Genomic DNA, 144,179 nt, shown 5'->3' with positions numbered 1-144,179 from the left:
TGTTCTCAAACTTTCTGCAGCTTCCAGCTGTGCGGTGTGAAGAACACACTGACTCTTGCCCCCATCAGCAGGCTAGTTGGACCAGTTGCACCACCTTCTACCCACACCTTCCCTACTTTGGAGCCGCTCCAGACCCAAACTCAAACACAGCTGTGTGCTAGCAGGGTCTCACTGCCTGACCCCAGAGCTTCCAGTTTGATCTCAGTGCTAAGGCCCCGGTTGGGGAAGTGACTGGCCCGGGGACATCAGGATTAGAATTCCAGCCTCCGGACTTCCAGATAGGGGCTTTTTCTTGCCTGTGATAGCGCGGGTTTCTGTCTTTGACAGCTGGTGGAAACTACCAGAGTGGTCTGCCTATCTTTTTATGCTTATCTGGATTTGATGATACCGCCCTTTGCAGATGGTGTGCCCTTCTTTATCTACATTTCTTAAGTTCCTTGTATTGACCAGCCCTGTGCTAAGGGTAGGAGATGAAATAGGAGCCTCTTTCTGCTCTGGAGGATCTTTACTCACCAATCAGTGTGGTTACTACTCACTCACTGGTTGGCCTGTCCCTTTGCTCGTCCATTCAAGAGTCTGAGGTCTTGGGGGCTGGAGCGATAGCACAGCAGGTAGGGCATTTGCCTTGCATGTGGCCAACCCAGGTTCAAATCCCAACATCCCATATGGTCCTCTGCACCGCCAGGAGTAATTCCTGAGTGCAGAGCCAGGAGTAACCCCTGTGCATTGCCGGGTGTGACCCAAAAAAAGCAAAAAAAAAAAAAAAAAGTCTGGGGTCTCTATGTTGTGTTAAGGATGCCCTGGATGCCGAGAATCCAGCATTGATAGAGCTTCTGACTTTGTGGCCTGTCTTTGTAGCTCAGTGCCTTTGATGAGTTCAATCTCTGGTGCTGAGCTCAGTCCTGGCAGCTCTGCTGGCTGGGATCCACGGCACAGCAAGTGAGTTTCAGCCACTCCACAGCCAGGGAGATCCACGAAAAGGTGTGACTGCTTCCCATTCCTACCCACCAGTGAGAACCCAAGCTACAAGGTGTGCCAGCGCTATGCTTGGAGGTAAGACACCACTGAATGTGTGTGAACATTATGGCAACACCCGGTAAGCACCATAAGGAAATTGTGTGTGAGCTCCACAACCAAAGTATACGAACCTTAGGAAGCACCACAACTGATGGGGATCAATTCTGGGTGAGTGCAATCACCACTAAAAACATGTATGAGCACCACAACCAGGCATGTGTATGGAAAATGAAAGGAAGGGAGGATTGAAACATGAAGCCTTCCAACGTAGTTTATTTTTGGTGGGATGGGGGCTTCTAAGCAATGCTCAGGGGACCTGAGGACTGGTTGTGTCGTCCAGGTGAGTCAGTGATGGACCTGAGCTCTGTTGTGCTGTGCTGGTCCAGCCGTGCCAGAGCCACAGCCACAGGGCCACACTGGGCAGTGATTGTGGGTCAAACATGAGGTCCCAGTATACCAGCCATGTTCTCCAGCCTTTTAAGCCATCTCTCTGGCCCCAGTGTTGAAAAAAAATGCCCGGGGCCTAAAAGATAGTACAAAAGTTAAGGCAGTTACATTGCATGTCGCCAAGCCTGGTTTCATCCCCGATACCCTATATGGTCCCGTGAGTACCACCAGGTATGACCCTAAACCCTCCAAACACAGTTTCTGCCTTGGTGGAAGTTATATTTTGGTTGGGGGGGAATGCACGGTAAATGGAGGTACCCTGACAGATACAATAGCTTTCCTAGGAAAACAAATTTTTTTGACTTTTAGACTTTTAGCATTTGGTGATTTTCTTGGTGTGGATACTCCCTCACTGGCTAATTTCAAACTGTCCCCAAAGAATCGCTGCATAGTCACATGAGAGAGACATGCACAAAAACTCTTGCAAGCTGGAGAGAGCAGAGGCAGCTGGGACCTGCATAAGCCCATGCAGGCAGCAAGGCCAGAGAGGGAAGGAGCAGGGCCAGGGGAGAGTGGGCGAGTGACAGAGGGGCTCCCATCTCAGCAGCCTGCTCAGGGGACAGTTTCTTAAGGAGGCAAGGTGTGAATGGAGACGTGGAGGAAGCCATTAAACCACTTACCAAGAGATACATGGAATGGCATCTAAGGGGCATCCAAGGCTGAGAACCAGCCGGTGTCCCAGCCCTGAGTTGGAAAGTTGAGAACATGCTTGAAGACCTTGCTTTGGTGAGCACAGGATTTGGGGGCATGCAGAGAAGGGGGACTTTCAGTTGATCAAAATAAGCCACAGCTCTTGGTGCATGGATGGATCCTCCCTGCTTCTCCCTTAATCTCCTGCATTGAGCCCTTCCCAGGCATGCCCAAATAGAAGAGAAGAGTTGGGGCTAGAGCGATAGCACAGCAGCACAGCGGGGAGGGCGTTTGCCTTGCACATGGCTGACCTGGGTTCAATTTCCAGCATCCCATATGGTCCCCTGAACACCGCCAGGAGTAATTCCTGAGTGCTGAGCCAGGAGTAAGCCCTGTGCATTGCCAAGTGTGACCCAAAAAACAAAAAGAGAGAGAGAGAGAGAGAGAGAGAGAGAGAGAGAGAGAGAGAGAGAGAGAGAGAGAGAGAGAGAGAGAGAGAGAGAGGAGTTGGTCAGGGTTTCCGGTGAAGATGATGTTTGAAAGGAATCTTAAAACATGGGTCACTACAATAAAGGTGTTGAGTGGCCACTGTGCTCAGTCTCTAGCCCACATTCAGCCCGCAACACCCTTCCCCCGCATGGCCTTCGACTACATTATAGTTGGTGATCCCTTCTCTGAGTTGCCCTTTCCCCAGAATGTGAGGCCAGCCTCCAAACCATGAAGTCAACCTCCTGGTACTTATTTCTACAATTCTTGGGTGTTAGTCTCCCACTCTGTTATTCTATATACCACAGATGAGAGCAATCTTTCTATGTCTGTCTCTCTTTCTGACTCATTTCACTCAGCATGAAGCTTTCCATGCTGATCCACTTATATGCAAAATTCATGATCTCCTTTTTTCTAACAGCTGCATAGTATTCCATTGTATAGATGTACCAAAGTTTCTTCAACCAGTCATCCGTTCTAGGGCATTTGGGTTTTTTCCAGATTCTGGCTATTGTAAACAGTGGCAGGGTGGGGTGGAAGGAGATGGGATTGGGGAGAGTGGGAGGGATGCTGGGTTTACTGGTGGTGGAGAATGGGCACTGGTGAAGGGATGGGTTCCCAAACTTTGTATGAGGGAAACATGACCACAGAAGTGTACAAATCTGTAACTGTACCCTCACGGTGATTCACTAATTAAAAATAAATAAATTAAAAAAAATATAAAGAAACTTTGGTACATCTAAAAAAATAAAAATAAATAAAAAAAAACCTGGGTCACTACAAAAGTGGGGGTCTGAAGATTGGTGGAGAGAGGAGGCTGCTGTGAAAGCCTCAGGTGGGCAAGGACACTGAAGGACTGAGAGTGGAACAGGTCCAGTCCACTCTGGGCTTCCCACACTCCTGATCTGGGTGGGTCATCCCCCCTCCCTACCCCCTAGAGTATCCACATTCCCCTTAGAATTTGTATCTTCCCTCAATACAACCACTTTACTTCAAAAAAAGGAAAGAAAGAGAGGGTGGGACAGAGCAATATGGCGGAGGTGTCAGAAGTACGGGCCAGTCAGAGCCGTGCAGGTGAGAGTTGCCTCAGGAAAGGTCTGAAGCACTAATGACCATTTTCTGCTAGCAGGTGTTTTTGCTTTAGAGATCGCTGAGGTAGACATTTGTGAAGGACCCGTTTGGTGGGGAGCAGGAGTCAGGTGACTGGAGGCTCCTGACTGAGGGCAGAGAGGAAGGCATGAACTTGGACCGGGAACCTCTTGTCTTCCAGTGATTCACTCTGAGACTCTCACACACACCTTCCCTCCTCTTCACAGCAGCCTGGTGAAAGCACAGGAGAGATGTGGCTGGTGGGTTAAAGATGGCCGCCAGTCCTGGCTCCTCCTCCCGCCTCATCCCCTTGACTCTGGGCAAGCCATGGGGCTCACTTACAACTAGTAGAACGCTGTGGAGGGACACAGAGGGTCTTCAGGGGTGAGGTGGTAAGTGACTTTTTTTCATTCTTGCCTTGGTCCCTTGACTGCTTGCTGGGAGAAGTTCCAAGACCGTTAGCCTACCTGGTGGGGAGAAGTCCAGGCAAGTGGTGTGGAGAAACCTTGTGACAAGATGGTGCTGACCAGCCCTTCCAGCCAGTGACAAACATGGGAGTAGAGTGTAAACGGTTTTCTTGTACCTCCAGCTCAGCTGAACCCTCAGGTGACTCTTCCCACCATCTGACTGCTCCCATGGCACCTCAGGAAGGCCCCACCCAGCTGAACGCCCTAAGAGGTGGACACAGTGTTTGTCTTGCTTTGACAGATAACTGAAGAGGTGATCTTATTCTTATCCTGGATTGGAGGTTGAGGCTCCAAGTGTTCATCCAAAATCACATGACTGATGAGGCAGAACCAGAATGGATCCTGCATGCTGACCTTGAAAATTGCCATTTGAGCTCCTTCCTGCTCTGTCATTACTTTTCCCTCCCACACATGAGGAGGGCCAAGCAAGGGGGCCTCCAGCCTCTCGAGTCTTCTTGCCTAACACAGAGATGGCGTTGATCACAGCCCTGTTCCTCGGGGAGTCAAAGAGTAGTCCCCTTCGAGCCTGATGCCCTTCTTGGCATTTAAGCTCTCCATTCGTTCAAACTCTGCACTCTTCCCAGAGAGTGAAAACATGCAGAGTGAATGGATTTCAACTGGCTGAGTTAGTGGTTCCACACAGGGATAGAAAACCTATCAGAAAAGTGGTCACTGCGGGGCTGGAGTGATAGCATAGCGGGTAGGGCGTTTGCCTTGCACGCGGCCGACCCGGGTTCAAATCCCAGCATCCCATATGGTCCCCTGAGCACCGCCAGGAGTAATTCCTGAGTGCAGAGCCAGGAGTAACCCCTGTGCATCACCAGGTGTGACCGCAAAAACCAAAAAAAAAAAAAAAAGAAAAGTGGTCACTGGTGGGCACCTATAGGGACTGTGGGAACCCAAGGCTCAGAAAGGGGCAGGACCTTGCCTAGACTCACACTGCAAATGAGTTTCAGAGGCTGAATTTCAACCCAGTTCTGTCTGTATTTTTGGACCGGGAAGTGGGGTGAGTGAACGGGAATGAGGGGTAGCCATGAAGTTTGGGAAATCACTTCTGCAGGCATGCCAGGACAGTGTCTGATACATCCCAAGTGCTTCCTAAATTCTAATTCATCCCTCTCCACCCCAAATCTATCCCAGAGAAATCTGTGACCTACCAAATTAGTGGATCCTTGAGTAGAGGCCTAAGACTCTATGTATCGAGCTCTCCTTGGAGTATGGTTGTGGATTATCTAAATTGCCTACTTATTTATATTTAGTTATTTAATTTTCATTTTGGGGTCCCGTCCTGCAGTGCTCAGGGACTATTCCTGGCTCTGTGCTTGGGGATCATTATCTATAGTGATCAGAGGAGCATGTGATGTTGGGGATGGAACCAGTGCCTTCCAAATGTAAAGTATCTGCTCAGCCCATTGAATTCTCTCTCTCTCACTCAGATAATCTAATTTAATCCTCAGCAATGAAGCAAGAATCAAAGACTGTAATTCAATGTACTTTATTTTCTTTTTCTTTTCATTTTTTCTTTTTTTTTTTCAATGCAACTTTAGAGGTGACGAAATCACAGCTCAGTCAGATGACAGCTTGCTCTAGACCTACTCCAGAATTCAGTCCTGGTCTATGTGACCCCGAAGTTCATGCTCTTACACAGGCTGAGTACTTGCCTGCAGGCTGCCTGATGGGGCAGGATCAGGCAGTTGCTTAATGAGGGGATCGACCTGGGCAAGGAATGAGGTCACATTCCAGGAGGCTGAAGCAAGTTAATCCACGCATCACTTCAAAGACTCGGAAAAACACCAGCAAGGGTGGATACCAGTGCCAACTGTAAAATGGCATGCATGTAGGGGGTATTAGGGCTCACCACTCTTTAAAGGGGATTGTGCACACCCAGGACCCCATGAAACTGGACCCCAGGAAGATGCATGGACGTGGCTTTCCAAAGACCAGGTTATTCCTGTCCTTTCCCATGGCTACCTGGCATTAAGAACCAACCAGCCTTTCCTTCAGAATTTTCCCCTCTCTGTGTGTGACTTCCATTCTTATATTGTAATTAGTTCCTTTGCCCACTGATTGCCAAACACTGTGTTAGTGTTTGGCAAGTAGCCTCTTGCCTCCCTGGACCTTGTCATCCAGTGAGAAAGTAAGGAATTAAACCCCAGTGAATATTATGATAAGGGAAGCCAGGAGCACTGTGGAATAAACCCCTTCACTCCTCCTTCCCCGAGCCAGAGTTACTGGTAGAGTGTTTGCCTTGCATGCGTGATGTTCTGGGTTTGATCCCCAGCACCACAAAAGACACATACATAAATAGATGAAATGAAACACTAATTTCTCCTGTCCTTCCTTCTGTCTCAGTCTTTCTCCAGGCCTTCCACAAAGACATCTTATATACCTGGGCCAGGTTTGCTAGTGGTGCTAGGGACCCAGCCGTGAAGGAGAGAGATTCGCTTCCAGCCTCTGGGACCTTACATTCCAGGGGGACCTGGGGATGGGACAGAAGGCAGGGACACTTGTAAACAACATGTGCGCTGAACTAGATAGAGAGTTTGAGTTTAAAGAAAACTTAATGCTTTAGGTGAAAGGAGGGTCTGAGTAGATTGTGTTTCTGAAAGATCACAGTGGAAGACAATAAAGTGGCTCTTTGGAGGTGTGGTGAGGTTGGTGTAAAGAAGCGGAAAAGGCCCTGCTTGAAAATGTGGGAGAGACGCAGTGGTGACCGAGCCATGAAGGGACGAGGGTAAGGAAGGGTCTCATATACGGGGGCCAGCCAGGGATATTGCCATCCTGCACAATGTCACAAAGCGCCAACTTTCCAAGCTTCTGTGCTGTTGTTTTGGAGCCACACCTGGTATGGCTCAGAACTTACTCCTGACTCTGCACTTAGGGATCACTTTTGGTTTTTTTTTTTTTTTTGGTTGTTGTTGTTGTCATTTAATTTTTTAAATTTTATTGAATCACAGTGATATAGTTATAAGATTTTGTTTGGGTTACAATCTCACAATGATCAAACACCCATCCCTCCACCAGTGCACATTCCCCACCACCAATATCCCAGGTATACCCCCCCTTTCCCACCCTCCCCCGGCCTCTAAGGCAGACAATATTCCCCATACTCTCTCTCTACTTTTGGGTATTATAGCTTGCAATACAGACACTGAGAGGTCATCATGTTTGGTCCATTATCTGCTTTTGGCACGCATCTCCCATCCCGACTGGTTCCTCCAGCCATCAGGGATCACTTTTGGCAATGCTCAGGAGACCATATGGGGTCCCAGGGATTAAATCCAGACAAGTGTCCTACCTGCTACCTCTCCAGTCTCAAACTTCCATTTTAAAGAAACAAATCCAACTATTTTGTACGCCTGGAGAGAAACAAAGTACCTATTATCCAAAATTGCCTTTCTATTTTTTCCATGTTTCTTCCATGTACCACAGATAACATGCCAACGCATTTGGAACCATCTAGTACTTTATATAATGTAATGAGGATTCACTTGCTGCATAGCAAGCTGAGCCACCATATGTGAGGTACCGCCACTGCTATAGACACAACCTCTAGGGCACGGGCGGTGTCTGGGGTTCAGCCATCACAGGAGTAGCACCAACAGTGCCCATCTGCCTGTTATATTCAGAGTGCCAATACTATACATGCCGCTATACTTGGACCCTCAAGCCAACCTTGCTGGCAGCTGACTACCACTAAATGACCCAGTGAAAGTCACATCTGCCCTCCAAATTAGTGTCTTGCCTGAATTCATGAGCCATGCATTGTGGGATCGGATGATTTATCTGCAAATCTTTAAGTTTGCGGTTGTATGTTGCATAGTAAGTGCTAAAGAGAATCCTGTGAGTTGACACCCATAGTCCTGTAAGCTCCAGCATCATCTGAAAGCCTCATCATAGGATTCCTGCAGAGATTACAATGGCTCATGTCTAAATTCATTCCACGCTTGTGACCAATCCAGGAAAGCCATATTGATTATGAAGATGTCCCTGAATCCTGAGGAGAGGGTCCTGGAGACATCAGTGAGGACTCAGTCATGGGTATCTTGCCTCTTTCCCCTTCACTGACTGGGAAAGAAGACACATGTGTCCTTATCACTTTTGGTACCCACCACATGAACACAGTGGAGCCAGACTCAGATGCAGCAGAGAAGAGCGAGAGAAGGAAAGAACCCGGGGACAAAATGGCATTATCAAATCATAAAATCGACCAACCCCAAAGCCCACCCAACTGCCAGACATCTGCTTTGTGAACTGGTTCCTTTGTTTCTAGACTAAGCCAGTTCATGAAGAATTGTTTCCTGGCTGCTGGAGACAACCCAATTAACACCATAGCTCCCTTCTCTGGGATAGGGTCATCTGCTCAATCAACTCAGTTTGGTTCTAGCTTCCTGGTTCCATGTAGGCCCTCTTGCTGTATTTCAGGCTCCAGAATATAGGCTGGTAGAGCACTAGGTTAATTTTCTAACAACACACAATAGCAAGTGGTAGAATTTAAACTAAAAAGGTGTGACTTAGAGCTCTTTCTGTTAACAACGATTCTAACCAAGGAGGTTGTATCAAAGTAGTAGCAGTGGAAAAAGAATTTCCTGGATCTGTTCACAAAGAAAGAAGAGTCATGAGTGGGGTGAATTGTAAATGCAAGCAAATGTATCAGTCATGACATCAAATGGGACAGGTGGATCCTCAACATTCTACATGCCAGTTTCCACTGTTTATTGATGTTTTATACATAGCTCTGCTACATATTTGCACATATATGTTCATGAACATGCACACTTTTACATATTATACATTTCTTGTTAATACTTCTCCCCTGAGTGACTTTGAAATTTCAAGCTTTAGTTTTGCTGTCCATGGAAGTGTATCTTGGAGGAAGTGTGTGCAGAGAGGCTATACTGAACGTAATGTGCTAACAATTTCCGTGACAAAGCCAGCTCTGAACTAAAAAATTTGTGAGCTCTTTTTTGTTTGAGCTAAGATTTGGTCCAGTCAGGGGTCAGAGAGATATAAAATAAGAAAGGTACTTGTCTTGCCTGAAGCTGACCCAGGTTCAATTTCTGGTACTGCTTATGGTCTGCTGAGCCCCGCCAGGAGTGATTCCTGAGTGCAGAGCCAGGAGTAAGCCTTGAGCACTGTCAGATGTCAGATGTGTCCCAAAAGCCATACTCACATACACAGTATTGCAAACCCCAGTGTCTAAAAGGAAAAAAAAAGGTAAAATAAGATAGATATATAGATATATATAGCTATATATCTCTATTTTTTTAATTTTTTTGCATTTTGGGTCACACCCGGCAATGCACAGGGGTTACTCCTGGCTCATGCACTCAGGAATTACTCCTGGCAGTTCTCGGGGGACCATATGGGATGCTGGGAATCGAACCCAGGTCGGCCGCATGCAAGGCAAACACCTTCCCTGCTGTGCTATTGCTCCAGCCCCTATATCTCTATCTTAATATATGTATTGAAAGAGAGAGAAGATAAGTGTCTACTATAGAGGCAGGCTGCAGGGCTGGTAAGGGGTGGACGTGGAGGGAACCTGAGGACATTGGCGGTGAGAAATGTGCACTGGTGAAGGGACGGGTGTTGAAACATTGTATGCCTCAGACTCAATCATGAACAACTTCATTACCGTGTCTGTCACAGTGATTCAATTAATAAAAAAGACACATGCAGATTTGGTCCATGCAATGTCACTGGTTCCTCTTTTTAGAGGAAAGAGCTTCCAAAAGACTGATTCTGTGCCAGAGCCCGTGTGCAAACACTTATCTGCCATTTGAGCTTTTTCTCCAGACACTAATATTTTCAGTGTCACAGCGGGGCTTCCACTCAGTCCAGAACCCACAGGACACACACATCCTGGATGAAATCCTTGGAGAAGTAAGTCTATCTATTCAAAACAGCCTCATTCAAAAATTTGATGGGAATTGTTTCCTCTCTGAAAATCTGAGGACTGGGCAATCAGAATTTTCTCCTGCATCCATCAGATCCTCCAGCAACCCTTTTCCCTCCAGTCTCTTCCAAGGCAAGTCCCGCAGGGGTCTGGACTTATTGGAGGTGGGAAATGCAATTGTCTAAGGACTGTGCTCCAATCAAGACTACTGAAGAAAATCGTCCCAACATTCCTAGCCCCCTCCACCTCTGTGCATTCATTTACTCATTCATTTGGTAGAGTTTATATAAAGAGACCGGAATATGCCATCCTCTGGGCAAGCTACTGAGCATCAGTGGTGAAGAAGGTAGTTCGGACCTCAGCTGGAAGACAGACAAGTCCCTGTAACGTGGTGGATGCATCATTAGCAGTGGAAAATCACGGAGTGACATGCGTGTTTCAACAAGGGGTATGGAGGAGCTCTGACTCCCAAATAGACATGGGGCCCGGAGATGCCTTCCTTAGCAGGTGGTCTCTCATCTCAGACCTGAAGGATGAGGGGAAAGGAGGAAGAAAGGAGCAGGGGAAAGGAGCCTAGTGTTTAGGTTATGGCAGAAAAGCTGCATGGTGCTCAGTCTTTTCCAACCTCCCAGCAGCGTGTGTGACAGGAAGGCTGAAAGTGCACTTTGCAGGTCCTAGGACCAGGTATGTAGGAGCTAGAGGATGGAGGTGATGAAGCTCCTACTTTACTATAGTCACTTCTTCAGGGAAGTGAGTGGGCGGTGTGTGTGGGGGGAGCGGCAACCACAAAAACCACAAAAAAGTGGGTTTTGTGACCACTTCTCATGGGCGGCGGCTTCCTGATCATTTTAGCTTCCACATTCTGGCTGTTTGCAGACCTTGTGGGTGTTTTCCAGGTCCTGGCAGACAGCTTCCCGATTTGGCCACCAATTCTGTGAGGACAAAGAGGCAGAAATTCCTCTGGTGGCCTGCTGGGTGGAGACTGTCCCCTCGGAGACTGTCCCTTGAGTGGAAGCACTGGGGCCTATTGTGCCCGTCCTAGATCTAAGATGGACTTGAGTTTTTTAATTTAAACTTTTTTATTGAGTCTTTTTTTCTTAATTTTTAAAAAAATTGAATCACAGTGAGATACACAGTTACCAAGTTGTTCATGATTGGGTTTTAGTCACATAATGTTCCAACACCCATCCCTTCACCAGTGTACATTTCCCACCATCATTGTCCCCAGTTTCCCTCCCACACACCCGCTCCCCCACTGCCTCTGTGGCAGGCACTATTCCTCTCTCTCTCTCTCTCTCTCTCTCTCTCTCTCTCTCTCTCTGTATGTGTGTGTGTGCCTCTCTCTCATCCCTCTCCTCCCCTGCTTTATGGTTTGCAGTCCAGATACTGAAAGGTTATCAGGTATATTCCTTTACCTATTTTCAACTATCAGTTCCTGTCCAAAGTAATCATTTCCAACTATTATTGTCCTGCTGGTCTCTTCTCTATCCTAACTGCCCTTCCCCATCCCCACCACCACACACACACTTGTGGTAAGTTTCCAACCAGAAGAATCTCTTTATTAAATTCCCCTCAAATCACCTCATTTATGCCGGATATCTGTTTCCTGTGGGGATTCTCATGATTACACAGTATGTTTGGGCTTGAAAAAGTGTCCTCCATTTGGGGTTCGGCTGCAATTACCAAGTGAGACCAGCCCATCTCTCCTGTCAACGGGCAGCAAGACCTGCAGGCCAGGTGATATTCGGAGTCCAAGGCATTCTCATTTGCTTTTGTTCTGTTTTGCAGGACACAGAAGCAGCATCCTTAAGATTTATCTTCTGCCTGAGCGATCCATCTTTTATCACCCCCAAGTTTTTGCAGCCTTGGTGTTTGTAGCGCTGGTTCCTGGCTCCAGTGGGAAGTTGCAGAGAGGGGGATTATACTGCCCCTCCTTCTGCATTTGTTAATGGACTTTCTGCAGTGGAATCCTCCTCTGGGAGAGCCAGAACATCCCTCAATCTCATGGACTGGCATTTCCAGAGCAAGTGTTCAAAGAAAACTTTCTATTTACTGCAGCATTTCTCAACCAGAGGTCATATGGTCCCCTCCAGGCCCCAAGAATATTCTAAGGTCGGCCCTGGTTACAATAAAGTAAACGGAAGGCCACAGCATGAGACCACGGGGCCAGGGTGTACAAGAAGAAAGCAAGAAATGGGTCATGATGGGAAAAAGGTTGTTTACCATGTTTGGACATCAGCTGGTCCCTAGTACCTCTGTCTCAGACACCAGCTAACCTCCCTGACTTTGCCATTCTTTCAGCAGACTTATACTAAGTGTACAGAACACAACCAAGCTTTACAATGAGGCATCTCTCTCTCTCACACACACATACATACATACACCATCCACACACAGCACATAATAGTATGGTGTTGTTCAATCAGTAGCTCAAAAATGTTAGGACCACGAGTCCCATGATTTTCCCAATACCTCTCTCTGAGGTACTACTGGAGAGTGGACTTCTCCAGCCACGATCTCCATCTCTGACAAGGAGCCAAAGGAGGAAGAGAGGAAGCAGCAGTACGTGTTTCGTGTGGGGACAGTTGCACACAGTGTAAATGTAAAATTACACTGACTTGTACACTTCAAAATGATTAAGATGGTATTTGAAGACAGAGCACAGGAGTTTAGGCACTTGCCTTGTATGTGGTTGACTCTAAGTTCCCATTCTTGCACAGTTGGTCTCCAGAACACCTCCGGGGCTCACTCCTGAGCATAGAAACTGAAAGAGACTCTGAGCACTACAGTGTGACCCAGTTCCCACCACTCCTCAGAGAAAGTAATGGGTAAATGAAGGTACTTTCAAAAAACCAAAAACGGTTAAAATGGCAACTTTTATGTTGTAAGTATTTTATTATTATTATTGGTGAAGCATGAAAGTTTTTGTTGAAACTTATTTTGAAAGATGTGAAGGAGAGAAAGAGAGATGTCTTGAGAGAGAATATAGGTTTCTCCAGAGTTAAAATAGGCAAGCGTAAAAACAGAGACAAGAAAGTGAGATGAGAACATGGGCTTGAAGAGCAAGTCTATAGTATAAATATTTTAAGTTGCACAAGTATGGAATAGGACAGTGGGTAGGGCATTTGCCTTGCATTCGGCTGACCCAGGTTCGATTCCTCCGTCCCTCTCAGAGAGTATCTCTCCCACACAGCAAAGCCTTGCAAGCTACCCATGGTGTATTCGATATGCCAAAACCAGTAACAACAAGTCTCACAATGGAGACATTACTGGTGCCCGCTTGAGCAAATTGATGAGCAATGGGATGACGGTGACAGTGATACACAAGTATGCATGTATGTGGGCACACATGTGTGTGCACACACACGTGTGCACTCCAGCAACCAAAACTGTCAACATGGCCAAAACTGTCAGGTGCCAAGACAGAAAGAGGGATGTGTTTCTGGGGGCACTGAATCATCTCCGGTATCAGACCTGGGCACTGGCTTTGTCCTGTGTCATTGGACCTACATGGATGCAGAAGAAGCTTCTAGATGGTGAAGCATGTTGATGGAGTGCCTATTAAGCCAAAGGCAAGCGTCAGAGGAGAGAGTTCACTGATGAACCTCACTTTGAAGGTGGGCACGTGCCAAGAAGGTCTATAGCAGACCAGGAAGAATGAGCATTTTGAGGGTGTTGGCTCACTCATGACATCCTTGCAGCTCGGGGTTTTGTCTCAAAAATGGACCAGTGGTACCACCCCAGTCAGGATCTGCTACAAGCACTGCCAGCTCTGTGCTCTTGTGGCATTTGTGACTTCTGCAACTCAGTTTTCTCTCTTGCAGATTAAGTATAATAATAATAGAACCTCACCTGGTTGTTGGGACAATTAGATGAGCTAATTAATGAATAATGCTGAGGATAGTGTCCGGTGGGCATCAGGTGCTCGTTAAGTGCTGGCGATGGTTATCATCAATATTGACATACTAAAAGAGCATGCACGTGATAAAATTAGTGCAAAACAAGGATCACAAAGGAAATACAACAGTCTCAGAAGCCCTTGTCTTCTGTGAACTACACTGGGTTGTTTCCTGCATCCCCTTTGATTTCTGGTCTGAACGAGGGTTGTCGTAAAGGTAGTGGCAGGGCATTGAGTAAAAGGTAAACAGACTCAGATGCATGTAAAAGTTTGCATGGGGGCATGAAGATGGAATACAGGCAGTAAGGCGCTTGCCCTGCATCTACCCAGTCATGTTTGAAATCCCCAGCACCTGTGCACACTCACCCAGGGGTGGCCTCACCCTCTCAAAAAAGCCAAAAATATGATGGAGGTTTAGGACTTACTAGCAATGGGGTGGGCAAGGGAGGGAGAGAGGAGTCCAGAGTGCTCTCCGGTTTGGGGCTTGATGTGATGTAGGTATGGGGCTGTCCTTCAGGAGCGGGAGAGGGGCCCATGCAGACACAGATGTTGGTGTAAACAGGGGCCGTATCTGTGAGGTTGGAGAAAAACCACAGTGGTAGCTGGGCAAGAAGCGCACATCGATGTGAGGCCCGGGCTGGAGACGTGTTTGGGGGGGAGTGTCTAGGTGGGTACTATGCTCCTGCAGAAGGATACGCTCACTTGGTGGAGGGCAGCAGCGTACCAGGCTCTTCTGCATTCCCCAAATGCTTCTGAGCTTTGGACTGACCTCAGTGCCTTGGGCTCCAGTCTCCTTTGAGTCCAGTTTTATTGCTCCACTAGGTCCTCCACTCTCTCCTGGATGACTACCCCAGCCTCCATGGCTGCTTTTTTTAAAGGAGAAGTGGGGGAGGGTTTCAAGCAACGCCCAGGAGGCCCCAGGGTTATTCCCGGTGACACTTGGCTCACCAAACCAGTTGTTCGATGCAAGGGTCCAAGCATGTGGTGCTGCTCTGGCTGTGCAGCACCGCGGACCCCAGGATCACCTACATCAGTGTTTGAGGAGCGGTGCAGTGCCAGGGGTCAAAGCCGGGACAGCACACACAAAGTCTGTGACCTAATCACTATGCTATCTTTTTCATTCCCCTTTTTTCTCTTTTATTTTACCCCTGTTATAATTAATTCTCAAAAATGCTTTCTAATTATAGTTCTGGAAATGATTATGTCTATTCAGCTCTTCCCTTGCAGTGAAGATAAAGCCCAACTCTTTTGCTGGAACTGGACTAGTTTTTCATCTGGTCTTTCATGTTTGGCCTCTAGCTTCTCTCTCTCTCTCTCTCTCTCTCTCTCTCTCTCTCTCTCTCTCTCTCTCTCTCTCCTCTCTCTCTCTCTCCATCTTTCTCCTTTATGATTCCTAGAGGGTGCCACAGTCTGTCATAATAAGTTGTTTATAAATCTTCCTATGTTTCCCAGTGTCTCATGATTTGAAACCTCCATAACTTTCTCTCACATTCAGAACAAAACCCACACACTGTCTGAGCCGGTACTGGATACGTTCCAATCTAATCTCCTTCCTCTCTTTCCCTCCCTCTCTGCTCTAGTGGATCTATTTGCTGTGTCTTGAGCCTGTCGAGAAAATATCAGACTCAGCATTTTCACATATATCAACTTATGATATTTTATGTTGTGCGTATTCTGTTCAGTTTTGGGAGAGCTAAGGGGTTTGAATCATACCCAATAGTGCTCTAGGCAGCATGCAAAGCAAGCACATTCACCCCTGTTCTATCTCTCTGCCCTTCTGTCCTTTTAAAACTATCTCCTCCTGGGGAAAGAGCAATAGTACGATGGGTTAAATACTTGCCTTGCACATGGCTGACCTGGATTCGATATCGGGCATCCTATATAGACCCCAAAGCACCAGTAGAAATAATTCCTGCATGCAAAGCCCTGAACATCAGCTGGTGTGACCGAAAAACAAACGAACAAAACCAAAAATTATCTCCTCCCACTAGAATATAAATTCTTCAAAGGCAATGGGCTTGCTGATTCCATCCACTGCTAGATCCCCATTGCTCAATCAGTTTCCTAACTTAGTGACCATTCAATATACATTAGCTAAATGAAATGAACGGTCACAGGATTAAAAGTTCATTCCACCACTACAGCCCATCCTGCGTCTGATGAACTCCTACTCATCCTAAGGACTTGGTCAGATACCAAGTCCTTTACCAAGTTTTCCCTGATGTGTTGTTCGAGTCAGGCTGTGTCCCATGCTCTCCCTCTTAACTGTTACCTATGACAACACTTGTTACTGGCACTGAAATCTGGGAAGCTCTTTTTACTCCAATCTCTAACCATGAGGGCAGGAAAACCTCTTTTCAGTGACCACTAAGTAAATTATCTGTACACATTTGTGGCATGATAGAAGAAATGCATAAAATAATTACAGTTAAAAATAAACAATTGGGGGGCTGGAGCGATAGCACAGCGAGTAGGGAATTTGCCTTGCACATGGCTGACCCAGGTACAATTTCCAGCATCCCATATAGTCCCCTGAACACTGCCAGGAGTAATTCCTGAGTGAAGAACCAGGAGTAACCCCTGTGCATCATTGGGTGTGACCCAAAAAGCCAAAAAAATAAAAAATACTAAAAAATAAACAACTTTTACCCAACACTGGTGTGCAAACTAACCTCATTTTCTTTGGCAATAACCTGATGTCTTTGCTCTTGCATGCCCATTGCTTCTGATGGTGAAACATTACCTTTAAGCTTGCCAACAAAAAGAAATTAAGTTCTTTTGGATCCTGTGGACTCTTCCTGAAATCCCGTCTTATTGGGCTTGATAGTTCACTTAAACTCAAGCCCCTGATCAATACTGCTTCTTTCCTCTTTCAAAGAGCCGCTCCTTTCCTTGGTCACTGAGATGGTATTATTATGAAGTCATGCATACCCAGAGGCATGGCAGTGACAAGGAAGAGAAGGGGGATGAGCCAATACCCTACTCCAAGAGCTACTATCTCTCACGGAACTCCAGAGAATGTGAGGATGGGCAGGTTTCCTGTGGTTCCTGAGAATTGAATGAATGTCATTTGAAGAGTTCATGATATTCATGGTCTTCCAGTTGTCATCCATCCATCCATCCATCCATCCATCCATCCACCCATCCAAAGTTCCTGATGTTGGATATTTTGTCTCTCCTTTTCCCAATCGTAACAAGGAACCTGATTTCTGAAACTTCCAAATCCTGATCCAATCCCTGGGTCTGCTAGATTGCTCAGATCCTCTGCCTGACTAACCCCAGGCCCGTGGGCAGCCCCTGAGCCATGCTCTTAGACACCGCCTTAGCTCTGACTGGTGTTGTGAACATGGTATCATGCTGACCCTGAGTCTTAGATTTCCTGAACCCCAAGAAGCAAACTATTCTGCACTGTTATCCTCCTAGCTCCCTCCCCAGACAGTTCCTGCTCAATGACTTCAGTCCTCAGGTTGGACCTTCTTCTCCCTCTCTGTCCACTGCCCCAAATCTGGATGGCAACAGAACTCGTCTCTCCTGGACAGATGTCCCTTTATTTCGTACCTTCTTTCTATTTTTCTTTCTAACCTTCTAGGTTCCAGGTGATTTCCTCTCCTCTTACTGCTGTCAGGCAGTACAGCCCAGCCATCTGGTGCAAGATGTGGGCGATTCCAGAGAAAGGAAACAATCGCCCAGATATGCCACTCAGATGAGGGACAGATGGATGAATGACAGACTCATCATCCGGTACTTACAGAGTATCCAGGGCTCCCATCAGACCTTCTGACCACGCTTTCCATTGTGTCATTTGAATTGAAAATCCAGTCTCCCAACTTCCCAACCTGCCCCAGTGCCATGCAACCTGGCACGCTTTCTCAGGGTAATTATGTGCCTCAGGAATTTCAGATGCAACAATATCCTTTACCAGGTGTGCAGGGCAGTAATTGTCCTGTGGGTTTCCCAGAGCCCAGTGGTCTGTAGAGTCGGTTCATTAAAAGCCATAGTGCAATTACAGAAAATAACAAGGCTGCGGTGTGATGTGATTTTCTCCACAGAACTCCCTGGTGCTCCCTCAGCGTCCACCCAAAGGCCAGCTTCTATACATGCGTTCCCTCACCCCTGACGTCCTCAGATGTGACTCCAAGGGCTCAATTGACCCTTACCTGTCTACTCGGCTTTTCAAATTTCATCTTTCCCACACAAACTCCTGACGCCCAGTTCCACCCATGCTCCTTTCCTGATCTTCTCCAATAAACAATTTTTTTTTTTTGCTTTTTGGGTCACACCCAGCGATGCTCAGGGGTTACTCCTGGCTTTGCACTCAGGAATTGCTCTTGGCAGTGCTTGGGGGACCATATGGGATGCCGGGGATCGAACCCAGGTCGGCCGCGTGCAAGGCAAACACCCTACCCACTGTGCTATCGCTCCGGCCCCAACATTTTCTTTCTTTCCATTCACTCATTCACTCATTCCTGACTCTGCTCTTCCTCTCACACCTCACATTCATTCACCACCAGCACTTCTATCTTTGCTGTCTCTCTGGAACCAAGCTTCACATCACTTCTGAAGCTACTGCCTTTCCCTTAACCACCATCAGCGTTGCCTTTTAGCTGGTCTCCCTGTTCCTGCCCACGATGTTGGCGAATGGCATCGATTCTGTGTCTCCAACAGAGACGCTAATAAACAGTGGCATGAGCCGGAGAGCGGTTTGTTTCTTCCATACCTAGCAACCTGGGCCTTGCAGCTCAGGACTTGTGCAGTGGCCCCGGAGTGCCAAGCTCCTGGGTTTTGCAACCACACCCCTCGAGAGGGTATTTCCTGGCCTCACCTGACCCAACCTTGCTCCCTGTCTGTCTGCATTCTGCCCAGTGGGAAGAAGAAATGGAAAAGGAGAGGGCACACCCCTTTCCTTTAACTGTGTGGCCCACAAATTATGCCACTGCTTTCCATCAATACACGTTGGTCAGAAGAGAGTCCAACAACCACACCCAGGGATGGAGGGCTGGAGACGAAGCCTTTGTTCTGGGAACTGGGACTGGCATACAAATGCAGCTCTATGCTCGGAAAGAAGGGCGAGAGGATGTGGGGTTTCCTGATACACACTCGCCCATAAGCAAATGGGCATTGTACAGATAGCCACCAGGCCAAGCTCCTCAGTCAATGACGTGCTGGCACTCAGTAAATATTTGATTATTATGTCTCTCAATCAATCCCAAGGCATGAGGATCAGCCCGGAAACCTGGAGTCCCCTCAATCCCTCCGAGTGCTCTCTGGTCGCTTTATCCTCACCCGGCTTCTCTGCAAAGCAGTGAGAACATTGGCCATCCAGGGTGGGTGGAGAGGATTAAATTAGGGATCCAGTGTTCTGGGAAGCTCCTAGACCCCATCCTCTAGCACCCTAGAGTCTTGGCCCCGCCCAGCTTCTATCTCAGGATTCCAGGGTCCTCTCCCCAATAGAAGGACCCCAGACATTTCTCTGGTCCCAGACAGAGGCAAGACTCCCATGGGGCAGCCTTACTGGGCTAAAACATCCCCCTAGAGAGAGACCAGCACCCTCTGCTACAAGATGAACCTACAGGCTGCTTCCTCTGGTCCCACCTAGGAGTCACAGGTTACTGGCTCCTGTCCCGTGTGCAGTCTGGTCAGCAGGGAAGCACCTGCGTTTTCCCCTTTAGACATCTTTGTGCTGGGGGCTCATTGTCGGCCTTCGGCAGGCAAAGCAACTGAGCAACTGAGACTGAGGTTCAGAATCACACAGGTAACGAGAACCCTGAACCTTGGAAATACAGTTCTCTCTCTCTCTCTCTCTCTGATGTTTTTTTGGCCTACACCCTGCGATGCTCAGGGCTCCTCCTGGCTCTGCACTCAGGGATTACTCCCGGTGATGCTCAGGAGACCATTTGGGGTGCTGGGGATCAAATCTGCTGCATACAAGTGCCTTACCACTGTACTATTGCTCTGATCCCTTATAATATATTTTTAAAATGAGCTTTCAGCCCTAGAGAATCCAATAGATCTTATGGTTTGGGGTAACTTTTCTTTAGCATATTTATAGGAGAGTCTGGAGGGAAACAAAAGTTCTGGAGGACAGACCCTGGCTTGGGGCTCAGCCCCGAGCAGATAATCTTGGCCCACATGACCTCATAGGCCAAATGGACTCAAAACCCAAACCTCCTTCCCGAGGTTGTTGGGAGGATTAGATGTGTTAATATCCTTATCCCATAATAAGCACCTAAATCCCTTTCAAGCCCAATTATTAATAATACAATTGAACCTGGGCCCCACCACTTCCTCAATTTGCGATCTCAGATAAGTATCTGGGCCATTTTGAACCTTAGCTTCCTCTTCTGTAAAATGGGCATGATAAGCTACCACAGTCTGCTTTGAAAGGGACTGAATCGTCCAGGGCATATACTTGATGTGGTACAGTTGATCATGGGGAGCGGGGAGCATTTCTGTTTCCTACTTGGGACAGAGACAAATCAGGGTAATTCTGAGACGAGGAGCCACTTGCCCTCTTTTGACTGGCTCTAGCTTCTGGGGAGGTGGGTAATTTCACTTGTGGCCTGGGGACTGGCTATAACTGGGTTCACTCTACTCAGTGCTGCTATCTCCCTCACGCCAACAGGAAGCATAGGCTCTTTCTTTTTCAATCTTTGGGGCACCCCTCGGGTGCTCAGGGCTTACTCCTGACTCTGTGCTCAGAAATCACTCCTGAGAGTACTCAGGTGGACCGTATGGGGTGCCAGGCATAGAACCTAGGCTGGCCGCATGCAAGGCAAGTGTCTAACCCGCTGTACCATTGCTCCAGCTCCTCATACACTCTTTTCACTGTAGGGCGCCCTCAACCTTTCCCACGACTCCTTTCCCACATAAATTGTAGAGTTCTGAGGGGCAGGTATAAATCTCACTTCTTTTATTTATTTATTTATTTATTTATTTATTTATTTATTTATTTATTTATTTATTTATTTTTATGCTTTTTGGGTCACACCTGGCGATGCACAGGGGTTACTCCTGGCTTTGCACTCAGGAATTACCCCTGGCCGTGCTCAGGGGACCATATGGGATGCTGGGATTTGAACCCGGGTCGGCCGCGTGCAAGGCAAACGCCCTACCCGCTGTGCTATCTCTCCAGCCCCTCACTTCTTTCTTTTAAATTGAATCAATGTGAAACACACAGTTACAGTGTTGTTCATGGGTTTCAGTCAAACAATGTTCCAACACCAGTGGCTCCAGTTTCCCTCCTGCCCCCACCAGCCTGCCTCTATGGCAAACACTTTTCCTCTTCCTCCTCTCCCCTCTCTCTCTCTCTCTCTCTCTCTCTCTCTCTCTCTCTCTCTCTCCTTTTAGGCACAGTAGTTTACAATACTTTTACTGAAAGGTTGTCATGTATACAACTTTACCCCCTTTCAGCACTCAGTTCTTGTCCAGAGTGACCACTTCCAATGACCACTGTCATAGTTCCTTCTCTGTCCTAACTGTTTTCCCCCACAATTTGTGGCAAGCTTCCTACATTAGACCAGTCCTTCTGACCCTTGTTTCTACTGTCTTTGGGTATTATTCTCGTACTATTTTTGTAATATCACACTAATGAACATGATTATTCTATGTCGTCCCTCTCCCCCTGAATCACTCAGTATAATAATTTCCATACCCATCCATGCATATGCAGATGTTATGACCCTATTTTCCCAATATCGTATTCCATTGTGTAGATGTTTCATAGTTTCTTTATCCAGTCGTCTGTTCTTGAGCACTTGGGTTGTTTCCAGATTCTGGCAACCGTGATTAGAGCAAGGAGCATGGGAGTGCAGATGGCTCTTCTGCAGTTTATTTTTGGGCCCTCTACCTTATTTCATTTTCTTTTATTATTTTTAAATTTTTTTTAATTCTTTTTTTTTCTGTTTTTTTTTTTTGTTTGTTTGTTTGTTTTGCTTTTTGGGTCACACCTGGCAATGCACAGGGGTTACTCCTGGCTCTGCACTCAGGAATTACTCCTGGCGGTGCTCAGGGGACCATATGGGATGCTGGAATTTGAACCTGGGTCGGCCGCGTGCAAGGCAAATGCCCTACCCGCTGTGCTATCACTCCAGCCCCATCTACCTTATTTCTTAATCTCTAGCTCAGTTTTTGGCATATGATAGATTTAGAAATGCTAAATACATTTTTTGTATTAGGTTTTTCCAATGAAAGGCTTACTTAATAACACTTTCAAACAATTTGAAAAATAAGTTCCGGGCAAAGACAAGGCAAATATCTTTTTATTATTTTTTTTGGGGGGGTCATACCTGGAGATTCACAGGGGTTACTCCTGGCTCTGCACTCAGGAATTACTCCTGGAGGGGCTCAGGGGACCATATGGGATGCTGGGGATCAAACCTAGGTCGGCCGAGTGCAAGGCAAACGCCCTACCTGCTGTGCTATCGCTCCAGCCCCAACAAGGCAAATATCTTTTTGATGACAGGTGTTCTCAGAAATTTAAAGTCATGAGAGAAAGAGGCATTGTACCACTCCAGTGTAGTATCACTATGCACTTCATGTCGTATGTTTTCCCTCCTGGACTGTTAGTCCCATCAAGGTAGAAACATGTACACCCAGAGATCGCTTTGAGCCTGGCCCAACCCACAATCAACATTCAATCAATACCATTTGAATAAATTATTTAATCAATAAATACACAAGATAAAAGGAAACAAAAAATTGGGATCAATAGAGCAGGGAAGGAGAACTGGAGAACTGTGTGTGTGTGTGTGTGTGTGTGTGTGTGTGTGTGTGTGTGTTGGAAAGTGTAAAGATATTCACCACCAAGTCCCCAATTGTAGAAATAATGCCTAGCACATATGATGGGAGTATGGGTGGGTAGGTATATACATGTATAAGTGGATTGATGGATGAATGAATGGATGGATGGGTGGATAAATAAATGAATAGCTAGATGAGTGGATGGATGGAGAATAGGCAGGTAAAATGGTATATGGCCAGAGATGATGGATATATTTGCTGGATAAATCAATTAATGAAAGGAGGGGGACCTGTTAGGAGCTGGTGATATAACTGAAGTAACAAACAATGAGGGGCTGAATCAGACCAGTATAATAAAAAGTGGAAGAGAAGTGGGAGAAAACAGGAGCAGTTGCCTAAGTACTTGATGGAACTACAGCAAAGGTATCTTGCAATTGGTTGGACTCACTGATGCATTCATCTAGTCTGAACATGTGTTTTCCATACAAAGTACCTGAGAGGTTTGTCCCAGACTCACACAAGTAGTTAGAATTTGATAGTTCATTAACTTTTTCCATTAAACTTTGGCTAGGAAATCCAGTTTTATTGATTTTTTTATTTCCCCAAATAGACTAAAGCATTCAGCACGAGTGTCAGTTAAATTCCACAAAGTTAACCCCATTTCTGGTTATGGCCTTTCCTTGACATTTCCCAGAGACTCAACCTGGGAAGATAATTTTCATCCTTATGAAAGTGAGGCCGGGTTTTCTAACTCCAGGCTCTGTCTCTGCCATCTGAGTTCAGTTTCTTCCCCCGCGGCCCGTGGGTGTGCTGTGATGTGTATCTAAATAATGATGGCCCAGAACTTTAGAAAAGCAAAAGGGTCTGTGAATTATTATTATTAGCTCTTCTTCAGAAGTATGAGAAAAAAGGATCCTATCTCTTTGGAGGAGTGTGGGCTGAGCCAGATTGAGTTCAGAGATGCTGAGACCACATCTACATAGTGAAGATGCTTTTCATGTAAAAATTCACACATCTCTTTTCCTATGCAGTTTACAAGGTGTTTTTTCTCAGGTTAGCTGGTTTTTGCCTTTCGGATCACACCCTGTAGTGCTCAGTGGCTACTTTCAGCTCTGTTGCCAGGGGTCACTCCCAGAATAGTTTGGGGGACCATGATGTAGTGAAAAGCCTCTACTCAGTCTGTTGGACTACTTCCTTAGTCCCCTTTAGTGTTTTTCTGCTATATTTTATTTTTTTATTTCCTAAATTTACTTTAATTTAACTTAAAAAAAATTGACTCAGGTTCTGTGATTTATAATCTGGTTGTTGGTAATTCCAACACCTCACTCCTGGTATAGTTTTAAATAAAATGTACACAGGAATCTTATAACTTTGTGTAGAAGTAGAAGCTGTTGTTTTTACTATCCACAATTACAGAAAAAAAAAAGAAACTGAAGATCAGCATATTGAATGATGTGCCTCAATGCTATGTCCAGTAATTAAAAACAGAATTCAGGACTGGAGTGAGAGGACAGCAGGGAGGGCATTTGCCTTACATGCAGCCAACCCAGATTTGATCTTGAGTGCCACAGGAGTAATTTCCGAGTGCAGAGCCAGAAATAACCCTTGAGCATCACCAGGCTTGCAAACCTCCCCCAGAATAAGACAAAATAAAGCAATCCAGTGGAGAGATAGTTCAATAGAGTGGGCACATACTTTGCAGGCAGAAAGTCCATGTTTAAACCCTGGCACCTCATGGTCACTATCCAGAGTGACCCATGAGTCTTGAACCAGAGCAGCCCTTGAGTCCCACTGGGAGTGACTCAAAACAGATAAATAAAATGATATAACAACACATAAAAACAGAATCAAAGACAAAGTCTTTTGATTTCTCATCTTGTGCACTTTTCTCCGGACTAGCAGATTCTGAGCATCAGAACCAGACTGTCTAAACAGGCTTGCACGTAAATCCTATTTGTTAAAAACACAGACTTCTGGGCTCTACCCCCAAAGGTTCTGATCAATAAACTTCTGAGGCTCCCAAATAGAATATTTATAAAACAGCCTTCTTAGTTATCTTGGGCTTCCATAGAAAATTATCATTGATGAAGTAGCCTGAACCCCAGACATTTACTTTCACACCTCTGGAGCCTAGGAAATCTAAGGCGAAGGTGCTAGCAGAGTAAGGCCCTGGTGAGCACATCTGCTGCTTGCACAGGTGACCTGCTCCCGAATGCACACTGAAACAGACCACTTCGTGTTTCCTCATCTTACTGGGGCATTCATGTCAGCAGAAGGTTTTCATCTCCAGATCTCACCCAAACCCAAGGACCTCCCAATGGCCCACCTCCAAATACCATCTTACTACAGGGCGTTAGGGTTTCAACATAAGACTTTGAGGGGCACGTAAATATTCAAATCTTTACAGATGCCATGTAAAATATGTGCAGCCATGTACCTAGCTAAGCTTCATGCTTTGAGAAATGATGCTGTGAATAAACACTATAACAGGGACAAAAGAGGGAACAAAACTGACATTGTTGCTATCCTAAATGCACTTGTAGTACTTAGGTGAGATAAAAAAAAATACCCCCAAATCTGGAGGGTAGTTAAGATAGAGAAGGGTCCATTATGACAACATTAGTTGGAAATGACCACTCTGGACAAGAACTGAGTGTTGAAAGTAAGTAAAGGGATATACGTGATAACCTTTCAGCATCTGTATTGCAAACCATAACACCCAAAGATGAGAGAGTGAAAGAGATGGGGGGGGGGGGGAAGAAGAGAGGTGCCCACCATAGAAGCAGGTGGGAGGGTGGGAGGGGGTGGCTGGAGGGGGAGCACTGGGGACATTGGGGCTGGGAAATTACACTAGTGGAGGGATGGGTGTTGGAACATTGTATGTCTGAAACCCAATCATGAACAGCTTGGTAATGCTTTATCTCACGTTAATTCAATAAAATAAAAAATTAATATTAGAAAATACCCCCAAATCACAAAAGCAAATTGACATTTTTAAATGGATAAGCCTAAGGAAGGAATCAAAAGGAACTATTAGTAAAAAAATTCCTGATTTTTCAGATGGGAGATCTAGAAAAATTAAAATCACATTTCAAAGAGACCCCAAAAGAATCAGATGAGGTAGGCCTATGGAGATGAAGGGGCTACGTGCAGCAGAGAAGACAGCATGTACTCAGGGCCCAAATTAGCAAGAACCCAGGGAACAGTGTTATGGAAAATGAAACAAGAGCAGCAGCATTGGAAGCTGTTGAACAAAGATGAGGAGAGGGGAGAATTATAGTGGATGGAGGCCAGGTCACTGCAGGTCACAAAGATCGAAGGAAGAAGCTTTGTTTTAAAGACAAAGAGAGGGGGCTGGAGCAATAGCACAGCGGGTAGGGCGTTTGCCTTGCGCGAGGCCAACCCGGGTTCGATTCCCAGCATCCCATATGGTCCCCCGAGCCCCGCCAGGAGTAACTCCTGAGTGCATGAGCCAGGAGTAACCCCTGTGCATCGCCGGGTGTGACCCAAAAACCAAATAAATAAATAAATAAATAAAATAAAGACAAAGAGAGTAAATGAAAGATTTCATACAGGAAAAGCCAATCAACCTCTCTCATCTCAGCGGGCCCACCTCCACATCTAGGATCCTCTGCTTGCTGCTCCAGCCTTCCGGGTGAGGTTAACCTCCCAGCTGTCTTCTTGGGGAGTTTTGGAGCTGGAGGCAGATTTCTCTCCCTTCCGGCTAGGTCCTGACAGCCTCCAGACCTGACCACCATCTCGGCAGGCCCGCCTGGACATCTCCTGAACCATGTGGCTGAAAATGAACGGAGACAGGTTTGCTCATCATCACACCTCACTCTGACCAGTCCTATCACCTGTCACAGGAGGACACCTAGGGAAGGAAAAAAGCGACATCCAGCTTAACCCCTCTGAGACTCCCATGGAGCTAATGAGAAAGATTCACCCTCAGCACAGCAGGAGCACAGGACACACAGTAGGGGAGATGTGTAGATGTCCACCAAGCTCTGTGGGTGAAAATAATAACACAGAAGGCTTTACTGGTATCAACCAGCTCTGTAAACTTTCAGAAAATGACATCAGTGACACCATGTTGAGTGTGTTTGATGAACTGAAACAAACCAAACAAACAAAATGATGGCATAGGTAGTCAACAAAATAAAAGGAAGTATGAGATTTCTAAATAAATTATAAGCAGAAGTGATTAGATAGATAAGATAGATCTGTCACTGTCACTGTCACTGTCATCCCATTGCTCATAGATTTGCTCAAGCAGGCACCAGTAACATCTCCATCATGAGACTTGTTGTTACTGTTTTTGGCATATCGGATACGCCATGGGGAGCTTGCCAGGCTCTGCCGTGGGGGCGAGATACTCCCTGTAGCTTGCCGGGCTCTCCGGGAGGGGCAGAGGAATCGAACCCAGGCCGGCCTCGTGCAAGGCAAATGCCCAGCCCACTGTGCTATCGATAGATGGATAGATTAAACTCATTGGAAGCTCTGAGCAGCAGAATATCAGCAGCTGCAGAAAAGATCCAAGAAGCTACAAGATGAGATGCAGGAAACCTCTAGAAAACAAAGTAAGATGGAAAAAAGCATGAAAATAAATGAACAGCACACAAGAGAATGATAGGATGAGTTCAAGAGGAACTATTCAAAAATCATCAAACTCTTGGAAGAGAATGAAGGCAAATTGATTCTTTGACCAATAGTTTTAAAAAAAAGTCATAGAGGGGCTGGAGCGATAGCACAGTGGGTAGGGGGTTTGCCTTGCACGAGGCCCACCCAGGTTCGATTCCCAGCATCCCATATGGTCCCCTGAGCACCGCCAGGAGTAATCCCTGAGTGCAGAGCCAGAAGTAACCCCTGTGCATCGCTAGGTGTGACCCAAAAAGCAAAAAAAAAAGTCATAGATAAGAATTTCCCAGTGTTGAGGAGTATAGACTGAGATCCAAGAGGCCTGAATAAACTTAAATAGAAAAATTCCATTACAGTGTATCTATAAAATAATTGGAATTATAAAAGCCAAAGAGCATTAAAAGTAGCAAGATCAACAAGGAACTTACAAAAGAAAGCCCACAATATTCACAGCAGATCTATCAAAAGTTAAGTTTGTGAGCCAGGAGAGAGTGGAGGGATAGAATAAAACAACTCAATGAAATGAACTCTTCACCAAGAATACTCATTCAGCTAGATTATCATTGACATTTGAAGGAACAATTCAGAGCATCATGGACAGGCAACAGTTTTGGGACTAATCTCCTTGAAACCTGTTTTTTTTTCCCAATAAATGTGAAGGGCGCTTCTTTAAAAAAGACAAACATCTCAGTACTTTGCCATGAAGCATGGCATTTACTCCTGGCATTTATGATTGCCCTCTATTACATCAAAAACTCCTAGCTTGCCAAGAGATACTTTATACATTTTCAACATTGAATTAACTTTTCATTTATATTGAGCGTTCTATGTCTATTCTGGTGATATTTTTATATCCATAAAGATTTTTATTGCAACATTTTACTTATTAATGCAGATACTTAAGCATTATCTATAATGTAATATTTTCAAACATAAAGCCAACATTACCTATTTAAGATAAAACCCACTTTAATACTTTTATAAGCCTATTTATATTTTCCCCTTAAAATTCTCTTAATTCTCCTCACTCTAACTAAATTGAACTTTTTAGGATTTATCTCATTAATGTAATTTTTAATGTATAAGCATAGAATTATTCATACCATTGATATTTTAATATTTACATACCTGTGAAAAAATACCCATTAAAATTCAAAGATGGAACAAACTTTACTAAAATTAGTAGCACTGTAGCACTGTCATCCAGTTGTTCATTGATTTGCTCGAGCAGGCACCAGTAACGTCTCCATTGTGAGACTTATTGTTACTGTTTTTGGCATATTCAATATGCCACGGGTAGCTTGCCAGGCTCAATAGCACAGCGGGTAGGGTGTTTGCCTTGCACGCGGTTGACCTGGGTTTGATTCCTCAGAGAGCGTGGCCAGCTACACCCGCACAGCAAAGCCTGGCAAGCTACATGTGAAAAAATATACAATTTAAAACATTTTTCATCAAGAATTTATTGACCTAAACTTTTGTAGAGTTTCAGGAGTTTAGCTTTGTCACCACCTCCACAATAACTTTTTTTAAAAAGATCACTCTCAAGGGAAGGAAGACAGAGAGGGAGAGAAGAAAAATGACCGCCATAAAAGTAGATAATGGACCAAACATGATGACCTCTAAGTGTCTGTATTGCAAGCCATAATGCCCAAAAGTAGAGAGAGAGTATGGGGAATATTGTCTGCCATGGAAGCAGGGGGAGGGTGGGAAAGTGGGGGGTATACCAGGGATATTGGTGGTGGGGAATGTGCACTGGATGGGTGTTTGATCATTGTGAGATTGTAACCCAAACATGAAATCTTGAAACTATCTCACAGTGATTCAATAAAATTAAAACAAACAAAAAAGATTGAGCCGTAGAGGCAGGCTGGGGGATGGGGCATGGTGAGAGGGAAATGGGGTCATTGGAGGTGAGCAGTGGACACTGGTGGAGGGATGCGAATTGGATCATTGTATGACTGAAACTCAATCATGAATAGTTTTGTAACTGTGTATCTTACAGTGACTCAATTAAAAAAAAGAAACAAAAAAACCCAAACAAACAAACAAACAAACAAACCAGAAAATCAACCAAAATTAATAACCTACCTGGAAAAAAATTTCTCTCATATCTGGGATTTAAAGAAACATAATAAGGGAACAACAAACAGTTAAAGTCAGCAGAGGGGGAGGGGTGCGAGGGGCCTTTGGGACTCTGGTGCAGAGAAGCAGATATCTGGTGGTGGGTGTTGTTAAAACAATGTATGCATCAATGGATAATAACGGTATTGTAAATCCTGGTACCTTAGTAAAAATGATTAGAAGAAAATCAGATGGGGAAAAAACAAGTTGAACAAAACTGCATTTTATTTTACTATGGAGGAGCGATAGCACAGCTGTTGGGCATTCGCCTTTCACGCAGCCGACCCGAGTTTGATTCCTCTGCCCCTCTCGGAGAGCCCGGTAAGCTACCGAGAGTATGGAGCCCGCGCAGCAGAGCCTGGCAAGCTACCCAGGCATATTTGATATGCCAAAAACAGTAACAATAAGTCTCTCAATGAGAGACGTTACTGGTGCCCGCTCGAACAAATCGTTGAGCAACGGGATGACAGTGACAGTGATTACTTTTGACAGTCAATAGTTGTTAAATATTAAAATACATACTAAGGGGTATGTATAAGCATACGCATGTATAATGTATAATGTATATGTAGATATAAGTGGCATCTACAACATATAAGTAATATACCATATAAATATATAATTTACACATTGGTTATATAATGTGTACTGTAGGTGCAAATTATTAATATACTTATGTACAAAGTGAAAAACACGCAAAGGGAATATATGTTAATGCTTTCTCTATCAGATTTGTTCACCAACTATTATTCTTTATTTCTGCTATACTTTCAATTAATTTTTATATTATTATTATTATTATTTTGGGGGGTTTGGGACCAAACCAGCAGTGCTCAGGAATTACTTCTGACTCGGTGCTCAGGGATCACTATCACTGGTGCTTGAGGGACCATATGTGGTATTGGGGATTGAGCTAGGGTTAGTCACTTGCAAGGCCAACACCTTAACCCCTCTACCATCTCTCAGGCCCCAATTGCTTACGTACTTTTGAAATTTTAATTTATTGTTGAGCTAACATTTATTTAACGGTTGTAAATTGTGATGTTTTGGGGGTACAATGTTTCCACATCATGCTTAGCACCCGAGGGCAAATAACCTCCAAGTCAGTCTATTGGACCCTTCCCGCTCCGCACCTCACCCCCCACCTCCAGTAACCTCAGCTCTATAGACAGAATCTGAGTTTGTTTCAAAGTTTCACTTTAAAAAGAGATATGCCCAGAGAACGAAGGAGGAAGAAGGATGAGATGGGATTCAGAGAGAGCAGACGTTCATGTGAGACCATCACAGTTTAAACCTTGTGCTTAAAGGAGAGGTGGAAGGAAGCAGACAGACTTGTTTGTATCCGAGAGGGGCCCTGCGTGAGCCGGAAGAAGGGGACCATTATCAGGAGTGGTCCTGAGGTTTCCCCAGGCATAACTGGAGTTGACCTGGGCCACTGAGAAGGAGTGTTTTAAGAGACACAGAAAAAATGAAGATAGTCTAGTGGTTGACACAGTCGATTTGAGATGCCTATCAGATATTCAGATGGACAGGACGGGTCCCGGTTTGAGATGAAGTGTCTGGAGTTGTCAGGCTGGCAGTGATGGCATTCGTGGCCATAGAAGTTGGGTAGGCGACGTGGTGAGGACAGGAGAGGGGTGACAAGCTTGCACTAGGGAACCAGGTGCCTGTCGCTAAGGGTGGAGGCTGATGGGGGTTCCTCCCCCGAGAGCTGCCACTGTCTGTCTGCAAAAGGCTGAAGCACAGAGGACAGCAATGGCATTTGTCACTGTGTGGATATCTGTTTATTTGTCTAAATTTCCCAATGGACGGTAAGTTCTTTAAAGATGAAGAATGAACCTCATTTTACAGAAGAGGGTACTTGAGCTCAGGGAATTTTAATTATTTGCTCAGTTCACATTGCTAATAAATGAAAAGACCATGTTTAGACTCAAAATATAAAGTATAAGACTCAAACATAAACTTCGAAGTCCCCTGGAAGAGACAGTCTCAGCCATCCTCGGGTAAGGATATTGTGCTGGGCAGAAATTCTGCGCTCAGAAGGTAAATGCATCCATCTGTACGCGGTGACTTACGTTCTAGCTAAGCAATCTTTTCCAGTCCAATATCACAAGGCTATTCTTTTCTATTGTCTTCAAGAGTTTTGAATGTTTTTCTATTTTTGGTTCATTAGGAATTAATTTTCATAAATGAGGCAAAACAAAGGATACATTTTATTACATTCTCTGTTAATAGAAAACTGTTCCAGGAAGATTCTTTTGAAAGGTCCCACTTTCTTGACGGATTCATGCCACATCTTACATTCATTCAACTATATACTAAGATTCTATTATAATTAGCCACTGTTCAAGCGTAACTGGGAAAACGTTGAGAGCCGGAAGACTAAGGAGGTTTAGACATGGTTGCAGAACCTGGAGGGATTATAGTTTATAAGAACAAGTATAAGCATTTTGAAAAAAAAATGTTGGATCCAATTTTAGCTATGTTATACATAAACAATTAATACGCATTCTCATTTTTAGGCTCAATTTCAACAGGCCTAACTTTCAAAGCCTTCTAAAAGATCTTCAATGAGGGGACTGACTGGGTTATATCCTTGGAGTGGAGGTGCTCTTTTGGCATCAAATGAAATTTGTAATATAATATTGATTGCATTGTGCCATTGCCTGTTTACCTGTTTTCACCCCCGCAAAAAAAAAAAAATTCTTGGAAGGCAGAACGGCCGCCTTACCGATTTTAATGCTCGCACCGGGAACTTGATTCTAGTCCATATTTTCGATCAATTTGGACTTCAATGCTTTGATTATTCCTTCTCCTCCTTTTTTCCCTCCCTCTCTCCCCTCGCCCCCAGTTCCTGCCTTTCCCTCCCCTTCCTGAGATGGACTCTTGGCTTCCACGTGTCTTTTCACGTGTAGACTGATATATTGCTTCAAAATAGTTACATTTATTCTCTCTCTCTCTCTCTCTCTCTCTCTCTCTTTATTTATTTATTTTTTGCTTTTGCTTTTTGGGTCACACCTGGCGACGCACAGGGGTTAGTCCTGGCTCATGCACTCAGGAATCTCTCCTCTCGGTGCTTGGGGGGACCACATGGGATGCTGGGAATAGAATCCAGGTCGGCTGCGTGCAAGGCAAATGCTCCAGCCCTATGTTTATTCTTTAAACAAGTTTCCCTAAACATTCTCTCCTTACCTTTTTAAAAAATAATGTTTACCAGTATCTGATATAAGTAATTCATTTGTTTACCTTCCTCTGTCCCCAGAATATATGCTTTCTGAAAATATTTTCCTTCTCTGTACTATATTTCCAGCACCTAAAACAGTATCCAGCACTATTTAACAATAAAAAAAAAAAAAGATCCTGGGGCTGGAGCGATAGCACAGCGGGTAGGGTGTTTGCCTTGCACATGGCCGACCGGGGTTCGATTCCCAGCATCCCATGTGGTCCTCTGAGCACTGCCAGGGGTAATTCCTGAGTGCAGAGCCAGGAGTAACCCCTGTGCATCCCTGGGTGTGATCCAAAAAGCAAAAAAAAAAAAAAAATCCTTACAATGAATTGAATAAATGAGTCCTTTGAGCACTGTGGAGGCAGCATGGAGATGTGCATTCAGTGGTGGCAGACAGACTGTTCTAGTTCAACCCAGTCAACTCACCCCTCTCCCCTGGTCTCATTCTGCTCCATTCGCCACTGTACATGGGGCCTCCCACCTTCCCTTAGCTATTCTTAGTTTATTCAGAGGTGCCAAGTCTCAAGGCTCCATTTCGAGTCACTTGTCATTCTTTCTGCCTTCAATTTTGTTCCTGCCCTTCCCATCTGATTGCCATGGCATCAGCTTCACCAAATTTCACCTGGCTTTCTTGGTCCCCCCCTCGGGCTTGAGCCCACAACGTGCTTGCCTTAATCCCTTAACTCATTTTTCCATGTGAAATGTTTGTGTTTTCTCTTTGCCACGTAAGAGTCGTGGATCTGGGGTCTCCTGGTACTAAGTACTTAACTAAACGCTGCATGTTGAGTGATTGGACGGATGGATAAGTCCCATTTGGGGGGTATGGCCCGCAGCTGAAATGTCAGTGACTTAAATTCAAACCTTCTTTGTGTACTTTACATTGTTATTGACTATTCTTAAAACCTGTTCGCCAGCTTCCAAAGTTTCCCAAATTACACCTGCCACTGCCAACGATGATGATCTATCCTGAAATATCCAGTGGCTCAGAGGAAGGGCTCTGTGCCCAGTGAGTACAAGGCAGTAATTTGTCCAAGGGTTTTTTTGTTTTGTTTTGTTTTTTTGATCCTGGACTGAATGTTGTAGAACCAGCTAATGAAATCTACATTGTAATTAGGGAAAATATTCCTGCAGCAGGTTGGAGAGATAATTACTGCCTAATTGTATTTTCCCCCCCAGTATTTTAACCCAGTGGTCTAGAAAAATAATTTAGGATTGTGATTTTTATAATTACCTTTTTTGAGGAGTCTGTTTGGAATTACAATTATCATCAAACAGGCTTGATAGTTAACTTTGGATTAGGCAATATTCCAAAGCCTTTTAAAGTATTACCTCATTTGGTTATCTAAAACACACACACACACACTCACACACACACACACATGCACACCACACACTTGTGAAGTAGTTCATTATTTGATGGATGAGGAAACGAAGACTAAGATGGTTTAAGAACCTGTTCTAGGGGGCCAGAGACACAGTGCAACAGGCAGGGCACTTGCCTTGCATGCTGCCAGCCCAGATTCGATCTCCGCACCCCAGTTTGGAGGTTGATATAGAAGATCTGGAAGGTAGGGGGAACCATTTTTCTTTTTTTTTTAATAATTTATTTATTTTTTAATTAGTGAGTCACAGTGAGGGTACAGTTACAGATTCACACATTTTTGTGCTTGTTTTTCCCTCATGCAATGTTCGAGAGCCCATCCCTCCACCATGTCCATTCTCCACCACTTATGAACCCAGTATCTCTCCCACCCTCCTATCCCATCCCCCCGACCCCGCTCCGTCTCTGTGGCCGAGCATTCCAATTTGTTCTCTCTCTCTCCTTTTGGATGTTGTGGTTTGCAATAGGGGTATTGAGTGGCCATCATGTTCAGTCCCTAGTCTACTTTCAGCATGCATCTCCCTCCCCACTCGGTATTTCCAATCACATTTTACTTGGTGTTCCCTTCTCTATCTGGGATGACTTTCCCCCAGCGTGTGAGGCCAGCTTCCAAGCCATGGAGCCAATCTCCTGGTATTATATATTACTATTCTTGGGTATTAGTTTCCTACTCTGCCATTTTATATTCCACAATATGAGTGCAATCTTTCTATGTCTGTTCCTCTCTTTCTGTCGGGAATCATCTTTCTGTCCCATCCAGGGTGCTTGTGCTGCAAGGAGGATTGGGGACATGAATGGGACGGGGTCCATCCACTGATGAGCAGGCTGACTGGCCCCCACCTTGGGTGCTCACTGCAACCATGTCACAGTGCTCAGTGGCAGCAGGGACGCTGGGGTCACTGCAGTAGAAGTGGATGCTTCATGCCAGCAGGCTCTGTTGGTGGCCTCAGCGGCCCTCACGCCCTTGGCAGCCCAGTAAGCTTCACATGATGGCCATTCCTGGAGACCTTGAGTGCGAAGCATACGTCTATCTAGCCACTGCCCTCTGCCCCTCTCCGGAGGGTATCCCCTCTGTGGGTATCTCATTTCCTGTGTTAAGCCTCCTCCTGCACGGAACACCTCCTTTAGTGTGGTTTCTGCCTCCCACATGGAAACTTTACTAGCCTGGTGTGTACGCAGCCACTCCAAGCTATGGTAATGACAGTGATAAGATCAATCAGGATAATGGCTAACATTTATTGAGTGCCGGCCCCATTCCAGGCACTCAGTGTTTCCGAGATATTAACTCAATGACATTCCTGCAACAATCGTCAAGTTCAAGGGTATTTAACCCCAGTTTAAACCGGAAGAAACCAAGGCCAGAAACCAAGGCCACGATCGCCCAAGGTCCTGCACCCAGTGGATTGGGGGAAAGGCAGACGCCAACCTGCTTTTATTATTGATCTCAAGACCCGTCATTACTGATCCCCAGAGCCCTGCAGGTGGCTTTCTGAGGTGCTTGCTTCTTCCACCTGAACCCCCTTCTCTCTGACCCCTTAGGAGGCTTTTCTGGAAAAAAGTTGTGAAGCTTCCAAAAGCAGTCCATTTTAGATACTAGTTGGGCCCCAGGATAAACAGATGCGAGGAAGCGCAATTCCTTTCTCGAGTCTCATACCTAGCTGATCTCTCCTCCCAAGACGTACAGTAAAACCTGCCCAGCCAGCTCCAGGCACGGTCCTTCCCTACACCAGGTCTAAATCCAGCAACAGGAAGTTGTGTCTGTTGACAATGGGAAGAAGCCATCCAGGTTCAAAGTCTCGGAAGCTCCCGGCCACACATGCTGCACCCCAGGGGGTGCTTCCCAGCTGCCAGGCAGGCCTCTCCTCCCTTCTCTCTAACAGGGAACTCTTCTCAACTCCAAGCCCAACGCTCCTCCTGCATGGACCGTATGCTGCGAAGTCTAAAGAAACTGCAGCTCCGGGCCCCAGGGGGCTGGGGACAGGCCTCCAGCCCTAGAAACACTATTTTGTTGCTTTTTTTTTTTTTGGTTCCCCCTTGTTGGCATTTTTGTTGTGTTTTGGTGTCACCCTTGGAAGTGCTGAGGAGCAATCCCTGTGGCCGTTGGGCCAGTTGCCCCTGGTACTGAAGGAATGGAACATTCTAGAACGCCCCCTCCCCCCCCCCAGTCCACAAAGCCTGTGCTGAGCTCCCTGCTGGTCTGCTTTGCCTCTCTTTGTGCTGCTGTTGCTGTTCTTCCTGTTACCCGGGGCGACAGTGACAGTGTCCAGGCCACACTCAGGGCTTCTGCTACCCCCCAGGTACAGGGAGGACCCAGGGCCTCTTTCTGAGACAGACTAGACAAACTGGGCTTGGCTGGCCCCTGAGCTGGCTCTGAGCACTGTGTGCATGCTGCCTCCGGCGGCCCCACCCCCACCCCCACCCCTCCCAGGCTCACCACTCACTGAGAGCCCAGAGGTCTTTCCAAGGCCGCCTCCAGGGCCTTTGTCCTCTGGGAACCACTTCTGGTTCCCACTCCTGTTGTTTTCTCCATTGCAAAGCGGGTGGAGAAGAACCGGAGAGAAGATGGGCTGGGGGGGGTCCCCCCTCCTCTGCTGGCCAGGATAAAAATACTCAGTGTGTAAAGCAGTTCCGCTACAGGGGCTTCATAATTACCCACATTCTATTGCGCTTTTGATTAGAAAATGCAATTATGTTTATAGTGTTATCATCTCACCTGCCTTTGTGTTGGGGAGGAAACTGCAAGAGAAATGCACCTCGCAGAACAAGCTGCCCTGGCTAATCAGTTGATTCATGGCTCCAGAAACGATGCTCCCTCTTAGACGGCTGGAGAGAGACTTTACTCTGAGGCCCCCAGTGCCCACCCAGACACGGAGTTCCTTTTTTTCCTTTTTCCTTTTCCCCAGAACTGAATCCTTTATTCTTTCTTAGAGGGTAAGAAAATCTGACACCCAAGTGTGACCAATCGGGTGCCCTCCAAGTATCTGTCCTTTTCTTTCATTTTGTTTCCTTTGATTCCATCATTTACTCCTCCATCAAACTGCTATGAAATGCCTTCTTTATTTTTTTTCTTTTTGGGTCACACCCGGCGATGCACAGGGGTTACTCCTGGCTCATGCACTCAGGAATCACTCCTGGCAGTGCTCAGGGGACCATATGGGATGCTGGGAATCGAACCCGGGTCGGCCGCATGCAAGGCAAATGCCCTACCCACTGTGCTATCACTCCAGCCCTGAAATGCCTTCTCGAGCTAAGTTAGATGAGGCATGCAAGTTTGAAAAGGGTGGCTGGTCCCAGGGGTGTAGAGCAAGGAGTAGCTCTTGAGCACTGCTGGGTATGGCTCAACCATATCCAACCCTCAACATCCACCCCTACAAAAGGCAGAGTCCACATCCTTGGGAAGGGCAGGGCACCCTGAGACAGTGGGTAGGGGATGCTGATATTCGGTGATAGGTGTGGTGAAGGAACATATTGCTGAAGTGTCAACATCAACAGTATTATAAATCACGGTGCCTAAATAAAAAGCAAAGTCAAGTTTAAAAATAAAGAAGACACAAAGGGCTGGAAAGATAGCACAGTGGGTAGGGCGTTTGCCTTGCATGTGGCTGACCCGGGTTCAATTCCCAGCATCCCATATGGTCCCCTGAGCACCACCAGGGGTAATTCCTGAGTGCAGAGCCAGGAGTGACCCCTGTGCATCACCAGGTGTGACCCAAAAAGCCAAAAAAAAGAAAAAAAAGACACAAAAATCAGAATGACTGTGCCCATGCTAGACAGAAGGGATGATTACTGAGGCGCTCAGGTAAAGGGTTTTATCCCATCTCGAATGGAGAGTCAAAGAAGGAAATGCAAGATCATGGAAACAGGCATGTACGGGCCCGAAGTGGTGGAACTACAGAGTTTGGACTTGCCAGATAATTTAGCCATGCGTGTGTGTGTGTGTGTGTGTGTGTGTGTGTGTGTGTGGTGTTGGTAAGAGGTGAGTCCACAGGATGGACTGGGGTCTGTCTTACGGTCATCTAAGCGTCCACGCTGGGCTTGGCTGAGAAAGCTTGATGTGCCCTTGGAGGGTGGTAAACAGAGATAAAGTATGTTCAGGTTTGTGCTTCATGAAAAGAGGACAGGAGAGGTCCTACTGACGACAACTCAGTAAAGATGCAACGTCCCTGTGAATTTGCTTCCTCCTGGGTTCTCCATCAAGGAAAAGCAGAGAACCACATGCAGCACAAGTTCTGGTGATAAGCTTCATTGACAACAGTCATACCATCTGTGTTGGGGTATGTCAGGGTGCAAGAACTCCAGGTGCAGAATTTTTCCCCCCCATTGCCCCGAGGAGGCAGAGGTGTGATTCAGGAGCAACGGCAAAGGTAATGTCTTGGATTCCCTAGTCTGACCTTCACTGGGTCTTCAGCTGGGATCGGTTGCTTCTCATCACTGGGTGTTAGTTCTCCCAGCCCTAAATTAGGACACCGAATTAAATGCTTCCTTCTAGCTCACAACATGATGTGGGTTTAGAACCTCAATTTGAATCGTGGCGTGTCTGGCTGCCTGGCCTTGGAGAAGTGGCTTAGACACTTTGAAACTCGGTTTAAAATGGGGATAATAAAACCCTCCTTGCCAGGCTGCTGTGGGGGTTAAATGTGAGACTGTACATAGAGCAGTCAGCACATCACCCGAGACGGACACTTACGATAAATACCTTAAACATGAAAATGATTCATTCAGGAGTCTACAAAACAAGGAACCCACTCCCAGATCACACAGTGAAGAGCTAAACGACTGACTGGTTCACTGTCCTTCCACATCCAGCCTTACATGCAATTATTTTGGGCTATTCAGCCACCTGCCACAGCCGTGGTCTCGCCACTCAGCAGTGGCAGGGCGCCATCTAGTGTTCGAGAACAAACGAATTTTGTGGCTTGATAAAAGGAAAAGATTTTAAGTTTTTTTTTTTTTTTTTTTTTTTTTTAGCTTTAGCTAAAGTTGATAAAGTTCATCTTGTATATTTGTCACTATCATCCCACTGTTCATCGATTTGCTCGAGCGGGCACCAGTAATGTCTCCACTGTGAGACTTGTTGTTAACCAGTTTTGGCATATCAAATATGCCACGGGGAGCTTGCCAGGCTCTTATATCACTTCTTTTTTTCTTTTTAAATTTTATTGACTCACTGCGAGATAGGTACAAGCTTTCAAGCTTGGGTTACAATTACACGATGATCAAACACCCACCCCTCCACCAGTGTACCTTGTATCACTTCTAATGTGATTTCTTAATCAGGTTTTCCACAGAAGACCACATTCTGGGCCTTTATTAGATCTCATCATTCTAAAAGACATTGGCCTTCCTTTCCACTCTCTTTTGTTGCTTTTAGATGATGGAGGGTGATGCGGGAATAAGCACATATGGCTTTAATGCAGGGGGCAACCTGGGGGCCTGGAGGCGCACTCATTTAGTAGTGGTGCTCGCATGTGTTCTGATGAAGTGCTCCCCGGGGTAGTTCTGCTGCTTACACACATGCTCTCTGGGGCAACAACACACCTGGCTGCCAGTGTTTGTGCACCCTTAGCGGTGGTGCTCACCAGGCTTGCGCACTCTGGCTGCGGTGCTTAAAGGAGCCAGGCTGCAGTGGCAGGAGATGGAACATTGTTGAGGCAGGATCAGGGGAGGAACCCAGCTTAGCCTACGAGGGTGGCACCAGGGTTGGAACTGATGGCCTCAACCTTTCAAGAAAGACGCCATTTGTCCCTGAGAAACACCCCTCCTGGGATGTCCCCCAAATTACATTTTAAGTTATCACCAGTTTTGGGCTCCACCCAGCTCTGCTATTGGGGTCTCTCTTGGTGCTGCCCAGATGATCAGGCTATATTGGGGATCAATCTCGAAGCTCCCATATACAAAGCATGGGCCGAAGACCTTCTAGCTCTCTCTCGACTATATGTAAGAAGCCATAAACCATATGGTATATTTCTATGTACAACCAGTGCAGTTCTTTAGGACGTGAACATAATTCGGGATTGTTTAGAAGGATTGAGTAAGCAGAACCCGGTCTTTCTAGAATTTTGCTACAACTTTAGACCGGCAACTCTGGCAACTCGCTTCATTTCTGTAGGCCTCAATTTCCTCATTTAGAATAGAAGATCAACCCGAATGTTTCCAAAGACTTCTGCAGCTCTAACAGTCTTTGATTTGAGGAGGGATATATTTTATTTTTGGGGGCGGGGGTACACCCAGCTGTGCTCAGGACTTACTCCTGGTTCTGCACTTAGGGATCACTCCCAAGTGGGCTCAGGGGACCATAAGGGGTACCATGGATTGAACTTGGTCGGCTGCTCGTAAGCAGACACCTTACTCACTGTACTATCTCTCTGGCAACGGGTATTTTCTTTTAATATTAGGAGTCTGGCTTAAAAAAAAATCACTGTCTCACTGTCATCCCGTTGTTCGTCGATTTACTCGACTGGGCACCAGTAACATCTCTATTACACTCAGCCCTGAGATTTTAGCAGCCTCTCCTTAGCTGTCTTTCCCAACGACTGGAGGCTCTTTCAGAGTCAGGGGAATGAGACCTATTGTTACTGTTTTTGGCATATTGAATATGCCACGGGTAGCTTGCCAGGCTCTGCCGTGTGGATGGGATACTCTCAGTAGCTTGCAGGGCTCTCTGAGAGGTATATATCTATCTTTTACTGTATTTGGGATATGAATATGCCATAGGGAGCTTGCAAGGACCTCGCAAGTGGGCAACAGACCCTTGGTAGCTTGTCAGGTTCTCCAAAGAGGGAGAACAAGGCTATTAGATGTAGCACGGCTGCAAAAGCTTGGTCTTAGTCTCTGGATGTTGGCCGTTGGTGGGATTACATGGTGCCGGGGTCAGTTTGTGGGTGTGGCTGCCAAACTACTGGAAAATGGGGGGTCTGGGTGAAGGCCCAGTCCCAACACGAGCAGGCTTGGAGATCTCAGCCCCGGGTCCCACATACCTGGGTTCCTCTGCCGGTCCCTTCATAAAAAACAAAACAAAAAACCCCTAACATGTTGACAGACATCTTTATGAACCTGGGATTTTAAGCACAGTATGAGGGAAGACACAGGACTTCAAAAGTTTTAGTATTTCTTAGTCTGAAGATATTATGGACTTTCATAAAATCAAAACCCTAGGAGTTTATAACAGATACCAAGTGGTCGAGGAGGATTCAAGGTCTCCTTCCAAAGATTAGAACTTGTGGAGAAATTATGGCCCAACCAGAACACACTCAGTGGGACCATCTGCTTACAGGTAGCCTGTGACTAGCTAATGAGCAAGATGCATGTATGTTCCAGTCATGATCAGTCAGTTAAGAGGTGTGTGGAGTCTTTCACGTTGTCCTCAATTTGCACTTGAGAGGGGAAGATAATGGCAGAGCCACCTGTGAAAGAACCCTGGGCCCCTGATAACAAGGTGGAGGCCCGGTGCCTTGCAGTCATTCCGTCACCAACACCTGCATGTGGATGGGGTGCCTGTGAGAAACAAGCCCTTGTGTGTAGCACTGCAAATCTGGGTGGTTTGTTTTAGCAGCCGGCTTTAGTCCTCCTGGCACTCTCCAGCCCCATGGCCCTGGGGTCCTGGAGAAGTATTGCAGAAAAGCTGAGCTCGTGGTGGTGAGGTCTAAGGTGGAGGAGTTGGTGGGGGAGGGAGAGAAATTTGTGCAATTGTGGTTGCTGTTACACGCAGCTGACCTGGATTCGATTCCTCTGCCCTTCTCGGAGAGCCTGGCAAGCTACCGAGAGTATCTTGCCTGCACGGCAGAGCCTGACAAGCTACCCATGGTGTATTTGATATGCCAAAAACAGTAACAAGTCTCAGGATGGAGAAGTTACTGGTGCCCACTTGAGCAAATCGATGAGCAACGGGATGACTGTGGTTGCTTTTTGACTTTGAAAGTTGCTCTGTTCTCAAACAGGTCTTACTGAGATTTCCCTGAAATTCTATTTTGCTAGACAAAGGGAGTCCAATGCATGTCTTTGCTTATTGGTGGGAAGAGATGCTGGGTTGCTGGATGGGTGAGACAGTCCAATAACCACTGATAGAGAGAAAATGAACTAAGCAGCGAACTTGCCTTGAGAAACTTTACAATTCTGCATTTTGTGGTGTGTTTACTGGGGTGAGGTAGGAGAGGAATAATTAAATACAGTAACAGTTATTAGTTATTAATTGATAAGGCTTCTTTTTGATAACTGGAAAAATATGAAAGCCAAAAAAGCAAGTCTTTTGCTTAGCTGGAACTCCCAATATATATTATTTATTCTATGGGAAGATAGTTAAGAATTATCAATGCAGAAATATATCAGCAACAGTATGAAAAACCATTGCTGTATAAACTAGGTGGTGAAACAGTGGGTTATTTGGAGTTAGAGGCAAAGTAAGATGCTAGCCACAATCATAAAATTGTCAAAAATGCTTGACTAGCAAGAACCTACAACAGCTGGACAAGAGGGATAAAGTCCTAAATAAATAAATTGGCTTGAGGAATCTTAGGATCTTATTGTATGCTTTGCAATCCAAATGACCATTTAGGAACCTAAGTTCAAATTGGTTCTGTAAACAAAATGATGAATGGAGCTGTATTATTATGAGGAAGGTCATCTTTTAGAAATTGTTTTCTGCAACAGTATGGACAATTCTCAAAAAACTTGAGGTTGAGCTCCCATTTGACCCAGCAATACCGCTGCTGGGAATATATCCCAGAAAAGCCAAAAAGTATAGTCGAAGTGACATCTGCACTTATATGTTCATCGCAGCACTGTTTACAATAGCCAGAATCTGGAAAAAACCCGAGTGCCCTAGAACAGATGATTGGTTGAAGAAACTCTGGTACATATATACAATGGAATACTATGCAGCTGTTAGAAAAAATGAGGTCATGACGTTTGCATATAAGTGGTTCTACATGGAAAGTATCATGCTAAGTGAAATGAGTCAGAAAGAGAGAGACAGACATAGAAAGATTGCACTCATCTGTGGAATATAGAATAATAGACTATAAGACGAACACCCAAGAATAGTAGAAATAAGTACCAGGAGGTTGTCACCATGGCTTGGAGGCTGTTCTCTCATCCTGGGCAACTCAGAGAAGGGAACAGCAAGTAAAATGTGGTTGTTGGTCATGTGGGGGAAAGATGATGCGGGCCAAATATAGACTAGAGACTGAACGCAATGGCCACTCAACACCTTTATTGCAAACCACAACACCTAATCAGAGAGAAAGAACAAAAGGGAATACCCTGCCATAGTGGCAGTGTGGGGTGGGGGGAGACGGGACTGGGAAGGGGGGGTGGGATGTTGGGTTTACTGGTGGTGGAGAATGGGCACTGGTGAAGGGATGGGTTATCAAACTTTGTAAGGGAGAAACATGAGCACAAAAATGTATAAATCTGTAACTGTACCCTCACGTTGACTCACTAATTAAAAATAAACTATAATAAAAAAAAAAAACACAAAAATTCTGTTATGCATAAATCTATTTTAGAACAAAGTGGACATTAAAGTTCTCAGTGCACTTCAAAAAAAAAAAAAAAAAAAAAAAAAGAAATTGTTTTCTGCAGATACTGAACTTTAGAGGGTGTATATATATATATATATATATGTACGTATATACATACATACACACATATATATAACATATAAGCTTCTTGTAATCTGTCCAGAGAAAGAAAGCAGTACAATTATTTTTCAGAGAATAACAGGAACAACTTCAAGGTCATCGGAAGAAAGAGAAAGCAGATGAAATGTGATTTACCAAGCATGATCAGATGTTTCTGTGTTGACAGAGAAAGGTATCCTCCATGAAAAGTATAGACATTTAAGACGGATGTTTAACCATTTTTTAGACAGAGATTTCCTGTGCTAGAAAAAATAGGACTGGAGTTTAAAGATCAGTTAATGAGCTGATCTGATACTCTAAGACTTTCACCCACGCTATATCTTCTGTACCTTTAATTGACTATATCACTTTCTTAATTAACATCCTAAACCTAAGTCCCCTGGAAAGACTCTTACCATTCCCTACGTACCTCGTGTTCCTCACCCCTACATCGATGCTAAAGTCACTTTCTCTTAGGAACACTTTCCCCAACCCCTGGTTACCACTTAACAAACCCGGACAAACTACGACAAAACAACTGCTTCCAAGACTTCCATCTGAATGCTCTCATGCTCGGGAAATGATTTCTCCTGGTCTCAACACCTGTTACCCCTGAAGTCTTACTGGCATTTACAATCACCTCCAGTTTGTACCTGGGCTATCCATAGTGGGTTTTATGTGCTTTACACTTCTTAGGTGACAAGCTGAAAAGAAGCCAAGAATTATTCATCTTTGCGTCCCCTACAATGTTTAATGTAATAGCTGCTCAACCAATATTTTCAGAATAATATGATTTATATTTGAATTCAATGTGTACACTTTTAATACTATAAAAACATCAAATGGTACATCACTTTATTTGAAAAATTTTATTCATAATAGAACCTTCAGAATGAGACCACATTCTCTAATTTTTTACCAGATAAAATCCCAAAGCTTAAAATCAAATATTTTATAATGCATCAGTTAAGTATGTAAGTTATTTTGAGGAAAAACTTTCATAATTGTACAAACATTAATATTAATATTTACAATATTCTTTAATATATGTAACATGGCATCACATTTAAAAGTACCAAAGAAGTTTATTCTGTGTTTTATTCAGAACATTCCAAAATTCAGATAAAAGAAATTTATAAACACTGATATTTGAGGAAAAGAACAGCAACAAGTTTATAAATCATGGTAAGCTTACATTATACAGAATTTACATGTCAATTCACAAATGTAAAGAGATATGATCAATCTATTTAAATCATGCTAAAATCTAAATATTATTTTACAATCCATAGGTTGAAACATGGTAACCTATGAAATAAAAATATGACTGTGAAATCATATTTAATTGAATTCATAATCCCAAATAAGGCTATTCTGAGAAAACTCAAAAGATAGCAAATCAGGCACAGTTCCCTGAAATCATAGTTCTTATGAATATATTCATAAACACCAAAAGAGGAAAATAAAAACATCCCAGATACTATGAGTTAATTTTACCTTCTCAAATTTAGTTTAGTATCGGGGTCCTGGCATAATTACAGCTTCTCTGGGATATTTTAATTTTTCTCCTGGTTTAGAAATATAACATATTCTGCCTTGTTCCAGAAAGGATTTAAGGTGGTTAAAAAAATAGATTTAGAGAATACCAAAGTGCACAAATTACAGGTTAAGTAATAAAACAGAGAAAAGAGGGTATGGGGAAAAAAGATACATAAAACCATTTAAGAAAATGTCAAGGAATAAGGTTCACTTCCATATCGTGGCTACTGTACTCAGCGCTGCAATGAATACAGGTAGGCACGCATCATTTTGAATGAATTCTTTTGTGTGCTGGGGAGAGCCGTGTCAAATGGTAGCTCTATTCTTACTTTGGAGATTTCTTAGATTTTCCACAGAGGCTGAACCCGGCAACATTCCCACTAAGAGTGGGTAAGAGTTTTAGAAGCTGAAGTAAAAATGGAATGGAATACTATGCAGCCATAAGGAAACATTAACTCTATAGAGGGCTGCAATCTGGACGGATCTGGAGGGTATCCTGTTAACACGCAAAGTAAATCAAAGAAGGACAAGTGCCAGATGATCTCACTCGTCTGTGATGTACAGAGAAACAAGACAAAGGAACAGAAATTACCATTATTCTCCACAATGATTTTTTTGGGAAGTATTGTAATATATGGTATTAATTAAAATGCTGTAAGCAAACAAACCATTAAACCTGTAAACTGGAGACACAAAGCTGATCTCTCTAAACATTCTGACGAAACAAATTATGAAAAAATTGGTGCCTCTATCAATTTTGATAAAATCTGCTTCTGTTGGGGAGAAGTAAATTTTCCGAAATTGAATGGATGACCTCAGCGCTGCTCTCCCGCTCCTGCTCGGGGTGCAGGTGAAACCAGAGCAAGCAGGGCCTCCCCGCTTACTGCCTGCACCCATCTCGGAGGAGGAGCCCGGACAGGAAGCTACAGGACAGTGTCGTCCGCTCCGGTGGGTGCTGGACTCAGCATCAAGAAACCCTCTGGGGGCCTGTGTGAGTCCCTCCAGATCTCCGGCTCCCCCTGCCAGGAGCCAGCGAGGTAAACAGGAAGAGGGTAGACGAAGGCCAGAGAGCTACCGAGGCTGGGGCAGCACTGCGCCCTTCGGGGAAACAGGAACAGGGGAATTCTCTCTCCTCCAGGCCCAGCGCTCAACAAAGGACAGAACGATCTTGCTGAGAGAAAAGCAGTAGAGAAAGTGAAAATGAGGGAAGGGACTGAGAGAAAGAAAAGAAAGACGGTAGGACACGTATGTGCAGGAGGACAGGATATGTAAGTGTTTGTGAAAACTGCTAAGGACCAGAAGAAAACTATCTACCCGAAAACAAAAACTCATCACTGCCTTTAAACACCACTGCCCCCCACCCGGCCCCAACCCCCGGGCCCCCTTTTTTTCCTTTTTGTGTTTTGTATTTTGGGCTGTTTGTCAGCGCTCAGAGCTTACTACTGGCTCTGTGCTTGGGGAGCACTCCTGGCAGTGGTGCCCGGACTGTTGAACACATGGGTGCTATCTGTTGTACTATCACTCCAGGCCCTTCTCTACCTTTTTTTTTCCTTTTCCTTTTTGGGTGACACCTGGTGAATGCACAGGGGTTACTCCTGGCTCATGCACTCAGGAATTACTCCTGGCGGTGCTCAGGGGACCCTATGGGATGCCAGGGTTCGAACCCGGGTTGGTCGAGTGCAAGGTAAACGCCCTACCCGCTGTGCTATCACTCCAGCCCCTTCTCTACTTTTTTTATTTTTCATTTTAAGATAAATGATCCCGAACAAAATTCTGGATTCGGGCAAGATCAACAAATGAAGTCCAAGCCTGTGGCATGGATGCGAGGGGGACGGCACTGCCTGGCTGAGCAGACACGACGCCGGGGCAGGGAGGCCAGTTCTGCGGGGAGAGGAGAGTGGCTCAGGTTTTCCTGTTGATGCTGGCAGTTCTGGCGGGCCTGATTATGAATCAGGCACAGTGCCTCGGGCTCACAAATGTGTTTTCATTTCTTTCAGACTAAAAGGACTTTGGATCAAAGAAAAATGAATATGACTCTAATAGAAATGTGATTGTAATTTTTTTTTTTTTAAGGTAGAAGGGGTCTCCAAGACCGTTTTTCAAGGCCCATGAAAGTCTCACTGCAGCAATGAGTAAAGGCTGATGGCCAAAATAATGACGTGGAGAAGGCTTCCTTGTTTCTGATGTGCTTTTTCTTTTTTTTGATTATTACTTTAGGACTAGATTTTTAAAGAAAGTCTAATACTAGTAAAGCACTGTGTCAGTTTTCATTAGTCAAGTGTAACAGCTCGTATTTTATAGTCACTGGCAAGAGTCTGAGCGAAGTTTAGGCCTTTTCCAGCCCCATGTCCACTTGTGTAAACAGAGCAGAGGTTCTCAGAGGCCCTACCCTCGGAACGGTCTATGATTCTGCCGCTTGTGGCTGGAGATTCCTTCTGTACTTCTCCAAGACCCTGGCTGCAATGACCCTCAAAAAGTCTAAGGTTGGCAGTGACAGGAAATGTGGGACCTGCAATGGCAAAGATGAAGTATTTTAAGAGTAACGGAGGAGAGAAAAAAGAAGTAGGGAGAAGGAATGAGGGAGGGAAAGGTTGTCAATTTTAAGGTTTTAAAAGCCGTGAAGATGATGAAGGCTTTACTAAAAAATATTAATTATTTAGATAGTATGACAGACTGGAGCAATAGCACAGTGGGTAGGGCGTTTTGCCTTGCACTCGGCTGACCCGGGTTTGATTCCTTTGTCCTTCTCGGAGAGCCCAGCAAGCTACTGAGAGTATCCCGTCCGCACTGCAGAGCCTGGCAAGCTACCTGTGGTGCATTCGATATGCCAGACATTTAACAACAAGTCTCACAATGGAGATGTTACTGTGCCCACTCAAGCAAATCAATGAACAACAGGATAGCAGTGCAGTGCAGTATGAGATAATTTTTATGCTTCAAAAGTTATCTTTCTCATAAGAGAAATGGCTCATCAGAAAGAAAAAAAACATTTAAAACATTGTGCTTTCAAAGCCCTAACCTCTGCAGATGACCATCTTTGAGTTCCTTCTAGCATGGCTTAGGTGAGGAAACACAGTAACCACTGGCACGCTGAAAGGCCTGGGCAAGAGGACAGAACTGTGAATAAACTCTATTTTCTATGGCCACGATTCATTATCACCGGGAAATGCCAATCAAAAGAGCAAACTTGTGGAGAGCCGCCACGGGACCGTGCTTCGTGGACACCTGTTTCTTGTTAATTACACCGTGCTTTGTAGATAACACCTGATAAGGAATCAGGATGTCTTGTCACGCCACGAGCTGTAACTAGTCTATCAGCTGCAGACACTTGGTCGTAAGCAAGCAGCGAGGGGTGTATAAGGAGGGAAGCTGCCTAGCTAGGTGGTTTCTTCTCATTCGTCCCTGTTCTTTTCCGTTTTGCATGAGAAGGTCTCTGAATAAATCGCTGCAAGAATCTCCGGGTTGCGTGTTTTTTTACAGCTGGCGTCCCTGGGTGGGCACAAACTATCAACTAAAGGTAAGAATAAACGTTCGGTGCACCCCACTCTAGAAAGTGAGCGGGAGATCAGGATTTTTTTGTGTGCTTCGGATTAGAATCCAAACAGCAATCCCCCAATAAAATGGGGCAGATTCTTGGCCTTCTCAAGATGTTTCATATTTTCTCGAGCCGGACTGAAGAGGGCAAGTCATTTATGAATTTGATTCAGTCTCTCTCCCGCAGAATAGGAGACCCGGAACTCTACATTTCCAGAGACCAACTCCGGTCCTGCCTTAAAGTAGTTTATGAGGTTAACCCATGGTTCCCAGACGAAGGAACTCTAGATAGCAAGATATGGAGACAAGTTAGGAAAAATGTCTATAAGGCATCTAAGAAAGGGACTGAGATCCCCTGGAAATTCTGGACTACATGGGAGATTGTTAATTCTATTCTCCTGTTTTTGAATAGTGCAATTGATGTGGAGAACATTAGGAATAATACGGCCTCAGGTCCTCCCACACCTAAGCCTTGAAAAGGTAGTCATAGTATAAATATTTTTCAGACTGATGAATATAGCTCCACGTCCAGTGCATTAGATGAAAGTGATGCAGATTATGAGTCTGCTGCTGCCTTCTCAAATTCTGAGTCCGAGAGTGACTCAGCCAATCGGCCTCCAGGCCGCTTGGGACGTGCTCCCAATCGCCCAGTCAAGGCAGAGAGGCAGTGGCCTCCATCTTTTTGCAGGTTAAGGATGGATTCTCTCAGTCGTTTCAAACAGGCCTGTGTCTCATATGGGCCTACATCTCCGTACTGTAGAGAGTATCTTACAGACTGGAGTAAAAAGGCCTACTGGGCACCTCAAGATTTTCACATGGTTGCTAAGACGTGCTTAAGCCCTTCTCAGTACTTGCAGTGGAGAATGTGGCTCAGTAAGGAGGCCAAGGCAGAGTTTGAAGGCCTAGGCCATGCTGAGCGAAACTTTTCAGGGATTAAATTGACTCATAAGATGTTAATTGGTGAAGGAAAATGGCGCCATCCTGAAAGGCAAGTCACCTTGCCTCGTGCTGTTCTTGCTCATGTCCGTAGTGTAGCCCTGCGTGCGTGGGAGAAGATTGATGCAGATGCGGAATTTAAAGGTAGCTTTACAAAGATTGTCCAGAGAGCCTCAGAACCTTATGCAGACTTTATAGGAAGATTGATGGAAGCCATAGAAATGCAGGTAAGGAGACTCATGAGCTGTTGACTAAACAATTGGCCTTTGAAAATGCTAATGAGGATTGCCAGGCCATTCTGCGCCCTCTAAAGGAGAAGGAAGACATAATGGGGTACTTGGACACATGCAGGAATGTTGGTTCTGTTAGACCTAAAGTGCAGGCTAGGACTGTTGAGACCGGTACAGTACAGAGACAAGCTCAGAAAGGATATTTTAATCGTGGAGGACTAGACCACTTTTTTTTTTTTTTTTTTTTTTTTTTTGTGAAGTAACAGACTTTATTTAGAAGGTCTTAGCGAAGGAGGAAGGAATAAGTGGAAAAGGAAAACCAGTAGGAGTAACGCGCTCAAGAAAGAACTCGGGCTCCTCCAAAGATGGAGAGAGCTCTACACACATAGCACTGGACACGAAAGCATGAAAGTACACATCTCAAGGGGGGAGATGCGGGCGACACATGTGCTCGGCCACATGGCACAAGCAGCACATGGGCTCAGGCAGCATATGCGCCACTAGACCACTTTCGTAAAGATTACAGGGCACCTCCAGACAGTGCTACTGTGAGAACACCTCCTGGGCCCTGTCCCAGGTGTAAGAAGGGAAACCACCGGGCCAGAGACTGCAGAGCCAGACTTGCACCTCCCGGGCCCTGTCCCCGGTGTAAGAGAGGAAATCATTGGGCCAGAGATTGTCGCTTTAATTTTGATGCAGTGGGTAACCCCAATTCGGGAAACCTGCAAGGGGGACAGCCTCAGGCCTCGCCAAATCAGGGGATGTTCTCAGTTGCAGCCCCATTCCCCAATGTGGAGTTTCAGAACTCCAATCAGTATAATCGCTGCAGCCAGTGATGGCAGGAAGCGCAGTCTTGGATATTTCCTGCCCCAATACAGTTACTACAACCCCTTTTCAGTACACTGCGGCTTTAAGCCCACCACCTCTGCATTTTCAGTGGACATATGGAATGTTAAATCAAATACAAAAAAGAGGTATTTTCTCGACTGAATGTAGCAGGAAAACTCCTCATTCGAGGAAAAGGCTATGCTATTGTCTCACAGATGACAACCCCACTAAGAAACTTTGGATCCCTTTACGTCTCATCAGAAGCAGAATTCAACCACCTGATTTGGATCTCAGACCTCTAGAGATTCACAACCCTTCAAATTCCAGCTCTGATTCATCGCCAAACTGATCTCAGCTGGAAGTCACAAGGAAAGAAGAGGAGCCAGCGTCAGAGGACCTAAAGCAAAGGCCTCTAGCTCCTTACACATTTCATGAGGTCACATTAAGACCTTTGGAGATGGTCTTAATGTGACCTCACAATGGAGATGTTACTGGTGCCCACTCAAGCAAATCAATGAACAACAGGATGGCAGTGCAGTGCAGTATGAGAGATAATTTTTATGCTTTAAAAGTTATCTTTCTCATAAGAGAAATGGCTCATCAGAAAGAAAAAAACATTTAAAACATTGTGCTTTCAAAGCCCTAACCTCTGCAGATGACCATCTTTGAGTTCCTTCTAGCATGGCTTAGGTGAGGAAACACAGTAACCACTGGCACGCTGAAAGGCCTGGCAAGAGGACAGAACTGTGAATAAACTCTATTTTCTATGGCCACGATTCATTATCACCGGGAAATGCCAATCGAAAGAGCAAACTGATGCCACTCTCTAGTATCTGTACAACGAGGAGCACGAAGGAATGTCTCACTAGTGTGTCCTCTAGAGAGTCGGACATTCTGCAGGGAGGAAACACTTTCAAGACACTAACTTCTGTGTGAACAATCTCCGCAGATTATTCAGACTTAGTCACATAATAATCGAGACCCCCGGCCCCCACCTAAAAAGGGGCAGAGTGACAGCACAGTGGGTAGTGCATTTCCTTTCACATGGCCAATGAGGCTCAACCCCCAGCCCTCCATATGGTCCGGGGCCCAGCCCGGAGGAAGCCCTAAGCACTGCCGGGTGTGGCCCCAAAAGCCCAAACCAACACAAAAAGAATGTATACCCAGTGATGGTAAATTATGTCCCTCCAAAACCATAACGTGAAGGCAAAAACTAAGGTCACCTGAAGCTGGCTTGGCACTCCTAACAGGTCTAACTCTTCCAAGGATGTTGACTAAAACCAGAAAGGAACAACAACAAAACCCTCACACAAAGTCACATTCAGTTCCAATATAATCGAGTAATTATTAGGACCAGAGAGAGAGTCCAGAGGAAAAGGCACTTCTCTTGCATGCATCTGACTCAAGTGTAATCCCTGGCACCACAGATGGTTCCCCAAGCGCTTCCAGCCCTGAGCACTGCTGGGTGTGGCCTAAACACCCCCCCACACTAAAAAAACTATAACCCCACCCCCTCAAATCATGAATAAGACTATTTAGCAATATAGGTATCAATCAATTCTATGATTAATAGAAATGAACTAAAAATCTACTCAAATCAGGCAGTAAATTAATTGAAAACATACTTAAATATAGAGCATAACTCTGAATCTTATTGTTTAAAGAGAACGCAAAAACGTTCAGTGTCTCAATTCACAGAGCAGGCAAAAAAAATGTAAATGGCTGCATCCCCGAGAGCAGGGCTGGAAGACAAGGACCCGCACCTATGGGTGAGGTCGGAAGGTTGTGCTGGGCGGAGCGTACGATTCCCATCTCCCACACGGCAGGGTTCCCCCAAGGGCTGCTGGCAATGACTCTGAGCACCAGTCCCGAGGAAGATATAAGCGCCACCCCCATGCCACCCCACCCCTGCCACGGGTATATTTTTCATTTTTAACATTTTTAAAAGGTTGTATAAAAATATAAAGAACATTTGAGACTGCCTTTTTTGTTTGCTTGCATTTGCTTTGTTCTGTTTGGGGGCGACGACCCATATCTGGTGATGCTAAGGGCTTACTGCTAGCTCCAGGCTCAGGGATGGCCCCGGCAGTGATGGGGATCAAACCAGGGTAGGCTGTAAGCAAAAGGCAAGCAAGCAAGGCCTTAGGTGTGGCGTGCGAAGCCTACGTTACTAATTCACTGGCCCTTCAGATAAGGAAGCTGTGGACCTCTTCTGAATTCAGCAGGTACTGAAATTTAGCTGAGTAGCTAATATGCCCTGGAACATTTTTTATTTTTAAAATTAAATACTTAATTCATTCAAGTTTTGAAATAACTTGCTTTACATATGATAATAGGCATAGGGAAAAAAATCTAGTTAAAAGGTTAAGATTACATACTTTACATTTAAATGAGGTTTTATCACAATATTAATCTGAATAGACTAAATGAAGTTAATTATTTTATGTACCAAAGTCTGTACAAAATTCATCAAATAGCTGAGAAAATGGCCTATCTTTACTGGGGGAGCCACACCTGGCGGTGCTCTGGGCTGACTCCTGGCTCTGTGCTCAGGGATCACTCCTGTCAGAGTCAGGAGATCTGTGAGTGGTGCAGGGGGGCTGAACCAGGGTCAGCCACAAGCACGGCAGGAAAACGGTCTTTCTTGGAGTAGCATTATTATTAATTAAATAAAACGCAAGCAAATGCTCATGATTTACAAACCAGCAATTTCATTCTCATCTGGGTTTCTTTTCTAGTTTTAAGGTCTTCGCCTTCTGCTGGGCTTGGCCCTCCGCAGCATGTTGTTAAGATTTATCAAACCAGCAGTTCTCAACCACATGCAACATCTCAGTGACCACCGGCCCACGTCTCATTTGTACCATAAACAGATCTCACCAAAGCACAGAGAAAGAACGTTAAATTTCCCTAGGAAGACACAAGATAACAAAAATGGGACTACCAGCCGAGGGAGAAATAATCCATAATCCTAGCCACATGGCACGTATCTGGCAGGGCAGACAGCCCTCTGAGCCCACTGCACTGCTTTCCCGTGTGATCGGCCCAGAGCCTGGTGCCAGCAAAGTTATAGGACACTTGGGGGATTACTAGGAAAACAAATCCTGACTGCTTTCCTTTCATAGGATTCACGTGACAAGACTGGGATTCTGTGAACTGGAGAACAGCAAGGCTATGCCACTGTTAACTAAAGTACAGTCTTTTCAAGACTGCAACTTGGAAAGTAGAATCTCTGGTGTCCGGATTAAATGTCTTACATCATCATCATCATCACTGAATCATTCCTTTGCACCCATAGGACAGTTCTCTTCTACCACTCCATTTTCTTGCTTGCTTTTGTAATTTGAAAGAAACAAACTTTCTATTTGAGTCAAGAATTCTTCAGCAATGAAAGAATTGGTCACTTTGCTCAGAGTTTTCCTTAGGCACTCCAAAAGCTGGTTGAAAGAAAGGACTTGTAATTAGTTTAAAAATAGTTTGAAACATTTTCTTTCAAGCTGACTTGATACTAAGCCTGTGTTTTAATAATAATAATACAGCTGAAATAGAGGAGGTCTGAGGCATACTTAGATTAATCCTTTGTGATTTTATATAAGGAGATAAAACTAGAATATACTTGTGACTTTTTTTTTCTACTTGGGGAAAATTTTAAATTTTTTCCTTTTTTATGCTTAATTTTTTTATTCTCAAATTGCTACAAGAAAACAAAAAGACAACTATGCTGTTAATCTACAGTACAGAGTGTGTGTATGTGTATATATGTATACATGTATACATGTATATATGTATATGACATATACATATATACACACACACACACACACACATATATGCAGTATATATGGGAACACAACTATAAATGAAATTAGAGCAATTCAGGACTGTTGTTTTCTTCCAGAAAGTTAAATAAAATGACCATTTAAATTTAACTGTTAGATTTATACTACCATTCTTAAAAATGATAGATTGCTAATGTTAAAATGGAAACATGGTGATTCTGAATTTAATAAAATAAGAAAAATTATCTCTACTGTGCAGAAGAATAATCTTTGAAGAAATTCATCAGCCCATAATGACAAATTTATTCTAAAATAGTATTATTTCTAAATGCAAGTGTGGGTAACAAAACACATTACTAATTATCTCTTAGAAATTAATTTTAGAAAGAAAAAAGCAATAAAGGAAACATACAGAAAATGTATCTGCAAAGCATCAGGCATCATGGGAAAACACATCAAGATGAATAGTTTTAGCGTGTGAACAATAGAACCAATTAAAATGAAGGGGCTTACTTTCTGCAAACAAGTCAGGTCAGAATCCCGGCGAAAGATTTTATCCATTGGGACACTGCTGCAGAAAGAAACAGGCAAACAAAGCAATGAGACAAATATCATAAACTCATCAGTTTTGTAATAAATGATCACTGATGCCATACATCACCATTTTATATTTAACTCGGGTTTTCTCTGAAACATAATTTAATGAGACACGCTGCAGATGTGCGGCCACCTCAGAGCAGGGCACATACCTGTGGGAAAGCCTGTATTTTTCTATTATCCATCTCGTCTTTTCAAACACTAATCCCCACTGCGGCTCTTCTAACATCTGTTGCACTTCAAATTTGTAAGGTAGACCTAGAAAATCAAAACGAGGCAGGTTTCCATTAACAATTTCTTAAATCTCTAACCTCCTTATAACTAATTACATTTCCCTTCCATGTTATTATGACCATAGCTTGGCAGATCAGCCAAACAGCTTTTTAAACATTGTGGGCATTCATTAATATTTATTGTCTGGGGTGAACTTGGTCTAAACCAAGCAATTAATAATAATAAAGAAAAGTAAAAGTGCCATTTGCATGACAATTCTATGCAAGGGACTGTAAGAAGCAGAATGATCACATAGTTTATCATTAGAACCCAAAGACCCTCCAAGTGAATGGAAGGTGGGAGGTACTATTAATAATAATATGCCAGCCCACCAGCTGGGACTCACCTGGGACTACCAAGACCCTCTAGGTTTTTGCTTTTTAAAGATTACAGAGAACCAACGCATTTGAATTTTTATTTTTTGTTTGTTTTTGGGTTACACACAGTGGTGCTCAAGGGCTCCTCCTGGCTCTGCTCTCAGAAATCACTCCTGGCAGTGCTTGGGGAACCACAGGGGTACGGGGGACTGAACCCACATCGGCCATAAGCAAGGCAAGTTTTCTACCCTCTGTACTCTTACTGTGGCCTGTTTAGGCCTGTTTCTTTTTTCTTTTCTCTCTTTTTTTTTTTAAAAAAATAGTTATTAAGCTTACAACAATACTAAAGTAGCATTTTCCTATTTAGCAGGTAAAAATACTGCATCTAAAAAAGGTTTTAAAAAGTATCTATTTTAGCTAGTAAAGTAGAAGAGCCTGGATTTCATTTTTAATTTAACTTAATCCAATCAGTTTTTTTTTCGGCGGGGGGGAGGGGCACAGCTTGGCAGTATTCAGGGGTCCGTATGCAGTGCAGGAGATCGGACAGGGGTTAGCTGCATGTAAGTAAGCACCTTAATCCCTGCATTATCTCCCCAGCTGCAGAGCTTGGTTTTGATACTCTAGCAGTTATGTCCACACTCATTCCACCTCTACACAGGTGCTGATCTAGGGCCAGACAGGGAATACGATTAATTCTGAATTGGCAGCAAGAAGGGGAAACATTATGGAAGGAAGAGCCTCTTGGAAACCTCACAGATCCTTTAAGATTGCCATGTCAATGAATATACCCCATACAATGGATCAGAATTTAAAAAATTTATATAATTAATGACTAACTCTGCCAGTGTTGACTAGAGCAATAAACCCCAAACATCAAGTCATGAGATAGGCAAATTAACTCCTTTCTTAGAACAGGAGTCAGAGACCATGAAGCTGAAACAGAGAGGTCACTGAGGGCTCTGAGTCTCAATAGCAAGACCGTCATTTCCCCCTTTTTTGAAAAGATGCATCTGAATGCCATCGGAGAGAAAGCCTATCTGTATCTACTGAAAATTCATCTTTTACAGAGAGCAGAGATTTTGCTTACTGCATGTCTTCAGTATCGAGCATACATACACAATTCTCAGTCACAGCCTTTCTCAACACTAATCCAGTGTGGAGGCTCACACAGTGAGGACTACACCCATATGGGTATCATAAAAGTCTGAACTGTATAATGCGGTGAGCAAACAGTTATTCCCTAGTTGAGAGCATCCATTATTATATCAAGTGTTTTCTCACAGTGCTAACTCTGATTTGTAGGATTGAAAAAGAAAAATGGAGGCACAAATGGGGTGAAGTGGTTTTTGTTGAAGACTTACGGTAAGAGCCATCTGGGCTAATTTCATCACTGATGACCAAGCAGGTAATTTGAGAATAAGGTAAAGGATTATTTCGATTGTAAGGACTAATAATCATTCCGATAAACTTTGCACCACCTCTGGAAAAGTAACCCTATAATTAAAAGAGAAGTAGAATTAGTTTCAACACTTAAATTTAAAGGTCTACATTTACTCACAGATCAAATGAAGGAAAACAGAGGAAAAAGGTGTGTTGGAAACTTCATATTCATGACCTGGGAAAATAGCTCACTGAGCTAAAACATACAATTCATATGCATGAGGCTCAGTTTTGCTTCATGGTGCTCGTCGCCCCAAGCAGCAGTAGGAGCAGTCCCTGAGCTCTGGGCTGGGAGTGTGGCCCCAAATCCAAATAAACAGGAAACCAAAATTTCATATTCAAAGAGCAATTAACTTAAATGTCATTAAGTGTTCATGCCACACTCTACATTGGCGAAAACGGTCCTTTAAAATATTACTAGGCCTGCAAAAATTTGTATAAGCCAAGAAAATATTTACTAATTATATTCATTACCCTCCAGTTATAACCTTTATCAATATGGTAATAAAATTACAAATAGTTGCTGACAGCTAAACATTCACAAATAAAGCATAACATTACAAGATAAAACAAATTTTTGTCTTTTTTTTCAGAAAGGCAAAAATATGACATGTTTCTGATTATTTCACGCATACTCAGTCCCTGTCCTAGCTGCTCCCATCAATCTTCAAAGGATTTTACTTTGATAGCTTGTTGATATTAAGCAAAATAACTGACATTCCAGATGTTTAAATAAATGTGTTATTATTTCAAAGAAATGCAGTCCTTTGCTAGATATGCTAAAAGTTTATTAGTTTAATGGAAAGGAAAGGAAGAAGGGTCTGAATATGCCACTATTTGCAGATTCATACATTTACATGAGAAATAGGCGTCAGGACCTATAAACTCACCTGGTATTTGGCTTGAGTGTCAATATCTCGTAAGGAAGGGTTAGGGTCAAAGGCAGGATGAGAATGGTACCACCCAATGACACTATATCCCCTTAGAGCCAAGGTTTCCGAGGCCTGTGTTTGCGAGACAGGATCCATCTCACACTGCAGTCCTGTACTCAGACTGTTGCAAGGTTCTGCTGCGCAAACCTAGGAAAGTTAAGCGCCGAGGATTATATTTTCACCTCCTGTTCATTCTATTATTTCAATACTTTCATTTCTTTTCATAGAGTTACGGAAATCTCACTATGTTAAGTCTTTGTGTTTTCCTTTTGGGGCCACACTAGTGATACAAACTTGGAAACTAGAAACTCAGAATCCATTCCCCCCCCCTCAAAAATGTCCTAAAAATTGTTCATTGTACGGATCAGCCCAAATAATATCTGTACAGCATACTCTTTCAATCATACCACTCCTGAAAATTTCACAAGCATGTACATACCAACTTTTAACTAAGGTTAGCAAATGCCTTGTACTTTCTGAGCAATGAAAGTTTTTAACTGGTGAAAACGACGAGGCACCATGGCCTGGAGCATGCACTCGCTCACTCCTCCGTGTCCTCCCCTCTTTTCCTTCCTTCCTCCCTCCCTCCCTCCCTCCCTCCCTCCCTCCCTCCCTCCCTCCCTCCCTCTCTCCCTCCTCTCTCCAGTGCTAAGTCACTCTAGGGGCAATATAACTGCCTATACTTGCAGATTCTCAGTCAAACTACAGGTCACTTTATTTATTAATTAGGACTTTGGGCACCTCTGTGTCCTAGCAATCAGCTGTGGTGGGGTTTGGAACACCCTGTATATGGTGTCAGGACTGGAACCAGAGTCTGCCACAGGCAAGGCAAATGCCTTTCCTCTGTATTACCTTTCCAGTCCCAAAGGTAACCCTTTTAAAATTTTATTTTACTTTTTTTTTTTGGGGGGGGGGGAACGGGCACACCCAGCAATGCTCAGGGCTTACTCCTAGCTCTGTGCTCAGGGATCACTACTGGTTGGTTGGGGTGCCAGGGATCAAACCTGGGTCAGACATGTGCACGGCAATGGCCACTGTCTGCTGTACTATCTCTCCAGCCCCCCAAAGATAACTTTTTAAATAAAAGTCTTTTAACAATATGCATTGAAATCTATAAAAAATATCCGATATGACTAAACAATTATGAAAAAGAAAACTTACTTCAACTATTTTATTAACTTCTGAATATCTTCCTCCTAACAGACCAATCACTTCTGCCATAGAAACATGAGCGTGCTTTAAAACAAAACAAAACAAAACAGACTTAGTCCAACATACAAAAAAAGATAAGACAAAAAAAATCAGAATAAAATAAGGTACCACTGGAGAATAATTTATAAGTACAATAATTCCACTTTCCTAAAACAAAGTAGCACAGTGGAGGGACTAGGTGCTAGGCTCAGTACACAGAAACTTAAGATTTTAGATCCATCATCAGTGGTAGCTGAGAACTTGAAATCAAATATTCAGATTCCAAGAAGCCATTTTTTCACTTAAAAAAAATTGAAGCTACCATTTTCTTTCTCTATTCAGGACAGAGATTATAAGGACACAAAGTAAAAAAATAGGTTTTCCTAGAAAAACACCTTGATAAAACACACAACTTTAGGAGGTTTCAGAAAACATGAAACCTCCAAATTACAGGAGTTGTGTTTTGTTGCAAATATATAGAAGGTAGCAGACAAAGAATACCAGAAAATGAAAACAGGGTTAATTATGATAAACAGTCTGCAAAAACTCACATTAATTAATTTTCTCTAAAATATGGAAACATGCAATTGTTTGGCTTTTCTCCAAAAGAAAAGACTTATTTTTAGATTCCTTGTAAAAGAGGATAGTTAAGATCCAAAATACACGTCTTCCATACTCTCTCTTATGCCTGCAATAAAAATACACAAGAATAGAAATCAGAATAACTAAGTAAACACAATAGATTATTCTTACCAAATCCATTATTAAAAGTGCTTCTGAAGCCACTTTCACCTGAAATGGCTCCTGAAATATAAAAAAAAAAAAAAAAAAGGGGGAAGCATAAAAATAGAGATTTTGTTTTCTTTACTTGGAATATCTAACCCTTTTCTCCTATATGGGAGAATGATTTTATTATCAACATACAATGTTCTTATTATCAATCAAGGTTCATTACGGGCCAGATTTTATTATTTTTGAAATTAACATTTAAAACTCTAACATCAACTTCCCTCTCATTTTCTGTTTAAATCAATCAGTCTTCTAAATCCATCATGTACCATTCTTTGTCCAATCTTTTATTTACATGTCTTTTATTTACATATTTACATAAATACAAAAAGAAGGAACATTTCATTTCTGACAAGAAGGCATTATTATGAGTTATTCAGTGATGAATAAGTAGTACCTGCTTTTCTTCACTGAAAAAATTACAAGGTATCAGCTGGAAGGGATCAAATGAGCTAGAAAAGAAAAAAAAGTCACTTAAAAATAATCACAATAACATGATTAGTTAAAGAATGTTTACAAGTTTCCTGGTTTGAAAATGTGTACTAATCACACCTAAAATGTGCACAAGATAAATATTAAACAGGAAGAATTTCTTAGGAATTTCTTTACATAGCTCCTTTGAAAGCAGCACTATTCTTTAGAAGTTTTTTTTAAAAAAAAAATGACAGGACACTTGGTAGAAAGTACCCATTGTCATACATTAATACCCAAAGAGAACAACATTTAAAATGGCCAGACATGTGTCCTTCATTGGAAATGTAATCAATTCCCTGACAAGACATAGAAAGAAATTTCAAGATGGGAGCTTTTCACGAATGTTTTCGTCAGTACTCTAATGTCAGCATAAGTACTCCCAACAACAAATACCTGTTGGAAGCTTAAAGGAGAAATTGTTCTGCCAAATAAACACATAGAGACCTTTATGACAATGTACTTTGAGATGCAAAGAAAAAGGGAAAGTGGTGAAGAAGAGGTGCATCTAAGCATGCATAAATCTGAGAAAGAGAGCTGACTGGTAAAATCTTTTTTTTTTTTTTTTTTGCTTTTCGGGTCACACCCGGGGATGCACAGGGGTTACTCCTGGCTCTGCACTCAGGAATCACCCCTGGTGGTGCTCAGGGGACCGTATGGGATGCTGGGAATCAAACCTGTGTCGGCTGCGTGCAAGGCAAACGCCCTACCCGCTGTGCTATTGCTCCAGTCCCTGACTGGTAAAATCTGACTGGTAAATAACAGGTTTGGGAAAAACACTGGACACAAGAAACAGTTTTCAGGTTATATTCAGTGATAGAAAACAAACAAGGTTAATGGTCATGTGAATACTAGGAAAAAGAAGCAGAACTATTTAGTTCCTATTCCCTCCAAGACTGTTACCTTCAGAAGAGTCTTTGCTTTGCTGACTACTATTTTCCAATTATCTAGAACAGTGCCTGAGCATAGATGGCATTCAAAAAATGTTAAAGGAAGTAAGATATTAAAGTTAAAAATGCTTAATCAACACAAGCCACAACAACAACAAAAAAACAAAGGCCAAGACAGATGAGAAAACAGAAAAGGCACGTTCTTCATCAATAGCACGGAATAAAACAACTCTTATTTGTTTTGTGGTCACACTCCGAGATGTTCAGGGTTTATTCCTGGTTCTGCATTCAGAAATTACTTCTGGAATTTTTCAGGGGACCATTCAGGATACCAGGGATCGAACCCAGGTTGGCCACATGAAAGGGAAACACCCCCCCGCTACACTGTACTACTACTCCAGCTCTACAACTCTATTTTTTGGTCACACTTTTTGAAAAGCTGCAGAGAAGGGAAAAGTTATTGGAGATCAGAAATAAGATTATTGGGCTTGCTTTCAAAAGAGGAATTAGATCTTGAATACTAGGGAAATTACATAAAGGATCATCAAACAGCCATAATGAGCCTTAAGTAAATGAAGACATAAGTACAAAAAAAAAACACAAAGTAAAATTTAAGGCATGATAAGTCTGTATAATTTTTTTAAATTATTTTTATTTCTTTGGGGGATGGGATACACTCAACAGCTCTGAGGACCATATATAATGCCAGGTATTTGACCCTGGGTCGGGCTGCACCCAAGCACTTTAGCACTTTACCTCCTGTGCTATCTCTCTGTCCTCCCAGGGTTTTACGTTTGGGGCCTCAACTCGCAGTGCTTAGGGGTTACTCCTGGCTTTGCACTCTGGAACCCCTCTTGGCAGGCCTGGGGAACCCCCCTTTGTTGGCTGCATGCAAGGCAAGTGCCTTACCCACTACACTGTTGCTTTGGTCCCTGTCCGCCTAGGTTGAATTTTTGATAGGAAGGATCTAGAAACTAGCAGGTAAATTCAAGACTTAAGTATTTTTTAATCTGAATGCAAGCAAGATACCTTTCCATGTTCAGATTAAAAAAATATAGATAAATAGTGAAAAAGTACAGCTGAGGGAACACTGTTCTCAGGTTTATGCTTAGCTAATATAATTACTTATTAACTGTAGACAGGCAAGTTTATTGAAATATCACGATTCAAGGCTAATGAGAAAGTGTTTTTGGTTTTAACAGATCCTAACAGATAAAAAAACAAAGGACTTGAAAAGCACAAGGCTTACATCAAAATATCTACTAAGACAGAAACTAGATGAGAAGACCTAATGGATTACTATGAGTTGTTGGCATAGTTTATCTAATTTATTCTCTAGAGTTTTAATTTTTAGAGACTATACAATGTAAAGGTTATTAGTGTTAATGCTTTATACTTCTGAAGTGTTAATGCCTAGGATGAATTCACAACTTTACCACTAACAAGTAAGGACTAACTTTCCTTCTTTTTGACTGACATTATCTTAAAACGGAAGGATAAATGAGTTAACACACTGAAGTGATTAAACAGCTAACAATGTTGGCTATGACAGACATCAATTTGTAGTAGTTTTAAACACGTTACCCAGGCAGAGACAGCTAGACAGTTTCTGAGACGGGGCTCTTCCCACTGAAAATAATCAAGTAGCATTTCCGAGTATCTCCCTTTAAAAAGGATACTGATAAAATTACGGTCCACTAATAGAACATTTCTGTGTGTCTGCATGTATGCACACACACAGTTACAGGACATTTGTAAGACGTGTGTGATGTCTGCAATCAACACACACACACATATAACTTATTTAGTGCCCCTTAATAATACAAGTTAAGAAATTTAGATTATAAAACAAATACTTTTTTCAAAAGACCATGCTAAAAATTACTACCACCCAATGAGAGAACAATTGTTTCGTGAGGTTATCTGGTTAGAATGTCTAAGAAATTGAATGCCCACCTTCCATAAGGCCATATTACAGTATAGTTGAAACTTTACATAGTAAAATTGATCACTCTGAAAATGTGCTCTAGTCTCCCAAGCTGATAAACAAGTGAAATAATTTCAAAAATTTTAGCAACACATTTTACTGGCTGCGAACAATTATTGCTAAATCAGATACTTTCCCCATAAATTTCTAACACTAGTACTGAGTTAAAACTAATTTACACTAAATAACATAATGCTGTACCTTTTTGTTGGCCTGGGCACTTTGGAAGACTTAATGGGTTTGCTTTTTTCCTCCTCTTTTCTTCTTGCCAACTCCTCAGCAGAGAGATGCTAAACATAAAATATAAACTGATCAGAGTCTATCAATCACTGGGAGGGAGAATAAATATCCTTTAAAACCACAATTATGGGCATATAAGAATAAGATACAAAAGGTGATATATATGTCTCCTTGCTACTAATAAAAGGAAATGCTGGACAATATATCAGTGTGGAACCAGAAAGAAAATACAAAGGGCAGGGCGCCTTGACATCCCTGACATCCCACGTGGTCCCCCAGACCCATCAGGAGTAATCCCTGAGGACAGATACGGGCCCAAAACAAAATAAAAAGAGCAACCATATGTATCTAGTTTATTTCTTCTGTTGACTTGCCCATTGCAATTAGTGCTATCACTAAAACTAAAATATTTTCGAATCATCTAGGTCTTCCTCTTTCTTCCCATTTCTAATCAACTTCTGTACTGAATTGTCTTTTTTCCTATTTTTTTTTGGCCAGGAACTGAATTCAGGTCTCATGCATGCAAGGTATACTGAGTTTTCTTTCACAACCAGAGACATCATGGTGTGGAAATACAGATTCTGGGCATACATGCCAGGCTTGCCTGTTCCTAGCTGGGTGGCCCTGGAGAATTTACAAAAACTTTCTGTGCTCATTTCCTCATCTGTAAATCGGAATAATAATAATAATAAAAAAATAAAATAATAAAATAAAATAAATAATAAAAAAATGTTATAGTGAGACTTTGAAGGTTAAATGAGTTGATACTTGTAAAATGTGCCTGACACATTTTAAGTCCTACAAAAATATAAACTGTCCCATTCCTACGATCAATCTTGAACTACAGAACAAATAAACTATAAACCTTTCCCAGAAAGCAAACAACTGGTATTTTCCCGTGCCTGTGCTTGGTTCATGCAGATCCCCTCAGCCTAGAATGAATGCCCTCCTCTCCTTTTCTACATTCTGAGATTCCCTGGCTCACAAAGCATGCCATAGATTTAGTGAGACCCATTGGGGAGGACATTTTATTTTCTTTTGGGGACCTACTGGGGAGGACATTTTATTTGCTTTTGGAACCATAGGTTTTATCTTTCCTATGAGAAATGTAAGTTCCTCTATGCAGAAACTCTGCACCACTAATTGTTGTGCCTGGAAGAGAGAAATTGTGGGTGGGAAACAGGGAGTGGAAAGAGGAAAAACCTGGCCAGCCAAGGCTTACTATGTACCTGGTTTTAGCACCTTATTATATTTTACTTAATCTATTTCACTGGATTTGCCAGTTATTCTTTGAGGGAGATATTATTCAACCTTCGGAAGCAAAAACTTGAGATTCAGTGAGGTTAATATTTGCCTAAGGTGACAAAGCCAGTAAATAAGAATCATATATTATTTCCATTCAACTGCACTGGTGGTTCACAAATCAAACACATATACACATATATACACATACTCTCTCTCTCACACACATCGCCTATGCTCAGAATACTACTATAACTGATATACTGGAGTATCATTCAATAAATGTTCAGTGAAACATATACAGAAATGAATAGGGTACATCACTTTCTGCCACTCCTGCAGATATCCTTAAGCCAGATTAGAATATAGAGATAATTAGAGTTTAGAAAATCACTCCAACTGCTAGTCAACTGTACTAGTAATGTTTATTGGTCTGCCTATTTATTGGTGACTTCTCAAAAATAAACACAGAATTGATCAACACACATAAGTTAGGTGTGATAAATATGGCATTAAGATATCAAAATACAAAGACAAAAAAAGAACTTCTGCCATTTGAAAATGTCAGATTTACCTCAAAAGTTTGTCCTTCTAAATCCTTTGCATCACACCAATTTCCCCATGGGTCTCTGACCCTCCGTCTCCTTGTGCGCTATGATGAGATTAGAATAAAACAAAGGGTAACAAGTTTAATTTGGAGAAATCACAGCGCATTAAGTAAAAAGTCAAAGAGAATATTTTCTAAATATAAGTTCATTAAAATACTAATCTCTCAATAGCAATTTATGACTTTTATTAATTTGTGTTCAATAGTTAACACACCACTCAGAAATAAATCTGTGATGACTTTCTATACTTTAATTCCTTTCTTTCTTTTTTTTTTTTTTTGTGGGGGTTGGTGTGGGGTGGTTCGGGCCATATCTGCCTGTGCTCAGGGCTCAGATGTAATTAAATTTACTCAAGTTTTCGGAATTGTACCTTATAAATTCTTGCAAGTGTTAAAGTTTTCTACTATGGAGTGACAGAATAGGAAATCATTTTCTTAGTGGGGTTTTCTGACTTTCAATTTTTTTTTTTAATTTCTTAAATATTAGTTCACAAATGGTGAAAAGAGAAATTCAGGGTCAGAGAGATAGCACAGCGGTTTAGGTGCTTGCCTGAATGTGGTCAATTCCAGTTCAATCCCATACAGTCCTCCAAGCATCACCCGGAGTGATCCCGGAGCACAGAGCCAGGAGTAAGCCCTGGACACTACCAGGTGTTGTTCTACTATGTGTCCCCCAGCCCCCAAAGAGCAATAAAATCTGGCAGTCAATTTTGAGGGGCGTTTTTTTAACTTATAAATAACATGAAATTGAAAGGTGACCCAAAAATGTCAATGGCAAAACTGAAATGCAAGACAGCCATTTGCCCCACAGTTGACGGGGAGGCCACACACCTAACTGACCAAGGACAGCACAGACCAGGGGTCATCTGAGGGAGAGGATGACTGTTTGCTTACCACAGACTGCAGGCGCTGGGCAAGCTGGTATGCCTCCACCGCATCTTTCCTATCTCTGCTTCGAGCTTTATCAACTGGCTGCGGCTTGTTATATATGGCCTGTTCTATGGGAATTTAGGAAAAACACAAGTTATTTTATGAAACTCATCTGTTATATAAGTATAAAGAAATTCGTTAAATTAAATAAATTTATGATGTTACATTTTAACAAATGTACCAGTCATTAAATTTCACAAATTTATCATTTGTTAAATAGGTGGAAAGGTTTTTATTTATTTATTTATTTATTTATTTTTGCATCACACCTGGCGATGCACAGGGGTTACTCTGACTCACGCACTCAGGAATTACTCCTGGCGATGCTTGGGGGATGATATGAGATCCTGAGAATTGAACCCAGGTCGGCCATATGCAAGGCAAACGCCCTACCCGCTGTGCTATCACTCCAGCCCCAATAGGTGAAAAGTTTTTTATACATGATATTCTATTATTCTATTTCACAATCTATTCCCCAACCATATCATTGCTATGTTACTTTGTAATTCTCCAGATAAAAGTAAATCAGTTAGTATAAGACAATCTTAATAAAATGGGGTATTTATGACATGGATAATTTCATTCTGATTAAATGATTGCCAAGCCTCCTTCATTAACCTTAGGAAGCTAATACAGAACACAATTTCATTTTCTGTTTATTCACCTCAGGAAGCCTTATTTCTCCTGAAAAGCTAATCCCGACATAAAGTGCTTTGGACCAACAAAGGCACAAAAGGGAAAGGGCGATCTCACATCAAACTGTAAATACCACTGATCTCTATGAGTCATTTCTGACAGAAAGATGGTCTGTTCATAGACAAAGAATATACAACCTATTCTTAAATCATAGGTACAAAATTATAATCACCTTATTACTTTGTACCTATAGCTAATTTCAGAAAGTTGTATCCTACTAAAAGGACAGAATTTAAAACTATGCCCATTCACTGCCTTTTAATTTGAGAAAAACTAAAGTGAACTAAATAAATTTTCTTCCACAAATAAATATGCTGAAGACCCTACTGTTATTAAATTCAAGTTAAGATGAAACAATTTTCTTTCTTTCTTAGAAAGAACTGCATTGTTTTGGGGGGACTGGGGTTGCAGGGCTATCCCCGGCAGAGTTCAGAGATTACTGCAGGCTCGGTGTCAAGGGGGCATTCCTGAGGGGCTGGGGATCAAACTCCGGTCACCTATGTGCGGGGCAAACACCTTCCACTCTGTACTATCTCTCTGGCCTTAAGAACAGGTTCTCAACTGCTTAAGAGGACTGCTTTACATTAAAAAGTACACCATCGACTTTTCACTGTGGGCTAAAGAGAAACAGTTTAGTCAACTGAAACATGCTTTACAGCAAAATCTCAATGCATTTAGTCTACAATATTATAGCACTTTCTGAATAAATTTGTATCTGAATTGATTTGAATGCTAATCATTGAACAAATTCAACAATGTCTGTAAAAACAAAATGCTGAATAAAAGATACTTTGGGTAAAAGGGTATTTTAAATTAATTTTTTAAAAAATAATGAGTTTTTTATTAAAGTAAAAATTTTTTTACCACATCCAAAATTGATTGCTCCTATCAACTCCAGGTATGTATGGATCCGTCCAATACAATTAACGTCCCCACAGTTCTTCAGGCCAGGACGTACTGAGGTCTTATTTAAGTATTTTGGTTTGCATATTGCCCTAGTTAAGAGGTAAAAGTACAATTACTTTTAATATAAACATGAAACATTTTTAGGAAAAACTTTCAATATTTAAAAGATCTTGAAAATATTACCCCTCTCAATATGTAATACAGTATAAAGAATGCTAACACCTAGTAGCCAGATGTACTTTTTTCTGAAGATGTTTTTAAATGATACAGTAACTTACAAGTACTGGGGATTTTTACAAATATTATTTGTTTCCTAGTACAAATTCAAATGATTCCAATGAATTATTTCAGGGCTCTGGATTAATCTTTGAATTAAAAGATTAACTTTGACAGTACCCGTGAAAATACCTTTCCAACTTTTTTTTGGGGGTGGGGGGAGTGGAGGGCACACTTGGCAGTGCTCAGGGGACCATAGGGGATGCTGGGGATCGAACCTGGGTCAGCAATTTGCAAGGCAAGCTCCTTGTCCATTGTACTACCTCTCCAGTCCTGACTTTCCCAATTACAAATTTTAATACATTACTTTGATTCATCTTCTATTATTTAGCCAGTGAGTATCTGAATGTCTAATTTATAAACAATCTATTTTGTTTTGGGGCCATACCTGGCAGTGCCCAGAGCTTACTCCTGGCTCTATACTCAGGGATCACTCCTGGCTGGGCATGGTAAACTACATGGGGTGCTGGGGATCAAATCTGAGTTTGCCACGTGCAAGGCAAGCATCCTACCGGTTGAGCTGTCACTCCAGTCCCAAAAAATGATCTTAAAAAAACCTAAACATTTTGTTACATTTTAATCGAGGCAAAAAATATATGAAGTGAAAAACAAATATATTCACCCCTAAAATCTCTCTGGCCCAGGGAATCACACTCTTTATGAATGGAGAGACAGATTGAGATCTATAGATAATAACGTAAACACATCGCCATCAAACATTTAACTAAAGAGAAATTTTAAATCTTGTCTACTTGAAATATATTAATGCTAAAGCTCTCCAGATCACAGTAATATAAAAGGCAAGTTCTGCACAGGACCAATTAAAAGTTTTAAAACAAACATCTTACCACTGATCCAAAATGTAATTCCTAATTTTCAAATAACGTTCTGGTGTTTTAGCTTGGCGGCCTTCAAAAAACTCAGGAATTGCTTGCTTTTCTTCCTCTTGAATGATATTTCTATCTACTTCTACTTCTTGTTCTGGTGGCTTCAGCTCTTCTTCCTCATGGTTCTCCCCGTCCACTTGGTAGGATGAATGGAAAACTATTTCACTATCCCTCGAATCTTTCTGACCTTCACTGGGCTCTGGAGAAGGCAAATGCCCCACATCACTTACTATTCCATTTCCATCATGCTCGTCACAAGTTTTAACCAATTTATTACATTTCTGATCAATTAACTCAACCGATTTTTCACCAGGGGTATACTGTTTTTCATTACAAAATGTAATTCCTGAACATGAAAGTGTTTCCATTTCACTATGTCTTATATTCTGAAGATATTCCTTGGAAGAGTTAGAAACAGGGTCTTCCTGGCTGCCCAAAGTAGAAGATTCTTTTTCTTGACTCGTTTTGTGTGTCTGCTTATCAGGAATGTTTAAGAGGAGAGTGCTCTTAGGATTTGTTTGGGGTGCTTGAGAGGTCGTGTCATCTGACTCATCTGTGATGTCTACTTCTTCATCATCAGACAACTTTTCAATTCTTACAGCATTTAAGTTGGGATCAGCACGGCCCCATAAATCTGAGGGAGTGCGGGTCTTGGTGCCTTCAATTTCATTTTTAACCTGAAGGTCACTGCTGTTCTCTCTATTTGACGCTTCTTCCTCTGGGCCATCTAATTTTACCTTATTCAAAACCAGGAGAAAAAAACAACAGCAAATCATATTAAGATTTTAAGATTTAATCACACACAATACATACAAATACAATATTATACACATCAATGGTAGGTTATACCTGATTGCGCATTTCTTTAAAGTATTTACAACTGCATTGTAAATGAAACGAATCACCACTTTAGGAGCCAGAGAGATAGGTAGCAGGCAGGGTGCTTGTCTTGCATGCAGCCAAACCAAGCTCAATGCCCAGCATCCTACCTCCAGTCTCTGGAGCACCGCCAGGAGTGATTCCTGAGTGCAGAGCCAGGAGAAACTTCTGAACACAGCCAGGTGTGACCCCAAAACCAAAATAACCACCACTTCAAATTCTAATATGTATGCTTCATTCATGGTTTGGTGATTTTTATTGATCTAATAATCCTGAACATTGTTTATATCCTATTACTTTGTCAGAGTATCTCTTTTTTATAAATGATCTGAAAAGCACTTGACACTTTTATGTGTTTTATATATTTGTTTTTAATTATTATGCAAAAAAATAAGGCAAAAAAAATCAAATATATATTATGGGAGATTCCAAAGGCATAAAGAAATAGGCAAAGATTAAAGAAATGAATTATATACCATACACTGACTATTAAATATACCAATTATGTTAAAGTATGCCAATTGGTATATTTACATAAATATACCAATTATGTAAAAGTCATATAGTTGCTAAGGTGCTTCCTTTGCACACAGCTGACCCAAACTTAATCCCGGGCATCCCAAATGTTCCCTGAGCCCCGTGACTGGAGCTCAGAGCCAGGAGTAAGCCCTGGGCACCACCGGGTGTAGCCCAAAACCAATGAACAACAAAAAATAACCACTCTTCTATACTAAGAATTATACACCTTTAATCCTTCTAATATATTCATAAACTAATGAATGTCTAAATGAATAAAAATGTTAGACTACCTTTTCTTTTTGCTCAGACTGGAGCGATAGCACAGAGGGTAGGGTGTTTGCCTTGCACGCGGCCGACCCAGGTTCGATTCTTCCATCCCTCTCAGAGAGCCTGGCAAGCTACTGAGAGTATCCCGCACACATGGCAGAGATTGGCAAGCTCCCTGTGGCGTATTTGATATGCCAAAAACAGTAACAAGTCTCACAGTGGAGACGTTACTGGTGCCCGCTCAAGCAAATCGATGAACAATGGGGCAACAGTGATACAGTGACAGTGACAGTGCTACTGATTTAAGAAAATAATTTCAGTAGTTTAGCCTCATATTGTGACAATTACCACAGAGAATGATCTAATACTTATCACATGAATGCATTCCCTAGGACAGCATTTCTCAGTCAGGGGGATCATATAATCTTCTGTGGATCGCCAGTATATTCTAAGGGGGTCACAGGTGAAACCTGTACGTGGGGGGCCACAGTATGAGACCAAGGGCCAACCAGGATGGAGGTGGGAGGGTCCACAGGAAGGAAACAAGATTCGAAGGGGACCAAGGTTGGAAAAAACTGATCTAAAATATTGAAATATTTTAAAGGCTTATCAGAATGTCTGATGTATCTCAACCAACTTCTGGTTTTATGGTTCGCCCCTTTTATTTTTTCACTGTCTTACTAAACTTTTATTTTAGGCACTCTAAACTGTGATTGGTAGGGCTTCATACACAAAACATTTTAACACAACCTCCACCACTGTGTGTCCCTCTCCCACTGTCCCAGGCTCTCCACACTCCCCCCTGTGCTAAGCTTCCTACTGAAGACAATTCTTAGTCTCTGATACCTGTAGCCATTTCCCCCGTTTCTTTAAATCTCACATTTCCCCTTTAAATCCTGCATTTCCCCTGGGCTAGATGCCAGGAAGTAGAATTGCTGGGTCATACGGAGGCTCATTTTTACTGTTTTAAGAAGTGTGAGAAGTGTGCAAATTATTGTTTTCCATAAGGCTGGACAGTCACCATTCCCACCAACAGTGAATGAGGGTCCCTTTTTATCCACATCCATGCCATGCCATGCCAGGGCTGGTTGTTTTTTTATTTTACTTTGTAATGTGTTCCAGTCTCACTGGTGTGAGATGATGCCTCATTGTGTTTCAATTTGCATTTCCCTGACGATCAATGATGCAGAGCATTTTTTCATTTATCTTGTGATCATCCTGTTTATCTTCTTTGAAGAAGTTTCAGCTCATCTCTTCCCCCCATTTTTTGGGTTGGTTGTTTTTCACTAGAAAAGTTTTAGCAGTGCTTTGTATTTTCTGATATCAACCTTTACTAAGATGAGTAGAAGCCAAAGTGTACAGGGTGTCATTTTTCTTGTCATCATTTCCTTCAGAGTGCAAAAGCTTCTTAGTTTGAGACAACCATTTGTTTACCCATGACACTCAATCTAGTTTTAATGTCATGAAAACACCTATGTTTTCCTCAATATAATCTACAGATTCAGGCCTGGTATTGAGATCTTTAATCAATTTTGATTTGACTTTTATATGTGTTGTTAGAAAGGGATATTTTTTTCATTTTTCATTTTTTGCACGTGACTGATCAGTTTTCCCAATACCATTTGTTGAAGAGATTTTCCTTGCTTCACTTCATTTTTTGGGCTCCTTTCCCAAAGGTGTCCATATGTACCAGGGAATCTGTCTCTGGACTCCCAATTTGACCTTTTGTTTAGATTTTGGTACTTGGCTCACACTTGGCAGTGCTGAGGGACTATCTCTTAGTTTGATACTCTTGATGGTTTTCAAGGAAACATAAAGTGCCAGGGACCAAAGCTGGGGAACAAACCTATGGCATGCAAATATACTCTAGCCCTTTAAATAATCTCCCTGGCCCCTATAATTTTATAATTATTTAATTTATTAAATAATTTAATAAAATTCTTTAATTATTTGAAAGACTCAATCTTAGTAAATGAAAATCTTTCATTAAATACAAAAGCAATGAAATATTTTTTTGCAAATTCACTTAACATAGCTCTAGTGTTATGTGTTAATAAAGCATAAAATTGTCTTGCATTAGTTCCTGTTATAACAAAATATCTGATAATGTAATAAGCAAAAGAATAAGTATCAGTAAAGATATAGGACTTGAAATGAAATCTTACAGTTTTGGAAAAATCTTGTATATGTCTGATATATATAGCTGACAAGTCCCCAAAGAAGAGATTATCGATAGATCCTGCATTATATTAGAATCCAGGTTACTAATATGTGGCTAACTATGTAAGGGAAGCCAAAAGGTTAGCAGGAAAGAAAGGAGATAACCTAAAATAACCTTCTGCAACTTAGCTAATAATTACTTGAAGTCTCATTTTATTTAAAAAATCTCAGATAAAATTTTGTATATTTCATAAAATATTAATATTCACTTTAATATAAAGTCCAAGCCTGGAGGGATAGCACAGCAACTAGGGCGTTTGCCATGCACACAGCTGATCCAGGTTCGATTCCTCCGTCCCTCTCAGAGAGCCTGGCAAGCTACCTGTGGTGTATTCAATATGCCAAAAACAGTAACCACAAGTTTCACAATGGAGACATTACTGGTGCCCGCTAGAGTGAATCGATGAACCATGGGACGACAGTGCTACAGTGCTTCATATAAAGATTTACTGTTCCATACTGAGTCTCCTAGTAAAACTGACAACGCAGGTTTGGGGATAGCTTATAAAGGGGTAGAACATGTGTTCTGCATGAGCAAGGGCTCTGACCTGATCCCTGACACTGCATTCCCACCCCCACTGCCCGGTACCACAGCGTGGCGCAGCCCTGGGAGTCCCTAGAAACACTGACCCAAGTAGTGCAGTGAGAACAGGCGGGCACATGAGGGCACACACTGGCACTGGGCCCCTCTCCCCCCAGCACTGGGGGGGGAGATCCCTATTTATAAAAAACAAGACAAACTGGCACTCTACGATGGACTATCTGGTAATTTGTGAAGTACAGAAATAACAACCAAGTTATCTTTATTCTGTTTCATAAAACCTTATCCTGGGAAGAAGCTGGCTTACGAATGCTTTAGCTTGGTTAAAGAGGGGGCAGAAAACTGATGCATGATCAATCAATTCCTTTATTTCCTACCTCTGCCCAAATCACACTAGCTCCTACCTCTGCCCAAATGAATACATAATATACTCATGTAATATTCAGAGTAAACTCACTAAGAGAAAACATTAAATTTTATCCAACGCATTTCCACATTCCAAATAATTACATATCTAAGCTATAAGTATAACATATTAAGGAACTATACCATAACTGTTATTTTCCTGAATATAAAGTTTTCAGGTGATTCTTAAAGCAATTATAAAAATTTCATTGCAGTTCCAAGTTTCATGCCAGCATTTATGGCCTTTCAGCTCTAGTAACTATGTTGCTATAAAACAAATATTTAAAAAGAAAGGTATCTTTCAGGAAACAATAAGACCTTTAAAGTTTTTTCTCTGTAACACTACTTGACTTTAGGATATTTCTAATCAATTACTATTTTGTTCTTCCATTTAACCATATAAAGTTAAGTGGAGAACAAAACGCTTAATACAAGACTAAGATGCTAAAGATTTGTTTTAACAATTTAAAATAAACATTCTGAGAGCAATTTATGGGCATAAAATACTATAAAAAATTTAATATCAATACTTAATACCTGAATTATAGAACTATTTCTCTTACTAATCTTGTTTATTCAAAATGATATAATCACTAAGATACTTATATTTTGTTTACCTTATTTTTAAAGTACTGTCTGGCATAACTCTTCACTTGCAAAACAGTACGACTTCCAATTAGTTTGGCAATTTTGGTCCACCTTCGGCCAAATTTAGCCTGTTATCAAAATGGAAAAGAAATATCTTTTGATTATCTTACTCATTAATATTCCAAGCAACTGCCATGATAAAAAAAAAACAAACAAAATAACCACATCTTTATTTTCTAAAGCACACAACGAAGTCTCCTATATAACTAAGACTCTTAAAATCAAAATTACTCTTAAAATTCTTTTGCAATCTATAATTTTGAAAACTGACCAAAACCATTTAGAAGCATAAACATCTAAAAATGATATATCACTGTACTAATAGTAAATATTATTGCACAATTATATTTCAAATCTGAGGTAATTTAAAAAAAACAAGTCCCTAAAAGAGAAGCAGTTTACATTTTCTTCATATAAATCAACTGATTATGCCCTGACACTAATTTCAGAATACTGCATTTTTACTCATATTCCATTATTCATTAAATGTCCCACATCAAAACATCAAATACTTTTATTCTATACAGACATCACAGAGATTATAGAACTGACTCACAAATCCAGTAACCCACAACAAAAGCCAACCTACATTCTCTGCAAGCCTGCCTCATAAAGAAAGTGGAAAGAACCTTGAACTTGAGGGAGCTGTGTTTCAAATTACAGAAAGCAATACATAAAATTTCAAAGATAAAATGATTTTTACCTATTAATTCTATGATTTTCTATATTAATCTCCTTTAGAATATCTCTAACACAGGATACTTTCTACTTGCTAAAGTAGCTGAACAATATGTAATTTTTAGAATTATAACTGACGGAAAAACAACCTCCAAGCCTCAAAATATACAACAAAAAGTCCCAATTCCAGAAAGCTAATCCAGGGATGAGGTTTGTAGACAGGAATCCATGCCTTTAACAGCAAACTATCCTGTATGATCTAACCCATGTGGTAAATCTTAATTTATACACTATTTCATATAGTCCTTAGAAAATCTGATATATGGACAACACTGTAAAACTGAAAGTACTTCTGAAAAATTGTACTAAGTATGCACACTAGTTGAGATCACTTTACTGAAGAATTATCTATCTTTATTGTAGAATGAGGCAAATAAGTAACAATACTTTTGGAAAAAAAAGATCTAAGTTAACTTGTTGTGATTGCTGGGATAGCTACTAAGAAAGAAAATTGGGCAGAGAACTCTAACAAAAGAAGCAATGAAAATATTAGCCAAGATGGAGCAAAATGTCTCTGTCTATCTAAGAAAAAAAGGGAAAAAATCATTCACTACCATATAATTCCTTTCTCTGAAGCCTTGGGGAATTGACTCTAATAAGCCAGAAATATCAATGGGTGGGAACTGAATTTTGGAATAAAGACAATAGTTCCAAGCTTCTCATGTCAGAAAGAGTTTAAAATCTGTTTAAGGGGGGCTAGAGCAATAGCACAGCGAGTAGGGTGTTTGCCTTGCATGTGGCTGACCCGGGTTCAATTTCCAGCATCCCATATAGTCCCCTAAGCACCGCCAGGAGTAATTCCTGAGTGAGCCAGGAATAACCCCTGTGCATCGCTGGGTGTGACCCAAAAAGCAAATAAGGGGCCGGAGCGATAGCACAGCGGGTAGGGCGTTTGCCTTGCATGTGGCCGACCCGGGTTTGATCCCCGACATCCCATATGGTCCCCCAAGCACTGCCAGGAGTAATTCCTGAGTGCAAAGCCAGGAGTAACCCCTAAGCATCGCTGGGCGTGACCCAAAAAGCAAAAAAAAAAAAAAAAGCAAATAAATAAAATCTGTTTATGAATACAATATATTTGCTTATATAGGCACAAAATCCCTCTAGAAGGATACAGTTTATGCTGATTATTATTTATCTCAGGTAAACAACTGAAAACTGAAATGGGAATGAAAGACCAAATGACTTATCACTTTTAGTATCTTCTGAATTCTGAAACACGCAAGTATAATTCCGATAATGACCACCATTTAGGCAAACATGGCCTAAATCTACTAACAGCTGGTCTTTGATAAGGGAAAAAAATCAAGTATCAAAAATCTAATATAATTGATTGGTTAATAATGTCAAGGACTGAAATACTAATATAAAACCATTAGCAAGGGAGGGAGGAATGAAAAAAAAACCCCAAGAAGAGATAAAGCCCGCAGTATAGTTTATATGTTTACACAGAAATATCACAGAATATATAGACATCACAGTAATAACTATAAAAATACAAACAATAAAAATATAAAAATATTTTATTTCTCATCATATGTAGAAGCATAACAATGCTATTTCAATAAGCATTCAAAAATCCTACATAGACATAGTCCAGATACAATATATGTATATACATAATTTCACAATTTATTAATACAATACTGATTATATTGAACCTTTATAGAAAAAGATACAACTTGCTTAGGATAGTTTTTTTTTAAAAAGCCTAAGTTTATGTTAACGATTTCTTCAATTTAAAAAATATTTTTAGAATACAAACTGACATAGCTTCCATTAGTGTGTAGACATTTAAATAGATTTCAGTGAAACATGAATGAAAAATAAATGACTGCAGTCTTTAATTACATTAACTAAAATATTTATAGACTGTGCACAATGCCAAATATTTGAATAAAAAAGAACCCAGCTAATGATCTAGGCAGTTTCAAATATACAATTAAAAAAAAATTAACGAGAATACATCAAACAATGACTTTTCCCTTTTAATACAAATATCTGGTATCATACATACAAATATATCTAAATTTCTCGGGAGTTTAATAACCACCTCCAAAATGACATCTAAAATAACTGATCCAAAAACGTACTGCTGTGTTCACAGTAATTAAATTAGAAATGTCATTACTACAAACTAATTTACATTATTTGATTCTAGAATTATTATATTATAAATTAAAAATTGCTCTATTTACCAGCCCTTGTTCAAACAGTTCTTTTTCTTCTATCGTCCACTTTACTGAGTGACTGGCTGGTTTTGTAGGAGAGTGTACCCTGAAGGGAAGAAAAGAGAGCTGCAAAATGATTCTGAAATTAAACATTTTCCACTTTTGCAGCTAGAGTTAATAAAGAGCCGCAATTTAAATTCAACACTTTAGGCTAAAAAAAAAAGCAAGACCACAGCCTCTACCTGAGAGACTGATTTACTGAGTCTCAGGATGACTTCCTGAGCTCAGAATTACAGTAGTCCCAAAAGGTCCCTGGGTCTCCCCAAAGTTAACATTAAAAGACTTCAAAGGAAAACAGTGATGATCAATAGGTATCCATAGGCTAGAAACAAAATAGCAAAAACTAATCTATTTCTAACTCCTGAAAAGCATGTTCAAGTTTAAACTAGTTCCAGGAATATTATTTTACTGGTTCTTTCATACAAATTCACTAAATATCAATTCAGAAAGTTAAAAAGAAAACAAACACAACTATGGCACTAAGCTTACTGCTTCTGAATTCAGCAGCTTAGTTAAGTAAGCCATTAATCTTTCCACTAACTTCATTTTTATTATTTATTCAGCAAAAGATAAAAGCCATAGTTTACTTAGTACTCAATGAGTTTTTAGCAAGTATAAACCTGTACATTTAGTCTTTTAAAGGACTTAACATGCCAACTGGAGGGGAAGGCAAGAGATGTGGCAGGGATGGTGGATAGGACAGAGGGGAGAACAACTATGACGGAGGACAGTGCTCAACCCGGAGGAGGTGCTGCTGAGAGGTGGCAAACACCGTAACCACAGTGTTGTAAAGCACAGTGCAAAAACAAAAAAGTCCCTCGCCTTTTTCTAGACTGACTGGATAGAGGGCAAAAAGGGGAACTGAGGAGTACAATGACGGAGGGAAGGGGACACTGGTGAAGGAACTGGTGCTGAAACATCGTGTGCCTGAAGCCCAATCATGAATAACTTCAATCATGAATAATTTCAAGGTGACTAAATTTAAAATACATACACAAACACATATATGTGTATATATGTATATGCACATATATATCTTTATATAAAATACCCTCTCATGGGGGACCATAAACTTTGCTTATAAGTGAATGGACATGGAGAGTTATCATGCTGAATAAAATGAGTCAGGAGAGGGACAGATACAGAATGACTGTACTCATTTGTGGGATATAAAAAAAAAGTAGTATAAGGCTAGTAATATCCAAGACCAGGTAAAACAGGGGCTATGGTTGGAAACTTGCCACAAGTGTGTTGTGGGTGACAAAGGGCAGTTAAGATAGAGAAGGAAGGGGCCGGAGTGATAGAACTGCGGGTAGGGCGTTTGCCTTTGCACGCAGCCGACCCAGGTTCGATTCCTCCATCCCTCTTGGGAGAGCCCGGCAAGCTACTGAGAGCATCCCGCCCGCATGGCAGAGCCTGGCAAGCTACCCATGGCATATTTGATATGCCAAAAACAGTAACAAGTCTCACAATGGAGACGTTACTGGTGCCCACTTGAGCAAATCAATGAGCAACGGGACGACAGTGCTAATGTACTGCAGACTTGACATGTAAAAAAGAAAATAAAGTTTACAGAGATTTAAAAAAATACAATTTAGACCTTAAAGATTTATGAACTGATTACCTTTTTGTATATTTCTTCTCATCTTCTTTTTGATCAAGCCAGAATTTCTCTGGAAGTGATTTTTTAGATAAATAATATCTGTATAATCATAAAGGAAACTTAAAATTATATGTAAATGCAACTTTTATAAACAGATACTATTATGAGTATATAGTATACTCATATACTATTGAAAGTCACACTTGAATTCCAGTTGAAACAATTGTTCTCAAAGTTCTATCCAAGTCTGCAAAAATGATGAAAATATTTATAGAACAATTATAAGGACTAATATTACAAATGAATCAAACAGCATAGTGTTTGCACTACATAAATACTAGTTTCCCTTGTCTTCCTTATGAGAAGTGGCTAAGGAATATATTTAAAGTTTCATTTAAATAATTTTTCCTAAAATACAGGGAGAATATAATAGATAAATATGACTCGTTATCCAAGATAATTTGGGCGTAAATCTTTGGATATTTTTAAAGGTAACAGAACAGTTCACAGCTATTAACTACTTTAATACAGAGACTCGGATGAAATGTTGATGAATCACTCCTGGCGGTGCTCAGAGGACCACATGGCATGTTGGAGGTGGAATCCAGGTTGGTCAAATGCATGGCAAGCACCTTACCTGCTGTGCTATCTCTCAGGCTCCACAATAGACTTTTTACCCCTGAAATCTTTACTTTCCTCAAGACCATTAAAGGATACTCTTCTTCCAGTAACATTTTCTCAATGACAGCTCTGTTCTCTTCACTGATGGTGTTATCCAGGGTCCAAGGCTAAATAAAAGAGAATATTGTTTTTCTTTTCACTGCTTTAAAAAATCATCTTCTATTTTAAAGTGAAAAAACACAACACAGTGATTATAATAACAGCAATTATTTGCTGAGCACACAGAACTATCTTAGATTCCCAAATAACCCAAGACAGCATTACCTGACGCCCCTATAGAGGTTGGGGTACCTGCCTCACATTCGGCGAGAACTCAAGTTCAATTCCCAGTACCAGGGCCTCCATCTCCAGCCCCACTGGACAGAGCCCTGGAGCAACCAGGAATACAGCCAGGTGCTGTCGGTGGTCCCCAGCAACGCACCACTGGCTTCAAGCACTGACCCATCTTGAACATTGCTCAGGAGATGCCCGCACCCACCCCCTCACCCCCCACAAGAGTCTAAAAACAGGTACTCTGGCCAGTGAGTAAAAAGCTGGAAGCGCCTAATATTTCCACAAAATACTTACAATTAGGCAATTCTCAGTTCGCCATGATGAGTCAAGATAATGGTCTTGTAAAACAGATGCTGTAGTCTCATCGCTTCTGTAATATGAAGTGGAAAAAAGTGATATTATATCAATTAATGAATATAATTTACACAGCACAGTGATTGGTAGGGTACAGATGTCAACTATTTAGTTCCCTTCTCTTAATGAGAGCTCACAGTGCAGAAATGCTTGCTCCATCTCTTTGATGAGAGTCTTTAAGTCATCTTATCTCTATTGGTAAAAATAAGCCTGCCAGTTTAGTAATTTTACTTCCCAAGAACAAAAAAACCTTTTCTCATAAGGAGAAAAATTCCACTGAAAGAGTAACACAACATTCTCTCTGCCCATAAACCAGCATTTATGACTTTGAATGAGTATACCTTAAAAACAGGTATTCAAATGTACAATTCATTTATACTATAAAAATTAACTTGGCTATTTGGGGGCCCTTTCTATGTCGACTGGGTAATAAATCTTGCTAACTCTTACTCCTTTCACTGATTCTCTTTAAAATCACATCAATTGCTTCATGTGCAAAAAAAAAACAAAAACAAAAACAAAAACAAAAACTGAACTGTTAACTTCTGGAAGGCTCGTTCTATCATAAAATTTGTTTTAGTCTGTCTTAAAAACTTAAAAATATTCTAGATACATTACATTACAGACTTCCTAGGAATTTTTGTACTCTGTACTATATAAAACTACCTATAGATTTTCACTTTATATTTTCAATCAGCCTTACAGTGTTGAAAATAAGTTGTGAGGTTAACAGAACATCTACATTGAACTAAAAGCAGTAATTCCTCTCAACTGTCAATGGCAAAAGGGTTTAACTTTCATATCTGCCCAGTATGACATATGATTGGGAAGAGGCTACCGTGAACAGTAACCAAGGACGCTGAGACTTGTATATGCAGAAGGAAATCTTTGTTCAACTCACTAGATCTGCCAAGAGTGTACTTTCAAGTGGACTGCAGAAATCGTTGTTTGTTTTTTGGGGGGGAGGCACACCCAGCAGTGCTCAGAGGTTATTCCCTGTCCTGCACTCAGAAATTATTCCGAGCAGATCTGGGGGTCCACATGGGATGTTGGGTATCAAACCTAGGTAGGCTGCATGCCAGGAAAGCACCCTTAGATGCCACAAAGGCTCCCATTTCAGGCTTTCCTCTCCTATTTGCCCAGATTGGTCAAAAACATCCCTGGCACCCTAACTGCCCAAGGCAGAAATCAGCCTGCCCCTCCCTACACTTTTGCCTCTCAGGACATACTGAGTATGTAGCCAGTCCTGTTGCAAATCAGGCCTTTCCAAGTTCCCTCCTTCCACCACCAACCAGGCCGGGGAGGAAACCTGGGCTTTCGGCCTGCAAAGCATGAGCTTAATCTAGAGCGAACCCTCTAGCTCCAGACCTTATTAACTTCCAATATACATGAGAAAAAGCCAACAAGTCATCCGCCTAACCTGCTTTACCATTTCCTATCAACTATCTCCACTGGGCATTTATGTGTGTATATGACATAAAGTAATTTATGTATCCCTCTCTATACAAATACATATGAAAGAAAACCAAGATATGGGTCACTTTCTATCATTTTCCACTCTCTCCATTGGGGATATACACATAAGGTTTCATCTTTCTTTTTTTGTCTGTCTCAGCCAATAAGAATATTAAGTCTATGAAAGAAGACTTTGCCAGCTCGAGCAAATCGATGAACAACAGGATGACAGTGCTACAGTCCTATGAAAGAAGTACTTAGTTGATAATGTCAATATATGCAGGATTTAGCATACACCAAAAAAAAGTTTCACCAGTATGTGCTGAGTGACTGAAAAGAGGTAGACAGGCCTATGCCAAACAAGATGGGTGTAAAGAAAATGAGGATTTTCTTACAAAACCGTTCGGGAATTGAGAGGAATAACATAATCATATCCGGGTAGAAGGAAAAATACTTGTACTGCAAGAAGCAACAGAGAAGAGTGGAAGGGGCAAAGATTCCAGTAGCATTAAGAGAGAGATCATTTAAACTGCCTGTGGGGAGTAACAGTAACCCTAGTAACTTAAAACACTAGAGAGTAATAGTAAACACTAGAAACAAAAAAGTCCCTATGACATTGGGAATAAGGTTTTTAAGAAATGAAGGCATTTGAAAGGATACTTTAAGTCAACAAACCCTAAATTAACATCAGTAAAAGAAGTTAGAGCAGTATGCAATAGTAATTCAAGTCTAGGTTTATACCTCTGGTGGGTGGGTGCTATTTACTTAAGTGGGAAACTTGAGGGGCACTTTGGGTGAGGAAAGCTTATTGGCAGACGGTCTTAGGTGCCTCCAGAAGGTACAGAGAGATGCAGAGAATTACAACCAGGTACAGAGATAAATAAGTGGGTCTGACTTGAAGCTCAGAAGAGAGATTTGGGCTGGTGAAAGAATTAAGAAACAGCATCTATTATGAAACTTCTGTTTTTTGCAGGTTGAAAAAAAATGGTTGAATGCTGGGAAATTTCACATGGCCCAACCTAATACTTAAAAGAGAGAAAAATTAAGTGCAATCAGAAAAACAAAGACAAATCTATAGAAAGGGGTTTAATGGTCTCCAATGATCTTTCCGATTTCCAAGAAAACTTATTTGTCCCCCACCTACTCAACTCTGACCATTTCTCTCAGAGACTTATGGAGGAAAATAAAACATGCATGCAAAAGCAGTTGGTCAAGGTAATCTACACAAACACGGAAAATGGTTGTTATTAGAGGTTCCTTATTCATCTCAGGTGCAGGCCTAGCAATTTCCACAACTGACAGAGGTAACAGGTTAAAATGTATGAATTTGCTGTGTCGAGACTGTCCAGGTAACTTGATTCCCCCTGCTTGAATTCTAATGAATTTATTCAGTTTTGAGCTATGCTGCCGGCTGTTTTGAACCTGAGTTGTCTGACTTCTGACCAGGGTTAGAAATAGACCATTCCTGTCCAGTATTAAAAGGAGATTCTGGAAGCAGAATTTTAAAATGGTCTGTAACCTCAAATAAAAAGCTCCTACACAGCAAAAGAAACTCAAACTATAATAAAGATATCCTACTGAATGGAAGAAAATATCTGCACATAATGCATCAGATATAGGGCTAATAGCCAAGATCTATCAAGCACTCAAAAAACTCAACAAAAATAAATCAACTAAGTCATGCAAAACTGTGAGAAAAGATGAACGGGCACTTTTCTAAAGAAGACATACAGATGGCCTACAGGAATATTAAAAAAAAAATCTCATCTTCACTCTTGAGTAGGGAAATGCAAATCAAAGCAACACTAAGAAATCATCTCACGTTAGTGGAAACAGTACAAATCAGAAAGTCCGGAAATACGCCCTGTTGGTAGGGTACCCTCATTCCCTGCTGGTGGGAATGTGTCACCTGGTTCAGCCTCTATAGCAGGCAACCTGGACATGTGTGCGCCCACGTTCACTGCCACACTTAGTATAATAGTCTAGATACGGAAACGACCCAAGTGCCCAAACTATGCGTGAATGGTCAAGAAGCTGTAGTACAGATACACGATGGAATACTATGCAGCTCCAATTAAGAACAAAATGTAGCAATTTGCTGCTACATCGACGGAACCAGAGGATATCACGCTGAGTGAAGTTAGGAGAGGGGCTGACACACAGAATCATCTCACATATGTGGGACTTAAAAGTTACACACAGCACGGGAGGAAAAAAAAATACACAGCAACTTAGCAACAAAGGTCCGAAGGCAACACACCGGGAGAAGTGATCCACAAAACTGACTTGGGGAGCAGGGTGTCAAGAGAGAGGGGCGTGGGGATCCTTTGGGGACCGAGTGGGGTGCGCTGGGGGAGGGATGTGGTGTGGGGATCCTTTCGGGGCACAGCCGGGCCGTCGGTGATGCTGTCCAGCCCGCGGCCGCGCTGCCCGCCCTGAACCAAGCCGCTCCGTTCTCTGCCAAGTGCGCAGCCCTGGAGGAAAGTCGGCAAGGCTCTCGGGCGGGAGGAAAACTCGGGGCCGGGGTGGCGATCAAGGCGCTTCCCCAAGGTCAACTGCACGTGTGGGCGAAGCCAAGAGCGAGCCCCGCGCTCAGGTCCCGTGCAGAACCCGCCCGGTTCCGGTTCCACTTCCGGGGGCTGTCAGGCCGGGGGAGCAGGGGGTGGGGTGCAGGACCCGCACGGGGAGACCTGTCGGAGAGGGGGCTGAGCCCCGCCGGCGCCCAGCCCGGACGCGGGGAAGGGAGGCACCTGGGCGAGCGCGCGCCCAGCAGCCGGCGGTCGGGATGCGCGGCGGCCCCTCCGGGAGCGCGCGGGCCCCCAGCCCGGCTCCCGCTCCCCCAGGCCCTCGGCCGGAACCGCTGCCCTTGCCAGAGGCCGGGCCTCGCCGAGCGACCCTTCCCGACCCCGCGCAACCCGGTCCCTCCGCCTCACCCGGACTGGGAAGCCGCTGGCACCACGTCCCCTTCGATATCCACATCCGCCTCTTCCGCCGCCATGATGGGTCGTGACCCCAGCGGTCCTCTCGAGAGATCCCGCGAGAGGTGACGGGCCGGGGGCGGGGCCGAGCGTCGAGGGGGCGGAGCGGAAGCCGGTCGGGAGGCGGGGCTTCCCGAGTAAAGGTGGCCCGGCCTTTAGCCTCTTGGGTCTCTGGACTCGCCTTGGCACCCGAAGATGTAGTTTTCCTGGACTTGGGCTTTAAAGAGATTGTCCTTGGGGGTGATTTTTTTTCCCTTTTTATTTTATTTATTTTTTTTGAAACGTATGAAAATGTTTCTGAGGTTCAGCCCCACCAGCAGTGATCCCTGACCTCTAAGCCAGGAGTGAGCTCTGAGAATCTTGGTGTGTAGCCCCCAGCGGACCCGTGACACCCTTGAAATAGAAGCCAGAAAACCTGTCTGAGATGGATGGTTGAAACCCACCCAGAATGCTTTCTTTCTCTACTTTGAGCTGGGACAGTGTCAACAATAAAAAGGCCTGGAATTTGGCCTCCCCCCCGACCATTTAAAAAAAAAAATAGAGAAGGGTTATCCAGTACTTATATGAAGTACTGGACAGACATCAATCTTGAAACTCAATGAACATTTAGAAATCACTGTATCACTGTATCACTGTCATCCCGTTGTTCCTCAGTTTACTCGAGCAGGCACCGGTAATGTCTCCATTCATCCCAGCCCTGAGATTTTAGCAGCCTCTCTTTACCCGTCTTTCGAGACAATTGGAGGCTCTTTCAGGGTCAGGGAAATGAGACCTATCATTACTATTTTTGGCATATTTTATACACCGCTGGTAGCTTGCCAGGTTCTGCCGTGTGGGCAGGATACTCTCAGTAGCTTGCCGGGCTATGTATTTGCTCGAGCAGGCCTAGTAACGTCTCCATTCATCCTAGTCCTGAGATTTTAGCAGCCTCTCTTTACTTGACCTTCCCAGTGGTGCCGCATTAGAGGCTCTTCAGGGTCAGGGGAATGAGACCCATCATTGTTACTGTAGCAAGGCTTGTAATTGTATATTTTATCTTGCAGGGTTCTTTTCAATTAATTTTTATTTTATTTAAATTTTGTGAGTGTGAAACAAAATTTTTTTTACTGAATGAAATTTACTTAGCCTTTGAGGGGAGAGAAAGAGAGAAATAGATTTTCAGGGGCAAACACAGACTTCTCTAGAGTAGAAAAGCAAGCAAAGATGTGTTCGACGGAGAACAAGGACTTGAAAGAGCAAGCCTACAATTTTTAAAAATCACTTTTTGAGCATTCAACAACCCAGTGAGATAGACAGAACAGTTAGCACGAGTCACACTTTACAGATGAGTAAACTGAAGCTCAGAAAGCTGAAATCCCTGTTGATTATTTTACATAGCTTGTCAAAGACAGCTGCAATCAGAATAGAGGATTGATTTTGTAAGTGTTTTCCTTCTACAAACCATATTGTCAGGAATTGTATAAGGTGAAGGACCTTACCATTATACTGCCCCAAGAGCCTATTAATGGTTTTGAAAGATAAACAAACCTCTCAAAGAATGTATGGCTACTCCAGATTTTAGATAGTGACCTTTGCTTTGTTCTACTTATCATCTATCATTCACATTATTGTAATTGGTCACTTATCTTCACCCACCACTAAACTGTTCTTTAAGAACAAATACAGATTGCTAATCTTTTGACTTTCAGCATTCTGGGTCTTTTCTATGTTAGGAAAAACTCAATCCTTCCTTCTATATTTTATGCTCATAGTTTCACACAGACTCCTTCACTTCTGACACCTCTGGTCACGAACTGGGTGGGGTTTTCTCTCCTACCAAAACCATTGCTAGGGGTTTGAACTCAATTCTTTTTTATTTGGCGGGGGTGGGGGGGTCAGTGGTTACTCCTTGCTCTGCACTCAGGAATTACTCCTGGCGGTGTGGGGTGGGCCATATGGGGTACTTGGGATTAAATCTGGGTCAGTCACTAGCAAGGCAAATGCCCTACACACTGTGCTACCACTTGAACACTGAACTCAATTCTGATACTGTCTACCTAGACAAAGTATCAGATCCTGATGGGTCTCAGTCCCACAAAACTATTCCTACTCCAAGTATCAAGTTACCCACAAATTCTGTTGTTTCTATATATGTTGGTTACACATATAGGTTCCCATAAATCCGTAACTTAGATTAATTTACTAGAGTGGCTCATAAGACTTAGGGAGACACTTAAATTTACCAACTTATATAAGGATACGGGTGAATAGCCAAAGGAAGAGCTAATAGAACAAGGACTGGAGTGGTCCCAAGCATAGGAACGTCTGTGCTCCTGAAATTGGGTTTATCACCTTCCCTGTGTATGAGTGTACCTAATCCTCCAGACGCTCTCCCAGCCTATATTTTTGGCTATTTGGGCTATACCTGGCAGTTCAGGCACTACTCCAGGTTCCTTGCTCAGAAATGACCCCTGGCAGTGCTGAGAGGACCATATTTAGTGGGGATTAAACCAACATCTGGGTTGGAGCGATAGCACAGCGGGTAGGGCGTTTGCCTTGCACGCAGCCAACCCAGGTTCGACTCCTCCGACCCAGGTTCGATTCCTCCACCCCTGTTGGAGAGCCCGGCAAGCTACCTAGAGTATCTCACCTGCAGAGCAGAGCCTGGCAAGCTTCCTGTGATATATTTTATATGCCAAAAACAGTAACGATAAGTCTCACGATGGAGACGTTACTGGTGCCTGTTCTAGCAAATCGATGAGCAATGGGATGACAGTCTGTCCCTCTCTTTCTGACTCATTTCACTTATCATGATACTCTCTATGTCTATCTACTAATAAGCAAGTTTCATGACTTCATCTCTCTTAACAGCTGCATAGTATTCCATTGTGTAGATGTACCAAAGTTTCTTTAACCAGTCATCTGTTTTAGGGCACTTGGGATGTTCCCAGATTTTGGCTATTGTGAACAGTGCTGCAGTGAATATATAGATACAGATGTCATTTCTACTGTGCTTTTTTTTTGTATCCTTGGGATATATTCCCAGAAGTGGTATTGCGGGGTCATATGGAAGCTCAATTTCTAGATTTTGAAGGACTGTTCATATTGTTTTCCAGAAAGGTTGGACCAGTCGGCATTCCCACCCACAGTGAAAGAGTGTGCCTTTTCCCCCATATCCACACCAGCACTGGTTGCTTTTGTTCTCATGAATGTGTGCCAGTCTCTGTGGTCTGAGATGATATCTCATTGTTGTTTCGATTTGCATATCCCTGATGTTTTCTTTTATTTTGAGACTTTTTTTTCAGTGTCCCCTCCTTCTTTCCTTTTATGTTGTCGATAGGACCTAGGATTGCACACACATCGTGGGGCCTGCACATCTTAGTATAGTGCTCTCTAGGGGATCACACATCAGGTGCCAGTGGTCACAGTGCTCCTGGAGGTTTACACGCCTTTAGTTGAAGTGCTAGCAAACATGCTTCCCAGGAGTCACACTCTTTTTCCCTGCAGAATTTAGAAGGGCATTTGCCTTGCACGCAGCCGACCTGGGTTCGATTCCTCCATCCCTCTTGAAGAGCCCGGCAAGCTACTGAGAGTATCCTGCCCACACGGCAGAGCCTGGCAAGCTCCCCGTGGCGTACTCGATATGCCAAAAACGTAACAACAAGTCTCACAATGGAGATGTTACTGGTACCCACTCGAGCAAATTGATGAACAGTGGACGACAGTGCTACAGTGCAGTGCTATTATATCAACATTGTTTCATTAGTAATAAATGTACGTTATAAACCAAAGTTAGATAGTAGTAATAGGGAGGTTGGCTAAGTTATATGAGAACTCTTAAGAACTTTTCACATTTTCCCCTAAATTTTATTTTATTAAAGCACCATGAATTATGAAGTTATTCATGGTTGGGTTTTTGACAAACAATGTTCCATCACTAATCTGGCCACCAGTGTCAATTTCCCTCCGCCAGTGTTCCCAGGTTCCCTCTCCGCCCCACCCCTACCAGCCTCAGTGCTGACCTGCCATCTTCACAGGCACCTTTTGAGTTTGGTCATCAAAGTTTGGGTCTCATGATTTCAGTGTTGTTGACTCTGTGGTTTGGAGATTTAGCTCTATCATTCTTTAATATGACAGACAGACGTACCTCAGTCTCCTTGCCCCTTGCCCCAGTTGCTTCTTATCCATCTCCTATCCCCTTTCCTGCAGTGTGTAACAAGCTTGTTTCTTGCATGTGGTCAATCCTGGCTTTATCCCTGATGCCATATATAGTCCCCTAAACACAAAATCAGAAGTCATTCCTAAACACTGTCATGTGTGACCCTCATCCCTGCCTCTCCAAATGTCAAGTATCCCAAAGACAAAGCACTGTAGCACTGTCGTCCCGTTGTTCATCAATTTGCTGGAGCGGGCACCAGTAACGTCTCCATTGTGAGACTTGTTGTTCCTGTTTTTGGCATATTGAATTGGCCATGGGTAGCTTGCCAGGCTCTGCCGTGCAGGCGGGATACTCTCAGTAGCTTGCCAGGCTCTCCGAGAGGGACAGAGGAATCGAACCCGGGTTGGCCACATGCAAGGCAAATGCCCTACTCTCTGTGTTATGGCTCCAGTCTGAAGACAAAAGGTCGTGATATTAGGTAAAACAAGAAAAAACACAGGGAATGGTAATTACATGGTCACTGTCACTGTCACCCTGTTGCTCATCTATTTGCTCGAGCAGGCACCAGTAACATCCCCATGTGAGACTTGTTGTTACTGTTTTTGGCATATCGAATACTCAACAGGTAGCTTGCCAGGCTCTGCCGTGGGGGCAGGATACTCTTGGTAGCTTGCTGGGCACTCCAGAGGGACAGAGGAATTGAACCTGGGTCAGCTGCATGCAAGGCAAACGCCCTACCCGCTGTGCTATCGATCCAGTCTGAAGACAAAAGGTCTTGATATCAGGTAAAACAAGAATATATGCAAAAGAAGGAAAAACACAGGGAATGGTAATTGCATGGTAAATACATAATATGTTTTATGTTGTTTTCTTTGTTTTTAAAACCCCTTAAAGGGGAATGAACTGTTTAAACAAAAAGAAGTTAGATTTGTGAATACGAGACTTATAAAGTATCTGAATAAAATATGATAAAATATACTGCTTGGAATGGTAGAAAAGCCAGCATGATATTTTCATGTTATTATATTGAATATCAAAAGGTCTGCTATCACTTGAATATATTATCACTGTGATATATTAAAGTGGCATAGCATAAAACCTGAAGTGATCACTAAGAAAGCAAAACAGTTGAATGTTCACAGTGAAAGTTAGTTGTGCTAATTTTGAAAAGCAATAAGGAGAGAGCGTGTGCTGAAGGTCACAGAAATATGAATTTGAAATTAATGGAGTAGAAATTCAAACTACAACCATCTTCAAAACAAGTTTTATATCCCAAAGAACACGAGAACTGGTTTTAAGTAGGAAACATCCCAATGGGGGTGGGGCAGGGGGTGTGGACAGGACAGGGAAGGAACCGCTGTGGCAGTGGTGGAGGGAATTGGTCAATCTGGAGTAGGAGGGGGTACTGGAAGGTGGTAAGGTGGTATTCACAAAACCTTATTGGTAATGGTATTGTAAAACTTAGTGCCTAAAAGGAAAAAAGTTGCAGCTAGTGGGTGGGAGGGAACTGAGGGACTGGAGGAGGGAAGTGGACACTGTTCAAGGAATTGGTGTCGGAACTTCATCTGTCTGAAAGTCAGTTGTGAATAACTTTGTAAATCATAATGCCTCAATAAAAACAAATTTAAATAAAAACAGTTTTATTTCCCTTGAAGCAGCCAGTCTCTCTAGTTTGTGTATATAATGAAATGAATGTTTTCAGACCTTGGAGTTACAGATAGAATATTGTTTCTCAGGAACATCAAAGAACATCATTCTGTCTTAAGTAGTGAAATCATCTCCTATGAGCAGAGAAACTACTTAAGTCATGGAAGAAAATGAAATAAACAAATAATGAAATGGAAGAACATTCAGACTCATGAATGTACACATCCAAATTAACTGTTCTGTGTTGTTAATGCTTTTCAAACAATGTCCAAGAAGAAGAACGCTGTAGTATTTCATGTTCCTCAATTCTATTAGGAATGGGGAAAGATTCTAATATTTTCCATCCGTTTAGTCAAATGACCTATCCCATTGCACAATAAGCTCTGTGAGAGAGGGACTTTGCTTTACTTGTTGTGTTATTCCAATAGCCCGTAACAGTGTGCACTATATAGCAGGCACTCAATATACATATATGTTGAATAAATGTTCCCCAAAGACCATGATTAATGGAATGAAGTCATTACATTAGAAACATACTGACTTTTTGTTCTGATTCCACACACTGAGAGAGCAACTTAAAGATTTTGTGGATTACCTTCCCATAAAAACAGGAGAATGGACTAGTGTGCTGATGTGAACTTGACAGACATGTGGCCATGACCATTTTCAATGCAAGAAACAATTTGGTGGGCACATCAGTCTTGTGATATTTTTGTATGTTTTGTGCTCTGAATGCTCTGCACATAGAGTAAACAAACCAGTCTGAGGCAATTCAGTATGTTCCGGGCAGCCTCCCCTAGTCCATATCCTACATACTACTTTTTACTAATTTGTACAAACAATAGATGACAAAACTCCTAATTTCAAATGAGGTAATTCTACAACTTCGTGGTGTGTTAAAATAAAAATTTTCAAGTGACCATATGCTTAGATTTTTCTCATTAAAATACACTTCATTAACCAGAAAGCTAACTCAATGGGCTGAGCACATGTTTTGCATCTGGAGGATTGGGCTAAAAACTGATACTGGTCCTCTCAGCTCTGTCAATAGTGACCCCCAAGTGGGGGCTGAAGTGATAGCACAGTGGGTAGTGTGTTTGCCTTGCACAAGGCCAACCTGGATTCAATTCCCAGCATCCCATATAGTCTCTCAGCACTGCCAGGAGTAATTTCCTGAGTGCAGAGCCAGGAGTAACCCCTGTGCATCTCCGAGTATAACCCAAAAAGCAAAAAAAAAAAAAAAAAAGAGACAGAGAGAGAGTGACCCCCATGGTCTGGTTAGCCAGTAGTGCCCACCCAAAAAGAGCCCCCAGCAGCCACTTGCTCCCACAAACCAAAATCTCTGCCATGGCCCCAGCTGGACTCCACCATCTGGGGACAGACCTCACCGAGATATTAACCGGCTAAAAATTTGGGTATGCGGGTTTGTGATGGAAATCTCCAGGATTTCGGGGAGTTGGATGGGCTACCTCCTCCCACCTTCCTGTACTTCTGAAGCCCTGGAAGTCACGTCCATACCCCAGATTTGCCACCCACTTTAGAAGGCTACTCCAGCCGTACCTCCTCAATAAAAATACCAAACTCCCTGAACAGACACGATGATCCTAGTACCTGTATTGTGAGCCATGCACAAAAGGAAAAGAAAGAAAAAGAAAAGTGCCTTCCACAGAGGCAGTCTGGGAGGAGGGTGGTGGGAGCAAAACTGGGGATATTGGTGGTGGGAAGTGTACACTGGTGGAGGGATGGGTGTTGGAACATTGTATGACTGAAACCTGACCATGAACAGATTTCTAATGGTCTATCTCATGGTGATTCAGTAGAAGAAGAAGGAGAAGGAGAAGGAGAAGGAGAAGGGGAATAAGGAGAGGGAAGATGGCCCAAAGGGCTGGAATGCATATTTAGCATGTGGAATAACAGATTTGATGCCCAGCAATGCATGGTCCGTAGGCACTGGCAGAAGCAACCCCCAAACACTGTTCTGGGAGTAGCCTCAGGAGGCCACGGAGGTGGCCCCCAAAGCAAAATAGAACATAGATTAAAATATCAATAAAATAAGACCAAACTTTTGAGGAATCTTGTTTTAAAATGGTTACTAATATTATTAAGAAAACGAAGATTTTTTAATATGACACGTCTACAATTTGCTTTTGAAAATATTTTATCTTTAAATAATAGAACACTGGTAAATACTGTTATAAATTCTTATGTGAAATACAACATATCATATAAAATCAAAGGAATTTTGAAATTTTCTTACTTCAAATGATTTGATTTTATGGAAAAAACCTGAAGGTGTGAGAAATTAAGAAATTAATCAAGAGAATTAGCTTGTTTGTAATAAGAATTGTATGAAACCAGAAAAAAAGTGATCCCCAAGTGCAAAAGTGGTTTTTTTTTGCACTTTGTGTAGTTCCTGAGCACCTCTGGGTATGGTAACAAAACAACAGCAACAAAATAAATTTTATTTTCCGTATAATCCCCTAATATTTAACTATTTTAAAACACAGAACACAAATATAGCACTGCACTGTCATCCTGTTGTTCATCGATTTGCTCGAGTGGGCACCAGTAACGTCTCCATTGTGAGACTTGTTGTTACTGTTTTTGGCATATCGAATATGCCCCGGGTAGCTTGCCAGATTCTGCCATGAGGGTGGGATACTCTCGGTAGCTTGCCGGGCTCTCCGAGAGGGATGGAGGAATCGAACCCAGGTCAGCCGTGTGCAAGGCAAACGCCCTTCCTGCTGTGCTATTGCTCCAGTCCAGAACACAAATATAGGGAAAATATTTTACTTCATCATGGTGATCTGCTCTCCTGGAAACAAAATGAATGTGAAAGTGATTTTCAATGAACAGAGAATGAAGTTAAGTTCAGACAGAGAGAATGGATCTGGGCTAATATGATCACCTGCCATATCCCAGATATCATATATGGCAGGATTATATTTGACCCTCCGGGAATCCCGAAAACTGTTACCACCTCAGTTTCAGAGAGGAAAATAACAAAATTCAGAAAAATACAGTTACATAGTGAAGGAGTACACAAACTGGAACTCTAGACCAAGTTTTTCACACTGTATATTTAGTATGTTGTATTTTCATATTACAATGGAAAGGATGGGGTACTTTGCAAATGTCAACTGCTATTTTGTTTATTTTTATGAATAAACCACAAAAAGATAACATTGATTTCTTTGAGGTACCTTAATATAGAAATAGTAGAATGTGTGTGTTTTATTTTCAAGATTAGAAAACTTGTTTTAGGTCTGTTCCTCCTAGGATCCTTATTAATTTCTACTTCCTTTGTTTATCCTAAAACAAAACGAGCAGGAGGTGGTGTACCTGTAAATCCCCATGAACGCCGTTAGAGGGTTATTCGGCCAAGAAAGCATTTGTCCTCCAATTTCAACTCCATCCCATTTGAATCCATTAGGGATGCAGCTTATTCATTTCTTGTTTTTCCCCATTTCTAGTGAAAAAAAGATTACTGCATTTTTATTGGAAAAGTAAAGTATAATTGCAATATTAATCCATAAAAGCTGGCATGTTAGCATTCATGCTAATTAGCTCAGATTTGTAAAGTGCTTTAAAAGCGGGACGTGTCATACAACTGCTCACTAATGTTGTTATTACATTATGAACCAAACTGTTAGCTAAATGATTGCCAGGGACTCAAGGGTTCCCATTTAAAAAATAAAATGGCCAGTGAGCAGGGAGGAAAAACCACTTTATCTATATAGAGGTGAGATAATAGATGAATGCAGACATAGACTTCCAGGCTACACTTGGCAGGCACTGGGTAGACTTGAATTGTTCCAGGAAAGCAGGCTGCATTTTATTTTATTTTCCCTCCCCAATTCCCTGAAATCGCATAAGGTAGCTACTGAAAAAGCTGTTCTCAATATGTTGTAAGGAAAGTCTGCCAATGCACTTCTTACATTTTAATTACAGTAATGCTACATCCATCTGACATTATTCAGAAGGGAAAGAAAGGGTGCCAATATTAATGAGCTCCTACTGTGTGCCAGGTATTTTACATACATTATTTCTTGATAGTCCTTGGAGGTAAAGGATTGTTATTTCCATTTACAGATGTGGTAATGAAGGTTCAGAATAGTTAAGCAATTTACTCAAGGAAATGCAGTTTATCATCTTTTCCTGACATCGTGCTGTCTTAGGTTGGGTACTAAGGCCGTCATTCAGAATGATATCTTCTCAGCAACCTCAAGTGGGGAAAAATGATCCTTCTTTCTCAATAGCTCCAGGAGAATGGGTGTGACTGGGTGGGCTTGGGTTGTATGTCAATCCCAAAGCAAAGTGGGCCCTGTTCCTCCGGGACCAAATGGAGCAAAGAGGAGTGAGGGCTTCCCATGGCATAGAGAAACATTTTCCAAGTGTCTCTAGAGAGAAGACGAGTGGATGCTGGGTAGGAAAAATGGCAGATGCCAACTCTACTATTTAATGCTATAATTCCTCTCTGTCCCCACCCCAGCCTTTAATACAATCTGTTACCACTAGAGGCTCACGTCAACCTTTCATTGGGCAAATTACTTGACCTCTCTAGACTCCTGCATCTTCATTTATGAAATGACCAGTGAACTAATCTTTTCCAGGAGTAAAATTTCACGAGGAAGTCCTTACATATCGCATATTTGATGAACATTGCTGCAGACAAAGCAGGGAGAGTGCGAGTGCTCGGGCCTGGCAGAGTTTGTTCGTGTTTGGTTGCTAGTTAAATGTGGACCACAGACAAAATCTCCTCTGTTTCTGGAACTGGCATCCCTTCTCTCATTCCCAGTCCATCCACATTCTCCGAAGGACTCTGCCTCCTTCTTCCTGCAAGAAAGGCAGGCTCTGATTCAGTGTAGCCTGCTGTTGTCATTTTTGAACTCCGATCCTCAGTTTTTCTTTTTATAAAGGACAGAAATCAAGATTACTTCATGGAAACCGATACCAAAAAAATGATAAAACTGCTATTGCACTGGACAAACATGTATATAGGCTATCTCTGACATGTTATTTGTCTCTGTTGCCCCATATCCTTCTTTCATACCACACATCATAGATTAGTTCCCATATGACTGTCTATGCTACTATGAAACCTTTTTCTTAAAGTCGTATTTAAAATTTCCTCTTTGTTTATGGGTGTACTGCTGGGGATTGAAACCAAGGCCTTATACATGTAAGGTAAGTGGTTTACCACCGCGTTCCATCCCTGCCCCCAAATTTCCTTTTGTTCTTTGTAGAGGCACATCTGACAGGATGTAGGGGTCAATCAGGGTCACACTTGGAGTGGTTCAGAGACCACGCAGTTCCAGGAATCGAACCTCAGACCTTACGCAAGCAAAACATATTCTCTACCATTTAAACTGGCCCTATTAAAAGTTCCTTCAGGATAAGGAATATGGTCCTTATTCTTTTTTAGCCACAGAGTCGAGCACAAGGCCTATTACATAGGGTGTAACTCACATCCTACTCAAAGGGGTGAGGAAAGAAACAACAAACACAGTAACTTAATTTTAGTTTTGCCAGAAGTGATCGAGTGCTGTGGAAAAGGAAAAGGAGAGAAACACACACACACACACACACACACACACACACACTCAGATGCTAAGAGTTCTAAGTGGTCAGAGCAACAGGATAAACCTTACTGGGAAGGTGGCATTTATTTTCTACTTTTTATCATATTTGGTTTGGGGGCCACATCTAGCAACGTGGGGGGCCATGCGGTGTTGAGGTTGAACCCAGCGCTGCTGTATGCAGAACATGCAGCCAGTGCACTTGGCTATTTCTCCAGCCTGTACGGGGACATGAGACTAGAATCTGCCAAGGATGGCGGAGCTGCCAGACTGACGTGGGAGCAAATGTCCAGGTAGGAGGAAGAACCCATGCTAAACTTGGAATATTGGAAAAAATGTCTCCCCAATGTTTTGTTGGGGGTTTGTTTCATCATTCTCCCTCTTGAAAATCAGTGACTAAAGGACAGGATTTAAGTTAGAGCAATAAAACCAAGATAACTAGGGAATATTCGGGTCAAAGACGTAAATTCTGGAAAACAAAACTGTTCACAGAATACACGTTATTTGTAAATATTTGTAAGTACTTGTAAGTTATATGTAAGTTATGCGATAGCACAGCTGGGTAGGGTGTTTGCCTTGCATGTGGCCGACCTGGGTTCAATTCTTCTGTCCCTCTCGGAGAGCCCGGCAAGCTACCGAGAGTATCCCGCCCGCACGGCAGAACCTGGCAAGCTAGCCGTGGTGTATTCCATATGCCAAAAAGAGTAATAACAAGTCTCACAGTGGAGACCTTACTGGTGCCCGCTTGAGCAAATTGATGAACAACGGAGCTACAGTGCTGAAATATGTAAGTAAGATGGACAACTCGTTTACAGGATCTGGGAGAGGAAGGTCCTGAAAAACATCAAGGAAGGAGGAAGTGGAAGTTAACTGTGTCATGTTTATTATTGTTCATAAAAGTGATGTAACATGATGGCATCTTTTCATTGCTTTATTCCTATAAAGACTGTTACAAGTGCTTTGAATCATTCCTATCTTATTTGCCCTTTAGGATTTATATTCATCCACCAGAAAAACTCTTCCAGTGGGAGAGGTGGTTCATTGGGGTTAAAAGAGGAATTTCAGACTTCTTTATTTAAGCAGCGTGCATTGTCTTCTGCACTCATTATCATTCTTTATTAAACCTAGACCTTATTATAATGTATAGTAAGCTACTCTATTATTTTATGTGCCATCAAGAAAAGAAAAATTTCAAAAAAATTGTTACTTCCATTTGGACACAGTAGCAATTGTAAAATGCTTCCTGATCTCAGAAATTTTAGAAAATATGTAATGGAACATCTGCCTATAAAGTCATTCCCTCCACTTGACTGAGAGTTTCTGGGGAGCCCTGGATGGAGCAGGGGGAGAGACCATAATGGGTAACAAGATGGGAATTCGATTTAGTTTGATTCCCAGTACCTGTGTGCCTCATAGGTATCCAGCAAATGCTAGTTTGTATTAAACAAAACATATCTCTATCCTTACCCACTTTGACATAATTTTTCGTACCCGACCTCAAACACAGAGGATCATCAATCTATCTCAGAACCCTGAACAGCAGAGTGAAAGAACTCTGGTTAGCTTCAACAACAAAACCAGATTCCTTCTTTTGGTCTCAACCAACCCATGAATTGTAAGTGTTTGAAGATTTTTTCATACTGTATCTTATGTATGCTTGTTTTCTTGCCTTACACTGTCTTCTCTCTCACTTATAAGGAAACCAAGGACCTCTTCCAAAAGAACATTGTTTTGGTAAAGGTGGTGGTAAAAGTCATTTTGAAAGAGTACGTATCGTGTTAATTACTTACATGTGAGGTGTGTTTGGAAGGCCACATACTGCTCTAAATCTTCCAGCTCTTTGAAAGGATTTACTTTGAAAGAAAAAAAAATTGAACATCAAGGAATTATTCATATAGATTTTCTATGGTTTTCATTTAGGGCAGGAAGGGATTTTTCAAGGGGTTCCACGCTTTTATTTGATTTAATTTCATGCTTACTGGAGCCCGTTTCCATCACAGTCACCGACACCTTGAACTTGCTGTGATTTTCCTCTGTTAAGCAGCCCAGATGATTTTCAGTAAGATTCTTGGCCACTAAGCCCCATGTCTTGGAAACAGACCTCACAGCATTAGTGAAGATTCTGGGGTATTCTTCACACTGATCTCACTAAGCCTTTTTGAAAATATACCAAAGACCATGAGGAATTTGCAGCCTCAGTCTGGACCTGGCATAAAAGGAGCTTGAGACCTTGGGAGATTTCAAGGCCAGGGTGAAGTGGTTTCACCTCATTAACCACATAGCGGGAGCTCCCCCTTCACCCACCATGGGGTCCATATCTTCCCATCCGGGCCTAGGTCCTATATTGTTTGGGCTTAGGGGAAAACAGCATGGTTATAAGTCACCTGCAGCACTTCCCAGGAGCGTATAGACGCCTCCCCTCGCCCCCTCCCTCCCCCCCGACCCCCGCAGTTCCATTACAGGGATTTCCCTTTCCCTTCCATTTCTACTTGTCTCCTCACAACTGGTCTGTATTTAAAAGCTTAGGTGAAGTCCCCAAAGGGAAAAGAGATCTTGCAGAATGAAGTGTGAACAGAAAGGCAGTCTGGCTTTGCATTGATTTTGTTGTTGTTGTTAATCCCCCCTCCCCCCCTCTCTTCCCTCTAGTTCTATGTGGTTGTTATCTGCAGTTGTGTCCAAGGTTTGTACACACATCTGGTTGAAGGGCTTCTAAACACTAATATATTTTAGTGTTCATGCTTACCAGTGCATGAACTGGAAGAGCCTGGCAAAAGCTCCCCGTGGCGTATTGGATATGCCAGATACAGTAATAATAACAGATCTCGTTCCCCTGACCCTGAAAAGAGCCTCCGATCATTGGGAAAAGCGAGTAAGGAGAGGCTGCTAAAATCTCAGGGCTGGGACGAATGGCATCCACTGGAGTAAATCGATGAACAATGGGATGACAGTGATGCCGTGATACAGTGATGCTTGCCAGTGCACTGACTGCTGGTTCTTACTTAGCCTGTCAGCCAAGCTCTTGGGTGGTAATTTTATTGGCCATCCCTGAAACCTAGAGGTATTTTTGTATCAGATAGTCAGCCACCTGGCTTTCTCCATCAGCTCTTCAAGTCTTTTTTTTTTTCTTTTGGTTTTTGGGTCACACCCAGCGATGCACAGGGGTTACTCCTGGCTCATGCACTCAGGAATTACTCCTGGCGGTGCTCGAGGGACCATATGGGATGCTGGGATTCAAACCCGGGTCGTCTGGGTGCAAGGCAAATGCCCTACCCGCTGTGCTATTGCTCCAGCCCCAGCTCTTCAAGTCTTTATGCTACTGTCTTTTCTGATGACATTTCACCCACAAGGCATGTGGGCCTGCCATTCCACTCCATTTAAAAATGGCAAATCTGCACCCTTCTCTGTATCACCAGCCTACTTTCTTTCCCTTGTTTCAATTTTTCATATTAGGTACATAAATATTATTTTGGGGGGGTCCCACTTCCTGTGATACTTGGAGGCTACCTTTGGCTCTGTACTTGGGGAGGGGATAACTTCTGGGGATGCTTGAGGGACCTCGTGGAGGCAGGGATTGAACCCAGGCCTCCTGCACGCAAAGTATATGCCTCTACACTTTGAGCTCTTTTCCCAGGCTTAAGTACATTTACTAATACACACTATGCTTTAGTCATTTACCTTTTCTATTCTTGGTGTATCTTTCTTTGTTAGAAGGATAGTGTCATGGTGGCAAGAGTTTTTTTCAACTTCTTTTATTAACTGACTCATTTCTGGCACCTAGAAAAGTGACTGATATATCACATACTGGCTGAAACTAAGATTAAAGTTGAGATGGAGTTAAACACAGTCCTGGTGACATTTGAACCCTGAATCCGTTGTGTCTGAAGCTAGACATATTCTAGACTTTTCAGTTCTGCTTCTCCTTTTCAGTTCTGCTTTTTTCTTTGAGTTAGGAGAATTGTTTATTCAACTAAAGCCATCAGAGTTAGAATTTGATTATTTGCAAAGAAGTACAACTGGATTCTACCAGGAGCTAACATAGGCTGAGAATTCATGAAACAATTCTCTGAGGAAGTGAAAATTAGGCAGATGCTTGAAGGATGAATAGGATTTGGCCAAATCAAGATCTGGGAAATGGGTGGACAGTGCAAGAAAAGTGGTCCAGAATGGTGGGTGATGGAAACAGTGAGACAGACAGAAATTGAAAGCTGTTCTTTGAGAGTGAAATATAATAAATAAAGTGAATAAACGGTGTGAAATGAAACTAAGAGGTGAACTGAGATCTCATTCTAAAGGCCCTTTAAATCAATGGGGTAGATTTCTAGTTATATTATGAGGACAGAAAGCCTCCAGAACCCAGCCATAGCCATGCTCAAGGCCACTCTCCATACACTCAGACGAGCCTCACCATGAAGGAACTGACAGAGGAAACCGGGTATGTGGGACCTGTGGCTGAGCTCTACAACCCTGCTCAGATAGGGACTGGGCCTCCTCCACCCAGATCCTCAGTTTTCCAGTAGCTTGGCAGTCACACCCATAAACTTCCCCCTGCGCCATGTAATCTCATCAATGTCCAAGATCCAGAGACTATAAAACAAAGCTCCAGGAAGACAGCAATGCAAGTTTTCCTGGAGTGCACGACTGCATTCACAGCTGCGTGACCTCTTTAGTTTTTTTCTTTTTTTCTCACTTGGCAGAGCCTGGCAAGCAACCCGTGACTTATTTGATAGCCAAAACAGTAACAACAATGTGCTCTTTGTGTTCCTGGAGTGAGGAGACACCATTGGGTTACACTAGCATGCGACAGGCACAAATGAAGACGTTACTGACACCTGCTTGAGCAAATCAATGAACAACGGGATGACAGTGATACAGTGATTCTGAGGACAGAGGAAGGCCATTATGAATTTTGAGATGAAACACAACATGATGGAGCTTAATTTTAAAAATAAGAACTGTGGGTATTTGATGGCTAATAAACTGTCGTGTGTGTATGTGTGTGTGTGTGTGTGTGCACGTGCTGTATGCATGCTGTGAAAATGAGTTCAGAGATCCAGATGGAAAATAATAGCTGTTTGGACATGGGTAGTGGCAATAAAGAAAAGCACATGAAATTGAAATATATTTTGGAGAAAGAATCCACAGGATTTGGTGACAGATTGGGTGTGGGGGTGAGGAAGAGGGAGGCAACAAGAATAACTCCTGGGATTTTGGCTGGAGCAATGCAAGGCATGCAGGTGCTGTTTGCTGAGATGGGGAAGGCTGGAGCAGGAGCAGATTGAAAAAGAAGCCCATGGTCAGAGGCAGTCTGACCTCATTCAAGATGTTCCCTGATTGAATATAGGTATCTGTTCTACTATTGCTAGGTACTGATATGTGTTCACGATGTAAGACAAACAATCTCAGCACAGACAAATTCTTTTCCATGAAGGAAAAGTAAGGGCAGTCCTATTTGTTCTCTTTTTCTCTGCTGCTGATGTGGTTGTAGTGAATTCCCTCAAAGTGAGAACCCAGTCCCAGCCGTGCACTGTCCCATGCTGGTATCCTGGTCCTAGGGAAGTAATTGTCCTAAGTAATAATTCAAGTATTTGGTAGGAAATACTTTGCTGTGTGGCTAAAGAAAACTTCCAGCAACACATGGATTTAGTGGCTTTTGTGGTCCTTACAAGCTTAGGGTTTTTCCAACTTTTTTTTTTTTCCAACCAAAGAAGAGAATAGCAGAGAGCAACCTATAGAAAGGATGAAGAGGGTCTCCCGGCTGAAATAAGTTATCAAGTGTCAATTTCAGTTTATCCCTGCCTTCAGAGTGAGGAGCACAGCCTGGGCATTTGAGCCTCCTCAGCAGGGTGGATTGTCTTCCCATAACTATCAAAATATATCAATGAAGGATAAAATTTTGCAACAGCTTAATATTTTTGCAGTTTACAGTTAGGGTGAGGGCAATGAAAAGTATAGAGTATTGTGGACTTAAAAGTATATGTGAAGGCGGGGGGAGAAAAAAAGTATAAACAGTAAAAAGACTGGGGCTGGAGTGATGGCACAGCAGGTAGGACGTTTACCTTGCATGCGGCCGACCCGAGTTCGATTCCCAGCATCCCATCTGGTCCCCCGAGAACACTGCCAGTGGTAATTCCTGAGTGCATGAGCCAAGAGTAACCCCTGTGCATCGCTGGGTGTGACCCAAAAAGCAAAAAAAAATAGTAAAAAGAATGATGTTGATCTATCTTCTCTGTCTTGTACCAACTATGTTATCTTTAACAAATGGAAGACCTCTCTGGACTTCATTTTATCCAAATATAAAGGAGAGAAATTTATAGTTCCTGTCCCTTGGATAGTCCTAGGGATCAATAAGAATCACAGATCTTGGCATACAGTAACTGCTCTCTAAACATTAGTCTATGAGTATTTGGAATATATATATATATATATATACTGTTTTATTAAACATTTTAGAATATATAGAAATACTTTTAAAAGTACTCCATGGCTTGGAACAGAATGAAATTTATTCTCTCTCCTCTCTTTCCTATCTCTCTCTCTTACACACACACTCTCTCTTTCTGTGTGTGTGTGTGTGTGTGTGTGTGTGTGTGTGTGTGTGTGTGTGTGTGTGGTTCTGGGACTAAACCAAAACTCTGACACTGAGTTACATCCCCAGCCCAAGAATGAACATGTCATGCATGTCATGACTTTTTTTCTTTCCTTTTTTTTTTTTGTATACTTGTTCTCCATAGTTAGCATTGTAGAATCCTGTTTTTATTTATTTACTGGTTTATAGGCCACACCTGGTCATGCTCAGGGCTTACTCTTAGCTCTATACTCAGAGATCACTCCTGGCGGGCTTGGGGGACCATACGGGATGCAAGAGATCAAACCCAAGAAGGTTGCATGCAAAGCAAGAGCGCTTCCTGCTGTATTATGTCTCTGACCTGAATCTTGTTTGTAAAAGATATTTATTATTGAGGCATCATGATTTACAATTTCGTTAATGATAGATTCATGTGTGTACAATGTTTCAATACCCCGTCCCTACCAGAGTGTTCACTTCCCTTTACCAGTGTCCTACCTCCCACACCCCATGCCAATCCCCACCCTAGGCTAGTTCTTCAGACCAACTCGCAGGTTTCGTTGCCTTTGACCATTTGTTAGTCCCTACTCTATTCCTTTACATCACATATACGAGAGAGATACGTGTCCCTCTCCGGACTGACTTCATTCAGCACGATGCTCTCTAGTTCCATCCACGTAGTGGCAAGTTGCATAATTTTAATCTCTTCTGAAATGCTATAGAATGTTGCATCCTGCTCTCTTACGCTGCTCTTCGCTGCCACAGAATACCACCGAGAGGGTGGCTTTCCCAGAGTTTGGGAGGTTGTGGAGTCCAAGATGAAGGTGCTGGCAGGTTAGGTGTCAGCTGAGTGCTGCTTCTGGTTACCCACTTCTCGCCATGCCCTGCTATGGCTATTCCTGGTTCCATCTCTGCACTGATCCTCGGATGAGGCCCCAGCCATAAGCCCTTGTCCAGAGCTGTTACCTTCTGAAGTCTCTGCTTCCCACCACTCCACCATCACCCTCTTTCCCTGGGGGCCTTCAGTAGAAGAACTTTAGGGGACACAAACATTTGGTCCATAAAATCTGCTTTGAAGTTCTGTTTTTCGTTTCCTTGGGGTGTACTCACAGAAGTAGAATTGCTGAATCATAATGTACTTCTATTTTTATTTTTTCCACACTTCTGCATGTGACCTAGCTCAGGAATAGATATCCATCTATGTTGGTTACCCAAGCAGAACTAATCATTTTGCTTCTTTCTCAGGGATAGTCACTGAAAGAAAGACCATCTCTGGACTTCTTAAAACTCTGGGGAAGGAGCTTCTCAACCTCTGGTCATGCAACTCCCAGAACTATAAGTCCATTCATAAGATGACAATCTGAATAGTTGTCACTCAGAGATGAGGGACAGCAAGACAATATTGAGATTCAGTCAGAGAGACAGTATGGGCAGTAAGGTGCTTGCCTTGCACTCACTGACCCAAAGTTGAAATCCTTTTTTTTTTTTTTTTTCTTTTTGGGTCACACCTGGTGATGCACAAAGGTTACTAAAGGATTACTCCTAGCAGTGCTTAGGGAACTACATGGGACTCCAGGGATCAAATCCAGGTCGACTGCATGCAAGGCAAACACCCTACCTGCTGTACTATTGCCCTGGCCCCAAAGTTGGAATCCGTGGCACCATGTATGGTCTCCTAACACCACCAGGGGTCATTCCTGAGCACAGAGCCAGCACACATTAAACCCTGAGTACTCTGGGTGTACTCTTCTCTTCCCCCCTTCGCCCGCCCCATTGCCTCTCCCCACACCACCCCCAAAACAGAAACAAAAAGAAAAGCAACATTGATGGGGCTTGAATCTGTGAATCCATGGCTTAATTTATTTCAGGATTATGCACATCACTGTTCTTCCTGTGGTCTCCTCAACAATCCCCTCCCCAACCTTTTTGGCTCAATCCACCCCAATAAGATTCTGAACAGAATCTTGATTAAAACTTACCTATATGCCAATCACTAAAGCCTCAGATCTCAGCAGCGGTACAGATGAAATGCCAAATAACCATGTTCAGAAATAGCTGCGAAATGTTAGGATTATAGTTACCCTTTCTGTAGATTTTTTCCCTATGAATGCTATATGGTAGAAAGGATAGAATTTTATTTATACAAAACTGATTTTGTTTCTTGTTTCTGTCATTTATAGGCTATGTGATCTAAATTAGGCAAATTATTTACCCTAATTTTACAGAAGAAACAGGAGGTCCTAACTTCCTCTTCTATAAAACACAGTGGAAAGGTCCTTTCACAGGGTGGTTGTAGGACTTGACTGATTTAGCATATATTGAAGAACTACCTTAATTCATTTCATTAAAGCCTGAGTTTTCATCTTTAGCACTTTGTTGCCTAAGATTTTTATAATTAAGGTGATTGAGAGAGAAGATGCAATGGTAAAACTTATTTATAAGCTGATTCATAAGGCAATTTCAATTTTTGTACTTAGATTTAAATGTTCATTGGAAAGGGGTATCAGACTATGGTGCCCTTGATGCCTCTGATTTCCCAGCACTGAGTGGGAAATACCCCAGAACTTGTTGGAACACTTACCGTATAGCATGCAACTGCCTCCTCAGTTGTGAGGTAAAAGCCTGAGAATATTTCATTCACGCATGATCAGGATAAAGCCCAGGTCCTAGGGCTTTTTGAATCTTCAGAAAAGATTCCAAATGCTGAGTGACTGACAGGCTATCTGAATAAATGAGAATAATCATACCAAAGTTTTGTGGGTGATTGGATAAGGAAGTGGTACATTTACATAATAGAATACTATTTAACTATAAAAATATGATTTTTCTATTTATTTGCAGCAAACTGAAGGAGCTTGAGGGAATTGTGTAAAGTGAAATAAATAAGAAAGAAAAAAATCATCAGAAGATTTTACCTAAGTGTACGGTATGAGGATGTAAAATTGATGAACGGCCCAAACAAATGAACGAAAATGACAAACCAATGGACATTAATGATAACATAAAGGTTTGATGAGGTAAAGAGAGAAATTAGAGGAAAATAAGGTGATGGGGTATAAAAAAAGTCAAAATATTTAATTCTTCATAGAATAGAGACATAAAAATGTCGTATTGTTACCTTAACAAAATTCCCCTTCTATAATGTCTTGTACAGCAAGTATTATTGGAAGCAATGTAGTAGCAAATCACTGTATCACTGTATCACTGTCATCCTTTTATTAGTTGATTTACTGGAGCAGGCATCAGTAACATCTCTATTTCTCCCAGCCATGAGATTTTAGCAGCTTCTCCTTACTCGTCTTTCCCAATGATTGGAGGCTCTTTCAGGGTCAAGGGAATGAGACCTATCATTACTGTTTTTGACATATCGAATATGCCACAGGTAGCTTGCCAGGCTCAAGTAGTAGCAAATAAAAATTATTAAAGACCCAATAGAATTCAGTAAGGCAGATGCGCACTGTTCACAGTGACAGAAATCAGAAATTATGTCTGTGTCATGTACAGGGTATAATGATAGTCTCTAGGGCTTCATTTACCAGCTTAGCTTTGGCAGAAAGCTTTTGTCTTTTTAAGAAGTAGTATAAGCAAACCATAAAAAGCATCCAGAGAATATCAACAATGCACCAACCACAGTATTGAATTTAGCTTGTTTATAAGCTTGAGAAAATCAAATGCATTGTTGGCAATAGTTTCACATATGCAGGAGTACAGAGGAAATGAGAAACTCGCCTGATACACAATCCTTTACTCCACCGAATGTCAGAGCTGCAAGGGAACTTGGAGTCTCTCTGACATGCCAGCAGTCACACCCCCCACGATTGGTTCAGATCACATGAGTGAAACGGGAGATCAAAATGTTAGATCTGAACTCGATCTGGAGAGAGTAACCCCAGCCTGTAGCCTAGTGGATTTCTCAGACCTGCCTCTCTAGTTAAGGCAACACACGCAAGATTAGAAACATCCTTGGCCCTCAAACCCTGCTTGCCCCCCAGAGGAAGAGAATATTTACAAGTCTTAAAGGGGACAAAAAGATAAGCCACGTGCTAACAGAAACTTAAATATCTTCTCTTTGGCCAGTGCAGGAGTATAGGTTAAAGGAGGTTGAATTATTACCAAACAATGGGTCGCTCATGAATTAGTGAATTTTGCCAACAGGCTAATAATACTCTAACCAAATACTACTATCTCGTGTTGCTTCACAAAACATTCTTAAAGGTAGCAGCTAAAACTACCAATACAATATTTTTTTCCTCATGATTCTGCCTGTTGGTAGGCGTAGCTATATGGTTTATATTTTGGAGCTAACCATCCAAGATGGTGACTGCCTCTGGAGTAAAGAAGTGGAGACTACTTTGAACATGTTTGCCACCTTGGTCTGGGGAGTGTCTGATCATCCTTTTGTCACCACCTTTTGTTTTGGCTTTTTGGGTCACTCCTGGCAGTGCTCAGGGGTCACCCTTTTTTTTTTTTTGCTTTTTGGGTCACACCCAGCGATGCTCAGGGGTTACTCCTGGCTTTGCACTCAGGAATTGCTCCTGGCAGAGCTTGGGGAGACCATATGGGATGCCGGGGATCGAACCCAGGTTGGCCGCATGGAAGGCAAATGCCCTACCCGCTGTGCTATCACTCCGGCCCGGGATCAGGGATCACTCTTAACTCTGCATACAGGAACTATTCCTGGCGATGCTCAGGGGGGCCATACTGGATGCTGGGGACCAAACCAAGGCAAATGCCCTTCCCACTGTACTATCGCTCTGGCCCCATCACCGCTTTTACCTAAGGGTGAGCTTCCCCACAGCAACAGAATAACAAGAAAGTATGTCATAGACGGTTTTCCCCGTTGCAAATTCTTTAAGAGAGATAGGTGCAAATTTCAAGGTTTCTTATGACCTAGCTCTGTGCGTTCTCTAACAGGGCTTCTGCTACACTCTAGAGACAAACAAATGACTAAGACCAGTTCTGATTCCGTGGAGAATTAGACCCCACCTCTCAGGGAGAGGAACAGACAAAAAAAAAAGTAGCCATGTTTAATGTACTTTGCAGAAGTTTCCTCCTGGAAACCTGAGGACAAAGGAATACCACCTAACAACTGTTAAAATACTCAGTGTCAAGGACACATACCAGCTACCACTGTTGATTTTCACAAAGATCCTGTGAGGCGTTATTCCCAGTTTAGTGGCAAGGAACCTGAGGCCCAGAGATATGCTGGACAATAGCGGCAGAGCGAAAAACAAAACAGACCCACTTATGCCTGACTTCAAAACTTTTGTTCTCTCTGCTATTCTCTACTACCATTTGTCAAACGTGAATCTCTCCTTTTACAGAAGAGAGACGTGGTAGCACTTTAAATGCCTAAAACTGATGTTTCTTTTTTTCTATTTACTGCTTCTTATTTATTTATTTATTTGTGCTGAAGAGCCAACAGTATTTTCCACCATTGCTGTCCTATGACCAATTCAAATATCAGTATAGTGAAACATCATATGTGCATCTCAAGGATGCCTTGGGAAAAAGCCCCAGAGAACTATCCATGGAGTCTACATGTCATAATGAAAAAAAATCTATTGGAAGAATATCCATGGGTAAAACTGATGGGGTTTTAAAATAATTGCTTTATAACTGTTCCACTGACCCAGTATTTGCACTTGTCCAATTCTTAGTCCAGAAGAAGTAATAGCTCTTTTCTAGTTTATGAAATGTTCTGCTCTATAGAGTAAGAGAGCTCTACTATGTAAGACCTAATTAAGAGGGTCTCTCATACAGCAGAACAGGGACGGGAGGCTACTAAGAGCCTCGTCACTTCATAAAAGTCTCCCTCTTGAACGCCCCAGTTAAAACTCCAATAGATTTGCACTTCATCCTAGATGAAAGTCCAAAGTTCTTATGTTTAATAAAGTTCAACACCAGTGATTTGTAACTCTACAATAGCACTGTCTCTAGTACTGTCGTCCGTTGTTCATTGATTTGCTCGAGTGGGCACCAGCAATGTCTACATTGTGAGACTTATTACTGTTTTTGGCATGTCGAATACACCATGGGTAGCTTGCCAGGCTCTGCTGTGCAGGCTCGATACTCTTGGTAGCTTGCCAGGCTCTCCAAGAGGGACGGAAGAATCAAACCCAGGGTGGCCGCATGCAAGGCAAACGCCCTACCTGCTGTGCTATCACTCCAGTCCATATTGTAAGTCTACAATAGCCAATTAAAAAACTTGAAAAGTTCTGGCATGAAAATCATACTACCAGCACAAAAAACTTTTAATTTTAATTTTATAAAGTTGCCCACAATATTTTGTTACATTCAGTTTTCCAGCAACAATACCACCATCATTACACCTTTACACAAAAACTATTTCAAATTTTCCCACCACCCACGCCTGCCATAAAGGCAGATCCTAACAAATTTATTTTGTTTGCTTGTTATGAATAATCTGCTAAAAATGATCTAAAAAGGTTTCCTTAGAGGAAAGTGTGTGAAAATTGTTGTACCTGACCTCGAGCCAATAAGCCCTTACACAAGAGATTAATAACATGTTGCTATAGGTTGAACCTTGTCTGCTTGTATATATGTGTGTGCGTGTGTGTACACATGCATGCTCACACACACATATATGGATTTCAGTTGTCTTCTACTTTACACAAAACAACTTTTCAAAGACAACCAACCATAAAGAAGAAAGAGTAGGGACATATTTCTAATATCTAATATAGTCTTTTGTTAACATGCTTGAACACATCTGTATTAGAGGTTCTGAAATTGTTTTTGTTTTAATTAAAAAAAATTTACTAAAGAACCATGATTTTTTTTTTTTTGCTTTTTGGGTCACACTCAGCACAGGGGTTACTCCTGGCTCTGCACTCAAGAATTACTCCTGGCGGTGCTCAGGGGACCATATGGGATGCTGAGATTTGAACCCGGGTTGGCCGCGTGCAAGGCAAACGCCCTACCCGCTGTGCTATCATTCCAGCCCCAAGAACCATGATTTTTAAAGTTATTGATAGTTGAGTTTTAGGAATACAGTATTTCAACACCAACACCACTATGGGTGTCATCTTCCCTCTAACAGTGTTCCCAGCCTACACCCTGCCCCTGCCTCTCTCCCTGCCTGCCACTCTGACAGGCACATTTCCAAGTTGGTGGTTGCAGCTTAGGTCTTATGCTTTCATTGTAGCCGAGTCCACCTGGGCTATCACCGCTATCCCATCCTCTCACAGACTCAAGGCCCTGACCTCTGTTCTCCATCAAGTCCCTTTCTCGTCTTCCTTCCGCCTTTGATTTCTTTCTTTGTCCTTCTCCCTATACACTGGGGTCTCAAGGGTGATCTAGGCATCCCCCTTTACTACATTTTCTCGTCTAGTTACTCTATATATGTGGCTTCCAAATTGTGAGGAAGACTAATGAAAATTTATCTATTATATATGGAGGTTTTTGTAAAATAGAGCAAGGCTCTTGCACTTATGTACAATCTCTATAAAGGCGCCTAATAGATGATCCATGGTCTTTGCACAGAACTGGCTCAGAGGCCTAGTAGCAGCCTGGAGACTGGCTCTGCTTCATGGACATCATTTATTTTTTTCCACATAATCCCCTCCCCCTACTTTATTTAAATACTGTGGTGATTTGTTACAAGCATTCAATGTTCCAACACCAATCCCACCACCACTGTCACCTTTCCTCCTTCGTTTTTCCTCCTCCAATTTTCCAACCACTTCTCAAGCCTCCCCTCATAGCAGGCCCGACATAATTTATTTTATATTGTTAGTTACCACTAAGTAGCTAATAAAATGATCAAAAAAAAAAATACTTGCGGTAAAAGAAAAAATTGTGAAACTTGTCCCCATCTCATCATGGGGACATTAAGTTATTGTCTGAGGGTTTACTAAGCTGTTGTTGCAAGTTAAGCCTTCTGTGTTAATGTTTTCGAGATTAGTTGGCTTCTGCCTTACATTCCCATCCAATTTGCTGTGCTTCTTCTGGGATGTTGGTACCGTAGAGTTTGGAGATGTTGCACGGCCAGGAATGCAGCCGCACACTGCAGAAAATCCAGAATATTTATCTAAGCAGTCTGACCGGGGAGCATGGCAGTGGCTGTTGGGGTGTGAGTGCAGCTGATGGGGTTTTGGTAGGGTGGGAACTCCACCCGTGCCTCCCCCAAGTGCCGCCCCCCCCCCCCACCGCCCCCAGAACAGACTGGTGCTCTGAGAATTTTTTTCAGAAATTTTTTTTTTCTCTTTTGAGATTTATTTGGGTTGGAGTAATAGCACAGCGGGTAGAGTGTTTGCCTTGCACGTGGCTGACCCAGGTTCGATTCTTCCGTCCCTCTCGGAGAACTCGGAAAGCTACCAAGGGTATCCCGCCCACACAGCAAAGCCTGGCAAGCTACCCATGGCGTATTCCATACGCCAAAACCAGTAACAATAAGTCTCACAATGGAGACGTTACTGGTGCCGCTCGAGCAAATCTATGAGCAATGGGATGACAGTGATATTGTGATACAGTGATTGAGATTTATTTATGAGTCTCTGGCCACAGAGCCCATAGGTGAGCCGACATTGGTAGAGGCAGTGACGGGACACAGGTGTGGCTGCCGAGACTTCTGGAAATAGTGGGAGGTGGAAGGAGGTCTCCCATGCAGACTCCGAGAAGGCCCAGACCTCATTTTGCATAGCTCTGAATCAGATCCACTGACGCTTACCACAACCTAATAAGCAGGCCTTATGAGGGGGTCCATTTTACAGGAACCTGAGGCCCAAAGCAACTAGGTAGCCCCCTCAGAGCTCTGATTCAGACAGGCATTTAATCCTCCCCGGCCACACACTGTCTACTGGAACAGACACGGGTAATCTTTTTTTTTTTTTTTCCAACTTGACAGAATTTTGATAGGTTAAACTTGAGGGGCGACGCTGCCACCCCACTGAAATTGCCTTTGGCTCCACGTCTCCACTCAACTTTTCAGGAATTCTCGGTTTTGCCTCGGGAGGAATAGCGTTAAAAACTTGGAAGCCTTCCACCCCACGGTTCCTCACGCTCACGCTCAAGGAGACCGCCTTTGGGAAGGGCCCTGCTCCTTCCCAAATTCCATCTCTTCTCCCGCAACATTTGCGCCCCTCCTCCTGCAGGAGCGTGGAGGGGACATGACAAGAAATTAATTGGCGCATCTGTTCTCCTGTCTGCTCTTGAGCAGCCTGTGATCACAAACAACTCATTTAGGGGCACGTCAGTCTCTTCCTAAGAGGTACCACCCCCACACCATTTGTGGCTCGTCGCACGCGCGGCTGGGTGAATCACCTCCGAGGATGGGATGAGTGGATGTTGACTCACGGCCTCCGAGAACTTCCTATTGGAACGGGAACTCGCCCTCCAGCCTTGCAAAGGGAGCAAAACAACTCGGGAAGGAAATGAACACCATCCCTTTTGTCAACGGAGACTGCTGCAGCTGGACCTGGGTCCTGCTTCCCATTAGCAACTGCATCCAAGTGTCTGCTGGCTGCCAGCGCTTTCCTGGCTTGGTGGGCAGGTTCCCTTGTCTTCCCAGAAGACCTATATGGGGGCTTTGAGAGCTGACAGCGCAGGAGAGACATTCATCTGAGCCCTTATTCTATGCCAAGCTCTCTATGAAGTAATCAACATATACTGCTTTGCTTTATTCTCCAAGCAATCGTAACATGAGGTAGCTGCTGGGAAGATTCCCATGGTACCATTATTTAAAATTAGGCACAGAGGGATTCACAGACTGTTAAAAGTCAAAGAGCAGGAAAGTGGAATAGCTCAGGTATTTTGGCTCCAGAGGAGGTGTTCTCTCAAGCTGAGCCTTCGATTCGGTATTGGGGTAAGGGGTCCTCCTTCTATGGAAGCATCATTCCACGTTTATTGAAGACCTGCTTTGGGCTCAGTTATTCTACGTACTCTGTGGACGCGAAGAGCATGGTGTTACACCTGGTTTAAAGAGTGACACCATGTCATTTATGTCAACAGTGTTCTTTATGTCTTGTGCTGGGGATCTTGTACCACCGTATAGAGTGTTGGGAAGTAGCCAAAGAGATAATGTATCCAGAAGGTCTCATGTGTGCTATATTTAAAAAAAACACAAGTAATTCACCCAAGGAGGTGCTTTCACCCCAATCACAGATAGAAAACTCAAGAAGTGTATAGTGGTGTAAATAAGATAGATGCATTATGAATATTCAGAAAATGCTTAGAACTCACGTAGAAAATGCTGGGTTTTAGGATGATATAAATGTGACTCATGACAAGAATGTTAGATTTTATGTATCTGATCTTATTCAGCTTTAACAAGTGTAGGTATTGGACATGATTTGCCTGCTTCATGGGTGAGGACATTCTGTGTGCATGAGATTACAGAAGGGAACACATGCTGTGAAAGTCAGAATTTTGGAGGCATAATTATATGCAGTATTTAATGAGCAACTGCCACGTACAAGGTATGTTATTGTGCTCTATTGAGGCCTCACAATAGAAATTATTATTCACAACTTACAGTGAGGAAACTGAAACTAAGAAAGTTTGGGAAGCTTTCTTTGCGTGAGATTCTAAGGTGTAGAATCTCATGCTACTCAAAAATTAATTTGTCATAAAAAACAAACTTATTGATGTTGTGTCTGCAATGTGAAATTTCTATAAGTAGATTAGCTGTTACTTTGGAAGTTATTTCTAGATACCCATAGTTCTCTAACTACTATATACATTTTATTTTGTTTAGGCCTCTAATTGTGCAATGATGAAAGTACAGCTCAAGTATCTGTGGGTTTCTTTTAGAAAACAGGTTTTTTTTTTAATAAATTTATTTATTTTTAATTAATGAATCACCATGAGGGTACAGTTACGGATTTATACACATCTGTGCTTATGCTTCCCCCATACAAAGTTCGGGAACCCATCCCTTCACCAGTGCCCATATTCCACCACCAGTAAACTCAGCATCCCTCCCATCCTCCCCAATCCCATCTCCCCCCCACCCCACCCTGTCACTGTGGCAGGGCATTCCCTTCTGTTCTCTCCCTCTAATTAGCTATTGTGGTTTGCAATAAAGGTGTTGAGTGGCCACTGTGCTCAGTCTCTAGCCCTCGTTCATCCCGCAACTCCCTTCTCCCACATGGCCTTCGACTACATTATAGTTGGTGATCCCTTCTCTGAGTTGCCCTTTCCCCAGAATGTGAGGCCAGCCTCCTAGCCATGGAGTCAACCTCCTAGTAGTTGTTTCTACAATTCTTGGGTGTTAGTCTCCCACTCTGTTATTCTATATGTCATAGATGAGTGCAATCTTTCTATGTCTGTCTCTCTCTTTCTGACTCATTTCACTTAGCATGAAACTTTTCATGCCGATCCACTTAAATAAAAAATTTGTGACCTCCTTTTTTCTAACAGCTGCATAGTATTCCATTGTATAGATGTACCACAGTTTCCTCAACCAGTCATCCGTTCTAGGGCATTCGGGTTTTTTCCAGATTCTGGCTATTGTAAACAGTGCTGCGATGAACATACATGTGCAGATGCCATTTCGATTATACTTTTTTGCCTCTCTGGGATATATTCCCAGCAGTGGTATTGCTGGGTCAAATGGGAGCTCAATTTCTAATTTTTTGAGAATCGTCCATATTGTTTTCCAGAAGGGCTGAACCAGTCGGCATTCCCACCAGCAGTGTAGAAGGGTCCCTTTCTCGCCACATCCTCTCCAACAGCGGTTGCTTTTGTTCTTTTGGATGTGTGCTAGTCTCTGTGGTGTGAGGTGGTATCTCGTGGTTGTTTTGATCTGCATCTCTCTGATGATTAGTGATGTAGAGCACTTTTTCATGTGCCTTTTGGCCATTCGTATTTCTTCTTTGGTAAAGTTTCTGTTCATTTCTTCGCCCCATTTTTTGATGGGGTTGGATGTTTTCTTCTTGTAGAGTTCAACCAGTGCTTTATATACCATTGATATCAACCCCTTATCTGATGGGTATTGTGTAAATATCCTTTCCCATTCTGTAGATAGTCTTTGGGTTCTGGTCACTGTATCTTTTGCGGTGCAAAAGCTTTTTAGTTTAATGTAGTCCCATTTGTTGATCTCTGTTTTTACAAGATTGCTTAGTTCTGTGTCACCTTTGAAGATACCTTTATCTTCAATATCGTGGAGGGTTTTGCCGACCTTGTCTTCAATGTACCTTATGGTTTGTGGTCTAATGTTGAGGTCTTTAATCCATTTTGATCTGACTTTTGTGCATGGTGTCAGGTCAAGGTCTACGCCCATTTTTTTGCATGTGGTTGTCCAGTTGTGCCAGCACCATTTGTTAAAGAGGCTTTCCTTGCTCCACTTCACATCTCTTGCTCCCTTATCAAAGATTAGATGATCATACATTTGGGGATGTGTGTAAGGGTATTCCACCCTGTTCCATTGGTCTACGGCTCTGCCTTTATTCCAGTACCATGCTGTTTTAATTGTTACTGCTTTGTAGTAAAGATTGAGGTTGGGGAGGGTGATACCTCCCATCGTCTTTTTCCCAAGAATTGAGAAAACAGGTTTTTTATTTATTTTTAAAATTTTATTGATTCACTGTGAGATTCCATTACAAACTTTCATGTTTGAGTTACAATCTCACAATGACCAATCACCCATTCCTCCACCAGTACACATTCACCACCACCAATATGCCCAGTATACCCCCACCTTTCTCACCCTCCTACTGCGTCCGTGGGAGACAATATTCCCTATACTCTCTATATATTTTGGGGAATTGTGGTTTGCAATGCAGACACTGAGAGGTTATCATGTTTGGTCCTTTATCTACTTTCGGCACACAACTCCTATCCCAACTGATTCCTCCAACCACCATTTTCTTAGTGATCCCTTCTCTATTCCAGCTGTCCTCTCCCCGCCTGCTCATGAGGCAGTCTTCCAGCTATGGAGCAATCTTCCTGACCCTTCTATCTACTGTCCTTGGGTGTCGGTCGTGTGTTACGTTATTTTGTACTCCACAAATGAGTGCAGTCGTTCTATATCTGTTCCTCTCTTTCTGACTCATTTCACATAGCATGATACTCTCCATGTCTATACAATTCAAAGCAAATTTTATGACTTCATCTCTCCTAACACCTGCATAGTATTCCATTGTGTAGATGTACCAAAGTTCTTTAACCAGTCATCTGTTCTCAGGCCCTTGGGTTGTTTTCAGATTTTGGCTATTGTGAACAGTGCTGCAATGAACATATAGGTACAGTTGTCATTTCTACTGTACTTCTTACAGCCTTGAGATATATTCCCAGAAGTGCTATTGCGGGGTCATGTGGAAGCTCAATTTCTAGTTTTTGAAGGACTGTCCATATTGTTTTCCAGAAAGGCCAAAACAGTCGGCATTCCCACCGACAGTGAAGGAGCATCCCTTTTCCCCCACATCCACGCCAGCACTGGTTGCTTTTGTCCTTTTGAATGTGTGCCAGTCTCTGTGGTGTGAGATGATATCTCATTGTTGTTCTGATTTGCATCTCTCTCATGATTAGTGATGTGGAGCATTTTTTCATGTGCCTTTTGGCCATTTGTATTTCTTTTTTGAGGAAGCTTCTGTTCATTTCTTCTCCCCATTTTATGATAGGGTTGGAGGTTTTATTCTTATATAATTCCACTAGTGTCTTGTATATCTTGGATACTAATCCCTTATCAGATAGGTATTGGGTAAATATTCCAGAAAAATGACCAGAAAAGAATTTTTCCATTCTGTGGGCTCTCTCTGTATTTTGGTCACTGTTTCTTTTGAAGTGCAAAAGCTTCTTAGTTTGATGTAGTCCCATTTGTTTATGTTTGTTTCCACTGGCTTGGCCAGTGGTATTTCATCCTTAAAGATGCTTTTAGCTTCAATGTCATGGAGGATTCTGCCTACATTTTCCCCTATATATTTTATGGATTCATGTCTGATATTGAGGTCTTTGATCCACTTTGATCTGACTTTTGTGCCTGGGACTAGACAGAGGTCAGAGTTCTTTTTTTTTTTTTTTTTTTTTTGCAGGTAGCTATCGTTTAGAAAACAGGTTTGAGAGTGAAGGTGACTTATCAACACATATCAACCAAGGGGTTGAAAATGGGACAAACATATCATGAGCCACATTGTCTGGATCATCTAGATGGAGCAGATGCAAGAGGTTAACACGAAGGACTGGTGAGAGGACAAGCGAATTCCTCTATTTAAATTGGTTCCCCACAGTTTTGCTATGAATTCCCCATAGTCTTTAGAATTACAATGTAACCAATGAGGATTTTCAAGTTTTCTGACTCTTGTTCCCTAGTTTAGGTTAACCCCAAATATAGAACCATCTACCTACCTCCATGATACACACACTTAGTGAGTATATTTGACCAGAAAAAAATAGACACAAGATGGTACTAAATTTCTTGTGATCCAGTGTAGACTTGAGATTTTTGTTCCATCCTGCATGTTTCCTCTTCATCTGATGCCTTATTCCCACTCATTCAGCAATTTGAGACATTCAACGAAGCCAAATGTGTTCCCAGGCAGAACTTCCTGAAGATATATGGTTTCTAGTCATGAAAAATGATGACTGGATTTGGTGAAATAGTTTTTTTTTCTTTTTTCTTTTATCATTTAATAAGTGAAGTTACTGGGGAAAGAATATTAGGAAAAAAATTTCCATGGTCTGAGTGAGAGTCTGAAGTTGGACTCTGGTCTGTGTTCTCTCAAGTCTACATTCCCGACAGTGTGATATTTAAGCAGGGTCATGACAGGTGAGTAGAGGCTTCCCAGAAGGATTAGTGTAAGTGCGTTATAAGCAGAGGGAATAGAACACACACAAACACTGCCCTGAATTGTGGAAAAGAGTTCCAGGCCAATGCAAGGCTACATATTCAGTATACAGGAGAACTCCCTGACGGGAATGTGGGTGTGTACTGGAAAATGGAGTTTGTTTATTCAATCATTTGGCATCTTAATTGATATTTGTTGAGTTCTTCCTATAGGTCTGGTAACATGCTGTGAAAGTTACTTTGAAAATGACCAGAAACCTTTGTCAAAATACCAGTGCACTTGGTATCAAGCACTTTCTCTTCTCATTGAAAACAAATAAAGTCTATAAAATATTGTCTCACTTGGTAAGTAGCAGCAAAAGTCCCTTAGTTGATCTTTGAGCAGAACACCATGAATATTCATAGTATATTAGGCACGAAGTGTAAAATAATGGAAAGACAAGCAGAACTGAAAAATCACAGTATTTGGAACTGACAGGCATTGAGCTGTCCTAAGCATCTACATGTTTGTTCTGCTAATGTTCCAACTGACAAGGACCTGCTCATGTTCCCTTGGTGAGCTATATGCCTCCTTTTCTTTTTTTTTTAATTTTTTATTAGTGAATCACTGTGGGGGTACAGTTACAGATTTATACATTTTTGTGCTCATGTTTCCCCCATACAAAGTTCGAGAACCCATCCCTTCACCAGTGCCCATTCTCCACCACCAGTAAACCCAGCATCCCTCCCACCCTCCCCAGACCCATCTCCCCCCCACCCCACACTGCCTCTATGGCAGGGTATTCCCTTTTGTTCTCTCTCTCTGATTAGGTGTTGTGGTTTGCAATAAAGGTGTTGAGTGTATATGCCTCCTTTTCTTTTTCACACTCCAGTTGCTCATTTTTTTCAACTGCATCACTGTAATAGCCTTCTAAGAGATCTTTCACCTCTATCTCTGCGTTCCATGTCTCACACTGTAGCACAAACATCATTCAGAGAAGTAAATGCTGTTAAGTGATGCACGACTATGATGAACTATGAGTTTCATACACAAAAGTACATAAACCTTGAGTATAGAGCTCAATGAATGTTAATTAAGTGAATAACCCATGTATATCCATCACTCAGCGTAAGAAATAAAATAGTGTGTTAGTACCCATGATGAGCTTCTCAACTGTGTCTCTTTCTTTTATATTCTGTGTGTGTGTGTGTGTGTGTGTGAGTGAACAGAATTTTTTTGCCTAACCCAGAAATTTTTGGACTATTTTTAGAACTGTGATCTTGGTGACTCCTGGTTTTGATTAGGTGCTTTGATATGTGGTGTCAGGGATTGAACTGGGGTCAGGAGCACGCAAGGCAAGTGCCTTACCCTGTACTATCTCTCCAGCATATTTTTCTATTTCACACTCTTCTACCTGTTAAAGATCAGCATGCTGTGACTTTTGTGGTAGTCAATATTTCTTTATACCTTTATCATTTAAGTGTACAACTCTAAATACAAAAGTGGAGCTTTGTTTGTGTTGAAGTTTATATGACTGAAATAACATGTTATTTGGGTCTGATTTCTCTTTGCAAGATTAGATTTGTAAGAGTTATCCATGTAGCTTCATATATCGTAGACTGTGTTTCACAGACAGCTATCAGTTCACTACTTGAACACAGCACCCAAATTTCCTCCCACATTAAAAAATTTAAATTTGTGTCTTGTTTGGGGTAATTATAAATAAACGTACATACTATTTGCAAAAACTCAATATAAATAAAAGCAAAATAAGTATCTTATTTTTTTTGCTCTTTAAAAGTATTTCATTTTTCCCTAAATGGTCTGTGGCTAAGCTTATTAATAATGGATGTGTCTTGGTCTTGACAATATTGTAGCCATCAAATGAAAGTACCATCATCCGATTTTATTGATTTAACATTTTTATTGACTTATCACTGGTTTGTATTATTATGGAATTTCAGAGGTTTAGTTTCACACTCTCTCTATATATTGTAATTGTCGCCACACTCTCTCCCAAAGTTTCAGTGACACCAAACTCCCCAAAACACTCTGATTATTCCTTCTTTCCCTCCTCTTTCGCAAGGGTAACCTACTTTTTTCCCGAGTCTAAGTCAGTTTTATTGTTTTTGCCATGGTGTCCCTTTCAGTTATTCATTTTGCTGGATGACTAGTAATTAAAAGTTTTGTTTTACATGAAAAAATTGACATTATATAGTTCATAATGAGAAATCTGGGTGAGCTAAAAAAGATGTCAAAGAATTGTTGTACTTGTAACAGTTGATGTCAGAAGCTGGGAGAACAAGTTTGTTGTTTCTGTTTTTCTTCTTCTGTTAGGAATGTTTAAGCATGGAAAATCTGTAATAGTGAGTTCGTAGGATAAGATACCAGTCTTCATTGATATTCCAATTTCTCTAGGATATATTTTTGCTTGCATGACCACCTTCTTTTCATGAATACTTCTCTTGAATTTCTCCTACTTACCAATCGCTCCCCCTCTCTGCCATGTTTAAACCACGCCTATGCCTTTGTTAGACTTTAGAATTCAAAGACAAAAACCATTGTTAGAGTTTCAAACAGGAATGAATTTTATAGAGGAAATAGATACTTACAAAGCTACGAGAAGACCTGGGAGAACAGAAGTTAGAACTGCCAGTATTCAGAAAAGCCGGAAGTGCAGGGATCGCAGGAAACCCCTGAACCGCCCAATGGGCAGTTTTCAAGACCGTATCTGCAGGTTGCAGCCTTTTATACCTACCACCTGCTGAAGATGCTTTGCTCCTCCTCTGTCTCTCCAATAAAGCACGCACACCTCTAGCCCAGACTGCACACTGGGCCGAATTCTGTTCTCCCCAAACTCATAGGCTGAAATCCTTACCTCAGGATGTGATTTTGATTGGAGATTGAGCTCCTAAGGAAAAAATTATGGTAATATGAGGTCATGGGCCAGGATTTCATTCAGTAGAACTGGTGTCCTTTTTTCACAGGAAGAGGCGACAAGAACAGACAAGCATAGGGCTAGAGAGGGGGAAGCTGCCGGGGGAGGCAGCCATATACAAGGCAGGAAGGGAGGGTTCAGAAGAAATAAATCCTGCTTGTCTCTTTATTGGAGGCTTCTGGCATGCAGGGCTGGGAGAAAATACATTTCTAATGATTAAGTCCCCGAGTCTATGGGTTTTGTTATGGCTATCAGAGCAAATTCATATTCTGGGAGTAGGGACTTGCGGGAGAGGGGTGTGCCACCCCTGGCGGTGCTCAGGGCTTACTTCTGACTTTGTGCTCAGTTGGTGCTTGGGGAACCATCTGCAACACTAAAGAAGGAGCTGAGGCTGGCGACATGCAAGGCAAGGGCCGTATCCCTGTGTTATCTTTTTGGCCAGGAATAGGGATTTTACTAAGTCACAGCCACTAAGTTTCAGCACCCATGTCACAGGAGAAAATGAGAAGGGCAAATGGTGCCGAGTAACAGCGTGACATTCTGGCACCTCTGAGCTCTGCTGGTTGTGTGTGGAGGACCCGGCATGCCACTAAGCACTTTTCACGTTATCTTACTTTATTCTCAAATCTCCCGATGTAACGTCATTCTCACAGTTACCTGAGACACAAGTTGGAAAGCAAATCTTAGACGCATCATTTTTCGAAGGTTCCCAGCATGGTCACTCGCAGCGGGAACCGGGCTCTTATCTCACAGTCATTGCACAGCCTGGTCACTCAGGAACTCGCCTCAGTGGAAGATCTTATTGGTACCTAAGTCCATCACTTCTTCTGGTGCATTTCAATCCATCTCCCACTGCACACTCAACGCCCACTTTCACCCTCGCTGAAGACCATACTCTCTACTTCTTCATTATCCCTAAATCCGTATTCTAACTGGACTTTAATTACAGTACAAAACGTAGTATCAAAAGCTTATTAGTTCAGTATATATTATGTAATAATGACATAATTATATGATCTGGTATATGGTTACACTAAAGCACTTGCAATAACTCTAAAGAAAGATTTATTTTGAATCATTCAAAATAGAGAATCTAGACTTCGTGAGATCATATGTGCTAAAAAATAATATCCTACACAGAAGGAAATGCTCACAGCCAGGGTGGACTCTGGGTGATTGTTTTTTTCTTTTATTCGTCTCACTCTTACTGTTTGAATTTTGTTTCAGAATTAGTGATAGTGAAAATAAATTTGCTTGATAATGAATTTAAAAAATCTATGTCCTGTGCCAAAGTTTTTCTTCTTTGTGGGTGGGGATATTATTAGGCCACACCCAGTGTTGCTCAGGGTCTACTCCTGGTTCTGTGCTCAGGAGTTACCCCTGATGGTATCCTCGGAACCACATAAGATGCTGGAGATTTGAACTAAGGTTGGCTACATGCAAAGTAAGCCTTACCTTAACCACTGTACTATTGCCCTGATCCTCTGTACCAAAGACTTTTGCTGCCATTTTTGAATTATGTGTAGTCTATGCATTGTCTATTTCTCAGGAGAATTTTCAGGAAGAGAAGGCTCCAAGAAGGTAGAAGCAAAGAAGGCTAAGACCAAAGGGCATTGCTTGTTTTACTCATTCTACAGGACAGGATAAGTGACAGTGATAAAGGATCTTCCCAGAACAGACTGAACAATGTTAACTGCCACAGCCCAACAGAAACCAATACAGCCCCAACCTAACTTTATCTTGAATCCACTCTCAACCTTCCAATCACCTTTGGATTGGACTCCATTTGAATACTCCTAAGGAATTCCAATATCTGAGTCTGTCATCTCCAGTCTCTTAAACAGTTCTGCCTAAATCCATTCCTCCGCTAGTCATTATCCTGTGACACAAATTCACCCACAACAAGGCAAATTCTTGCTAAAATACTCTCCATCATTTTGTGATATTAAGAATTTTGTTTAGATTTATGAGACGAGAGAAAACTTCCATTTTACTCTTGGCTATATCCTTAACACATGGTACTGAGCAAGCACTCAATGAACATAGAATTAATGAATAAGTTGATGGCGAATGGGGAATGGGTGGATGTGCTCTTTGAGTCTTCTCTGTTCTAGGTAAAATATGACAGGTACCATCAAGAAGTCCTTCCTCCCAGCCTCATGAGTTGGGGAGAAGGCACTGGAATAGAGAAAGGAACACTAAGTCAGTGATGGTTGGAGGGATCACTCAGGATAGGAGATAGGTGCTGAAAGTAGATAAAGGACCAAGTGTGATGGCCTTTCAGTATCTGTATTGCAAACCATAATGCTCCAAAGTAGAGAGAGAGAGTAAGAAGGAAATTGTCTGACAGAGAGGCAGGGGAAAGAGGTGGGATGGTTGGCGGGAGGGATACTGGGGGTATAGGTGGTGGAATATGTGCACTGGTAGAGGGATGGGTGTTTGATCATTGTATGACTGAAACTCAAACATGAAAACTTTGTAACTGTATCTCATGGTGATTCAGTTTTAAAAAAAGAAGTCCTTCCTCATCTAGTTTCAGAACCCTCAGTATTTCCCCACCTAGATCTTTTTTTTTTTTTATCTATAGATTCTTTTTTTTTTTTTTTTTCCCCACCTAGATCTTGTTTAACATGACAACGTTCCCATTTAAGTCAAGAGCTCAGGACTCTAGGCTCCAGTGTTAAATGGTATAAATGGTACCACAATTCATGGAAACCATAACTTTCCTTGTTTAGAACAATCTTTCTGATGCAACTCGATAGCTTAATACTTGTTGACAAGATCATTTTTTATGTATAAATTTTGTCAGGGGTGAAGGACCATGTTTTCAGGGTTGCTATCAATGATCGTTAGTGCCTATACTCGATTACTTAAAACAGTCATCATTGGTGGTAGGAAATGTACACTGGTGAAGGGATAGGTGTTGGAACATTCTATGACTGAAACCGGATCACGAACAACTTTGTAACTGTGTATCTCACTGTGATTTAATAAAAGATAAATAAATTGAAAAAAATCTACAATATAGTGGGAAGACAAGGACTTAGAAGATTATTGCAGTGGTGGTAGCTAACTAAAGCTTTCTCTGAACCAAATATCTTGAAGGTCCCTTGCTACAGGTATGTACTCTCCTTTAATCTTTGTTGCAGATTTAGGCATATTTCAAAATAAATCCCTATTTTATAAACATTGAAATTGAACCAGAAGGCGGCTGAGCAACTTGCCTAAGCTTATATATCATTTAATTTCCAGGATATCTTGAGTTTGTCATGCAGACTCTGTGCTTTATTTCCCTTATCTATAAAATAGACATAGACTTAGAATGCCTGTTTTGGATAGTTATTGGATTTCTTAAAAGGATAAATGGAAAACAACTATTAAAACCTATAAATTTGAAATACATTACTATTGAGCCTTTGATTTCCAGGACACAGTCTGGAGACCTAGACTTCAATTTCCCCTCCTTGTCTGTGCATTCCAGATTGCTGTCAGTAGATCTGACAAATGTTTTCTTCCTGTCTCTAATCCTGGACTTAAAAAAATGTATATTAAGAATAATTACTCCCAAATGGATACATGAAAGCCCAATTTCTGCCTAACATACATCAAACCATCCATAAACACGCATCTAGGTTTTATTTATTATTCTTCATTAAATCTATTTCAAGTGAAAACAAACAAATCCGTTTGCAAGTATTGAATGATCACTCCTTTCACCACTCTTCCAGCAGAGGGCACTGTTTCTCTACAGAGCAGACTGCCCGTTTTCAGTCAGGCTCTACACATTTCAGATGGGGCAAAGACAATGTCTCAGAAACCCCAGAAACAAAGGCACAGGGAAATACGACGTGGGTTCACATCCAGAGGAAAATGCTCACTTGGTGCAGAAATGCTGGGTTTTGTGCTTTGCAGTTGTGGAGGAGACCCCTGCCTTAGAAATGTAAGGCCTTGGAAACCCTTTATCCACAGGTCCCAGAGCAGCAGCCTGTGGACCAGTTGCAGCTCACACCCATATTCTGCTTGCCCCAGACATGTTTCTTGCTGTGATTAGTAGATTGGCATTAGATTTATCAGGAGATTGCCCGTCAAATGAAGATTTCTTATAAAACCGGGAGCTCGAATACCGCTGAGCCCACATGACCACCTATTGACTGAAACCTGGCTGGATTTTGATAAATTATGACCTTCTGGACATGGTGTGTGCTTGCCAGAGGTCACCAGCTTCCGTTCAGTTGCCTTATTACTTAGGTGTGGGTCTTGGTCCCACCGATGTAGTAGGGGCCAATGATGCTCTCGGCTTGGTATGTCGGCCTAAGAGTTCGGCTCTCAGCATGCTCATGTGTTTCAGGCTCAGAGGTGCTGTGAGCCACCAGGGCTACTCGGCAGTGCTCACGGACTACCAGAACAATAGTTAGTGGTGCTGGCTGGTCCCTGAGGCACTGGGGATTGAAGTCCAGGCCTCCAGGCTTGGACTCTAGCTAGCTTTTTTGAGCACCGAGCTTGTATGTCTCTTGCAACCTAGCTAGTACTTCAGCTGGTGACCAGTAGATTCCAGTCCAACTTCTTCATGCCACACAACAGGAGCCCAGGAACAGGAAAGACCTGGGCCAGGAGGCAGCACAAGCCAAACTCTGGAACCAGGCTAGTACTCAGGGCTCCCAGCTCCCTGGACTGAGGGTCCTCACACCCAGGGGCATCTCACAAAGGAAGATGGGTGCGGGCGCTGCCGTCCTTCTCGCCTCACTCCCAGAAGGGTGATGTAGCCTAGTAGGCACGGAAAGGGGTCTGCGGGAGGAGTGAGATATGAGAAGAGGCTTAGAAAAGTGGGCGTAGGAGAGGAGAGGGAAGAAGTGGGTAGATGCTCTGGTCCTCCTCTGCCCTGAGCTGGCTACCCCCTGAGTGTCAGGACTCTCTAGTTTTGCTTCTCAGACGCCTGCGTTCTCTAGCTGATGGGCAGGATGCAGAGAGCAGGAGCTAGAGAGACTCCATGCCTTAGAAACGTCCAGGCCTGAACAAAAGGGAATGCCCTGCCACAGAATCAGGGTGGGGAGGGGGCGGTGGGGTGGGAGTGGTGGCAGGGATATTGGGAACATTGGTGGAGGAGAATGGGCACTGGTGGAGGGATGGGTTGACAACCATTGTATGACTGAAACGCAAACATGAAAGTTCTTAAGTTTGTAACTGTAAAAAAACACAAAAGAATTTGAGCATAAAGCTTTGTTTAAAGAACTTAAAAAAAAAAAAGAAAATAGAAAACAAATTTTCTAGTATCATAAGGCCTAAAAAAAAGGAAAAAAAGAAAAAAAAGAAACGTCCGGGCCTTTGGAAGCGCTATTATTTTGGGGGTGGTTGTATGTGACAATGATCCATTGCATGAGAAAGCACTGCCTGTGACCCATTGCGTTGGGCCATGGGGAGGTCTCTGAAACAGCAACCACAACTGAGGAGAAACTTTGACTTCTCTGTTCAGACTCTAAGCCTTTGGCCTTAATTCTTCCACAATCCAAGAGTTCTCTCCCTACAGCAGGGGTCTGGGGCCTTGGTTCATGGGGTGTTTTTTATGAATCTTGATGTGCAGTCTCTATCATAATTCAGGCTCTCTGAGGGTGGGGTCCAGTTCTCAGTGACCCTTGTCATCCCAAAGCAGAGCACGGGGGAGAACAACACCTGAATCCCTGTCCCACCCTGAAATAGCTCCAGGGCACACACTTCCTGTCTCTACCCACCTCTTGAATTTAGAACATGAAAACCAGCTGCCTTATTTTCTTTCTTTCCTTTTTTTATGTTTTATTCTTTCTTTCTTTCTCTCTCTTTCTCTTTCTCCCTCCCCCTCTCTCTTTCTTTCTTTCTTTCTTTCTTTCTTTCTTTCTTTCTTTCTTTCTTTCTTTCTTTCTTTCTTTCTTTCTTTCTTTCTTTCTTTCTTTCTTTCTTTCTTTCTCTCTCTCTCTCTCTCTTTCTTTCTTTCTTTCTTTCTCCTTCCTTCCTTCCTTCCTTCCTTCCTTCCTTCCTTCCTTCCTTCCTTCCTTCCTTCCTTCCTTCCTTCCTTCCTTCCTTCTTTCTTTCTTTCTTTCTTTCTTTCTTTCTTTCTTTCTTTCTTTCTTTCTTTCTTTCTTTCTTTCTTTCTTCCTACCTTTCTTTTTTATTGAGTCACTGTGAGATGCACAGTTACAAAGCTGTTCATGATCAGGTTATGCTCACACAATGATCCAACAGCCATCTCTCCACCAGTGTCCATTTCCCACCACTAGTGACCCCATTTCCTTCCCCCACCCCTCTCATCCCTGCCAGCCTGCCTCTACTGCCTCTATGGCTTTATGGCAGGCACTTTCCTCCCCCCACCCCCCAGTAGGTGCTTTCCTTCTAACTCTCTCTCTCTATTTTCCGATCAGCCTGAAAAGGGGTGTTAGGGAGACAGCTGGAAGTCTATCAGCATCCGTCTATCCTTTTTCATTTTAAGAAAAATCATGAATGAATGGATTTTTGGAAAGATTAGATGAAACGATACATATAAATTATCTAACATGTTGAGTCTCCCACACATCCCGCAGTACATTTAAAAAAAATCAACTTTGTGAAGAAAATGCAACTTTGTCAAGCAGTTATTATTATGATTATTAATAATCCTTATTATTGTTTCATCCACCAGTTGTAATGGAAAATCTCACATTTTAAGTTGCTTGTCTGAGATTGCAGTGTTAAGCGGCAAAGCTGAGATGGAAATTCAAGAATCTTTACTCCTAATTTACTTCACCAGCTCTTCCCTCTCTAGTTCTGCTTGCCACACTCGGATGAAAGAGATTCCATTCCATATTTTTTCCTGAACTAAGTAGTACCTGCAGAATTCTTCTACAGACACAGATTTTCCAACAAACCCTGTCAAAAGGGGAAACTGAGCCTGAGGCATAGACATGACCAAATAGCTGTGAAAAGCAGAGAAGTTCTTCCAGCAGGATTTTTGCACTTAGGTTTGTGCACAAGCATGAATCACAGAACCAAGGGGCCCAGGGTTTTAAGAAGAATTTCTAGGTCATTTTGCCTGATCCCACTCTGTGGTGGAATTCCTCCTTGTTTTCTCCTTTGGGAAAGATTTTGGAAGTTCTTCCCAGAGAAGAGGTGTTTCAGTTCTGATAAACATCTATTACCTGTTGGGATGGTATTTGTCTTCTTGTGTCTCCAGTTCACGGGTTCTAAACGTGGCCTCTGGGGGAAGGTGAAAGGACTTGTATTCTTCTGCTACAGGGTGAGAGCACCATGGAAACCCCCTCTGGAACACCATGAGGACAGCTCATTTCTCCCGTCTTCTCCTTCTCACCTCTGAGCTTCCCAAGCCTCCAGCTTTCTGAACTGAACTGTTCCTTCAAATGCAACTTTCCATTCTACCCCTCTGGTGAGTCATTTGGGGGTAGAGAGAGCCAGAAGTGGAATCAGCACTGTGGAAAGGCTTTCTAAGGATCAGAGTGGTTCAGCAATGAATCAATAGGTGACTCCAAACACTCTGTTCTCATGTAAAATACACTGAAAAAAAATTGTGTGGGAAGTACCATCGTGAAAAAAAAGATATCCCATTACCTAATATGGGGGACATCTGTAGTGTGTGTGTTTTTTTTTAAAATTTTTTTTTGGCTTTTTGGGTCAAGGACCCGGCGATGCACAGGGGTAATTCCTGACTGCAGTCAGGAATCATTCCTAGCAGTGCTCAGGGGACCGTATGGGATGCTGGGGATCGAACCCAGGTCCCCCACAAGCAAGGCAGACATCCTACCCGCTGTGCTATTGCTCCGCCCCCCTGTAGTTTTTGTTAATCCGACATCCATTTCATTTTCTTTGGGTTAAGAGTTCAACTTCACTTGGGATAAGGCACAAAATTACAGGGTCTTTGGATCTAATATGACTAAGACAGTTACAAGGCACCTACCTTCTTCTGGTGATTGGAGAAGCTCTGGCCTCGCTGCTGACCAGACTTCCAGTTGGTCACGTAGGTGTTTGAGTTCACTGTTTATCGCAGGGGCCCGGAGATGTGCCTTAGCGTGCTGTGGAAAGCTTGCTTCCTCCTCAGATCTGTCCAAGCCTGATCCTCAGCTTTCCTTTTGAACTCTTGCATTTCCTCAGATCTCCCAACAAATTCTTTTCTGATAGGTATCGACCAGATACAGTTTCTGTTGCTTACAACTTTGAAATCCTGGTTTGCTTGATAACCAACTAATGAGATAGACTGCATTACAAAGTATTAATGTAAAGTCTTAAAACCTAAGGGCTGGAGAGATAGTACAGTGGGCAGGGTGCTTGCCTTGTACAGAGCTGACCTGAGTTTAGCCCCTGGTACCTCAGGCCTGCTGGCAGAGCCAGGATGAATCCCTGAGTATAGCCTGATAATTGTCCAAAATATTGCCCCCCTCCTCAAAAAGTCTCAAAATATAGATACAAAAATGAATATAGAATTTATTTTATCTATTATACTTGCAGCTATTTATTCTGTAGTTTATGGATGCCACATATATTTACATTAATGATTTTTAAAAAAAAACTTTGTATTATAAAGTTGCATACGCACATTGTAAAAAAATCGGAAAATACAGAAAAATCATAGACTACATATTTCATATATAAAACTGCTGCTTACATGCCAAAAGCGTGAGTCTATGCCCCGTGGCAGAATTTATGCCATTCCTTACTAGCTGGGCTTCTTGGTTACCTTTTGGTCTGTTTTTATTTCCGCGGGAATGTGGGCCAGTGCTTATTTTCACAGCCAAATTAATTAATGAGCAAATCCTCAGACTTTCCATTTATCACTTCCAAACACCCACTTTTGATGAGTCAGTTGCCATTTGAACAATATAGGATAATTTTCAAATTAATTAAAACAAGACAACAATATGGCGCATTTCTTACTCAAGTATCTCCAAGGGATTCTGACTTCATTAATCTTTGGACCACAACTCTTGAGCAGGGGCAGGACATTAATCATTTCTCTCCAGTGGGGGAGGGCCGGCCCCTGCAGAGAGCAAGTGGTTTGTCATAGAGAAGTGCAGGGTTATTGGGAAGCTTCCAGCTCGCAGCCTTTCTCATCAGACAATCCATCAGCCATATTTATATAGTTAGTGGATACTTATTAGGTGTTAGATGCTTTATGAGTATTTAGAGGACTGCAAAATGCAAACAACGATGGAATCTAGCTCCTATGTCCTTCCAGTCCAAGTAGCAAGAAGGCACAGATAAATACATAAGGAGACAGAGCAGTAGAGATACTCTGATGTTTATTAAGTGTAAAGCCGCTGCCTTTGGACTAGGACCCTAAGATCCAATCAAATTCTGCAGCATATCATAGATGCATTTGCTTATATTGTGCAAATGGTTTTGGTATTTCCTCTGCATGGGGGTATTTTCACAAATATCTATCAATGCTTTCAACAACCCAGGGAAGAAGACTTTCAATTTCACCCTGTAAAGGAAGGTCCAGAGGTCACCCAGGGTTGGCTTCTTTCCTTTCTGTCTCTGCATTCTTACTGATTCTTGTACCATGAGGGCCTCATCACCACCTCTGTGTCTCCCTAGCCCCACTCTCTCCTGCTCTCCAGAACTCAAGTCCTTGCCAACTCATACCTGGCATACCTCTCTCTCGATGTCTTTTAGGCATATGATGCTCAGAGCGTCACGTTTTCTTTTGCTTTTTGGGTCACACCCAGCGATGCACAGGGGTTACTCCTGGCTCTGCACTCAGAATTACTCCTAGTGGTGCTCAGGGGACCATATGGGATGCTGGGAATCAAATCTGGATCAGCCGGATGCAAGGCAAATGCCCTACCTGCTGTGCTCTCGCTCCAGCCCTGCGTCATGTTTTCAAAGCCAATTTATTTACTTTCCCAGGCCTTGCCCAACTCTTGGTTTTTCATGCCAGCAAAGAAAGCCATCCACTAACACCCTAGAATCCCAAGATAGACTGACGGATGCTCTTTCTCCTCCACCTGCTTCTCCCGTGCAATAAGCTCTCATTTCTATTCCCTGCATTGATTTGTAAGTCATCCCTTCTCTCCATCCCTACAACTAGGTTCTTTCCTGGCTCTTCATCTACTGCAGACAGTGACAACCTTAACCATTCTTTTCTCTATTTCCACCCTCTCCAACCCATACTCTAGCCAAGGGCATCTTTCATCACTGCATCACTGTGCATCACTGTCATCCTGTTGCTCATCGATTTGCTCGAGACGGCACCAGTAACATCTCCATTGTAAGACTTGTTACTATTTCTGGCATATATGATACGCCACAGGTAGTTTGCCAGGTTCTTCCGTGTGGGCGGGATACTCTCGGTAGCTTGCCGGGCTCTCTGAGAGAGATGGAGGAATCGAACCCGGGTTGGCCCCACGTGCAAGGCAAATGCCCTACCCACTGTGCTAACGCTCCAGCTCAGCATCTTTCATAAATGAAAATATGATAATGTAGCTCATTCCCCCTAAAAATCACTCGATGGATCCTTGAAGACCAAACTTCTACCTTGAATGTCAATGTCTCTTTCAGATGGGTTCTCTTTTCATTCTTCCTCCCACCTTCTTGCTCATGCTATGTCTAGAGATTTTTCCACTCCATCCATCACTGAATAACCAACTCATTCAGCTGCTGAGTTCTAGTTCACGTGCCGTCGCCAGCACAGGATCCCCTGATGGACCCCCAGATGGGAAATGTCTTGGGATGGAGGCGAGTCGGGTTGAGCTCGGTGTTTGCTTCCTGACATTTTTCCTGTGTTGTTGCACGTGGCTGTGACCTCAGCTCTGTTTCTACACTTCCAGGTCCCTTCGACAATTGTATTCCGGGCCCTTTACACCAGGGAGTGGTAATATCCCCACTGCTCTCTCATCTGCGTTCTTGCCAAGTCCCCACGAGCTCCCTTCATCCCAACTTTTTCCTAGTAAACACCTCCTCTGTAAATAAGGAGTTCAAAATATCTTCAAGTAAGCATCCCATTTATTTATTTATTATGTCCAGACTCTATGTGATTACTCTCTTGCCATTTCAAATGATCTTCATTTCTGTTACAGGGTAGGGGAGTCAGGCTGTGTTCAAAGGACTCAAGGACCACTCCCGACAATACCTGACAACGGGGCCAAACATCTTAATGCTCAGCCCTGGCACTGCTGGGCCCCGAGGTACTTCCTGGGGGGCTACCAGAACCACCCATGAAGTTCTCAAGGGCCTTCAGTTTACACCAGTCAGTGCTCAGTGCTCCGGAGCCACGTAGTGCCAGGGATCTAACTCAGATCCTTGCATTTTCCTTGCATGTGACCTTGATCTCTTCTGTAGGCCTTTTCTTTATTTCGGACTGACCTTGTCACTGCAACTGTACCTTAAAGTCAAGGGTTTGCTTTTCTCTCCCATTTGTCAAGAGAGTGATAAAATGATAAAAATTCAAGACCCCCTCTGCTGCTGCTGCAGCCTCCAGTACTTAGCTCTTATCATAAGAATCATGAGGAATGGTATGTCTGTCTAGGAGATGAGATTAGGAGATCTTTGAGAACAGGAATTGTCTGTTCTTCACTTTCTACCCGAAGCACAGCACTGTGCTCGGAATATAGCAGGCACTCGGTGAATATTTGAGTAATGAATCAATCATTAGTAGGCCCTTAGCTTGTTCATTTGTTTTTTTTGGTAGATTCTTTTTTTTGTAGAATAAATGAATTGGGCAGACAAAAGTAGACTATAGACCAAACATGATGGCCACTCAGTACCTTTATTGCAAACCACAACATCCAACAGGAAAGAGAACAAAAGGGAATGCCCTGCTGCAGAGGCAGGGTGGGGTGGTGCAGGTTGGGGTGGGGGTGGTGGGAGGGATACTGGGAACATTGATGGAAGAGAATAGGCACTGGTGGAGGGATGTAAATGAAATGCAAACATGAAAGTTCATAAGTTTGTAACTGTACCTCATGGTGATTCACTAGCAAAAGTTTTTAAAAAGCCCAGCAAGCTACTGAGAGTATTAAGCCCACGTGGCAGAGCCTGGCAAGCTACCCATGTGTATTGGATATGCCAAAAACAGTAACAATAAGTCTCTCATGAGAGACGTTACTGGTGCCCGCTCGAACAAATCGATGAGTAACGGGATGACAGTGACAAAAAAGCAGGCGGTAAATATCAATATATGTATGTATGTAAACCATTATTTTAGAATTATGCTACATGTGATTTATAAAGTCTACTTTTAAGACTATACATGAGATTATATTGGTATTTTATTTTATGTTTTATATTGGTATTTTAGTAAGAGGAAAGGAAAACTGGCAATGATGAAAGAGAATAAAAACGCAAAGTTAAAGTGAAAAAAAATTGAATTGGGCAAAGGATGCTCCAAAGTTGAAAGTGTTAGGAGCTCCATTTATTAATAAGTGAAACTTCTTTTCCCTTCCTGGCCCCTAGGCTAGAATTTTCGAGTATTATTTTGCCAGACTTGGGAATTCCCTATTCCCTCTACCGAGGGATAATCTGTTTCATTTTTCTAACGTCCCTTTGGAATGCACAATCAAGAACGTCCTCTCCGGGAGCAGAACTACTCACCACGCTCTCACCCCCATCTTTCCCTCCCACATCCCGAACCGACCCCTTCAGATTTGACAACTCTGTAGGAAGCCAATTTGCTGTTAATCATGAGGGAGTTTTATTTACTCCGTTGGAAGAATTGAGAAGCAGTCATTTTTATTGGGGCCTCAGCTGGTTCCTCCACCAGGGAAGAAATACAATTATGCCTCTTCCTATGGCTGGATGCAGACAGCTACAACCTCATTACTCATTCTAGTAGGAAGGAGGCCTTTCTAATGAGCAGGGGGGGGAAAAAACACACTGACCCCTCATTTGTAAAGGGAACAAATCTTCGCTTCTGGAATGACAACACTACCACAGCCCCCTTGGGAAAATGGGCCATTTGTTTGCTTGTTGGGTGCCTTAATAGGGGGCGATAGCATCAGAGACCAGGGAAGACAGTCACTATGGTGAAGTGGAGAGAGTGTAGGCTTTGGCGTCGGGCCAGCCCAGGTTCAAACTCTGGCACTGCTTTTTATCAGCTGTGCAGAGGAGGCCTGTTCATTTTTCTGGGATTCATTTTATATTTTGTTAGGAGTTTGGTTTTCTCCATTGGAAATAGCAAGAGACGTCCAGGATGGGAGCGAGGATGAGAGATGAAATGCCTGTGTGAGAGAGGTGCACCCACTGGACTTGACCCGGTCCCTGCCTCCCTCTCTGGCTTCCTGGTCCCTGCCCCACAGCCAGCCTCTTGCCACGGTCCTACTGAGTCCTAGTGAGCAGCTCCACATCCCCCCAACTTGCCGACCCTCCAGGCTCCCCTGAATGTGCACAGGGCCCCCTCTTCCTGAGCCACCTGCCTTCCTGTTCCTGTTCACCCAGCAACTCTTTTTACTTAAAAGTGAGCACTCCTGGGCCAGAGAGGTAGAGCAAAGGTTAAGGCACTTGCCTTGGGTGCAGCTGACCTGATTCCCTCCCTGGGAAGGTTCCTCAAGCACTGCCAGGAGTGATCCCTGAACACAGCCAGATATGGGCCCTGAACAAAACAAACAAAAAGTGATGTCTCCTCTGTGAAATTGGGAAACCTTCCCTTCAGACCCTCCCTGAGACAGACACTGCACCCCCTTCATTTGCATCCCTTTTGGCACAGACGCCATTTTAGGGTGTGACCACACAGACCATGGCCTTGGCTGATGTCCTGTCTCTTCTATCTGCTGCCCAAAGAGCAGGAACCAGGCACTTCTGGGTGCTTGTTGCTGGGTCAGTCCAGGGAAGAATCCGTGCTCAGTAAGTAACCGAGTGAGCGAAGGAATGAAGATGTGTGTGCTCTGTGCTTATCTCCTGGCATGCTTGTGACCAACACTACTTAGGTTACACCTCTGTCACCTCCCCCCGCCCCGCCCCCAAGAAGTCTACTGGAGGTGCTGGGTATAGTGTGCTTGTTCTTCAGGGTCTTACTCTGACCTGGTCGCTATTTATTTATTTATTTATTTATTTATTTATTTATTTATTTATTTATTATTTATCTTTGGGTCATACCCAGTGATGCACGCGGGTTAATCCTGGCTCTACACTCAGGAATTACTCTTGGTGGTGCTTGGGGGGGACCATATGGATGCTGGGAATCGAACCCCGGGTCAGCCGCGTGCAAGGCAAACACCCTCCCCTCTGTGCTATCGCTCCAACCCCCAACCTGTTTGTTCTTATCTTAGCACAGAACACCCAACTCTAAAGGCTGATCTGCTTTACTCAGCCTCACCTCTTGATATAATGAACAAAGCATGGTGTTTGGCGTCAGATACACAAACCAGGATTCGAATTTAATCTCCGTCATGTTGGACCCTGCCCTGCCATCAACATGGTAGGATGGTCCAGGAGATATCCTGGGAGAGAGAGAAACAAACTCAGTTTCAGGGCTGATTTCATCACTCCCCCCACCTCCCCCAAATCTTATCTAAGCACTGTGATTGGCAACGTTGCTCATCATACAGCTGTTTCGGGCCTTCAACATCCCAGCACTAATCTCACAATCCCACCACCAGTGGGACCTTTCCTCCACCATTGTGTCTAGTTTCCCACCCACGCCCCAATTCTGCCCCACTGGTAGCTACAAAATTATTTTATATTGCTTGTGACAACAAAATGGTAAGTGGAATTATAAAAAAAAAATCAACGCAGTAAAAAAAAATGGTGAAAATGTTTGTATCTCACAATGGTGTCATTAAAGTCAGTGTCTGAGGATTTCCTGAACATTTTGCTGCCAGTTGAGCCTTCCGTGTCCCTGTTTTCACATACTGAGCTTAGTGGGCTTCTGTGCTACTTTCCTAATCTAATTGGCTGTGCTCCTGCTGGGCTGTCAGTACTATGGAATTTGGAGGTGCCGTAGCATCTTCCTTATCTTTGTTAGCTTTCTTCACCTATGATGGTGCCTGATTCATGGAAACGAAGGGGCTAAGGATCACACGTCTTTAGCACAGACTCTGGTGCAGACTTGGGCCTGGGTCTGTGTGAGCACCATTGTTTTTCTACTATCAATGGTAGTGATGTCTCCTTAGGTAATGACATAAGCTCTCTTAGATTCGGTGTGTATTTCTATAAAACAGGGGTCAGGAATGCCTCCCTTGCAGGATTGTGCTGAAGGTGGTAACTCGGGTATATGGGGTAGCCTACTGCGTCCCTGGTACCTGGCCAAGCTGAGTGAAAAGAGAAGAATGACATGAACCCTGGGCCTTGGCGTGTCTGCAGATGTCTGGGCAGGTTAGTGTTCCCACCTTCACCCCTTGTTCACCTTACTCCTCTCCACGACAGGGTTTTTGGCTGTCATTCACCCCTATTCACTTTTTTCCTTCTTTCCACCCTAGAAAGGGGCCCTCCTCCCAACTGCTCCTGACCCCGGGCCCCTTCTCCTGGGCTTCCTCAAGACCTTGTGGAATGGATTCAGCACCTATTCTTTAAGCCCTTTTCTCTTCAATCCTCTCTGCCTCAAACACTGACAAGGACCCTGTCTCCTTCACCTGCGAACAAGCAGCATTTAACATCCCCCGCCCCCAACTGAGTTCTAATCCCCACTCTCTTCCCAGTGCCTCTTTTTCACTTCCTATCTTTTCTCATTCACCCTCTTTGTGGAATTTGGCTACACAACCTCTCAACCTCACACATAATCCTTCTAATGGTATAGCCTTTACAAAGCAGGTTCTCTACTTCTGGAAGAAACAAAAGTAAGAGACACAAGAGTGAAGGCTGTTAGTGTCCTGAAAAGGGGCCTTAGAAAATGACCTGGAGGGAATAAGAGGCGAGAGATACTGGTGAGCCAATGTAGACGCTTTCCTGACCCCTGTAAGGCCTTCACTGACCTGGAATGGGGGTGAAATCCAAAGATATAAACACACACAGCCTATGAAAATGCTCTCAATTATGAATTACTTAACTTGGCAGCCCATGACTTCTAATCAAACCTAGTCTGGCCAAGGTCAGACCCTCTTTGCCCTTTGCATTATGGTCTTCCTGGCAATGGTGCAGTGGGTCTGGTGTCTTCAGGGAAGTCCAAGGCAGACCGAGAGTAGAAGGAAGTCGGGAAAGGAAAACACACCCATGGGGACAAGTGTTCATTTCTCCTTCTGTCTTTTATTTTTAAATGGAATCTCTGTGAGATACAGTAACAAAGACAGTAGGAACAAGGGCAAACGGTCCACGGTTGGAAGCCTGCCTCAAAGGCTGGGGGGAGGTCAGTCTAGATAGAAAAGGGACCATGATGGCAATGATGGTTGGTAGGGACAGCTCTGATGGGAGATGTGTGCTGAAAGTGGGTGAAGGACCAAACATGATGGCTTCTCTTCATCTTTTTCTTCCTCCTGTTTCACCATTACCCCTAAGGAGCCTAGAGTAGTGGCAGAGGCTGTTAGGCTTCCTCTGATCTTGCCCTCTTGGGTGGTCCTGGAGGAAATCTGAAATGATATCCGTGACAGCCCCAGAAGCTTGTAGCTCCTGCTCATGAATCAAACGCTACAGAGTCCTGCCATGCTCAAGTGCAGGATTTCATTGGACTCCAACAAATAGGCAGGTGAATATAGCCTCCCGCTCCACTTACAAAGACACTGCGGTTCGGAGATGATCACGGCCAGTAGCATCTGCCATCTACTCTGGACTTCCAAAGACTTTGTCTATAGTTTCCTCCCAGGCACAGCCTCCAGGCAGGTGTGCTGCCCCTGGAAGAAATACAGCAGCACAGCTTTGGGTGGAGAAAAGGTTGGCTGTACTCCATGCTGAATGGATGGAGGTCTCAAGCAATTAGGTTCCGTTTCCCAACTAGAAAGTATCAGGACTACATTGAACAGACTGGAGGCCCTTCTAAAAATTCCTCTCTCTTTGGCTTAATAATTGCAGATCCATCTCCTTCTGACTCTCAAATATTCGTGTCAACTCCCCACAGTGGAGTAACAGAAAACAATTTCACTTTCAGGAGTGGAAATGAAGTGGGAAGAGAAAGAACTGAATGGTCTATAGCTGTTACTCTGTTTTTTCTTTTTACCTTAGCAGGTTGTTCTCGTGGACCTTTTAGAACACTTTCTAATTTTTTTTCTGCATCTTAAAACCAAAATGTGGGCCTCAGATAGAAGACTCAGATCTAATGTGGGTGGGTGGTAGTCCATGGCTAGTTGTGTGACCTTGAGAGGTCCTCAGCCCCAGTTTTGTCATCTGTAAAGCAGGTGCTCCTGGTATTGTTGAGAAATGTGGGCAGGGAAGTGTGTGTGAAGCTGCTGGACACATAGTAGGTGCTCAGGAATCAAAGGTGACTATTTCTCTGAAGGAAAATTTTGTCGAACCCATTGCACAGTAAAACAATGACTCAGGTGACTCTGGGAAAGGTTTACAGTTTCTAGGACTAGAGCGATAGCACAGCAGGTAGGGGGTTTGCCTTGCATGCCGCCAACCAGAGTTTGATTCCTCTGTCCCTCTCGGAGAGCCCAGCAAGTTACCGAGAGTATCCCACCTTCACGGCAGAGCCGTGTAGAGCACAGCAGGCATATTTGATATACCAAAAACAGAAACAAGTCTCACAATGGAGATGTTACTGGTGCCCGCTCGAACAAATCAATGAACAACAGGACGACTGTGCTACAGTGCTACAGGATTGAGGTTTGAAAACATTGCAAAGTATCCACCACTCTTCCCTGCACCCTTGGGCATGGAAAATGCATCTCTCAGGGCCAGAGATATAGTGCAGGGGTTAAGATGCATGTTCTGCATGTGACCAACCCTTGTTGATCCCCGGAACCACATGGTTCCCTGAGCACTTCCAAGTGCAGCTCTGGAGGCACCCCAAGCACCACTGGGGTAGCTCAGTTAATCCCCATCAGCACAGGGCCCGAGAAGCAACACATCCTCTGGCCCTTGCATTGAACCACAGACGCTCTTGGTCAAGTCTCACTGGGAGGTAACTTTGGGCCTCCTGAGAATGACTGGGATGACTTCCCCATGCCAAAGTCTCTCCTGTCCAGACTTCCAGTGTCCTGAACAATTGCACAAGCAAGCAGGGTGCAGGTGGGTGGAATCAGGGTGTGCGCTCAGGCAGGGAGTGGGTGGCTCTGAGCTGGGCCGAGGAGTGACAGCAGAGGGGGCGTGATGCTGAAATGATAATATTAGCGTACACAGAATAATTCACAGCTGCCAGGTCACGCAACGTGAGAACTGCTTCGGAACAGTCAACCCTTCCGTGGTGTTGCTAAGAGACTGAGAGGTGGGGTGGGAGTCTGCCAGGGAGGAGAGGGAGGGGGAAGCATCTTTAGGTTTGGGGAATGATTTTAAGGGCCCCTGATCTCTGCATGCCAGGGACAACTCCATAGGTTAAAGAAGGAAGGTTGATTCTCTACTGAGCACCAAAGATTCCCAGGCCTTGCAGACTGTGGTCTCACCGCAGAGGACTTTGCCTGGTTCAGCTTTCTCATTGGCTGTTGAGGGGACCGCTGGGGATTCTGAAGCAAATCACCTGCCGAAGGTCTCGGGGTAACCTTCTGACTGAGCTCAAACCTCCAAAATCCTAGACCAGTTTTTGCCCATCTACTACACTTCACAGAAGACATTTATTGGCATCTGATTTTTTTTTAAAATTAGAGATTCTGGCCAGATAAGTAAAGTCCCTCACTAGAGGTGTTTCTGAAATGTGTCTGACAAATATTGTTTCTTCCCTTTTCACTGTCCTGTTGAGACATTTCATCTTTACTCCGAGTTCCTGCTCTGTCTGATTTTGCTCAGTTAAACGAGACATGGGGTCTGAAAGGAGATGCTAAGATTTGGGTGCCTTAGAACTGAAAGTCAATCATCAGCAAGACATGGAAGTCCAGAGAGATGGTTGCAGAGCCAGTTAGTTCCTGCCCCAGCCCACCGCAGGAATTCGACAGCACTGGGGTTTAATTCTCTATCATGTCAATGAAGGGTTGGATTTCAGTGGTCTCAAATTCTATAACAAATCACCCCACAATGACAGGCAGTGAAATGGGCCCAAAAGATCAAGCTGTAACCTCAGGGCAGGGATTAAAGTCAGAGCCTGCGTTAGTCGCCTCTCGTCTGGAGAGCCGTAGTCTAAGGCAGGGTGCCGCTTTGCACAGTGTCCTATTGCGCCGAGACCAGTGGGCGAGGGGTTCAGGGACCGTGCCTCCTGGGAAAAATTCATGTTCCTTGCATGTGCCTCACCCACATCAGCATTGCTCCTCAGCAACAAAGCTGGCCACGGTAGGCATTTAATGCGTGTCTGTAGAAGTGCTATCAAATGAGAAGAGGCAGGCCAGGGATATGGCTCAGTGGGAAAGAGTGTTTCATATGTGTGAGGTCCTGGGTTTGAGCTCTGGCACCACATGCACATGCATAATACATAAATGAAATGAAGTGAATGAATATATGAATATACATGAATGAATGAAAGGGGTTTGTAAGGAAAGGGCACCAGATATATGTACATATGTATGCATGTATACACACACACACACATACACACACACACACACATATATATATATATATATATCACTGTCACCGTCATCCCGTTGCTCATTGATTTGCTCGAGCGAGCACCAGTAACATCTCCATTGTGAGACTTGTTCTTACTGTTTTTGGCATATTGAATATGCACGGGTAACTAACCAGGCTCTGCTATGCGGATGGGATACTCTTGGTAGCTGTCGGGCTCTCTGAGAGGGGTGGAGGAATCAAACCCAGGTCGGCCGTGTGCAAGGCAAATGCCCTACCCATTGTGCTATCGCTCCAGCCCATATATATATATATATATATATATATATATATGTGTGTGTGTGTGTGTGTGTGTGTGTGTGTGTGTATTAAAACCATCAATACAAAGCACTTTTAAAGAGTGCTGTGAAAGAGACTTGGGCTTAGATCACAGCTAGTAAGTGACTGGGCTGAAGCTCCCGTGCTGACTCCTAAGCATGTGTTAGCATGTGCTAGCATGTCTCAGTAGCCTCCCCTTACTCTCATTCACTTAAAATGGTAGTGAGAGCCCCCAGGCTCTGGTGCCAGATTTTGACCTGTCAACAGTCCAATCTCAACTCCTTCCCTCACAAACTGTGTAACTTTGAGCAGGTGGTTGTGCATCTCTGCTTCCTCATTGGCACAGTAGGGATAGTAACAAAGCTTCCCTCTCAGGATCACTGAAGGAAACTGAGAGATAATGGGCCCAAAGCAAGTAACACGAAGCCCAGTATGGGAGTGTTTATTCAGTCCTACAGGCCATTGTTGCTGAAGCTACTATTACTCTTATTGCTATTGTTACTAGCTTTGATAGTGGTTGTGGCAGAAGTTGTGCTATAGTTCCATATACAAACTCAGATATAGTTTTCACTGAGATCCTTGCCTAGACTGTTGCAGTTCTTAGGGACCAGAGCGGAAACTCTAACTAACTCACAGCCTACAGACACTGGCCTGGTCAGTGGAGAGACCACTCAGGACTTCATAAAATGCCAGCAGGTAAGGAGAGAGATGCCTAATTCTCAAGTGGCAGGCACGGAGGGGGCATTCTTTTATATAAATCTATTTCCCTATTGATGAGCTGACGGGAACCTCGAGTTTTGCCATATATTACCAACTTCTCAAGCATGAAAGAAACCAGCTCAGAGATATAAGGGTCTGTCCTGATTGTCAAGCCCACAGTGTTACAGAGGAGTAACGGGAGGTTGGGAGGAGAGCACTGACATTCCAGGGATCTGGTGGAGCTGGGTCTAGACCCTGTTCTGCCCTCACTAGGGGGCTCTTAACTCCCTGCACAGCCCTAAGCCCTGTGCTCTCTCTGACCACACTCAGTCGGCAAAGGGCTCTACTCCTTGAAAACTAGTGTGAGGGAGAGGACACCAGACAGCTCACTTCACACACATCTCCACAAACTTCATTTACTTTCCACAGTCTGGCTCAGATGACATCCTTCTACTTTCTTCCCATTGACAGAGCTGGTTGTCCTGAGTGTTCACATTCCTCTGGCTGTCACTTTTCTTCTATAGTCTCACTGTAGAGTTATACTGGGGGGCCTTTCCTCTCTACTAGACCACAATTATTTCAATGGCAGTGATGGAGTGAGGAGCTGGGTCAATCACAAGCTCTTTATCCCTCTGTCCCACTCCCTGGCACTGAGTTGTCAATGCATGCCTATCGAATAAATGAATGAATGAGAAGACTAGACTCAGAGTCCATAAGGAAAATGGCCCTAAAGAGTTCCCCTGATGAACTTCGCGAGATGAGCCTAGAAGTCAAACACGGAGGTGAGGGAGGTCACCGATGACTTCCTCGAGTCTTCATAGTTAGAAAGCCACAAATCTTGTGTTTCTTCCTTTTCTTTCCTTCAACACCACATGAAAGGGGTCTGACTACGAGCCAGGAAATTGCACATCGGTGACTTTCAGTGAAAATCAATCAGCATAAAAGACATCTTAAAGCAGCTTAGAGCATGGAAGTCAGGCAGATGTGGGTTCAAAGGCCAAGGAGCCACTTACTATAGATGTGCTCTGTGACGACCTAATCCCTCTGAAACTCTGTGTAACATGGAAGTGACAGCACCTCCAGCCCCTACCAGGCAGCGCTGTCTGCAGGGTCCTCTGAAGGCTTTATCATTAACCTAAGTGAGAGGGAGGAGAGTGTTCTGCAGCCCCATGCTTCTCATTGTCCTGCGGGATTGGTTGCCTTGGAACCCTGGCCTCTTTTCCTTATCTTGCTCTTCTGAAAGGCACTGGTTGGCGACAAGAACGTGCCTTCTGCAAGCACAGCCTGCATTAGTGCTAATCCCCCAGCTATGGGGTGTATTTTCCAGCTTGCTGCATAGCCAGGCTCGCTCACGACAGACAGCCGTTTGTGCTGGTTTATATTTTGTGGTGTATAGCCAGAGCTCAGGGGTCCATGTGGCTCACTCCAATGCTCTATGGCTGCTGTTAGCACCACAAATCTTCCTCTGGACTGGCATGAATTCCAGCCAACAGAACCCGCCCAGAGACATGGATGAATGGATGGCTTCCGGTGCGAGTTTGCTGGCATTGTTATGAGTCACAGGCTTGGTCCAGAGGGAGAGCTGGCTGGTGGCACTGGCAGATGCACCTCCGGGGCTCCGGGCAGTTGGTGGCCTGGAGGAAAGTGGGTAGGGAGATGGGGCCGGAGAGGCATCGCTCTGCACTCTGAAGCATAAAGCCCTGTGCTCTGAAGAATGAACAATGACACTGGAGCGCTGTGGGCTCCACCACGTACACAAGGGCTGCATCCGCCACCCAAATGCTCCTTTCATGACTCACCGGAAGTGAGTTTGAGCACTTCACACAGGAAGATGACTCGTTCCTCCAATGAGATGCAGAACGACTTTCCAAGGAAATGATTTGGAGTGTTTAAATATTCTATTTCTTAGTCTGCCCTTCCTGTGTTGAATCCCTTGGCTTGAATGGGAGCCTTGGTCCACAAGTTGATGGGGTGTCTACCAACTCAGAATACCCAGGAGGAGTTTTAATCCATTCACATGCCAGTTACAATACTTCCTGCTCCCTTTGGTCTTCTTCAGCCTTGCTCAGGGAGGGAGGAAATAGCACAATGAGCACGCTGCTTTTATAATTGGAAATGAACAAACATCATAACAAAATAACAGCTCCCAGATGACAGGGGTCAGGCCCATGTGCCAGGAGATACGGGGACTTAACATACCTTAATGGGCAGGAGGACGATTCCAGAAGCCATGTCACACCACCAACCTCTCTGCGCTACTCACATAGGTGCAGAGGAACTTAAGAGACCCGACATAGCAACAGGGCAGATGGTTCTTCTCCCTCTCACTCTGAGAGTGAACAGGAAGTCTTTCTCACTTTTCCAGGACCAATGGGTTGGTCAGTTTGGGGTAAGATCTACCTGTTCACAGCAGGTACCAGCAAGGACCGAATCCTGAATCCGGGGACAGGAGCTGAGAAAAGTGCAGGTGCTTAATCCATGGGTGAAACACCAGCATCTGTGGGTTCAGGTAAAGAACACGTGAGCAGCCACTGGGTCTCACAGGATGGAGCTGGCAACATAGAATCACAAGGAACTAGAGACTCTGAACACTACAGAGAGCTGTAGATTTGAATCTCAGATGTGTGTATAAGATTTGGTGAATGTTACTTCATTTCTTGCAGGCACATCTAAATTGTAGAGAGGCCAGGCAATGACCAAGATCATTGGCAGACAGACCTGGGGCCAGACACTGGTCCATCAATTCTGAAGCACAAGTGACTTAACTTATGAACTTAAACTTACTGCCAAACTTCGTTCCTATCTCTTGGAAGGAGGAAAGAGTATTAAACACCTAGAATTGGAGTGAGGATGTCAGAAGCTACTCCTGGTTTAATCCTTGCCCCCACCTATGGTTCCCCACTCCAGGTGTGGCTCCCAAACAAAACCAAACAAAAATATTGGTAGCAATATACTGACAAGGACGTAGAGAAAAGGAACCTTGGCTGGTGGGAATATAGAACTGGTACAGCTTCTATAGAAAATTGTATGGAGAATTCTTAAAAATATAAAGGTGATTTCATGTGATGCAGCAATACCATTCCAGACAGGTATCTGAAGAATATGAAAACACTAATTCAAAAGGGTTCTTGACCCTCCATGTTC

General features: G+C 42.9%; 1 protein-coding gene across 1 annotated transcript; it reads right to left on the bottom strand.

The window, feature by feature from the left end:
* Positions 1-44,506: 44,506 nt before the first annotated feature.
* MYSM1 (Myb like, SWIRM and MPN domains 1) lies at positions 44,507-84,993 on the bottom strand. The gene is made up of 19 exons (XM_055138562.1): positions 84,911-84,993; positions 80,463-80,538; positions 79,932-80,002; positions 79,236-79,313; positions 77,579-77,657; positions 74,615-74,713; positions 69,128-69,903; positions 67,962-68,092; positions 66,366-66,469; positions 65,439-65,516; positions 63,584-63,672; positions 60,432-60,486; positions 59,999-60,049; positions 59,216-59,290; positions 58,013-58,201; positions 57,044-57,176; positions 55,245-55,350; positions 55,009-55,066; positions 44,507-54,153 (listed from the first exon to the last, which is right to left on the bottom strand). The coding sequence occupies exons 1-19, from the start codon at positions 84,973-84,975 to the stop codon at positions 53,995-53,997; spliced, it is 2,472 nt and encodes an 823-aa protein (XP_054994537.1). The 5' UTR covers positions 84,976-84,993; the 3' UTR covers positions 44,507-53,994.
* Between the last annotated feature and the right edge of the window lie 59,186 nt (positions 84,994-144,179).

The sequence above is a fragment of the Sorex araneus genome, chromosome 5 (genome assembly GCF_027595985.1).
Source record: "Sorex araneus isolate mSorAra2 chromosome 5, mSorAra2.pri, whole genome shotgun sequence".
Lineage (NCBI taxonomy): Eukaryota > Metazoa > Chordata > Mammalia > Eulipotyphla > Soricidae > Sorex > Sorex araneus.
Note: the sequence above shows the minus strand (reverse complement) of the source record. Positions and strands in the feature narration are given on the sequence as shown.

Bases quoted from the DNA above. Each gene is read 5' to 3' on its own strand.
- MYSM1 (XM_055138562.1), bottom strand. From the start codon at position 84,975: ATGGCGGCGGAAGAGGCGGATGTGGATATCGAAGGGGACGTGGTGCCA. The intron at 69,904-74,614 runs GTAAACAAAATA...GTTTTGAATAAG, and splicing joins GACAGTACTTTAAAAATAAG to GTAAAATTAGATGGCCCAGA. The intron at 54,154-55,008 runs GTAAGCCCCTTC...TCTTTCAACCAG, and splicing joins ACCTGACTTGTTTGCAGAAA to CTTTTGGAGTGCCTAAGGAA.